Source organism: Lepidochelys kempii, chromosome 9 (assembly GCF_965140265.1).
Source record: "Lepidochelys kempii isolate rLepKem1 chromosome 9, rLepKem1.hap2, whole genome shotgun sequence".
Classification (NCBI taxonomy): Eukaryota; Metazoa; Chordata; order Testudines; family Cheloniidae; genus Lepidochelys; species Lepidochelys kempii.
Genome location: NC_133264.1, coordinates 18,193,399 through 18,304,041, shown reverse-complemented (window position 1 = coordinate 18,304,041; position 110,643 = coordinate 18,193,399). Strand labels below are relative to the sequence as shown.

The window sequence follows — 110,643 nt, the reverse complement described above, 5'->3', positions numbered from 1 at the left end:
ATGAGTTAACAGTGTGCCCTTGTTGCCACGAAGGCCAATGGCATTTTGAGATGTATAAGTAGGGGCATTGCCAGCAGATCGAGGGATGTGATCGTTCCCCTCAATTCGACATTGGTGAGGCCTCATCTGGAGTACTGTGTCCAGTTCTGGGCCCCACACTACAAGGAGGATGTGGAAAAATTGGAAAGAGTCCAGCGGAGGGCAACAAAAATGATTAGGGGACTGGAACACATGACTTACGAGGAGAGGCTGAGGGAACTGGGATTATTTAGTCTACAGAAGAGAAGAACGAGGGGGGATTTGATAGCTGCTTTCAACTACCTGAAAGGGGGTTCCAAAGAGGATGGCTCTAGACTGTTCTCAGTGATGTCAGATGAAGAACGAGGAGTAATGGTCTCAAGTTGCAGTGGGGGAGATTTAGGTTGGATAATAGGAAAAACTTTTTCACTAGGAGGGTGGTGAAGCACTGGAATGCATTACCTAGGGAGGTGGTAGAATCTCCTTCCTTAGAAGTTTTTAAGGTCAGGCTTGACAAAGCCCTGGCTGGGATGATTTAGTGGGGGATTGGTCCTGCTTTGAGCAGAGGGTTGGACTAGATGACCTCCTGAGGTCCCTTCCAACCCTGATATTCTATGATTCTATGAAACTCAAAATGGCACCAGACTCTGCCAGAACAGATGCAAAACCTGCAGACATGTCCACTGCTACGTGATCAGTTCCACCCCCCACAACACACCTTTCAAGATCCCCGAGTCCTACACATGCCTATCACAAGTGGTGTACGTCATCCAGTGCACTAAATGCCCCATTAACAACTATGCTGCTGAAACCTGACCACCACTATGCTCTCAAATGAACTCGCATAGAAAAATGATAAACAAAAATATGTCACACATGGGCAAACACTTTTCACAAAACTATCACTCCGTAGCTGACTTCTCAATCCTCATCCTCAAAGGAAACCTGCAAAACATCTTCAGAAGACAAGCCTGGGAGCTTAAATTCATAACTTTGCCAGATACTAAAAATTATGGTCTTTATAAAGACACTAGATTTATGACTTATTACAACAATCTGTACCCATTAACTCCTCATTTTTGTCATATGACTACAGGGTTGTTAACCTTAAAACACAAGTTAATTATTTATGCTAAACAATTTGTGCCACCTTGTATTCAGCTGACACAAAGTACTTTTCCCAGAAGTCTGTGTGGCTCAAAAACATGTCTCTTTCACCAACAGAAGGTGGCTCAATAAATATTACCTACCCACCTTGTCCCTTTAAAATTTGGTCATTTATATCCTTTTTCTAAGGCTTAGATTTGTGATCTGTTTCTGTCTAGCTGATTAAAAAAAAAAGTCAAAGGTTCATGAAGCTAAAATGGAAAGCAATGGCCTCATAAATCAAAGCCTTATTTTGACAGTGTTCCTATGTGGAACATACATGTGCGATCATCCCTGTAAAATGAAAAACGTAGACAATTTCTTCCAGATAATTAAATACAAAAGGAGTATTTCCCCCAGATATGTAGGAAAAGGGTTACCAGATTTGCCCGTTACTTTGGGGTATGCTCATTTATTAGGGTTACTCTTGGGGGAGGTGGTAGAGGGGGCTCTGTAATTCTATCCATGTGCTGCTTGTGTCACTTTTGTTCTCATACGGAGCTCTACTTTTCCCTGCTGCAAGTTCTCTCCCAATGGAGCTCTCCTGCAGGACCTAGGTTCCCCAGGGCTGGGTTCTTCCAGCCCCAGAATCAGACAAACACACACATTAACAGAGAGCCTCTGAGAGGACTGGATTAATCAGCACTCCCAAGCTAACCCCTTATACGTCCCTGGACTCAGCTGGCGGGTCGAGCAGCATTTCCAAGCCATCACCCTCACGTCCCAGGTTCAACACATCTCTATTCCTACTTTCATGTTACAATTGTTCTGGTCGTAACCCACTTGATGAGCAAACCTCACAGTACTTTTGGCCACTGCAGGGATCTTTAGTTTAGGTACGAGGAGTGTTTCTGCAGAGCAAACGAGAAAGCCAAAAAACCCATGGGGTGGAGGGAGAGGGGGTTTGGGAGGAGAGAGAAAAGCAAGCAACCAGCTTAACCATGAAAGTTATTCATTGCTAGGTAATTATCATAGAGCCAAACAAACAAAACAGTTATAAAACTAACTTAAATTTGATTATAAAAGTCAGGTTTAGAAAACTATAACTGATCACAGAAGTCAGGTCAGAAGGCTATACCTAGAGAAAGAGAGTGCTGGGTTCCCATCACTTTGTGAAGCTTGAATCGTTCGGGGGTCCCAGGTGGTGGTGGTAGCTGAGGGTTTGGAGTGCTGGCTAGACAATATGAACTGATCATTCTTGGCTATAAGTGGTGTTCCTTGGAGTGAGCACACAATGCAATTAGGGAGTTTCACTATTTTGGATAACAATAAAAAAAATTACTAGAATTGGTCTGATAACTACTGAGCGCGGTGTGTGCAGGTGTCGGTTCATTAACAACTGGAGCAGAGATCCCCCATCATGCAGTGCTTCCCTGCTTTTCTGATCCCAGAGTTCCATCAGGTTCTTGCCTTGGAATCTCTGTTCTCCATTCTGTATGCTAATGGAGATGCCTCCCCGTCCCATCTTCAATGCAAATGAGGCTAGGGGAGTTTCCTTAATCCTGTCATCCTTGTCCCAGGGGGTTTCAGTGCGTCTCCCACTGCGTTTTCATTGCTTTTTGTAAATCTTTCTTGTGATTGGTTTTGATTCAAGCAGAGGCCAGAGGGTGGTGGTGGAGGGAGAAGGTCTTCCGTGAGACAAACAGGCTCAGTACTGCGCCCTGGTTCCCCAAGAACACAGAACTGATAGGTAACAAAAGGTTTGAGAGAAAGATCACTGGAAAGCAGGATGCAATTGAATGCCAGTCAAGATAATCGAGAAGGAGGGTAGGGGAGAAAGAGAAAGGGATGGGTAAAACAGTCTTTTTCATATCCATAGAAAATGCTATTTATCTCATTCCAGGCAGACCCCCATATTCCATTGTTTTGGTAAATCAAAGTTTGGAGAGTTCATGCCTGCTGCTGTTACATCTCAGATGGAGGGTAAGCATCTCTGTTGAGCTTGACTACCACCACATTTACTCTCACTTTAAAATGAGTCGCTCACTTGTTTATAATGAACTTTGATTTAATATTCATTAAACTATCAGCTAAACATAAGTGAACTTCTACATTTTTACTTCATTCATATGCTAAGAAAAATATCAAAGCAAGTACCTTTCACAAGAAGTGGTGGTTCTTTGCCCTTTTACAATCCCAGATTTTCTAAATTTTGTTTAACATTGTTTACTGGACTGGTTTCCACATTTACTCTGTAATATCTTTGTTAAAACTCACATTCAGAGCGGATTGCTATAGGAAGACCTCTTCTGAAGTGCTTGAACTGCTATATTAGAAGACTGCAAAAAGTAAGCCTCTCAACAGTTACTCCAGGTTACTCTTATTTACATAGAAGCTGGGACAAGGAAGTTTTTATCAAATGTGAAGATGTACTTTACAATCCCAGTTCAAACATACAGGCTGATAACTCTGTTGTAACTGCGTAGCACATTTGGATAGGATGCAAAGGTACCTATAAAACCACTTATGATCCCCTGATCCTAAATTAGGTCTCTGCTAAAATAGCCCCCTCCAGAGCAAGTTAGAGCAACCCAATGGTTGCTCTAATGTAAGCTACCTGCACCAAATGCTGGATACTGCAGCTAGGGATCATGATGTGCAGGGGATGGTCTACTCATGCCTCTTTTCCACCAACAAAAAGTAATGAACCCAGAACCATCACACTGCCTTTTTGCCACATGAGTATCTACCTACCTTGACCCTCCCGCAGCCAGCAACCAGTTTTAAGGATGCTTTACATCAACATGGCAAAAACTAGACAACACAGGGAGGATCTAAGCCACTTGTTGAGCTTGAGATTTTTAGATAAATCTTTTTATGAAGATTGTTTTCATGTTTTGTACTGCGCCAAAGCTGTGAACTTTAAATCATCACCACGTTAGACTCAAGTGTATTGGAACATCTGAAAAATTCACCACAAAGCCTAACTGATGTAACATTTGGAACTTTCTGCCCAACACCCATTCTAGGGCTCCTGAATCTCTAGGTAAATCAGATACAGTGTGTCCCTCACCACCATTATAGACTTGCAGTTACTGAAAAATTGGCTGCCTGCAAGGTAGAAACAACTCTTGTCTTTCCTAAAACAGGATAGTTTTAAATACAGTAGTTCTTCATGGGAAAGGGTAAAAATAAAGCTAATTGTCATGTATAATGGATATACATTTCAGAATGTTATTTGCTGAACAAAGTCAGCTGTGTGTGTATATAGAGAGACATATAAAAAATAAAGTATTGTAATTCAGTGCTCAAACTTTAAATACTTAAGATAGTAATAAAGAAAATGAAGTGATATGGATTGGTGTTGTGCAAGCTTCCTTCCTGAACAAATATTAACAGCGTACCTAGACCTGTTGGCCAACAGCCTCAGCAATTACAAGATATATGTTAATTAGATGTCATAGTTAGGATATAAAGAAATGCTCACTAGGTTGCCTGTCACATATTTTAGCTTTATTTTAGATTTAAAACCAGATTTGACAAATTACCTGTGTACCTTGCCTTGCCTTTAATCTATCTTTATTTTTAAAAACAAAATGGCTACTTTGGGGTGCTTTGTTTTGTCTTTATGATTGAATAATAGACGTGTAGCTTAGTATCTTACTCAAAGTTTAACAGTTGGTCATACATTTCAAAAAAGTTTGTTCTCAGATTTAAATGGAAAACAGGAAAGCTCCCTTTTTTAATGTTGTGATTTAAAATGCCATTGACCTAAAACACCCACATAATTTTCTTTTACTTCTTACATCTAGTGTATATTCTTAAATTATAGGGAAACAGGTTACACATTTTCTGTTCACATACAAACAGACAAACTAACAGATGTAAACTATTTATTGAATATTTGCCACCAATATTGTTAAATACATAGTCTTGTAGTTTTTCGCTTTCAAGTTAAAACGTCAGAAATAGAACACCAAATATTTACAATTCTTATAAGGAATGTTACATAATGACACATTAAGGCGTAAATTCTTTTGGCTTATAATTCTGAAAAGAATGATAATAGCAAAGTGATGCAAAATCTTCATCGTGAGATTATGATTAAGCTACAATGTTTTACAAAAATATGGTGTAAGATGGCAATAATCCCATTCAAAATCCTGCATTAGGTCCCTTCAAGAGGGACTGATAATTTATACAGTCAAAACTTTAAAATTTACATATAAAGGTATCCTATCCACCATTGAAAAGTACAACTCTCAACATATACAGTTTTCAGGCCACAGTTTTGAAGGTTTGGAGTATCAAGTTGGTTTGATGAATTAGTCGGTTGGCACTTATGAACACATTTATTGCCCTGTTGTAAGAAAAGAAACATATTTCAACACTAAGAACGGTTTCAGACAAAGACTGCTTTAGAAATACTTTATGCAATAAATTTTAGTACCAAATCTGGACAACTACATGCATCCTGGCTCAGCAAAACATCACAGTGAAGCACATTCAGATGTTTTGCAGTATAGCAGCCTCCATTCAATTTACAGCTGATGACTAGATATCACAGTCTTGCATGCCTTACCCATGCAAAGAATACTAGCAACTGATGGTAGGATCTTCAGTATTTTTGGCTCCTGAAAATTTAGTTAAAAAACCCAAAGCTAGCTAGAGAAAAGTGGAAAGTGGGCATTAAAGGCCTTATTTTCAGAAGTGGTGAGCACTTACAAGTCCAGCTGAAGTTAACAGGAGTTGATGTTTGCCATTTTCTCCCTCATCCCCATATAACAGAGCAACTATACTGTGTTGCTTCAGCATTGTTTAGTCATCTTTAACTTAAAAAAGACCAAGAATGAGGTCAACACAGATGGGATTTTTCACCTCCCTAATCCATAATTGTCAGACTGCTGTCTTTTTGTTTGCATTATTGTTGCACTTTTTTCTCGTGCCTTTTAAAAAGTCTAGCTTCGGGCCATGGCCAGTTTTATGCAGGTTATATCACTTCTTGTATCCCAACATAGTCAGTAATTCAAGTCTCAGATGGGATCTCATGCAGTATTTTTCAGACTCTCCAAATCCTAGCACTGGCTCTTCCATGCTTTAAGATTATCAGATGAAAGGCACTACAGAAGTGTAAATTAATGTGTTTTTGTGTTTGGTCTGATAGCTTTTGTTAATCATCATTATTCCAGGTTTCTAGTTTCCCCTGCTAATTTTGCCTTCTATCACTTGTGTAAGCCTGTTACTTTCAAATATATTTTATCATGCATATTATGGCATATTCCTATACTAGAAGACCCTTTCAAAGTTGAATAAAATCTTATTTATAACTCCTGACTGGTGTCTGATTATTATAGGAAGCTTGCTATTTCTCCAGTTTGTTGGTGTTCTTTACATTCCTAGTACAGACTTAAGAACTGTACTACTCAGAACTACAGTTTTAACCCTGAAACTTCAAGGCCCTGCACTGCAGTCACCATCTTCAGGCTGGGGACAGGATTCCCGCACATTGTCAGTTAGCATCTGGTTCAAAGACAAAGATTCCCTGAAAACACAATGGAATACCAAGAATGATTCTCCCCTTCCTCCAAAGGTAGTTGAAACACCATACAGTTCACCTCAGATATAATCTTTCAGCTCTGGCAAAAAACATATTGTGGACTCTGCATGAATACTAAAGATTCCATTCACTTGCGTGAATGTGTGTAATGAAAGAAATATTGGCCAAGTACATCCCTATCTCTGTAAGATCTAACCAACAGTACAAATTTGCTGCTATGTCCTTGACCAAAATTTCTTCTCTTCTCCTATTCGTCTGCAGACTACATCTAACTGGTGCTTATATTATCTGAAAAGTACTTGGAGATATTGTGGTATGAAGGAAATTTTCTAAATGTAAACTATCAGGGTCCTGCATCCTCGTGGCAGTTCTACCATTGATTTCAAAGGGAGCAGGGGAGGTGATCACTGGTAGTTTGAGGACAATTTCCCTCATATAATGGTGCAATGTCTCAACAATGCTCTCAGCCTTTGTTGACTTTGACACAACAGAACGGAAAATGAAAGACCAGCAATACCAGTTGGCTGAAGATTCCGCCTGCCTCCAAGACATGTAATTGGACTATGAAATCAGATCTTCTTCATAACAGTAAGTGACAGTGAAATACCATGGCACAAGTGGATTCCAAAACACAAAAAGACATGAACCTTAATGAACTGCCTTTTTTTAAATAGATGAAAAATTAGAAGACACATAAAAAATGTAGACATCTATATTCAAACTGCCATTCACAAACCACTAGTTATAAACATTAAATATCTGTGCAGATTTTTAGTTGGCTTACCTTACTATTGTCCTGTTCTCATAGCTACATATACTATAGAAAGTGAATCACAATATTCAAAATTACACACCTGATTACTTTGTGTTGATTTTTAAGTATTCATGGGTTTATTCTCCCTTTACAGACACACGGAGAAATGAAGATAGACAAATGCCATGGCCATATGAGGCCAAGTAATTTACCACCACATAAAAGGGAAAACACACATTTGTTGTTGTGAAGCTGCATTCAAAAGCATACTTACTTTCCATCTTTAAAATAGGTTTTCAGAGTATCACTGAAACTTTTGGAGTATTTTACAAACTCTTTCTTTTGGTGCTCAAGTGCCTAAAAAATACAAATCCACAATTAAATAAAAAAATCTGATTCAATACCTTTACAGAACAACATACTTATAGTAACTCATCACTAACAAGCTACAAAGGACTAGGGGGCAAAACAAAAAAAAGAGTGAATTAAAGACATGCAGATCCAGGAATTCAAAAGATTTTGAAATTAAAAGGTAAGTAATAATGGAATTTCTAAGTTTCTTGTCAGACGTTTCCAGAAAATGAAACATTTATACTTTAATACAATATTTTTAAAATGATACAACACTGACACATCTATACATATTAAAAACCCATGCATACTGGAAGAAATAAATAGAAAAAAGTATATGGCCTTAGTGACAGATTTGAGTTGGTTATACTGCTCTCTCTTTTCTTTTCATTTACACTTCCTTCTGACTTGTCAATGACTAGCTAAATTCCACCACTCACCCTTACACTATAAGAACGAAAGATCTTTCATATTTATGTTTAGTACTGATAATACAATACTACATGCAAATCTTAATTCACGTACCCTCCGGTTCTGGTATTGATATTTCTTGAAGACATTATTTACTGTGTCAAGAAGTTCCTTTATTGCACTGGCAATGTCCCTATTTGATTTAAAAAAAGATAATTATAACATTTTAAATTAGCCTAATTTAATGCTGAATTTTAATCACTTTCAGGAAAAAAAATCATATTTGATACTTACTTCTAAAGAATTTTATAGAAATAATATAGATATGATGCAGGAAGACCAAATGCAAAGAACTAATCAGATTATATAGTACTTAAATCCAAATTAAGTTTAATGTGCTCCTTAGACTCTGAGAGCTAGCATCTGCCCAATAATATGGAAACCTATGTTAAACAATACTATATACTGTACTCACTTGTTTAACAGTAAGAACCAAACTGTGCCTTCAGTATGCACACACAGCTCCTAGCAACTTAAGGGGTAGTTGCAGGTGTGGATCTAATAGCAGAATTAGATCCTTAATGTCTGTTCCAAATATGAAAAAAAAATCATCCATTATGTGCCTTACATTTAGGGTACCAAGGGGCTCAAAACAGTTTGGGATTCCTTGTATCTTGCCCAATCACACCAAAAAAAATTAAACTGCCTGGCAGAAAATGTTCACATCCAGTCCCTTTGAAAGCAATTTGATGCCACTAACCCACACATAGGACTGATGTGTACAACAGTATCTAGTTTTGCAGGATTTAAAATCAATTTGAAACAAGACCAGCTAGCATCTCTCTTATTGTACTAAGAGTGGTCAGAAGAGAGTAGTTACTGTGTTGTGCCACTTTCTTTATATCAAAACTGTACAATAGTGTGCACAGTTTTATAAACACCATTATATAAAATGTCAAAAATTACACTCTATATGCAATTTTACTACTATCTTACCAAAATTAAAAATTGCATTTCAGGATGTTTATAATCCCATTTCCTAGTCACTGAGCAGAAAGCAGAGATCTAGGTACTCTTCTGATAAAGTGCTACAGGCTATTTCCTGCTTGAGAAATTGCTGACACTTTGTATCACTGTATCAGTCCAGAACAGTGAATCCAAAGTTCATTGAAAGTAGCCCAACTAATCAAGATTAAATTTTCGCATAGAAATGACATCTTTGTCTGACCCTTTTTGTTTCATGTTTAACATTAGCGGTTTTCAGTTATATAACTGTTCCCCTTAGCTTGTGAATTTCAAGCAAACCCGGTTTTCAGTTATATAACTGTTCCCCTTAGCTTGTGAATTTCAAGCAAACCCAAGCTTGCTGTATTATTGGGACATGAACATATCTTCCTTCACCCCACCCCCTTTTATAAAAAGCAAAGGCACTGCCTCAACCCTTCTATTGAAATGTCAAGCTCTAAAAGTGAAGACTGCCACACTGTAAGACAACGACTTGAGAAAAACAAATCAAACCCACATATGCAATGGAAATAGAAATCGAGAATGGTTAACCAATATAGTAAGCCAGTGCTGTTTATAAAGCCAGGAGTTTTCAGTCAGTACTGTACAAAAGGCCTTAAAAATAGCAGTACAAACATGGGCATGTATAAGCCAATCAGCATTAAGAAAATTTACCCCTTCATCCATCAGTATCCATTACATACACATATACTTTAGTAAGTTGTGTTGGTGGCAGGGAAGATCAACTCTTGACATTTAGATACAAAAGTACGTTTACCTGGATACAAGATATTATAACATGTATGGATAGCCGCAAAACCAATAAAATTGAGTTCTAAGATTTATACATTATGTATTACACAAACCCCTCTAAAATCTCTGTCAGTATTGCCCCATCTGTGCATTCAAAATCCCCATAAAAAAAACAAACAAAAGCAAGTAATCAAAATATAAAAAGTGTACAAATTAAATAGCATTATATCATCAAATTAGGCTAACCATGTAATTCTAGGCTTCAGAGTGGTAGTCGTGTTAGTTTGTATGAGCAAAAAGAACGCCTGTGGCACCTTAGAAACTAACAAATTTATTTGAGCATAAGCATGTAACTATAGATTCAACCATTTTCAAATAAGCTGCATCTTGTGCTAAGTTAACAACTGTTAGCACATATAGCATTATTATTAGTATTATTATATTTCATGGACATTAACAGTGTTACTACCGTGACATTGATTTGTTTTATGGTCTTAGGCAAGTCACTCATCGGTTGTGTGGATAAGTTAGTTAGTTTCATGCAATTATAAACTACCTACATAATCAATCCTGTCCTATATTTATTCATACTGTGATTTATATTTTATTACTATGACACACAGTCTCTATGTGTAAGTGAAATATTGTAAAGGTATTTATCACACATTACAACAAAACTACTTTTTAATATATAAGCAAGATTAGTTTCTATGATCATGAAAAGTCAAACTGCAACCAATGTCCTATTTAGCCCAAAACAAGTGCAGCACAAGCAAAAGTAGTACAAAACATCTTAATGCCCCTGTGCTTCTTCCACATGCTACACAAAGATGCAATGTACAGCATCTCTGAACATGCTGGTCCATTCCTCCAGAGGACCACAGTTCTGCCAAAAGCTCAAGGAGCACTGAAAGCACCACATTACATCACTAAAGCACATGTAGTAATATCTTAATATCCAAGTCAAGGCTTCCAGCTTGATCTGCAGATAAATACAGAATGCAGCACTTACTTGATTGTCTGAAGAAATCTCACTCGATCATTGATCTCATCGGGAATCTTACTGAGAATCTGTTTAAGTGCTCGTGCCTTTTCATTTAGGTCTTGGAATTCTGGCTCTGGCCTTTCAATCATATACTCTGATAGGCAAAACAAAATTACAAGAAAAGACTTACCCTCAAGTATATTTTTAGTGACACTGTGGATATTGCTATTCATAAAGTTCCATCAGTACTTCAAAGCAGTATTTTAAAAGAGGTACACAGATCAGCATTACGCATGTGCAATGGATTTCTATATCAATAGAAGCATAGTCTGTTGTAAATGCCTTTACTTGATTTTATCCACTCAATCCAAAAAACCCAGAACATTCATTATTTTAATGTAATTTATAAAAAACAAAATCCACAGAAGATCCACAGAATGGAATGATTGCATTGTGCTAATCCAATACAGTATGAAAGAAATTTACCAAATGGAGTGAAACCCTCTTACAGTGAATTCCTGGTTCTATCAGGGAAAACACACCACCATATTAGAAAGAACATTTTGCCTCCTAACTTGTGGAAAAGGCAGATTTAATGCTATAGTGAGTAAATAACATGCACTGTGTGTTCTAATAATTTATCATTTTCACTGCAAGGTTAATTATGCTTTTAGAATTACAGAGTATAATAAATATGTAAGTTAAATTACTATGCCCAATAAAATACCCATACCACCACAACTGCTCATTATAATATGGTTTTTCCTATATTGCAACGGGATTTGTAAAAAAAAAATGCTCACTATTATAGGGGATTCATTACAGCAAGAACAGGATTAACCTGTACTTCCAATGCTAAGATGAAACCTGTCCCGAAAAAGAAAACTGACAGATTTTCTATTCTAATTTTCAGATTTAATGTAACATTTTTCTCTGAAAGACAGCATAAAAAAGTAGGCTTACACCCATCAATATCAGAGAACATGGGTTTAAATGCAATTCCCACCTCCCATTCCCAGAGATAAATACCTTCTACGTCATCTGCAGCCATACGCAGAAGAGACTCCGTAAAATTCACTTCTACACTTTTTTTCTCCAAAATTTTCATAATGATGTCTTGTGTGAGACCTGGATTTTCTTTTTCAGCCTATATTATAAAGAATATTTTGATTAAGAAATATTTAGGACTTGAGTGACATTTTAAAGCATAAAGCTAAATTTCAATGGGACAACAGATTGTACATACAAGATCAAATTATTACGGACTAGAGAAGTTGAATAGGCTCATAACAGCAGACCACTTTGTAAAACATTTTTTCCACAATCGCATCAATGGGTCTTGAACTACTGAAGTGTTTTTGCATCAGGAATTTTCCCAATAAGTAATTTCACCCATTTCCATGAAAAGCATTTACGGGTATCTCACACTCTCCCTTTACCTGGTTTTACCCTCTGAATAAAAATTGAAAACATTAAAATTATATTGACATAGAAGGTGAGAAGACATTTTGTATATTTCTATTTAATTCCTCTCAACTGTATTTTTTTCAGGTTACACAGATATTGTGATTTTCAACTTGTCCTCATATCATAACTCTCACATATCACTAGTATTACTTTTTCATAGCTTTTCAAACGCTTCAGTGTTTCTTCTAATGGAGTGTCAGCAACAGAAGAGGACACTCTCTGCAGGTGTTACAACAGAACTGCATAATCCAATAACTGGCTTCATACATGGCTATTGCGCCTTCTTGTCTTAAAAATTATTTTCCACTACTCGTGTTTACTTTAGTCCCTACCACCTACTATTACAATACATTCCCTTTATAAAGAGATTTTGTTATTTAAACTCAATAATCCTTAAATGTAAATATTCATTTAATTGCACTAAACACAAAAACGTTATTACCCCTTGGGTCTAATAAAACATGTAGGAGGGTGAAATTTTGTAAGATTTATTTTGGATTTATATTTTTGTTTAACATGTTTTCAAAATCATTACCACATAATATTCAAACATCTTACAATAACACGATCCAAAGAAACAAAGTACACACAAAACTGAACCCCCTAAAAAGGTGAAACAAACAAAAATTAGAGATGTTTTTACACTGAACTGTTGTTGTAAGCATAAGATGTTAATTCTATATTTATCCATGTAATCAATAAAAGTTTTCTATATACTGTTAAATTATCAGTTTTATTTTGAACTCAGTTCTCTCACCAGCAGCCTCACCAGCAGCCTAGACATACTATTTTATTATACAAGTCAACTGTCATACATTTGGATTTAATTTTTCCATCATCTACCAATTTTTCCATCCACCTTCACTGATGACTTCTTCCTCTTAGTTTTTGAACTACATGGATAGTATATCTCTACTGTCTTATTTTATTCCAGTCAGGTCATGTTTTGAGTCTCACAACATGTTGCACTGTACTGCACTGACAGTCAGGAAAACTTCTGTGCCTGTCCAAAACTCCATTCCAGTATCAGAGTTCACAGCTTTGTACCCATATACCAGCTTGCATTTAATTAGAACTCAAGAAAGAATACCTGGAAAGCTTTTAGACGGGAACACGGGGGTGGGGAGGGGGGGATTATTTATCTGTAATTCTGTTTCTCTGAATCCATCATCTTGCAAGATTTTGGGTTGGTTTTTTTGTTTTGTTTTTTGGGGACCCTTGTGTGCAGTTGTAATCCTCAGGTTTGCTGGTGAGGAGATAGAGCACTTTGGTATTGAAGCTACCCTAGTAGATTTACAAGATGAAGCCAAGTCTGCATCAACATTGGCAGTGCTGGCATTGAATCTCAGTACTCAATAGGCTTGGCTGATGGGCTTTAGCTTTGAAGATTTTACTCTTCAAAGCATTCTGGACCAGCCTCAGTACTGGACTCACAACAGTCTCCCAGGGAATGCCTCAAAGAGAGCCTGAAGGTACTTCCCCCATTTCTTCAGTGTTTTATGTGACATCTACAGACATATGTGGCCCTCCTACTCATCAGGGTTGACCTAGAGGAAGTCAGAACAAAAACATGGTCACTAGCTTTTTGACATTGGTCCGTCATGCACTGACAAGGTTGGAACCCATGATCATCTTCCTTTCTCAGAGGCCTTACTTAAAATAAAGAAAAAAGAAGCACCATTATGCTGTGCCTCTAAGGGCATTGAGGAAAACACTGAACCAATATATACAGAAAAAGTGCTGAGACATGTATAGAACAAGGCATTGAGATGGAAGGTGTTGAGGTGCCTAACAAATCTGATGCCAGAGCATCTAGACTCAAGCGTGAATAGACAGAGAACAATGCTGACACTGGAGCATTGTACATTTAGTAGAGAACGCTGAAGTAGTGCTGAGGCTCTGACCAAAAGAAAAAAATGTATGTTAGAATGCCAAAAAAATGCCAGTGATGAAAAGACTTCAAAAATACAACCACCATCAGACCTGACTGAAAGTCAGGGTTACTGAAGGTGGAGAGCAAATAAAACATTGTTGGGATCCCATGAAAAGCTGGAAAAATGACCAGCTCGAGGCCAGTGTCCTGTAAGGAGCTCCTCCTCCAACCACGGTTAAGAAGAAACTGATTGGAACATTTGGAGGGCAGCTTTTATACTCCACAGAGTACCTCGCTCATGCTCTACCCTGCTACTGCTACCCACAGGATCAAAGAACTTTAAAAGCTAGTGAACTACCAGTCTCATATTAGAGAGCTAAGACTCTGAAGTGAAAATCCTTCATAGAATGGACTCTTTAGAGCATATAAATTAGATTTCTCAAGATAGTCGGTATATACAGAGACTTATCAAATGCTATTACTTCCACAGTATATCTTTGAAATTATTGCCAATGACAAGGGATGGCCAACAGCATTCTGTATAGCTGAGCACATTCTAAGCCCTGTATCAAGTGAAGTATTTCACTATTTAATTGTATTTTTTGAGGTAATACTTTCATGATATATTTGCTGCTAACAAGCAATAGCAATGGTATCGAAGCAATGTTCTGTGCCTCTAAGGCAAAGGCGGGCGAACTACGGCCCGTGGGACCCTCCTGCCCAACCCCAGAGCTCCTGGCCCAGGAGGCTAGCCCCCACCCCTGCAGCCTCAGTGTCCTGCACCGCCGGCGCAATGCTCTGGGCAGCCGGGTAGCACAGCTGCGGACCGACCTCCTCCCTTGCCCCAACCCTCTTCCCCAGCCATGATCCCCCTCCCACCCTCCAAACCTCTCATCCCCAGCCCCACTGCAGATCCCGTACCCCCAGCTGGAGCCTTCACCCCCCCCAAAAAACACTTCAACCCCCTCCCCCAGCCCAGAGCCCCCTTCCAAACTCAACCCCTCAGCCCCAGCCCAGAGCCCCCTCCCCCACACCTCCCAGTCCGGACCCTCTTCCCGCACATGAACCCCTCATTTCTGGCCCCATGCCCCCAGCCCAGAACCCGTACCCCCTCTCACACTCCAGTCCCCTGCCTCAGCCCCAAACCTCTCATCCCTGGCACACCCCAGAGCCCACACCTCCAGACGGAGCCCTCACACCCTCCCGCACCCCAACCCCCTTACCCCAGCCCTTAGCCCTCTCCAGCACCCTGAACTCCTAATTTCTGGCCCCACCCCAGAGCCTGCACTCCCAGTCGGAGCCCTCACTCCCAATTTTGTGAGCATTCATGGCCCACCATACAATTTCCATATCCAGATGTGGCCCTCAGGCCAAACAGTTTGCCCACCTCTGCCCTAGCAGGTTTCTAGGACTCTGGTCACAAGTGCTTGCTGACCCAAGTCAGACTGATTTGGGTGTGGGCAGAAGTGGGGCTTGAGTGAGAGCCCAGGCTTAGTGTGTAGTGCAGACATACCCTAAGAGGCACAGCACAGAATCTCACGCCTATTGCTGAAGAAATTTCAACATTGTTTTCCCATCTTAATTCCAGGCAAGATTTCATCTGTTTAATCTATAAAAGCAGTAAAATTAACTAGCCTAAAGCCAGTTTACCTCCTGCCATGGGGGTGGGGGGGAAGGGGGAGGAGGAAGAGAAGGAGGCTGGGGGCAGAAGAGAATCACATACACAGTAGAATGAAAACTCAAGAGGATCCTTGCAGAATTTCCACTGAAATGATTTACTGGAGATAAAGTTTGTCTGTCTTAAGCAATGAGCAGAGTGTTCAGAACCTACAATCCACCCATCTCCTACTGTACATTTAACGTGAAGTAGCAGTTGTCAGTAAGTCTATACGAATGATGATTTTTATAAGTATCCTCTACTAAGGTTTTTTTTAACTTCAAAGGTGCTTAATATCAGTACATTTAGCAATGACAAAATAACTCCATCTCCCCCATCAGTCCAGTACAGAATAGCACAAACTTTTAAAACCAATCATACAAGTTTGAGACAGACCAATCCATTAGTCTTTCCAAAGAAGTGGAAGCTGGGTACTCTCCTTGTAGACCATTTGATTCTTACCAAATATTGCTTCTAAAACAAGATGGCACAAAGGGAAAATAGAGCAATAAAGCTGAAAACACATTTTAAACTGTGCTTCAAACATTTATTTATAGCGTTTTTGAGTGAGAGACAACTTTTAATCTTTCTTTATTAGTTTCTCACCTTAATAAAAGCTGCTCTCAGGGTCTGAGCTGCAGATAGGTTTACTCGCTCTAGCTGCAATGAAAGTTTAGAACCATTAGTAACATGAAGTTCATCAAATCAGGAAAAGTCAGTAGTTACCTCTGAGCCTCTGTTTGGCCTTCTCTGTCATAATTGGGAAGGCCAGAACAAACAAGAAGCACGCAGTTGGTGGTCTCAGTTGTGGGACAGAGACTTGGAAATCCAACCACTAAGGGGGGAAGATTTTGTACACTGTTGTCCCAAAATAAGCTTTAAAAACTGTAATGCTCATGGATAAGGCAGGAGTGTTGATTCTCCACTATGTGGCTCCTGAAGTCAGAGAATTTGACCCAAAGACAGAAGGAGGTTGACCAAAACCCAGAGCCCCATGAACAAGTCTAAACTATTTCCAGTATTTGCAGGAAGAGACATGGTCCAGATTGGGGAAAAGATGTCACAACTTAGAATTAACATTAACTTTACAATATAGAAAGTTACATTTTAGATTAAAATTATGTTTTAAAATGTTTTAACTGGGCCTTTATAAAAATAAAATATTCACTTTGTATAAAGCAAGTTCCCTGCCAACCTCAAGGACATCACCTAAGCTGAATCTGGTCCATACTGGGAAGATAATGGGATACTTCATATCAGGAAAACTGGGTTGCATATTGTTATTTAACTAAAATTAAGTATTAGCACATATTGCTGTCTTAGGAACTTGCAGAGCGTAAAAATTCATTTTGAATTGTGAACAATTATCACAAAGGATTGACAAAATTCAGCATAGGCATGAAGACTACTAAGTGTATCATGCAGCAGCAGGAATATGCATAATACTTAATCTTCTAGGGTAAACTATGCCAAGGAAAATGTTAGTCCTTTTCATCTTATTCAAACTAGAACTTTCAGGGGCAGCAAAAAAGAACTAAGCTCAAATTACTCATGCCAGTAACAAGTTTTTTGTTATTTGCTTTTTCTAAGTTTCAATTTGTGCATGCGTGTTGTCTATATTTATTTCTACCAGTGTTAACATTCTCCTGGGATCATTATTCCCTCAACAAGATAAGCCTTACCATTAATTGAGACCATAGAGTCACAGGACCAATACATATGCTCACCAGTTTTACATTTTAGCCAGTTTAATTGTTGCAACATCATCTGCTTTCACAGATTTTGAGGCCAACAGGGAGCGTTATGATAATCTTATCTGACCTCCTACATAAGATAGGCCCAAAGAATTCACCCAATAGCTTCTGCATCACACTTGTATCTTCTGTTTGAGCTACAGCATACCTTAAAAAGATATCCAATTTTGATTTAAGACTTCAAGTGATGGAGAATCCATCGCATTCCCTAGGTAAATTGTTACAAAAAATTAATTAGCCTCGAAGTTAAAAATGTGCTTCTTATTTTTAGTTTGAATATATCTAGCTTCAGAGTCCAACCATTGGATCTCATCATGCCTGTTTCTATTAGTTTAAAGGGCTTCCTCTACTAATGGATCTCTTCTTCTGTAGGTATTTATAGACCTTGTTCATGTCACTTCATAACCTTGGATAAATTAAGAAGGCTGAACATATTAAGCCTCATTATAAGGCATGCTTTTGAGCTCTCAAATCTTCCTTGTAGCTTTCTTCTGAACCCTTCACAATTTTTCGACATCCTTTTTCAAGTGTGGACTCCAGAATTGGATACAGTATTCCAGCAAGTCACACTAATAGCATGTACAGAGGTTATATCACATCCCTATTTCTACTTGCTATGCCCCGCCTTAAGCCTTCAAGGATCACATTCATCCTCTTAGCTACAGTATCACACTGGGAACTCATTCAACTGTCGTCTACCATGACCACTAAGTTCTTTTCAGTGTGGCTACATTCCAGGATAGTCTCCCATCCTGTAAGACCTATGTTCCTAGATGTATGACCTTGCATTGGGATGTATTAAAACAAATGTTCAAATAGGCCCACCTTTCCAAGTGATCCAGGTCAGTCCATATAACTAATCTGTTTCTAACTCATTTATCATTCCAATTTTTGTGTCACCTGAAAATTTCACCAGTAATGATTTTATCTTTTCTTCTAGATCATTGATAAAGATACTAATTAGTAATAATTCAAAACAGACCACTGCAGGACTCCACTAGGAACACCATACCCCCGAGATGACAATTCCCCATGCAGTTACTTTTTGTGATCTAGCAGTTAACCAATTTTCAATCTATTGAATTTGGGCTCCACTAATTTTGAATGGTGCTTCTTTTTCTTAAGGGAAAAAAAAAAAACAGAATACCACATGGAACTAAGTCAAAGAAGGGAAAGTACATTATCAACCACATTTGTGATCACATCAATAAATACGAAGTTTATCCAACAAGACCTCTTTTCCATAAACCACGTGGATTAGCATTATTTATGCTACTACCCTTTATTTCTTTACTGATTGTCCCATATCAGCCTATGATTGTGCCTGGGATCAATGTCTTCCTAACTGGCCTTGTAACCCAGGGATGCCATTTAACCTTTTAAAATATCGTTATGACTTTAGGGAAGTTATAGAGAACTGGAATAAAGTTAATGATTCAAGATTCATTGAAAATCGACATTAATTATTCAAAGAGCTCTTTGGCCAATTCCTTTAGTACTCTTGAATGGAATTTTTCTGGTTCTACAGAAGTTAATGTTTTAACTTCAATAGTTGCTGTTTAATATCCTGCCTAGTTACTGATGGACTAGAAAGTATGTCCAACTGTGATAATTCAGCACTCATTTTACCACATTTCTGGATTAGCCCTGTATTCAGATTTAAACTTCCCACCTATACAACATTTGCAGATAACCTTTGCTGTCAATACAGTGATCTTAAGGCACGTCTTGAATATGAAACAATTGAAGTGACCCATGAATTACCTGCTGTTTCTATTCTGATCTTACAGGAAAGGATCTATTCATCAACCATTTTACACACAGAGTTTTAAAAATGTACGCTGATTAAAAGATCAGTGATGCACTACAGTGATCAGTAATGAAACTGATTACCACTATCTGTTTCAGGTTCCCACCACTTAAACACAGCAAAAAATGTAACTTTATAAACAGTAATCAGACCATTTAGGTGTTCAGCTTTGCTTCGAGTACCACAAAATGCATTAATTTCTAGCACCAGGAGATCATTTTCTTTTACTTTAAAATTATATTTTGCTGTTAAATCCCATCTTTACTCCCCCAGTCACAAACTGGAGCATTGAAATAATTTTCCCAATGGAACAGTATTCTCTAAAATAGGCCTTACTTTACAGAGACAGGCTGCATTCTACTCTTTTCTCACTTCTAAAATTGGAGGGGGAGGGGAGAAATCTATTGCTACTTTAAGTTTACGTTTTTTATACTTGCAGCCTGACATATCTCTCTCAAGGTCCTCCTTCTCTCTGCAAAACCAGAGTTAAGGAAAAGATCGGGGCAAAAAAGAAAAAACTGAAATTGTTGATTATGTTAAAGGTTGCTGATGGCTTTCAAGGATAAGGAGGATGAAGAAATACAAAAAAAGAACGTATGGTAGATGTTGGACTTGAGGGCTTGGTAGGACATCCTTGCATATCAAGGCGAATAGCATGTATTAATTAGTGTGCCACTTGCCTTTTGGTTTCAGGTACCTCCAAGTCAGAACAGAGTATTACACTATGAACAGGAGAAAACAGCTTACCTCATTAAAAACAGGATACATAACAGCATAGAGTGGCATGGAAACCATAGAAGTGGTCTCTGCTTCATTCTTCATCTCTTCCATTGTCATCCTCATTCAAAGATCCACTTCTCAGGAAAAATGCTATAAAAGCAAAGACTCCTCATTCACTGAAGTGTTTCTTCTTTTTCCTCGTCGTGCAAGAATACTTAAAGGACTTGAAAAATAAATTGCCCTGGGAGGGAGGAGAAAATACATATTATAAACACTGAACTACTGCCACAATTTTCAGATGAAACGTTCCTACAAAAGGTTTCAAGCAGCAGATGTAGTACCACATGATAATTAGAGAAAAACACATTACGTTCACAAGAAAAGAATCCCTCAGTGAATGGGATTTCTACTTAATGAAGTTCCAAAATTTTAAGTCACTGTAGCCCATGCAAGAATTTGTTTTGATAAGCAAGGCACTACTGGAAAGGCTACAGCTTTATCTCAAGTTGTCATACGCAACTTTTCTTGAAAGAAGTATGGAAAAGGAGAATGAATTGATTCTTTCCTTATAGGATTCAGGTTGGAAGCTCTCACCACCACTAGTGAGCAGAAACGTAAGATTTCTGAAGACAGTATAATTCACATATGTAAAATGCACACTTTTAAAGTGATATGTACTATAGACCTGAAATGGCAATATATATTTACAGATGCGCAATTACTATAAACAGAAATAAAAACATACAATCACATTTTAATCTATACACGCATGTATCTAGTTTCTTTTTCTTCAATATAATCCTAATAATCACTCATTACAAGATACAATCAATCATCACTGCACGCTTTTTTCCTGCTAGCTCAGTCCTCGATATCACATCTTGCCTTTAAACAAACAGAAATCTTATGTCTTGTTCCTACTCAGGGTGTGTCAGCAACTATGTTAGCTCAATGGAAAATAGTTGTTCCAGTAACTGAATCTGGTACTTAGAAGTTCTCCACCCTATCCAACCCATCTAACTTGAAGAGATCTGCATATGAGCACTGTATTGAAAGGGAAATACTCATACCTCTACATTATCTGGTTCATGAGAAACCCACATGACAGAGGTAAATACCCGTACCATATTATTCCAACTTGAGGATTTATCTGTGAAAGGGTGTTTTATTCAAACATCAAACCTGTAACAAATATTAAGGGATTTTTAAATATAGAATTTAATAAGGGACTTAATTGTCTTATTATAGGTCAACAGATCAGTCCATTTTTCTTACTCATCTGTCCCTTTGTCTTATGTTCTGGTTTCTATCAACCATGATAACCCCCATTTTAAAGTTAATTTGGGCTGCATGTTAACAGTTTTAGAATATGGTGTTGATATAACAAAGTTTTCGAAGCTGTATATATATATCTTAATATTCCAACGGGAAAGCTTAACAACAGAATGACAGTAAGAATCTCAAATGCTATTCATTACAGAATCGTTGCATACCTCCTTTATCACCTAACTTTGCATGCCTTACTTTTGTGTTATAAAATCTTGTTATGCAACATTTTATATTATTTTTAGGAGAGATATCATCTTAAAAGGTACTGAATCTCTTCTGTCAGCATAGCTGTCTCTACACCAGGGGTTTTGCCAATATAACTGTGTTGGCTAGGAGATGAGGGTTTTTTCACACCCCTGACCAACACAGCTGTGGGCAACAAAACTTTGTAGTGTAGAGGTGGCCTTAGTGACTGATCTGAGGGAAATGGCAAGCACAAGCTGGCAGTTGTACACTGCCTGAGACACAAGAAAGGTTGACAAGCAGTCTGCATTCAAACCAGCTCATCACTGGCTTTTTTGCATGTAGAATGCATGCTCAGGCTTAAGTATAGTCTGTGCCGTGTAGCCAATACATATAGAGTGTATGGGGTAAAGGAGGACCTCAGTTAAATCTAAAGAAAGGGACTCTCAACACATATGTAGAGGATGAACAGGATACATACAGTGCATTTTCCAGACGCTGAATGTGAAAACAGTACAAAGACTCCAGATGTCTGCCTCCTCCAAGGATTAAACCAGTGTGCATTCAAGCCTGTATTCCAGTCCCTCCACTGACTCAATCTGCTTCTGCTGCTAGTTCAAGGACTTGATTCTAACTTTTAAAGTTGTTAATGGAGCAGATCTCAGCTACAGTAGAGACTATCTCTGTGTTCATGAACAATCAAGACAGCTGCATTCCTCTGGTACAATGCAGATCACAAAGCACAGAATCAAGCAGGTGAACAGGAGATAAGGCACTCCCAGTTGAGGGGATTTAGCTGAGGAACAAACTTCCAGAGGATATTAGAAGCTTATTCAGTGACCATATTCAGGATATGCTGCAAGACTTTCTTGATAGAAGCTTTTCCACAATTACATTTAAACGAATAATCCCAGCCTCCCTAAAATAAAATAAAAACCTACCCCAAGTAGAGCTTCCTATTACCCAAACAGCCAAAGAATCTAAGAAGTCACTTAGGGACTACCTATGCCAATCTAAAAGGACAAGTATTTAGAATGGTAATGACAGCCAGTACAAAACCTAGGGTAGAGATATTCAAACTTCCTATTCTGGCGAAGATAATTAGAGAGCTAAGTGCACGCCTGGCACTGCAAAAACATAGGATATTGTCTCTGCTCCAAGGAGTTGAGCTTAAGTTGGCCCTCCAGCTCATAATATGGTGGTGGAGGAGGAAGTATATTGACTCAACTGTATACGAAAAATAAGATATAATGTTATCATCTATGGCCCATAGCAGGAAGGTGGGCTGAAGGAATGCTGTATCTCTGAACCAGTATGGTAGAGCAGCAGTTCTCAAACTGTGGGTCAAGACCCCAAAGTGGGTTTTAATGGGGTTGCCAGGGCTGGCTTAGACTTGCTGGGGCCCAGGGCCAAAGCCGAAGTGTGAGGGCTTCCGCCCTGGGCAGTGGGGCTGGGGTTATAGGCCCCCCTTTGACTTTGGCTCCCCCAACCAGGGACTTGGACACGCTCAGGCATTGATCCCGATAACAGAAATTACTACATGACCCCAGAAGTGGGTCATAGTGCAATGAAGTTTGAGAACCCCTGTGGTTGAGGATTCACAGGACAATGCATTTAGTATATGTGGTGGTAGTAGTGGTCTATGGCTCATAATAATGGAAATGAGGTAGGATGCGAAATCTCTGGCACACCTTGGGAACCCACTTCAGTTACAAGCACAGCTACCATGAGCTCATGGAAATTCTAGATTTCCAACAGAGTTCAGGTTCTTTTTTATTTGAATTTACAAAAAACTTAGAACATTGCCTCCATGGAGGACCTTACTATATAGTCTTATTATACATAAAAAGAAAAGGAATACTTGTGGCATCTTAGAGACTAACAAATTTATTTGAGAATAAGCTTTCGTGAGCTACAGCTCACTTATATAATGACAGGTTTCAGAGGAACAGCCGTGTTAGTCTGTATTCGCAAAAAGAAAAGGAGTACTTGTGGCACCTTAGAGACTAACCAATTTATTTGAGCATGAGCTTTCGTGAGCTACAGCTGATGAAGTGAGCTGTAGCTCACGAAAGCTCATGCTCAAATAAATTGGTTAGTCTCTAAGGTGCCACAAGTACTCCTTTTCTTTTCACTTATATAAGCACACAGACATCTATACAAACACACCTATTCTAATCCGTAGATGAATTTGCCAAAAATTAAACATACAGTCAAGTCAGAAGTAAAATCAGCAGGTTATCCTTACTCCAAAACCAGGAAAATAGCCTACTACTACAATAAAAACCAAATCCTAACAATACCATTGCAAAAAGCTGCCTTTATTGTGCTGCTCCCACCCCAAAATCCTGGATAATTAGAGAGGCATTACAGCATACCTTAAAGATTAACAAAATCAGGTTATTCAGACTGCAGGCCTAAAGGGAAGGGGGGAAAAAAGGCATGCTCCAATGCTGAGCCCCTCATAAAAAAATGTCTGCCCCAGCTCCCACTCCTTTATACAGGAGAGCTTCAATGCAAGCACTTTAAACCAACACCTTAACCTCCACCTGAAAACCAAGAATTCAGTGCATATCACGAAGCACTGATGTCATGTGTCCCATACAAGGTACACCACTTAAATTGCAGATTGCTGCATCCTGCCAGCTGACAGCGTACAGTGCATCTCTATAACCTTAAAGTGACAAAGGCATAGATTGCAGTAGCAATCCAAACAAAATGGTCCATCTCATAACTAAGCAAAAAAGGGGGGGAAATGTCTTCCTAGACACTGTTACCATCAACTCCAGTTTGCAAGATCTACAAACAGAATATACCAATCCTCAATAAGAGAGACATGATAATTTTTAATTGTCTTCTGGCTGCTTCCCTCAAATTACCAGCATTGCCTTTGTCTTACCCTGATTGAACTTCAGCAGCTTATTTCCATCCATGCTCCAAACATTAAGCTAAGCAGAGGAAGTTTCAAGCTGTATGTCATTAGCATACTAAAAACACCACATATCATACACCGCCTCAATAATCTTCCCAAGTGGGAAGATAGGTTAGAACCCTGTGGAATTCTACATGACAGCACCCTGGGGTATGGAAAAGCAGTTGCCTGACATCACTTTTTAGAAAAATGCAGAAAACATGAGGCTATATCCCATCAACTCCTCATGATCAACTACATCAAAAAGCAGCACGTATTTATCAGCATGCAGACAAATCTTCATCTATCACCAGCAAGAGATCTCCCAATACCACCAGTACAGTCTCAAGTCAAGATCATCTGAGGTATCTAGGTACTCAGAATGGTCTCCGCACAACCTTCCCTATAATATTTTCCAAAAACGGAAGATTAGACATCAGACAATAATTTAGCAGATTCCCAGTGTCAAGTGTTGGTTTCTTGAGCAGAGGCTGCATAACAATTTCCTCAGAGAAGCCACCATCCTACCCTGACTATGGGAAGCACTGCTAATCTGCAGCAAGTTCTTCCTCACTTTCTCTAGACAGAAAAAAGATAAGGGTTCAAAAAAGGCCAGGTTGAGGAACAATGAACCCTCAACAACCCTAGTTTCAGAGTAGCAGCCATGTTAGTCTGTATTCGCAAAAAGAAAAGGAGTTCTTATGGCACCTTAGAGACTAACAAATTGTAACCGGCCTAAACTCAATAGAAAAAAAATTAGCATTTGTCCTGACTAGATCCTATCCTGTATTCATGGAATCAGGCAGTTTGGCTCTTATCTATTTTTATCCGCAGAGTAATCAGAAACTTCCTAACAGGAAGGGCTTAATCCAGTCACCAAGTGAAGACAGGTGGCAATGTTTGCGACTTGATGAAAAATAGTAAAATGTGGTTTGTTTTAATCATGTTCCAACTTTATGAGTAACTTAACTATATTTGAGTTTCTAAATGATTAACCAAAATATAAACGACTATACTAAACAATTTTTGTTTATTTTAGGAAAAATTGTGACAAACCTGATGATCAGTTCACTTTTGAAGGATCTTTTCTTTTAAAGAATGAAAATTTAGTTTATGTAGAGCAAATATTGTTACATTTACCGGACCACTGATTTACATTATAAAAATGATGAGATCAATAAAAGTTAAACCACTGTAACTAAAACTTTGCTAGTCTAACTGGGCAAAAATAAAATAAAAAAGGAACATGCACTCATTTGTATAGATTCTGGTCTCCCCTGCCTCACACACCAAGCAGTTTCATTTATCAGGGTACTAAAAAAATGTTATCAGAAAGTGAAATAATACCCCATTAAATTTTCAAAATGGGCTTGCCCAAAAAACGTTCCAAAAATAAAGAGCCACCTAAGCAGAGGCTATACTTGAGAAACTGTATGGCAATAAGCTATTTCAAAAAAAGTTGTATGTGTATGGCAAAACCAACAAAAAAAAATAAATCAGGTATTTTATAACCTATAAATGTTATATTTATATAGAAAACATATAGACAATTATAATTATAATTGGTTTACTTGTGATAAAAATGCAAGTGCATATTGTAAATTAGGTACACTTCACTGTTGTGAATGTGGCTGAGTGCCACCATTTAAGAAGTTGTGCGAACAATTTACAAAAAAAAGAAAAGGAGTACTTGTGGCATCTTGGAGACCAACAAATTTATTAGAGCATAAGCTTTCATGAGCTACAGCTCAGAAGTGAGCTGTAGCTCATGAAAGCTTATGCTCTAATAAATTTGTTAGTCTCTATGGTGCCACAAGTACTCCTTTTCTTTTTACGGATACAGACTAACACGGCTGCTACTCTGGAAAAATTTACAGAAAACATGAAAGTCTACCAGTCAGCTTCATTAAAACTGTTTTGAATCTCATCAGTTTTGCAATTCACTCCCATCTCAACACATTATTTTGAAATAGTGAACTTCAATGTGAGATTAGCACCTCAGACAGTCAAAAGGCAGATAAACATATAGCCCATTTTTAATATCTCTCTACCTATCACTTACACAAGAAAGGCATCTTAAATTGGGCTCCAATTTTTGTACCTAGCCAAATTAAAATGATTACAAAACCTAAAAGAATTAGCAAAGATCACACCACCACCATTTAGTCAAGCAACAAATTATCGGCATGGATGCAATGCAACCACAGCAATGACCATGGTGAAGGTAACAGCATGCATCAGTTTCTTTATCAAGTTCTCTCCCCCTATGCAGTCTCAGGAATTTGAATATAAAGCTATTGTTCCTATCCCTGTGATTTAATCAGATGCTTCTAGAAATTAAAATGTAGCATATATTTTAGAAACCAGAATGTAAAACTAACCTCAATGATACCACAACCCACCAAGTAAATTGATATTGTGAGGCTGTGACAAGGTGGTTATCTTTTATTGAAAAGAAGAGGCCAGTGGCACCTTAAAGACTAACAAATTTATTTGGGCATAACCCACTTCTTCAGGTGCCATGCTTATGTCCAAATAAATTTGTTAGTCTTTAAGGTGCCACCGGACTCCTCATTGTTTTTGTGAATACAGACTAACACAGCTACTCCTCTGCTATCTTTTATTGGACCAACTTCGGCTGGTGAGAGAGACAAGTTTTTAACCTGCACACTGCTCTTCTTCACGTGAGCTTATTTCCTGGGATAGGGACGCAACAGAGCCTTGGCCCTGATCCCGTTAGGCTGGAGGAGGGAAGTCAATCAGCCTTGACAGTCAGATGTACTGTTTAAAGGGACAGCCAGGTTACAAACTATGTGTTTTAAATTTTCCTTAAGTTGCTCTTCAATTATTAAACTGGAAAAACACATCAGCTTTTACGCTGTTTACTTTTTGCATTTTATTCAACTTGAATAACAAATAGGTCCATTTCACTTTCTGTTTCTCATGCACACTACTGCAAAATTGGAGTTACAAAGACTAGCAAAGGGAAGTTATGAATGACTCCCATCATTCGAGTATGTAAATATTTTATAAAACCTACATTTGTAAATCAAACCAAAGCCCCTTCTTAAAATATTACATGCCAAGGACACACGAGATACACATCCAGGCCAAGATTTTCACAAGTGAGGGAGGGTGCCCAACCTGCCATTCAGAAACTAATAAATCCGAAAATCGGGCCCCCTTAAAGAGGACTCAAAATGTGGGGAGAGGGGAAAGAGCCACACAGAATCACTAACCCCTTGGCCTCCGGCACGCAGAGGACGGGCAGGGGTGAAGCCTTGCGACAGGGCCGAAGGGCAGCCCCTCCGGGCCCGGGTCTGGCTGCACACTTGGCCGCCGCCGGCTGACCCCCTCAGCCTGCTGCTGTTAGCCGGGGTGGGGAGATGCCCGCCCCCACCCCTGGGATCCCAGACCCCTTCCCCATCTTAGGGCATTACCAGCCCCTCCCTCACAGCGGCTCCCGAACTGCCGGGCCTCAAATACCGCCCCCGCCCCACCGGAGACCCACAGCTCCTCTGAGCGAGGCCCTCAGCCGGGGCCCGGATTCTCCAAAGCGTCCTACGCCCCTAACGCAGCGTAGCCGCGAGGGAATCACCAGGCCCTAGGAAAACACACTAGTGACCCTGCCCGGCCCGTGGGAGCCGAGCGCTTCCTCCTCACCCTCCGAAAAGGGGGCACACACAGCCCGGTACCTTACCTCCCCCACTCTCCTCGGGGACTTTAACGCTCTTGAGTGGGGTCCGCTGCCGCGCCGGAAGTGCCTGCCGAGAAGGAAGCGTCCCTCGCGGTTACCACACACCAGGCGTTGTCCGGAACCAGCCCGCAGCCGCATGGGCCCCTGGGACCTGTAGTGCCGTTCCAAACAACTACAACTCCCGCCAGGCAATGCGAGGGGGCGGAGCGGGAAGAGTTGGAGGAGGAGCGGGGGGAGAGCTAACCCAATCGGAGTGTCGGTCTGGAGGAAGGGGCGTGGCCCCGAGAGGGGCGGGGCAGGCGTGAGAGTATGCCGGCGTCGGCGGACGCCTCAGAAACGATTCCTGAGGCGGTCTCTGTGCTCGCGCCTGCTCCGGCCCCGGGAGTAGCCCCAGTCCAGCGGAGCTGCGGCGTCCGCATCGGCTGCAGGAGCGCTCCAAGGGAGGTAAGCGCACGCGGGTACCTCGCGGTGCGGGCAGCCTGGGTGCGTGGGGGGGGCTCCCCGCCCTAGGAAATCATTTGGTAGCTGCCCCCCGCCCTGTTTCATGCGTGGCAGAGGTTTGCATGTCAGTGGACTTGGCAGTCATTGTTTGGGATCCGTTCGAAAGTCTCCCTCTGACTGCTGCTGCACCTCTGTATATTGCAATGCGTGTGAGTCGTTTAAACCTAGCTCACTTCTCCGTTATTGAGAAACCTCCCTCAGTTTCGTGGAGCCCCAATCCCCGTGAAATAAATCCCTGAATCTGGGTACGGGTGTGACCTAGTGCAGTGGTATGCTTGTCCCCACCCCAGCCCACCCACTGCATTTTTTTAATCTTCTATTTTATTACAATGTTGTTTCTCTCCACGCCCCAGTGTTTGTTTGGACAGAGGCTATTTCCACATCCGTTACAGATTTGTAAATCTGAGTCCTGGCTTTGTTGTACTTGCCTCGCGACTCTGTCAATGACTCGCTGTAAACTGGGACCAACGTCTGGTGTTGATGCAATTCAAGGTGTGTTAGCTTTGCTGGAGAAAATAATACTGAGAACTCTGAAGATTTAAGAAGTTCTTAAAACTGAAAAATAATTCAAAAAAATTAATTACAAGTCTTTCAGTTTTAAGTTAATTCAGAATGAGTGTAGAAGTAGGGTATTTAAAACAGGTAGCTATTTGTGTGTGTATATGTATGTGTGTGTGTATATCTGCATGTGTATATATGTATCGGTGGGTGGGTGCATGTGTATATTATAACTCGTAAGTGTCCCCTATTTGGAGAAAAACTTTTTCAATTTGAACATATTTTAAAGTGCCTTTCTCTTTATAACATAAAATTTTTGCATTGTGTGGCTCACTAAACATGCAACACACCAAATTTGAAATCTCCCTCACTCAAAGTCTCACGCACATCTTGACACCTCAGTAAAATGAATAGCAATCTCTGGCAGTGTATATTTACCAGCCTTCTAATACAATAATTATCCCAAGGTTTAAAAAAATGCAAAAACTAAGTTTTATTTCTAACCCCTTTTATTATGAATAAAAATGAAGATACTATAATAATAAATAATGATGATGATTATGTAAAGCACTTTGAAATCTTTAAATGAACAGTTCTGTAAAGGTCAAAATAGTATCACTGTTTTAAGTCCTTGCATTTCCCTGTTTAAACAATGGTAACATATGTTAGTTGCTAAGAGCAACTGTTACAGAAAAGCTTTAGAACTTTAATTAGCATATGAAAAAAAGAAATGCGTTTTTAAAAATTTAAAAAAATCAGGTTTCTTAAATTTGTTAGCTCATGTAAAAAGAGGTTTTTTTTTAAGAATACTGTATAGTGTGATAAAGATGTAAACACTTCATATAACAGGAGATATGTAGGAAGAGTGCCAGCAACTGACTGAATAGGTAAATGACAGTTAAACCTGTCAACCATTGGTTATAACTTCTGGTAACAAAAAGGGACTGTCTGTGGAAAGCCATGCATACATTTGAGGCTCCTACCTTTGCAGTGTGGGAACAGAGATCTCAAATACTTGGGACAGCAACACACCATGAAACCATCCATCACCTGTTAGGTCCCGATAGCTTAATGCATAAAGAAAGCCAGAATACCCAAGATGACATCTGAATGTTATGCTTCATTTCAAAACAAACAAACAATATTCCCCTCATTCTACCCTGCTTTTTATTATTTTTAATCTATCTTTGTGCAATCCATCGAACACCAACTCATGCACATCCCTCTCTATTGGTGGGGTAGATCTAGAATTTGTGTAGTGTACAAAAAAATTAATATCATATTAATCATATGATTAATATCATATATATCATATCATATTAATATCTCTCTCATGAGCGCATGCACAAGGAAATTAAACTAAGTATGTTTTTAAATGAAGCTGTGTAGTAATGCACACTCTTTTTGTTATTCATAGAACAGAATATTCTGTTAAATATCTGGTTCTCTTCCCTCAAATTATTTAACCACAGAATTGACTTTCCAAAACAAGAGTCTATAGTCAGAGAGTAATACGTTTTCCATTCTCTTATCGCTTCCTGGTTTTTTCAAAACTGCTGTCTGTTTTGGTTTTGTGGAGCATGGGGGGGAGTTGGGAGCTTTTTGAAAAGCAACTATAGATGATTGCCTTGTTATAAAGCAAGTCCTATGATCTCTTTAGGCCTCTTTTATAATATAGGCCAGTGGTTCTCAAACTGTGGGTTGGGACCCCAAAGTGGGTCGTGACCCTGTTTTAATGGGGGCCAAAGCCAGAGAGCTTCAGCCCTGGGCAGCAGAGCTTAGGTTACAGCCCCTGCTGCCTAGAACAATGGGCCGAGCCTCCCCACCTGGGGTGGTGGGCTCAGGCGGGCTCAGTCTTTCATCCCCCCTCCTGGGGTTGTGTAGTACTTTCTGTTGTCAGAAAGGGGTCACAGTGCAATGAAGTTTGAGAACCCTGGTATAGGTCATAGATAGTCAGACATGTAACAGCACTAAGTGGTTTTGCCTAAGGCACAGCTATTTCCACTATTTCTTTCCAACATGGGCGGGGACGGGGGGGGGAGGAGTATAGATAAATGGTTGAACAAGCTACATTCAGATTGGCCTCAGGTGAGTGAGTGACAGCCATATGATTAAAGCCCTGCAAATCTGTGAATATCCGCTTTATCTCTGCGGAACATTTTTGCTGATTGTGCATGGATACAGATCCAAATTTTATATCAAGAGCCCCGCAAATCTGCAGCTATCAGTCAGCTTTACATCCATGGATTGCGAATCCTATGTGGATACAAATTTTGTATCCACGCAGGGTTCTACGTATGATTTCCCTCCCCCACTTCACCTTACTCCGTGGGGGGAAATATGGAGACAAAATATGGTGTCTTTACCTCACCTTGCCAATGTAGAAAATATTCCTACCAGTGACCTCTAAAGGATATTTTAGTCATGATAAAAAGTTTAAAAGCTCAGTAAACTGCAAATGAGAGTTCAGCAAGTATCATTAATGTTAAAACGGTAATTTTTTTACTCTTTTAATCTTAATTACATTAGCTAAAACGAAAATGATGTGAAGAAAATCAGGCTTACAAAACAATCTCAAGATGCAGTAAAAATATTGCTTTAAAAAAATCCTACCAAAAACATTTACATGAAGATTTGGGTAAAGTCACAAATCTCCATGTAAAATAAGGGTGGTGGTAGTGAGGGGATTACTTAAAAACTGATTCTCCTATCACTCTGAATTAAATCAGAAATATTTCCCTTGAAGTCAGTGGAGGTACACTGACAAAGGAGAGGAAAATAGAGTTATTCATAAAAAGAAAAGGAGTACTTGTGGCACCTTAGAGACTAACCAATTTATTTGAGCATAAGCTTTCGTGAGCTACAGCTCACTTCATCGGATGCATGTAGCTCACGAAAGCTTATGCTCAAATAAATTGGTTAGTCTCTAAGGTGCCACAAGTACTCCTTTTTTCTTTCTGTGAATACAGACTAACACGGCTGCTACTCTGAAACCTAGAGTTATTAATGTTGACAGTATCTTTTCTGGTTAATCTGGATATTTAAGGTTTAGATATTTAAGATCTGCCCTTTATCACAACTAAGTATATCAAGAGCACGGTCTTGGAATGTTTTATGTAACTGTGGGAGAAGGACAGGAAACCTCAATTTTTTTATATAAACTGTGGTTTAAGGGATATGGTATGTTTTGTATCCTACCTTGTACTTTTGAGCTTAATTCTAAACTGATGTTCATAACTGAGTCTTTGATCATCTAAGGAAATATCTTTGAGTGTGCATTATCAATTTAAAGAGAAGATAGATATCCAGGTTTTTTTAAATACATTTATGTAAACTATTATCAAGGATGAAATCAGATCAATTTCATATAGATTTTTAACTTGTATCAGTAAGGGAAAGGCTTGTTTGTGTAATTGTTGAGCGATAATGAAGGAGGGAATGTTTTCCTCTCCTGCGGGAACAGTGGTTAAAGCGGATGTTTCAGTCATAGAAATTTTGGCTAAATGTGTCGTGCATTCCCATTTATATACTTTTATGGGTATGCTAGTTCTGAATTATAATCTGGGGGTGTATTTCAAAATTCTTTGCAATTTTTGAGTGCCTCACACACAGGTAGGTAAGTATATATTATCTGCAGTACTACACAGGGCAGGTAAGTGACTTGTCTCGGGTGACACAGAAAATCTGGCAGAGGTAGGCCATCCATCCTTTATGTAAACCTTATCTCTTGAGGTTAAGCCTGTTTCATCCTGTGGTCCATTTTAATATATGAGAGTAAATCATTCACTTTTCATATATGGGAAATACCTGGTGATGCACAAGTGGTATATTTTCCAGCCCCATTTACTCACAGTAGATCCCATGTCCCTTCTTGGTCCAATGACTATAGTCAAAATACTACATAGTGAGAGTATTACTTTCATAGAGCAACCTCTTAGCTGCAGGAATTCTGACTTTGATGTCAGCTCTTGCATGAAAGTGGCTGTATAGCGCCTCCTTTGAAGTGTTGAGCCTCTTCACTTTCTGTTGGAGACCATCACTCTTCAGGGTTGGGCCGTCTTACTGCATATCTCAGGTACAACTAAACCTATGGCTACTCATTATAGCATTGTGCTAGTGATTTTGTTATTGAGAAGGCACTTATAGTAAGCCTTTATTTACAGGCCCTTAATAGCTCATTGAAAATTACCTAAATGTCTTGTGTTTATTTTTAGCCAAAGCTGAATTTTATTTTGGGGGCTGGAGCTTGCCAATATTCTATTTAGCTACTTCTGATTGATCCTGATGTGGAAACTGTTACCCTTAGCTTTTCAAACATTTTGTTCACACGTGAATAAATTGTCAAGTTAAAATTTCAAATTTGCTATGGAATTACTCCTCACCGTCAAAGAAATGTCTCTGGCATATTTGAAAAACTTGCTGTAGAAAAGAGCATTTGATAATCCATGTATTTCATAGGCGACATACTTTGTTCCATTAACTTTGTAACAGCACACTTATGGGTGAAATGCACTTTGTGCATGACCTTGTACAGTTTCTCCTCAAGGTGCAGAGCCCGTGCTTAAGAGCTTACCAAAAACAGATGTCTAAATATGGACTTAGAGCCTGACATTAGGCACCTGTTTTTTTAAAATCTTGCCTTAAATATTCACACACCTGTACTGGTATCTGGTACTTTGCATATCCAAATAAACTCAGCAGAACTTATACACTACGAATGATCATATTTTATATATGTGTAAATAATATATTTTTTGTTTGTGTATCTAGTTGCATATGTATATGCCTGTCATCAGCAGTGATCAGTGGTGACTCTTTAACTTTTCTTTATATGAAAAACGGAAAATGTAAAAAAAACTTTAATGAAACGTTGTTATATCTGAGAATTCTTGTATTACTTTACATCAGGGGCGGGCAAACTTGTTGGCCTGAGGGCCACATCGGATTTCCGAAATTGTACAGAGGGCCGGTTAGGGGAGGTTGAGCCTCCCCAAACAGCCTGGTGTGGCCTGGCCCGGCCCCCGTCCAACCCCCATCCCTGTTCCCTGACAGCACCCCCACACACACTCCCTGTCCCCTCACAGTCCCTAGAACGGCCCCCGACTGCCCCCTGCCAGCCCGTCCAACCCCCCCCCGTCTTGACTTCTCCCCCGACCGCTGCCCCCATTCAACCCCCCTGTTCCCTGCCCTCTGACCGCCCTGACCCCTATCCACATCACCACCCCCTGACCACCACTACAAACTCCCCTGTCCTCTGTCCAGCTGCACCTGCTCCCTGTCCCCTTACCGTGCTGCCTGGAGCACCGGTGGCTGGCGGCCCTACAGCTGCACCACCCAGAGCACCAGGATAAGCAGCCACGGCTCTGCAACCCCACTGCCCAGAGCATTGCGCTGGCGGCGAGGTGAGCTGATAGCCTCCTGGGCCAGGAGCTCAGGGGCTGGGCAGGAGGGTCCAGCGGGCCGTAGTTTGCCCACCTCTGCTTTACATGGTGAAAGCAATACTAAACAGCCACCTCTTTCCTGGAACACTGCACAGAGCCTCCTATGCACTGTATGAGCGAGGGGTCCTGTGGAAAAAGTAGTATATGACCATGTAGTTAAAGATTGTATCGTACTGCATGCGCTCAAGAGGACAGAATTAAGTATGGTAATATGGTCCCCTATGGTAAACTTAATTTTAGCACTTCCTAACTCTTGAGTGCTTGACTTGGCGACCTTAACACATTTCTTTCAACATAGCTTTTTGTTTGTTTAAGTAACTTCCTAGGTATTTAAAAAAACAAACAAAACAAATTTATGTTCAACTGTTGTTGCTTGGACTCCTATAGTAATGCCAGCAGTAAAAACTGCAAAGTTTTAGGCCCAGTGAAAAGGAAATGACACGTATGAAATGGCAGAGATAACAGAGCAAGTTGCATTAAGGAGTTTATTTAGCTCCTTCTATACTGTGTGTGTGCGCGCGTGCATGCATGCACATATGCACGTTACAGTTATCACAGACAAGGTGTGGAGACAGTTATGTAGATTTTTTGGGGATGGAGGTGTCCATAAAGAATCTCTCGAGCATTAACCATATACTGCAATGCAAGTGGGTTGAATTACAATACCTGTAGGAAATTTATGTTATGGTGTCTGACTCAGATAACGCTTTTTTGGGGGGTGGGGGCTGGGGGGAGGGAGAGATCATATCAGCTATAAATCCAGATAAGAAGACAGCCCATACAACTTGTCCTCCAATGATTTTATTCAGCGGTGCTCAAAACCGTAAAGCTACATTACATTGCTGTGCTTCAAAAGCAAAAGCGTCATTCTGCTTTTGGTGGATTGGAGTGAAAGTGTCTCTCTCACTCACTCACACACACACACTTATATTATACTCCACATCCTGTCACTCATTTCATCACAGACAAAATCAAAGTAGAGCCACTTGTGCCAAAAATTGTCTTGTCATTCAGTGCTGAACAATACCCAGTCATGGTACTTGACAGAGTGGCCATTCCTGTCATCACAGGGCTCTAAAATAGCTATATTCTCTGTTTTCAAACTGCTCTTGGAATGATTCTTCACTATCCGACTTATGCAAGTATGTATGATGACCACCTTTGTGAAGTAATTAAAATTTCAAGTGTCATGTCCTATGTCCATAGATATTTATTTCATAAATTTATATGAATAAATGAATATAGCTGCAAACTGAATTTAAGATTTCCATTTTGATGCTCTTGATCTGTATCGATCATTGCAAGATTGCAAAACGGTCAGACAGATTCTCTTTCAAAGAGCGGGGGGGAAATGTTAATGCATTAAATACAACATATATATTTTTTTTGTCAAAAGGTTACTGACCTACTATATTCCATTTTTAAGACAAATTCTCTCCAAAGGAATGGTATTCTATGTTGATTAGAATTCAAGCTTGAAGAAAGGTAAACAATATAGCCATATTTTAGTTTTTTATGCAAATACTAAAGTGCTAACTAAAATTAACTTGGGGAGAGAGAGAGAAATACAGGTCTGTTGTGGTGCTGTACTTCACACATGCAGTTGTTCATTTAAATGTAATAGTTATGCTTTCACTGAACAAGAGCCTAATAGTATAAAGTGCTAAGAATTCCCTGTGAGTTGCTGACATCTCTCAACTCTTCATGAACTTGATAAACACAAAGGGCACTCAGTTCCTTCCAGGAAGATCTTGGCACTTAACCAGACTGGACCGCAAATACTCACAATACAGTCCCGTATGTGAAGTAGGGTTCCTTAGATATAAAAGTGTGAATTCTCCCTCACTGGGTTTAATCTTGACAAGAATGCTTGAGAGGGACTTCAGTTTCCTTAACCCTTCCACATTATCCCCTTTCCTTCCATGGATTTAATCCATGTACACAACTTTTGTGTTGCCGTATTTGACAGGAAAACATTTAAACTCCCATTGACTTGCCATTAAATGGACTTAGAGTTGTTTTGCTTCAGCAACCTTGACAAAGGGGACTGAATTCATCATGGTGCATTGGCTTGTGCACCACCACTTCATAACAATTTAAGAGCAGCTATACTGGGACAGACCAAAGGTCCATCTAGCCCAGTATCCTGTCTTCCGACAGTGGCCAATACCAGGTGCCCCAGAGGGCATGAACAGAGCAGGTAATCATCAAGTGATCCTTCCCGGTTTCTGGCCAACAGAGGCTATGGACACCATCCCTGCTCATCCTGGTTAATAGCCATTGATGGACCTATCCTCCATGAACTTATCTAGTTCTTTTTTGAACCCTGTTACAGTCTTGGCCTTCACAACATCCTCCGGCAAAGAGTTCCACAGACTGACTCTGCGTTGTGTGAAGAAATACTTCCTTTTGTTTGTTTTACACCTGCTGCCTATTAACTTCATTTGGTGACCTCTAGTTCTTGTATTATGAGAAGGAGTAAATAACACTTCCTTATTTACTTTCTCCACACCAGGCATGATTTTATAGACCTCAATCATATTCCCCTTAGTTGTCTCTTTTCCAAGCTGAATAGTCCCAGTCTTATTAATCTCTCCTCATACGGAAGCCGTTCCATACCCCTAAACATATTTGTTGCCCTTTTCTGAACCTTTTCTAATTCCAATATATCTTTTTCTTTTTTCTGAGATGGGGCGACCACATCTGCACACAGTATTCAAGATGTGGGTGTACAATGGTATTTTCTGTCTTATTATCTATCCCTTTCTTAATTCTGTTCCCTTTTTTGACTGCCACTGCATATTGAATAGAAGTTTTCAGAGAACTATCCACAATGACTCCAAGATCTTTCTTGAGTGGTAACAGCTAATTTAGACCCCATCATTTTGTTGGATCATATTAAAGAAGTTCTGTATTAAAATCACAAATGAGTTTGATTCCCCAGAGTTTAAATTCCAGGGTATTACTAATTAAGAGGTCTCTTGGTTTTTGGTACTGTTTCTCTCCCTCTATGTGTGAAACTTGCAAGCTGCTAATTGTGTTAGTACATTCTAAGACAGAGTCTGTTCTCAAAGCAATTCACAGAGAGAGAGACTCAAAGCAATACTCTAACAACAGAAACAGCACCCAGAGACTCCCCACCCTTTTGTTGATTAACAATTGTGATTAAAATAGAGATAGAGGATGTATGTGGATGGATGCTTGGTGTGGATAATAACTGACTGATCAGGGAGGTGCCAGCCTAAGAATCCAGTGTCCATCGGCTGAAGAAGGCGTCAAGTGGAAATAACCAGAGGACCCCCCCCCCCCCCCGGAGGGCAGACTGGAATCCACCCAACAGCCTCAAGAATGGGAGAACCAAAGAACAAGATAACATCTTGGAGCCGTCAGGAATGTGCTATCTGCTGATTGATTCAGCAACAGCATGATGAAGCAATTCCCGTAGACTGGCATAGGAAGAAATTCCTATAAAAATGGACTCTAAAAAGTGAGAACTTTGGGGTCTGATTCTGCAAACCAACTTCCAGGAGCATCGGATGAGCATCTGACAAGGCCCTGCTCCCTCCTCATGTCCAGGCCACCTGGCCAGTGGCTTGGCATGAGCAACTCTAAGGCTGGTAACTATGATAACAACCTTGCAGAACCTGTGTGTGTGTGTTTGTATGAATGAATGTGTGAATAAATATGAGATTGAATGGAATGTTATAGCTATAACTAACGGCTTACTATGATTCTTTCCGTATTCACAGTAAATGTGGTATTTTGCCTTTTTCCCTTTAATAAGATCCTGCTGGTTTTTATTTTATTGGTACAACAATTTTATCTGTATAGTTGGGATTATGTTTTCCAATATGCATTACTTTTCATTTATCAAAATTGTATCTCCCTGTAGTTTATTTCCCTTTATTGTTCTGTATTCATCAATGCAAGATGACTTAAGCTGCCTTAGCAGTAATTAACTTGCTCCCCACGTTTGCCCAGGAGAGTCAAATCCTGGCACTTGTACTCATGTGGTGTAGAACCCAGTTCCATAAGTAAGTACCATTGGAAGCAAGGAGTGAGGTAATCTTTCATGTAAGAAAAGCAGAATTTGGCCCTTCATCTTTGCACCAGTTCTTTGTTTACTATTTCTTCACTGAACATGGCCGCCTTTAAGTCTAAGGGTGATTTAGATACATTTATCTGAAGATGCCCAGGATGAATTGCTTGCTGTCACACAGTTACCAAAGGCGTCTACACATCTGCCACATTTCTCAGCACAACAGCAAAAATTGCATCTTCCAACAACATCCGTTTCCATGTCTGAAGATTTTATGGTGATGCTTCCTACCCCAGTTTATCCAGTGAAGACTTTAGTTGTATTTTTATATATCTAACTACAACTTGTATATTTTTAACTGGCTTAATAGATCTATTCTTCTAGAGTGCTTTTCCCCCTCCGTCCACATTAAAGCAGTTATTGGAGCATTTAATTGTTGTGTACTTCACATAGCAATTTAAGATCACTGAAGCAGTTCATATTTTTTCTTTTCCGCAGACATATTCAGTCTTCCAGATAAAAGCACCCTCTCTTAGTCCTTCTACTATTTATAAATATTAATCAATCAAAACCCAAGGCAGGCTGATCAACTTACTATAATAGCAAATCTTCAACATGAGATCACTTTGTTCTAAATGAGATTCATAGTAGTCTACCAAAATGATCAGCTACATATAAAACCAAGATATTCTTTGCTATCCGCCTGAGAATTCCTGTGATAGATGATGTAGAAAAATCCCAGTTCACTTTACTGTACATGTAGTAGTTTATTGTCTGTCTTTCTGATTCATTCAAAAGGTAAGAGTGGGGAAAACATCAAAGTTTGCCAAGTGGACAAGGAGGAAAAAATCAATGGGAGTAAGAGGCTTCTAAGGAGATCTTACAAACAATAAATAGAAATACAGTGAAGGAAAATAAACTGCTGGGAGATACTCTTTAAAAGCAGATTGTAGCTAGAGCTGGATGAAATTTTGTGCACAAAACTTTCTCTTTTTGCCAAAAATAAAAGGAGATTTGGGTTGACCGAAATATTTTGCAAATTCATGTTGAACTCAACAAATTGTTGTGCTTTTTTTTAAAAGTCAAAACGTTTGTTTTTCAAAAAGTCAAAACAAACCACTTAACTATTGTGATTCAAAATGTCTGTTTCAAAATTTACTTAATTTTTATATAAACGTATAAAAATAAAAGGTTGTTTTAAAGCTCAGAACTAATCACTTCATTTTGGGTTGAATTAAATATTTTTGTTTGACCCAAAGTGATTTTTTTGTTTTTATTTGCTGGCCTTGGCTGCCTGCCCCCCACCCCCCCAAAAAAAACAAAAATACAAAACAATCAGTTGTTCACAGAGCTCTAATTGTGTAATTAGCTTATACGGGCTTTCAAAGCCCTGAATAGTGTAATAATCACTGACAGAAAACTTCATTAACGCAGTTAAGGTTGCCTGGTGGTGTCTTGTGCCCTTCCAGAAAGTGAGTTCAGTGAAACTCAAACTTCAGAAAACAAGGAAATTCAGAGTCAAAGGACATACTAATGCAACCTTAACTCTACCCTTCTGGAGCTGGCAATAACCAATGGTAATTATCTTCATGCACTTCAGCTATGTTAGGTGTAGCTGTACTGAATGGTGCAGAGATCAGTTGGGGCTACTTGGCAGAGTTGAGATTGTGATATCAGGTCTAGGGTCCTTGGAGAAGGAGGGTTTGAGCTCCATGGAGGTGTGAAATCAAAGGAAAGAAATGCATGTGTACCCTGAGGGATCCAGTATGCCTCCTCTCAGCGCTGAGTTCTGTAGGTTTTCAGTAATGGGACATGGGGGCAGCGGGGAAGTCATCTTGGTATGGGGATTGGAGGCTTGAGATGGGATATGAGAGTGGTCTTTGGCTTTAGTGATAGGTATGTGAAAGTCTAGTGTGTTAGATGGAATCCTGGGGCAAAGGGGCTGTGACCGGGGGTAAAGGAATTGTAAAACCTATCAGGTGTAGTATTCTTTTTTCCTGTGAAGTAGGCTGAGGTTTGAGTGTAGAACAGGTGCAGATAGCTTCTGTTCAGTACAGAACAGCTCACCTAAATACAAGTACTGCCTTAGCAAAGAGAAGGTGTTAGAACTTGTGCTGCTCTAGGGTTGCCAGGCATCCAGTCTTCGACCTGAACACCTGGTCAAAAAGGGCTTCTGGCAACTCCAGTCAGCACCAGCAGAGCACAGCTGACCGGACCATTAAAAGTCCAGCTGGCCCCAGCTGGTTCCTCGGCGCAAGGGTGGGCAGGAGGGCTCCGCATGTTGCCCCTGTTCGCAGCACAGGCACCACCCCAAGTGCCAACTCCACAGCTCCAGGCCAATGGGGTCTGCGGGAAGTGGCGCGGGCTGAGGGATGTGCTGGGCGCCAGGGGGCTTACCCTGGCGGGCCTCATGCCAAAGGTTGCTGATCCCTGATTTAGAATCTTGTAAAGTGTATGAGTAGTTTACATTTTTCCGTCCAGTGTTCAGAACTTTGCATTTAACGACATTGAACTTCATTTAGTACCATGCTGTCCATTCATCTAGCATGTTTAGGTGTTTCTGAAATTCCTTAGACTCCTTTGTGGTCCCAAATAACCTGTATAGCTTTGTGTCATCTGCTGATTTTGCTTCTTGTCTACTTACCTCCCCATTTTCCATCATTTAATAATTACATTTTATATATAGTATATATGTTTGTGTGTATAATACTGGACCAACTACAGAACCTTGAGGCACCCCACTTTTATCTTCTGCCATGATGAAAATTGACCATTTAATTCTGCTTTTAGTTGTTTTTCTCCTGACCTAGATGACACGAAGGGACTGTTTGCACATGTCGGGGCCGGGGATGGGGGGGATCATATTACATGGCAGACACTTTTCTCTTGATTGTAATGTTATCCACTGTTGATAGGCCCTGAAAGGATTAGTAGACCCTGGAGGATCTACTAGCAAAGTATTCTGCAGTAAATTAGGCCAGGTCTACACTATAAACGTACATCAATATAAGTGTGCCACTTAGGGTTGCCAAATAACCCCCGGTGTAGGCAGTGCTACATCAATGGGAGGCCTTCTCCTGTCGACATAGCTACTGCCTCTCATGGGGGTGGAATAACTGCGCTGCCAGTGGAAGCTCTCCCATCGTCATATTAGCATCTTCATTTTGCTACTGCAGCTTTTCAAGCGTAGATCTGCACTTTACAGAAAACTAGCCCATAGATTTACAGTGTTAGGAAACATATGGTGATGCATCTAGTGAAAGTTAATAAGAAAATAATTGAACTGTAGCTGGTATCTTATTCAAGAAAACAAAGGCAGCAGGAGACTTTAGGGTAGTTATGAGTATAATAACTTCAAAAGGGAATGAGGGCCCACAGAGTGGCCTCAGTGTTTGGTACCTATGTGTGGCAGGGGAAAAGCAAGCAAGCAAATAGGCATCTTGGTTTCAGGGATCATTTCAGGCTCCAGCATTGCCCACTAGTAGCACAAAGAAGAAAAATCTAGAGGCTAGAGCCCTGAACTGGGAACCAGAAGACTTGAGTTCAGTTCCTAGCTTAGCTATACACTTTCTTTGTGACCTTGGGAAAGTCATATAATCTACTCTATGCCTGAGTTTCCCCACCTACTTACTTACCTCATAAGGGTGTTGTGAGGATAAAACCATAATTTATTAGATGGCCATAATACTCATCAAATGCAGTGACTTTTTTTTCCCACTCCCCTCCCAGTGGTAATCTACTAGAAACACTATTCATATTAGGTTCTCTCATAAACTATAATAAACTAGTTTTTCTTACCACCAATTTTAAACAAATGTTTTGTAAAACGTTTAGGAACTTTGAGTGTAATGGCTTGAAATAACATTGTTGTACCCAAAATGAAGTGGCTATTACTGAACAACCTAGATTTGTGTCAGTACAAACAACGCTTTCCACAGTTCTGATCAAAATAATACAAAAAGTATCTTTTCGCACCTGTAAATGTAGCGGGAAATGGAGACACTATAGGAGAACGTCAGAACTCCAGAAGGAAATAAACTGTTCTTTTTATTTTTACTTGGAAAATAAGCACAAGAGACTGAAATGTTGGTTGGTTGTTTCGCTCATATAGAAATTCATGGTGTTGAGTGGAATTGAAAAGTCTAAGCAAATTAGCTTGATGTGCTCTGGAAGCAAGAAATTGTTCCATCATTTAAGTTTTTTGTGAAGTTATGGAAACAACATAAGACAGACATGCTCACATGGAATTTAAATCAATTTTCCATGCTTGAGTAGAGTAAGTGTGAAGTCAAGTCACCCAACCAAAATGTGTATTTCTAAAACAACAATTTAGGGTTGTTTTAGGGAGATCACTTGAGGCAATGTGCTCTTGTTGTAAGAGGCTGTTTCACCTATTTGGGATTATGGAGACCAATGAAGACTTTTTACTCTTAAATTGCTACTAATCCTATTTTTTTTTAAATTTGTCCAGGTTGAAACACTTTATCATCGAAGTTTGACTGACTGTCTCTCAGCTTGCACAAAGCATAATTAAGACCTGTTGCACTCCCCCCCCCCCCACCCGACCCCACCCCCGCTAGGGTCAAAGTATAATGTTCAGCTGGCTGGCATGCATGAATAATCCATCACTGTGAATCATTAACTTACAAGACCAGTTACAGTAATTGTGTCTTCTTGCAAGGTATGAAAATGTTCAGGGAAATAATTTATTTCTCTTGCTGGCGCATTTTATAATTCATTTATTTATTTTAGAATGCTTTATGCATTGGGTAGCATTGGGCTGTAAGCTGTGAACCAGATTTGCTTGAGGTTAAACAGCTGAAAGGGAGCAATTTTATTTAAGTAAACTTCTCCTAACTTTTTCTTTGAATAAAGGAAATAGGTGTTGGAGGGAATAAATGCATATCCTACTCTGAAACTGTGTATTTCAAGTTAATTTAACCTCTTCCTCCTTTGGTACATATAATGGATGATGATGCATGTTGCTTTGGTTAGAAATAAAATTAGAAATCATGAATAAGTTTATTAAAAGGCAAAAGTTAATTTGCATATGATAAATATTGTATTTGGAAAATGGATAGCATTAACATAGTACGGTAATAAGCAGTGATATGATCAGTCAGGTACAAAACACTAATACTCAATGTGTAAAAAATTAAACTCATACTGTATTTAGCCTTTTTATGTTTTTTGTTCTAATATAGTAAATGATTACTTAATGATATATATATGACAGTTATACTTTTCTGAAGGGCATAAACTGTGAGGCAGTATAGCTTACCACATAACATTTGAAAGGGCTTCATAAATCAGGTTATAATCTCCCTAGTAGTTATGGCTACCTCACCTGGCAGGAAAAATGACACTATGGGCAGGTCTTCACTACCCACCAGATCAGCAGGTAGTGATCGATCTATCGGGGTTCGATTTATTGTGTCTCGTCTAGATGCGATAAATCGATTCCCGACCGCACTCCCCATCAACTCCAGCTCGCGAGAGGCAGAAGTGGGGTCGACGGGGGAGCGGCAGCGGTTGTCTCGCTGCCGTCCTCACAGCCAGGTAAATCGACCTAGATACGCCAACTTCAGTTGAGGTCGACAACTCCCACTCCCCTCCGCTGTAGACCAGGGCTTAGTAACATTGGCCTCTTTGGATTTTCACTGTTGTCAATGGGGTTTAAACTACTAAGGTCTACTTAGTCTGCAGTCATTCCACCATAGGTTGTGACCTCCTCAGCTATCCTAAAATAAGCAAAGTGAAGCTGGGCTAGTATTTGGATGGGAACTCTCAACACAACCCTCAGGGAATGATGGTGGGAGTCTTGCCTTCAAATTGGTACTGAATCAATATCCCAGAATAAAGGCACAGTGCTTCTTTTGTGGTGTGGTGGCAAGTTCATTATTTTGGTTGAAATGTAACCAAGGACCTAACTGTTTTCATTAAAGATCCCATGGTACTCAAGTAGATGTGGGGTTATTTTAATCCCCATGTATTGGATGTTATGCTCTGTCAATATTTACTCCTATATCTAAATTTCCCCTGCATTTTTAACTGGAGAAGATATTCTTTGCTTATTCGTTTAAACAAAAAGACAAAAAAAAACCCCTCGTGTAGTGTGGTGGTGTTAAATAGTTTTATTTCTGTAGCAGGTGAGAGATTCTTGTGTATATATGGCAAAGTCTTAAAAAATGAGCATTCGCTTTTGCATGCCTGTTTATATGTGTGCTTGGGTAGCCAGTTCCAAAGCCAACTGAAGTCAGTAGGAGCCTTTTTATTGACTTTAATGGGCTGGTATGACGACCTACAGGAATAAGTTGTACTGCCATGTTATCTGCTCTAGAAGGGAGAAACATTAAAAATACATCCATTTATCCGTTGAGTGGCAAGGGAGGAAAGGGAGCGAAGTGGCTCATTGGAATGTCATAACTGACTTTCCACTTGAATTTCTGAAATATTGATTGTGCAAATGAGTACATGTGTTAACGCATGAATGTAACCAACACCCAAATTATACGGTGACAAGCACTTTTGAAGTAGTTATAGGTATCCAGATGTCTGAAAGCAGAAAAAGGTTAAATCTGAACATAATGGACTCCTCTGGACCAGCATAGAAAGTCTGGTGAAAATAAATCTCTATAGACTTTAGGGTTATGTGTATCAGGGTGTTTTTTATTTTTTGTTTATGATGTATTACTTGTTTTTGTTTTTAAAACAACACTACATACTAGTGGAATGATGGAAGCTCAGGAGTTTAGTAAAATGTCCATACTGTGGTAACTACCCCAACCAGATAAAACATGAAACGGTGAGTTCCTAAAATGACTGACAGAGAAGGGATCTACATTGTTGACAGGTTTCTCATCCATCATATTGCCCAATAAATAATTAATAGATTAGTATCTGGGTTTGACAAATTTGGCTCCTACTAATCTGAAGATTAAGCTCAGGGGTTAGGATGGAAAATCTCTGCATGGCCCCATGCAGGGGCATGAGTTTCTGATACTCGTATTGAATGCCTTAATCCATAGATGATCTTATTAACTTAAGTGGGACATCTTTCGACTTGGTATAAATAAAGTTATTGGTACCTGGCCCTAAAACAATAAAGCAGCTTTTTGTACTGAACTTGACTGGAAAGTAATTTACTATTAAGGCTGATCAAATAGCAGAAAAAAAATTGACTGTTTTATTTGACTTTATTTTTACCACTATATGACAACAAACATCCAACCAGCTAGAGACCTCGTCTATCATTGCATCCAGGGGCGGATTAGGATTTTGTGACGCCTCTGGACCAGAGCAAGTGGAAGCTCCCTGGCGCTCCTGCCAAGGAGTAGGGTTGGGATCCAGGGGCAAGCCCTCACTCCCCGAGCGGAGCGTGGGTGAGTGCAGCAGGGCAAGCTCCTGTGCCCCGATCCTGCTCCCTGGCAGGAATGCCGGGCAGAGCAGGTCAGGGTGTGGGGGCACCCATTTTTCCAGGGGCCCCCAGTTGGCCAGGGCACAGGGCATGGGCCCCATTGGCTAATCCGTCATTGACAAATATTATGATGCAGTCAAATTATCTGAAACATCTCTGTAAAAACTCATCAAATAAAATAGCTGACCAAACCTACTTGCCATAGGCTTAAATTCCACTTCCTGCCTCCCGTCTTTCCTACAGTAGGCTGATGCTGTATCTCATCTTAAGTCCTTTTTAGTGCCTAAATTCTCCCCCCTTCCCTCACTCGCTGCCAATATTACACTGTGTTCCCTTTCTCCTTCCCTATATTTTGTCTCCTTTCTACATACAGTGTCTTTCCTTAACTTATCCTTTTAAGGATGAGATTTTTCAGAAGCAGCTGAGTGATTTAGGATCCCAAGTCCCCTTAACTTTCATTTATCCTTAGGCACTGTTGAAAATCCTAGCCATAATCTTTCTCTATGCTCACACCCATCCCCCTCCACGCACCTTCATGTGGGGCTTCGAAATTCTTCCAGACACCTAACGGTTTAAATCTATTAGACACAAAGAAAGACGAAAGGAAGATGATCTAGTTTTTCAGCTGTAACCCCAATGTCAGAAACATTGTTGCTAATTCTCATGACTCCCACAAGTCTTGTGATATTTTGTATTTTTAAAGCCCCAGCTCCTGGAGTCAGGTGATTATATTAGAATCCTAGCTTTTATTTTTTAAAAGAAATTAGTTTCTAGCCCCCATGGTTGTAAAGAAAACTTGAAAATGCAAACCCTGAAGACTTAAAAATGAGACAGCAAAGAAAAAGAAGCACAGGTTTATTACTTTTAAAACTTAACAATTTTTAACCAAATTTCATGACTTTTGGGCACCTGACTCGTGAATTTGGTATATTTGAAGTTTGCAATATTGGAGAGGGCAATCCCTCTTCCACCCCAAACTGCTGGGAAAGAGATTCCTGCCATGATTATTTGCATATCAGCCTCTGGCTAATAGAGGTCAGGAAACTTGAACCTTTCCCAAAGTCTCTCTCGTCACTGGAAAGAAAAGGAGTGTGTGTGTTCGTTCGTTCGTGCTCGCTCTCTCTCTCATATCCACCCTGAAAATAATTTAATGTTAAAAACTTAATTCTTATATCTAGTGAAATCCTCTTTCAACATTTCCAGTTCGCTAAATATATTCCAGAATTTAACACTGCAAATACCAGAAGTCGCTGCGCAGTCCATATATGACTGATAGTTGTATCTGGATACATGGGTCGTATGTTAATGAATTGATATGCTGGATACCTTTTTATATGAAGAAAACGTATTACTGTTCCACCTGCATTGCCTGTTGGCTTGCCCAATTATCCCTTCAGGTTCAGTTAATCTCAATGGAACATTTTTGATTTTCAGTAGATTTTCTTCAACATAGTATACTGAATGGAGTCATGTTTATAGAACAATTAACTTGAACAAAAGAAAAGGGGTCAGGTCTTTATCTGGAGTAAATTGGCATTGCTCTCTTGGAATTCAGTGGTACTGTATCAGTGTACACCAGCTGAAGATCTGGCCCTGTGTAGTGACCATCCTCCAGGATAGGTTGTAGATCCTTTACGATGCACTGGAGTGGTTTTAGTTGGGGGATGTAGGTGATGGCTAGTGGCATTCTGTTACTTTCTTTTTTGGGGCCTGTCCTGTAGTATGTGACTTCTGTTTCTTCACTTCCCCAGGTGGGTATTGTAGTTTTAAGAATGCTTCATAGAGATCTTACAGATGTTTGTCTCTGTCTGAGGGATTGGAGCAAATGCAGTTGTATCTTAGGGCTTGGCTGTAGACAATGGATTGTGCGATGTGTCCTGGATGAAAGCCAGAGGCATGTAGGTAAGTATAGCTGTCAGTAGGTTTCTGATATATGGTGGTGGTTATGTGACCATCGCTTATTTGCACTGTACTGTCCAGAAAGTGGATCTCTTGTGTGGACTGCTCCAGGCTGAGGTTGATGGTGGGGTGGAAATTGTTGAAATCATGGTGGAATTCCTTAAGGGCCTCCTTCCTATGGGTCCAGATGGTGAAGATGCCATCAGTGTAGTGCAAGTAGAGTATGGGCGCTAGGGGACGAGAGCTGAGGAAGCGTTGTTCTAAATCTGGCATAAAAATGTTGGCATACTGTGGGGCCATGCGAGTACCCATAGCAGTGCCGCTGATCTGAAGGTATACATTGTCCCCAAATCTGGAATTGTTGTGGGTGAGGACAAAGTCACAAAGCTCAGCCACCAGATCTTCCGTGACATTATTGGGGATACTGTTCCTGATGGCTTGTAGTCCATCTTTATGTGGAATGTTTGTATGGAGAGCTTCTACATCCATAGTGGCTAGGACGGTGTTTTCTGGAAGATCACCAATGGATTGTAGTTTCCTCAGGAATTCAGTGGTGTCTCGAAGATAGCTGGGAGTGCTGGTAGCATAGGGCCTGAGGAGAGAGTCCACATAGCCAGACAATCCTGCTGTCAGGGTGCCAATGAGATTATGGGGTGTCCAGGATTCCCAGGTTTATGGATCTTCGGTAGCAGATAGAATACCCCTGGCCGGGGCTGTAGCGGCATATCTGTATAGATTTGTTCCTGTAATTCTTCATTGAGTTTCTTGAGCAGATGGTACAGTTTCTTTTGGTACACCTCAGTGAGATCAGAGGGTATTGGCCTGTAGAATGTGGTGTCTGAGAGTTGCCTAGCAGCCTCTCATTAATACTCCGACCTATTCATGATGACTACAACACCTCCTTTGTCAGCCTTTTTTATTATAATGTCAGAGTTGTTTCTGAGGCTGTGGATAGCGTGGTGTTCTGCACAGCTGAGGTTATGGGGCAAGTGATGTTGCTTTTCCACAATTTCAGCCCGTGCACGTTGGTAGAAGACCTCTATGTAGAAGTCCACTCTGTTATTTCAACCGTTAAGAGGAGTCCATGCAGAATCCTTCTTGTAACGTTGGTAGGAAGGTTTCTGTGGGTTAGTGCGCTGTTCAGTGGTGTGGACTGTCAGTCTAAAAGGGATAGCTAAAGTGGCCAAGCTTCAAATGACCTACTTTAATATAGGTAATATTCCTGTACTGTATTCTGAAAGGCATCATTTGGGGGCACAAATCTTACATTTAGTAGTGTCTAACTAGATCTCTCTTTTGGTCATACTTTTTCTCTCTTGACAATTTACCAATAAAATCTATTATTTGAAACCACTACAATTGGATATGGGATATTAAGTGGAGGGAATTGCTGATGAGCACCCCATAGGGAAACTGAGTTTAGAGATTAACAGAGGGAGGGAGTAACGAATGGTTTAAGCACCGAGTCATAGGCAAAGTGAGTTGCAATCCCCCTCCCCGTAGTGTTCAGTGAATGGCAATGATAAGGGACATTGTGGATACAGGGAGAGACAAATAACCCATGGTGCACAAGGTGTGGTTACATTGTAGCATTTGTAATGTCATGGGCTGATTCACTACAGAAGAAAGTCAGATTTTTAGTTTTTCAAATAGATACAAGGAAAACATCTGCTGCATAAGTGCAGAATAAAGATTTTTCTAACACCAACAAATTTACAAGACGTGTTTAGTATTAGAAGCATGTGAGTTTAGAGATCCGCTGTGACCTTTCATGCACATAATTGCAGCTGTGATAAGTGAGTTTTCAAGTCTCATTGTATTAGTAATTCCTCTTTCGTAGTTAAGTTTTTAAATCCTTTATCTATAGTCATTGCAGTGTCACTCCTGATACATAGAAATCAATCCTGAAATTCAGCTGATCATCAGAAAAAGACCACCTCAGGTTGCTGCAGCATAAGTTTAATCTTACCTAGTCTAGCAAAAGAATAAAATATAATAATGGTTGCTATAGCAGTAGTAGTATTTGTTTTTGTTAACTCCTGTAAGCATGTCTGGGGCCATGTAAACTAAACTACATCACTCTCACAAAGTACAACTGCATATGCTGTTAACCAAGCAGGGCCTGCATTTTTATCCCCATTACCTGTATGGGTATGTCCTTTCTAGGAAGCCCTCAATAACATATCCCGCTTGAGGCTTGGCTCTTGTACTTAATCAACTAATTTGTTACCATATTAAACAAAAATGGAAGTGAAACATCAAATGTTTGGTGGCATGTAATTGTGCACTTAAACGAGGCTGGACACTTGCAAGTCGGATCGGCCTCTAACCCTTTTCCTTAGGGCTACTGTAAGTTAAGTTGGCTCGTAATGGCCCTCTCTGGGTCCACTCTCTCCGAACGAGTCCTGTATGCTAGGGGCTGTGAGGATAGAGCTGGGAGAATAATGGAATTATTTGGTTTGAAGGGCTGAACTGAAAAAGCCAAAAAAAACCTGGTTCAATGAGAAGACATCTTTCTTTTCTGAAGTTTTCATCCAAACAACCTCCTTCCCCAAAAAAGTTCCGTTTTGAGAATTATTATTTTTCTTTAAACAATGCCACAATTATACAACTCCATGGATGTAAACTGGGTTCAATTTCTGTCAGTCAGGAAAGCTTGTCATCAAAATTGTAAAAATTATGCAGTGCACAGTATCTCTTTAATGATACGATTTGGTTATTTGCTATAAATTATTGTAACATTCAGATTTTAAATGAATCATACATGCCCTTTTTAACTAAATGTTTTAACTAATGTCTGCTTAAATAACAAACCTAGGACCAAAATCTACCCTCTGCTATATCCATCCAGTCACAAATGAGATTGCGGGGCAGTGAGGGTGCAAATTAGCTCATTGTGAAAACTATTCCAACAGTTACAAGTTGTCAGATCTGACCCTGTACAGACTTCTTTGTTTTAATTGTGCCAGTTGTCCCACATAAATAAAATGTGGTGGGCAATTTCACTTGGAGAATAGAGAGAACTCCTGGAACAGCAGCAATTGTGCTGAACCTTTTATCAGGAAGACTTGAATAGAGATGTATGTCAAAGCCAAGGCCACCCTCCCAATACACAGCCTGGGTACTGGACTGCTGACTCCACTGGGGAGCCAAGTGGGAGGAATCTGCTCCAGCAGCACTCCCAAGTCAAGAGAAACAAACCATTCAGAACAAAGACAGAATTGTTCCCATATTATGGGATTATAATTATTAAATTCTATGGAGTGTTTTATCCCTAAGGGCTTCAATGGAAACAGGATCAGGCCCCTCACAGCTATTTGGAGACCTGACTTAAGTCAGATGAGTAAGTCCACAGCCGGGAAGTACAAAAACAGAGGGAAAAATTAACTGAAAAATTTCAAACTTCAAGGGGGAAAAAAGTATTACTTTGGCTACTGGATGCAAATCTATGTCTGAAACAATTTCCCTATTCCTGTGAAGCCCTATTTGCATCAAGGACTTAGAACCAGATTCTGATTACATTTACACCAGTATAACTCCACTGAAGTCAATGGAGTTACTCTTGATTTAAGCTGGTGTAACTCAGACCATTAAATTCCACAAAAATAAAATAAGGAATCAGTGGATTCTATTTATTTAAGGATGGCATCAAAGAGAGCATTAGCATTAAAAGATGTCACACAATGTGTGAGGAATGCCAGTTTATTATTACAAAGTATTTGTTATAAAATAACTAGCAGACCTTGCTTCTCCAACGTTTTTCAGCTTTATAGGCAATTACTGTATACAAGATGAAAGACTGCAGCAGCCACAGCCATTGGTGAGCTCCCAGACTGCAATTATCCTTGGACGTGATTACATGAATCAACAAACTGTCAGGATAGCCACAATGCTGACAGCCAACCAACAGACATGTTTTAAAAATGGGACTACAAGGCACATCAATAGGCCAACAAAGCTTCCGAAGGGACCGAGCTAGTCCTGGCAGCTTCTGTACTGGCAGATGTTGTGAAGCCAGACAGCTATGAGACTTGTACTGGCAGAGTGCTGAATCTATCACCATCCGGTTAATAGAGCTGTACTGGCAGTGGTTCTGAACCTGGCCAAGAACTATAAATGATTGCGACCAAAGCCTGCTGAAAGAGCTGTTTTAGCAGGGATGCGAAGCCCAACCAGCAGAGCTGCAATGGCTGCAAGTTTGAAACAAGCCTGCCCATAAAACTGGACTTGTGCAAAAACTTCCAAAAACCACCTAAGGAAAAATGGAAGGAAAAAAGTAACTGGATAGATACTTATTTCTAAAAGGAGATCGCAGAAAAGGGAGGGAGTCATTCAGTCTACATAGGTGTATTCATTACAAATCTGAACTGTATGGAGATACAGGAACTATCATGAGCAATTAACCACATTCTTCAAGTATTTCTCTGTCTCTGATGGGATATCCCATTACAAGATCTGTTTGACATAAAATAAGTTAATGAAGCGTTCCTTCTTAGATCTGCTGAACAACAGACTGGATGTCCAACATGTAGTCAGGCTGAAGTGTTATATACTGTAACTTCATATAGTGAAAGAGACCTGTCATAAATATAAAGGGAATATAAAATCCCTCCTGGCCAGAAGAAAAACCCTTTCACCTGTAAAGGGTTAAGAAGCTAGGATAACCTCAGATTCTGTTTTGTTTAAATGCTGATAAAATAAGCTGTGCTGAATGGAATGTATATTCCTGGTTTTGTGTCTTTTTGTAACTTAAGGTTTTTACCTAGAGGGATTCTCTATGTTTTGAATCTGATTACCTGTAAGGTATTTACCATCCTGATTTTACAGAGGTGATTCTTTTACTTCAATTAAAATTCTTCTTTTAAGAACCGGATTGCTTTTTCATTGTTCTTAAGATCCAAGGGTTTGGGTCTGTGTTCACTGATGCAAATTGGTGAGGATTTTTATCAAGCCTTCCCCAGGAAAGGGGGTGTAGGGTTTGGGAGGATTTTTTTGGGGGGAAAGATGTTTCCAATCGGGCTCTTTCCCTGTTATATATTTGTTTAAATGCTTGGTGGTGGCAGAAATAAAGTCCAAGGGCAACAGGTAAAATAGTTTGTAGCTTGGGGAAGTTTTAACCTAAGCTGGTAAAAATAAGCTTAGGGGGTTTTTCATGCAGGTCCCCACATCTGTACCCTAGAGTTCAGAGTGGGGAAGGAACCTTGACAAGACCAAAGACAACAAAAAAATTTAAGACTTTGTACCATTTTTGATGCAGAGGATGTTGATTACTCAGCACTGACATAGTTGAAACTAAATAGTAAGAAATCCGAAAATATCATGTACAGAAGAAGGTCCTTTGTCCCCAGAGAGGTTTCATTTTAAATCAGCTCCACCTCAAACTTTACTTGGCATCGCATCCTTCCTGCCCTGTTAATAATATCAGCCTTCTTTATTTCCATCTGCTGCTTCCATCTCCAGGCATCATTTCCCTTGCTATTCCTGTTTGCCAAGCCACCACGATCTCCTCATTCAGATCCTTCCTGAGAAACACTTCTTCCTGGCTGGAGAGGCTCCCATGGCAGCAGAATTAATGCTGTTCTGAGCAAGGGGGCCAAAAGGCAGCACATATATCCTGCCTAGCGTACCACGCTGCCCCTTAGCATTCCAGTGTGCAATGGGGATGGGCAAAGAGGGAAATGATCCAGTGCTATGCAGCTCCTTTGCTCACAGTGGAGAACACGTGCAACAGCCGTGGGGAACTTCTTCAGTCACAGAGGAAGGTACAGGATCTCTGGCATGGTTTAAGGATATCATTCTCCATTATATTATACAAGGTTTTAGAATGATTCCAGTAGAACCCTATAGGACTTTTTTCCACATGGAAATCAATAGCACTCTTAACAGTGACTTCAGCGAGAGAAGGATCAGTCCCCAAGTAGTAACAACTTTAGGGTACTGTCAGCCTAGCGCACATTCACATGACCCATCTAGAGGTGAAGGGATCACTATTCTATTCCCAGTCTTCTTGAGCCTCCAATTCGTTGAGCTCTTTAGTCTTCCAATTCTTGATATTCAAAATCAGCTATCATCTCGTTTAACACATAATAGCTGATGTGTGCCCAGGAATTGCCCACTACGGTACTAGCATGTAGTTCATCACTGTGAAGCACTTTGGGACACTTTCAATATATGAGAGTATGCATGGAGTTTTAAGTCTCTGAGTTTGTGTATGTGCTTTGATCTTTGTTTTCAAAGTTTGGCAGCTGTAAATGCCTTCACAAAGTAAGAGAGACCAGGTGAATGAGGTAATGTCTCTTATTGGACCAGCTTCTGTTGTTGAGAGAGACAAGTTTTCACGCTTACACAGAGCTCTTCTTCAGGTCTTATTTGATAATTTTATTTTCTGCTGATACTGTAATATCAGAAGGCATTACAGCAATTTCTGTAGCATAAGTGACAGCTTTCATTACTTATAAAAGCATACTTCAGTACATGCGATAACATCGCCTTTAGACTTAAACTGAAGTGATGCCATCTGGCAGCTGCGTATGGTGAAACTTAGCTACTGCCCTTTTAATTAAATTATAGTTGGGAGTTAGCTTCTGGGATCACACTGATCTACCAAATTTCACAGTAGAATACAAAATATGTGACTCATTTAAATGATGGAATCTGTGATATGTCTGAGAGCAGAGGGGAAGATCTTCTTAACGTGTAGAGTTTCTTTAAAAATTGAGAACTCATTGCTGCCTCTGATGGAAAATTATTTGACCCAGTGTTGTTCAACCCCTCACATCTCCATGTCTCCTTTGAGGAGTCTTCCCCAGGTCAGCCCATTGTGGGGAGGGTACTGCACCCACCTACCCATAGAAAAAAGCAAGGGGTTGGCTCTTGCAGATCTGTCATATTTGTGGGTATCTCAGGGAGCCCACTGGGTCCCTCATCTCTGAGGTACAAAAAAGAACATCTGGGATGATCCTGAGCCATAAAACTAGACAGCTGGCAGTGTGTACTGAGCGCCTTTATAGATTTCCCAGGACAGCTACATCAAAGAAGGGACGGTCCTGGGAAAATCTGGACAGGTGGCAATCTTAGGACCCTCTGGAAACTAAGGCCCCACCTCCAGACTCTATGCAGCTTTCTCCTTCTCCAACTTAGCACAGTTGTAACAGAACCTCCTAGGGCTTCCCCTCCTTTAAGGATGCTCAGTACTAGAACAGGTCAGGAACCAGAATTTCCAGTCTGTGGGAAATCCAACATATCACTTTTTTTTTAGTGCCAAATTGAAACAAACAACACACTTCTGAAACTTCCCACAAAATGCAAATTGAATTTTTTAAATTAAGACAGTTAAAACATTCCATTTCAATAGCATTGATATACTTCATTTCATTTTGAATTTTATATAATTGAAATTGACACTGCACCCAAAATGTTTAGGTTTTTTTGACCCTCCTCTACTCAGTACTTCCTAAAAACTGGGTCCCTTGAAGGTGTTTCAAGTTGGGCACCCAAAATCACTAGTCGCTTCTGAAAGTCTTGGTAAATTTAGATCAACACTTTCAAACTTGGGCTCTGCTAACGTTCGGAACTCAAACAAAAGTAGTCTCATTGTGAGAGGTGCTGAGCACCAAGAGCATGTATTGAAGCCGACACACTTTGTGTGTCAGCCCTGCTGAAGCTCTCACTGTTGAACACCATCACTAGGCTTCTGGGTTTGGACCCACATGCTGGTCCAATGTGCTATAGAACTTTCCTTTGGTTTGGGTAGACCCAAAGCATGGACTCCTTTCCTCCAGGCTCACTCCATAGGCATAGATTCTGTCTGGTAGCCCTTCTTGGAGATATGGCTTCACAGTCCTGCTGCCTTTATTCCAGTGCTGAACACACTTTTCACGACCTCTGAAACAAGTTCCCCAGTAGCATAAGGATACCTTTTTTCCTAGAGCACCACCCTTATATTTACTCTGGTTTACCCTTTGGGGGACAAATGATAGTTGAAACAAGTAGATCTAGGCTTTGCAGAAGGATTTCTAAAATGATCACTCTTTCTTCAGGTGGAGGTAGGAGCTGAGTCTTTTAGGGAGTTCAGGACCTTGTCTCTCTTCTCTTCCTGCATATACCTGTCTTTTGCTTCTGGTCATTTTTCTAAAAATGGCCAGTGACAGAACCTACCTTCTAGAGACTTCCAGTACCCCATCAGGTGATCGCTATGGTTAGCCTCAAGCCCCATCTTGTGATCCAAGTCAGTTGTAGGTGATCTGTAGCTTGGGCACCATCGACCTGGAGTCTAAACTTGAAAAACTGGTTTACACTGGGCAGTAGCCACCTCTTTGTCCCGGGGGGGGGGGGGGGGGATCTTCATTTTAATGGACAATCATCAGGGTTTAACTGCCTCCATTGTTAGCTTTCTGTTAGGTACAGGAATTTCTCCTGACACCTTCTGTGCATTTCAGCTCAATAGGGAAGGTACAGAGCCCAGGTGAAGGATCTGTACAGTCTGATAATCAAAATGGTGTTTAGGAGGCTAAATGTAGGTTCTAGTTTGAAATAGGTACGGCATTCATAGGCTGAATATAAACAGGTTCCCTTAACCGACACAACCCACAGAAGTTGGTAGCTGTGAAAATGAGGCCACTTCTCTTTAAGTGCCTGAATATGAATGTAAGTGCCTACTGTAACCATAGGGTATCCAAGCTTGTGTCTTTTGGCCACAGCCTCACAACACTCTAGTGGAGAAGAGAGCATTATTGTTGGATTAATTGTTAAAATTGAGGGAATAAGAAGATTGAATAAGCTGTCTGATTTGCTTAGCTGCTTTTTGGGACCAAGTGCTAACTACCCTGCAGGATTGAGCCCCATTTTGGAAGATGATTTTAAAAAAAAAAAACTTTGCATTTTTGTTTGTTTGTTTGTTTTAAATGGCACTTTCCATTCATCCCTAGCAGATATATAGCTTAGGCAATCAGACATCTTGAAATAGCATGCTTGATACCAAAAAAATCCCAAACCTTGTGATATCTCTTTAAATGTTATCTTTAGGGGGACTCTCTTTGTTTGTTTTTTGTTTTTCTTTGATTTAGTTCCATGTACATTGGCTCTATTGGCTAATCTCCCATCGTCTTTGAAATAACTTTGCTGTCACTTTTTAAATACTTCTGTGAGGTGTACAGAACTGCAGACAAAATGAAATTGACTTCAGGGTTTCCTGCTTCAGAAGCCAATGACTGTGAATCAACAGCTGGTGTTAAAATGTCATAACTTTATTATTAATATTCATGGAGATTAAAATATAAATGTAATTGCACATTGCTAAGGCAAACATACTCAAACAAGTTTGATGCTTGACATCTGTCCATAGCAACTCTGTGACAAGATCATAAGCTCATATAACTATATTAAACTCTCCTGAATACTCAGTTCTTCCGATGCAGCAAGTCAAACAAATGTGCATATCATGAACCAGCTGACTCACCGGCTATGGGCAACCAGAGTATAACTAAAATGTATACTGATGAAACACAGTAATAATGCCTACATGGGTGAGCAATCTTGCAGGGTTGTCATGGTAAATTTTGGGAAAAGCCATGGTAACAATATCGCAAGTTATGGAAACCTCTGAGCAGGAGGGGGTTGGAATCACAGTGTTTATCATTTTTGTACCAACCAAGCTATCTTACAGACCTCTTAATACAACTCTTGCAGTATTCAGAATAGGGGTATCTGACCACTTTATTGACAACTGGTTACTGTTCCTCACCCTCAGACATCCTTCTCCTGGCTGCCCACACTCTAATTTTTGTTTAAAAATCTGGCCTTTAAACCAATGGCTCTCAACCTTTCCAGGCTACTGTACCCCTTTCAGGAGGTTCTGATTTGTCTTGTGTAGCCCCAAGTTTCACCTCCCATTTAAAATCTACTTGCTTACAAAATCAGATATAAAAATACAAAAGTGTCACAACACACTATTACTGAAAAAATGCTTACTTTCTCATTTTTACCATATAATTATAAAATAAATCAAATGGCATATAAATATACTTTTCTGTGTGTGTGTAATATATATAAGCCTAAAGACCAACTGAAATGAAGGCCCTATTGTTCTGTGTTTCTACAGCACCTGGTAGACAGTCCTTGCTCTGAACAGCTTACATCTGAGTAAACAGGATCGGCAAAGAGCAGGGGAAAAGGGGTATAACAGAGGGGTATAACAAAATGACAAGGGAAAATGTCATGTTAAATCCATGATACGTTGTTGGGTTTTGGGGGGGGGGGGGTGTGTGGAATTTAGTTGAGAGGTGATTACTTAAAGAAAAAAACAAGAGAAAGGGAAGAGGACACTGCAGGAAGGGAGGCTGGGGGCAGACAGGGCAGTGCAGGAACAGGGGAGGGTATGTTCAGGGTGCAGTATAGGAAAACTTGACTGTCCAGAGGACAAAGACAATTGGCCTGTGGGATACTTTTGGCAAACTACCAGGGCATGAGTCCAGTGGGGCTGCGTCTACACTGCAAAGCAAGAGGGCTTGAACCCTGGCTCCTGGCTTTAACCTGTCACCCCTCTGGGGTTCTGGGACACTGGATCTGAGCCGTAGGTTAGCATGATTTGTGTGTAGACAGAAGAGAAGTTAGGCTTGAGCGTGAGTTGGAACCCTGGATTTACTGCTCTACATAGCAAACAAAAAACCCCACCACCGCGAGCGCAGCTCCACCAGAATCCCCTCTAGCAATCTTTTTGTCAGTCTCCCTATGTTAGGGCAGCAAGTTAATTGAGAACATCTTGTAGCACAGAAGCAATTCTGTCAAACTTCTGCATCTATCCCTTATTTATTCCTCTCTGAACAAGTGAACACAGTCAGTTCTGTCACCTGCACCCAAACGCCTCCCCTAGCAGTTGCCTGAAGTTCTGTTCTTCAGATCAGAAATGAAAAGCTGCTGATGCTTCCTGCTCCCCACTCCCCAAGTGTTGTTTTGCTTGCAAGTAGCTAAGTGTGATCTATAAAATGACAATTCTTAGTCTAATCCCTGTGTGCCAGGGAGCTGAGGATAAGGATCATGAGTTTATTCTGGAAAGTTACTTTATTGAAAAGTCATAAGGATTATTTGTTTATAAAATTAATAAGTGCATTGAATGTGTGACCAGGCAAACAAAGGACTACACTTTTTTTTTAACCTGTCTGGGCATGCAGAAGACTAGAGTTTGACACTTTGGTTCTGCTCATTTAGAAACTCAGAAAAATCTTGGCTTGCAGGTGATGCTAGGCCACTTGAGTGTCTCTTTAACAGTGTGTACAATGAGCTGTGTAGTGTAGCCAAACAGTGTAGAGTAGGAGCTTTGATTCTGCCTCCTCTCAGGTCCTTTTGGGGTGGTTACTAGTGCCAGCCTGGTGTTCAGGGAGTGCAGTCCTCTGTCCCATCCCCTGACCCAGTCACCACTCTCTTACACCATTTAGACCAGAAGTTACCCCTCCTGTTGCCATACAGGAACAAAACTGAAACTGCTCCAGCCAAGGGGGAGGGTAAGTGAAAGCCACTCCTGAATACCCCCTACCCTGGTCGTCTTTGAGGGTTTGGGGGGATACAACAAGGCAGTTCAAGTTGAATTGTCTTGTTAGAACTGACCCCCCATTGGGTGAGGCAACTCCCATCTTTTCATGTACTGTTATATATATCTTCTTACTGTATTTTCTACTCCATGCATCTGATGAAGTGGGTTTTAGCCTATGAAACCTTATGCCCAAATAAATTTGTTAGTCTCTAAGGTGCCACAAGCAGGTTTAAAACAAATAAAAGGAAGTTCTTCACACAGCGCACAGTCAACCTGTGGAACTCCTTGCTTGAGGATGTCGTGAAGGCTAGGACTTTAAACAGGGTTTAAAAGAGAACTAGATAAATTCATGAAGGTTAAGTCATTAATGGCTATTAGCCAGGATGGTAAGAAATGTTGTCCCTAGCCTCTGTTTGTCAAACGGTGGAGATGGATGGCAGAAGAGAGATCACTTGATCATTACCTGTTAGGTTCACTCCCTCTGGGGCACCTGGCATTGTCCACTGTCGGCAGACAGGATACTGGGCTGAATGGACCTTTGATCTGACCCAGTATGGCCATTCTTATGTTCTTATGTTTGTTGTTTTTGCTACATGGCTACCTCTCTGAAACAGATGTCTAATGGAGTGGTCCCTTGGAAATAAAATACAATTAAAATTTTGTGGCTTACAGTTTGTGTTGCAAGTGAACCCTACGAAAGATATAGTCTTGTATTCTGTTCAGTTCTGGGTGCCACATTCAGGAAAGATGTGGATAAATTGGAGAAAATCCAGAGAAGAGCAACAAAAATTATAAAACTTTAGAAATCATGATCTATGAGGGAAGACTGAAAAATCTGGGTTTGTTTTCTGTAGAGAGGGAAGATTGAGGGGGGACATAACATACCTTTTTCAAGTATATAAAAGGTTGCTACAAGGAGGAGAATGAAAAATTGTTCTCATTAGCCTCTAAAGAAAGGCAAGGAGTAATGGGCTTAAGTTACACCAAGGGAGATTTAAGTTGAACATTAGGAAAAACTTTCTGTCAGTGTGGTTAAGCACTGGAACAAATTGCCTAGGGAGGTTGTGGAATCTCCATCAGTGGAGACTTTTTAAGAGCAGGTTAGACAAACACCTGTCAGGGATGGTCTAGTTATTGCTTAGTCCTGCTTTGACTAACATGCAGATGGCCTATTGGGGTCCCTTCCAGTTCTACACTTCTATGATTTGGTGTGTTTTGGGAAGGGATGGGGACCTCAATAAGCTGGTCTGTGTAGAGAGAATTTTGTGCTAGGATACAGATATGTTTCCCTCTAAGGAAGCCCCTTTGCTGTAACTAGGCAAGTAGTTACACTGGTACAGTATTTTGGGAACTAAGGATTTGATACTATATAGAACTCGTGATAGCCGCTGTCTTGTTTAACATACTAGGGATTTAACCTGGGACCTCTAAAAAGTGAGAGCTCTATAGTTTGAGTTATGGAGCCAAGCCTGTTTAGCTGAGGCTGTTGCAGACCCATATCCTCTAGATCAGAGGTGGGTAAACTACAGCCTGCAGGCCACATCCAGCCCATGGGACCGTCCTGTCTGGTCCTCGAGCTCCTGCCAGGAGGCTAGCCCCTGGCCCCTCCCTTGCTGCCCCCCAGCCCCCACAGCCATGCCGCTGTGCGGGCAGCACTCTGGGCGGTGGGGCTGTGCGCTCCTGCCGAGCAGAGCAGCAGCGTGTCTAGCTCCGGCCGGGCAGCACGGCTGCCAGAAATGCTGCTCTGAGCGGCATGGGAAGGGGGCCAGGACTGGGGTGTTGGATAAGGGGTGGGGGTTCCGGGGGGGGGGCAGGCAGGGGGCAGTTGGATGGGGCAGAGGTTCTGAGGGGTGGGGACGGTCGGGGACGGGGAACAGGGGGTGTTGGATAGGTGTGGGATCCGGGGGGGGCAGTTAGGGGCAGGGGGTCCCGGGAGGGGGCAGTTAGGGAACAAGAAGTAGGGGGGGTTGGATGGGTTGGATTCTGAGGGAGGCAGTCAGGGGGCAGGAAGTGGGAGGAGGCGGATAGGGGGTGGAGGCCAGGCTGTTTCGGGAGACACAGCCTTCTCTACCCGGTCCTCCATACATTTTTGCAACCCCAATATGGCTCTCGGGCCAAAAAGTTTGCCCACCTCTGCTCTAGATTCTGCACAGAGGGGTTCTGTAACACACACTCACCAGTGGGTTTCATTTGCATAGCATTTTTCATCTTCAGACAAACGCAAAGTGATAGTTATGGCTTACAACATCCTATTGAGGCATATAAGTACTTCATCGTTCCCATTTCACAGGTTTGGGGAGGGAGAGGAGGAAGACTTGGGACACAGGAATGTGAAGACCTCGAGATGAAAGGTTAAGTGCGTCATTCTTAGTACTGAATTGTCTAGTCTATTGAATCATCTTGTGCAATAGATCATGTCCATGCTGCCTAGCAGGGACAGCAGTGGGTACATTAGAGACACGTAATATAGATGGAAAAATGGTATTGTAGTGGCTTATAGAAAAAAAATATTAAATGAAACCCTGAACTGAAAGAGATGATATCAAAACTGTTTCATTGAATAACTTCTCTGCAAGTTTCACTCTTTTTAAAAACTTTTCTTTAAGACTTTTTTTTAAAATCCTTTTTGCCCAAGCCTCAAACCCTTCTATCTCCTCTACTGATGTGTTTTACTGAAATTCATGAAAACCAGGCCACCATAGATCATAGAATATCTGGGTTGGAAGGGACCTCAGGAGGTCATCTAGTCCAACCCCCTGCTCAAAGCAGGACCAATCCCCAATTTCTGCCCCAGATCCCTAAATGGCCCCCTCAAGGACTGAACTCACAACCCTGCATTTAGCAGGCCAATACTCAAACCATTGAGCTATCCCTCCCCCCTAGACAATTGGCATCAGGTTTGCCAAATAGACCTGGTACAATTGTTTGACAGTGGTAAAACTAGGACTTAATTTTTGTTGAGAGCTGGAAGTCCCCAGTGAAAGAGGGAAAGAAACGTATGGGTGGGGTTAAGAATAATTTACAGAAGGGGCTGAGTGTTTGTCATGTCCAGCGGCAGCATAGCCCTGTGGATAGGGCACTGGACAGGAACTCAGGAGACATGAGGTCTGTTCCCAGCTCTGCCACTGATCTGTTGTGAGACCTTGGGCAACTCACATCACCTTTCTGTACCCGTTTCCACTCCCATCCTTGTCTGTTTAGATTATAAGGTTTGTGGAGGAAGACTCTCTCAACATGTTAGTACAGTGCCTAACACAATGTGGTGCTGATGAAATACAAATAATCTGTTAATCCAAGTATATGCTAATATTTTTTGGTCACTGTGAATACTCAAAGTTGAGCTACCCTATGGTAATAAACAGAAAAATGTCACTAAAGCAGAATGTTGCCACACGTAATTGTTTCTTAATGTTAGGTAAATGTCAAGCTGTAGTCAAGTCATTTATCAAAAATAAATATGAAGGAGAAAGACATTTATTTTCACAGTAGGTGACATGCTGTGGTGATTTTTCTACTGTAGTGACTTAATTTCTGGTACATCAAGAGACACGAGGTTGCATCATCAGGTCTGATGTAACCTCTTTTGTGAGGAAGCTGAGAGTGGCCATTCCACCTGGCAACATCAGATTCTGAAATCCTTTTACTTCCAATAATTCAGAAGTCCTCTTTCCAACCTCAAGAAGAGGTCTATGACGCTCAGAAGTTTCTCCTTCGTCAGCAGAAGTTGATCCAATGAAAGATATTGCCTTACCTATTTTGTGTCTCTCATATCCTGGGCCCAAAAAGGCTACAAAATCATTGCAAACTTCATAGACCACATCACTTGGAACACTGAGGCCACCCCATGAGCTACCCACCTTCCTGGCTCATCTGGTAAAGAAGTCTCTCTGGCTTCTTCCACTGAAGGCAGGTTCCAGCTCCAACACTTTAGAAAAGTAGGTGACGGAGCCTGCTTTGAAACTGAAATAATAAAAGAAATGTGCTGGATTCTTGTGTGTTAACTGATTATTTTTTTCCCAAATAATTAGTTTTAAACACCTCTTTCTGTAATGTTCACAAGGATAGGAGACAGCAGTCTCAAATAACAGATTCATTATTATGGAAAAGACTTATATTTTTTAACAGTGATGAAGGCCACTAATGTTCTACAGAAACTACTCTGAGCCCTGGTCTACACTAAGACTTTAGGTCGAATTTAGCAGTGTTAAATCGATGTAAACCTGCACCCGTCCACACGATGAAGCCCTTTTTTTCCGACTTAAAGGGCTCTTAAAATAGATTTCCTTACTCCACCCCTGACAAGTGGATTAGCATTTAAATCTGCCTTGCTGGGTCGAATTTGGGATACTGTGGACACAATTCGACGGTATTGGCCTCCGGGAGCTATCCCAGAGTGCTCCATTGTGACCGCTCTGGACAGCACTCTCAACTCAGATGCACTGGCCAGGTAGACAGGAAAAGAACCGTGAACTTTTGAATCTCATTTCCTGTTTGGCGAGCGTGGCAAGCTGCAGGTGACCATGCAGAGCTCATCATCAGAGGTGACCATGATGGAGTCCCAGAATCACAAAAGAGTTCCAACATGGACTGAACGGGAGGTACGGGATCTGATCGCTGTATGGGGAGAGGAATCTGTGATATCAGAACTCCGTTCCAGTTTTCGAAATGCCAAAAACTTTGTCAAAATCTCCCAGGCCATGAAGGACAGAGGCCATGAGGGACAGAGGCCATAACAGGGACCCAAAGCAGTGCCACGTGAAACTTAAGGAGCTGAGGCAAGCCTACCAGAAAACGGGAGAGGCGAACGGCCTCTCCAGGTCACAGCCCCAAACATGCCGCTTCTATGATGAGCCGCATGCCATTTTAGGGGGTTCAGCCACCACTACCCCAGCCGTGTCATTTGACTCCTTCAAGGGAGATGGAGGCAACACGGAAGCAGGTTTTGGGGACGAAGAAGATAGCTCACAGCAAGCAAGCGGAGAAACCGGTTTTCCTGACAGCCAGGAACTGTTTCTCACCCTGGACCTGGAGCCAGTAGCCCCCGAACCCACCCAAGGCTGCCTCCGCGACCCGGCAGGCGGAGAAGGGACCTCCGGTGAGTGTACCTTTTAAAATACTATACGTGGTTTAAAAGCAAGCATGTGAAAGGATTAATTTGCCCTGGCATTTGCGGCTCTCCTGGATGTACTCCCAAAGCCTTTGCAAAAGGTTTCTGGGGAGGGCAGCCTTATTGCATCCTCCATGGTAAGACACTTTACCACTCCAGGCCAGTAACACGTACTCGGGAATCATTGTAGAACAAAGCATTGCAGTGTATGTTTGCTGGCGTTCAAACAACATCCGTTCTTTATCTCTCTGTGTTATCCTCAGGAGAGTGAGATATCATTCATGGTCGCCTGGTTGAAATAGGGTGCTTTTCTTCAGGGGACACTCAGAGGAGCCCGTTCTTGCTGGGCTGTTTGCCTGTGGCTGAACAGAAATGTTCCCCGCTGTTAGCCACAGGGAGGGGGAGGGTTGAGGGGGTAGCCACGTGGTAGGGGGAGGCAAAATGCGACCTTGTAACGAAAGCACACGTGCTATGTATGTAATGTTAACAGCAAGGTTTACCCTGAAAGAGCGTAGCTACTGTTTTTATAAAATGTGTCTTTTTAAATACCGCTGTCCCTTGTTTTTTCTCCACCAGCTGCATGTGTTTCAATGATCACAGGATCTTCTCCTTCCCAGAGGCTAGTGAAGATTAGAAAGAGAAAAAAAAATGCACTCGTGATGAAATGTTCTCTGAGCTCATGCTGTCCTCCCACACTGACAGAGCACAGACGAATGCGTGGAGGCAAATAATGTCAGAGGGCAGGAAAGCACAAAATGACTGGGAGGAGAGGTGGCGGGCTGAAGAGAGTAAGTGGCGGGCTGAAGAGAGGGCTGAAGCTCAAATGTGGCGGCAGTGTGATGAGAGGAGGCAGGATTCAATACTGAGGCTGCTGGAGGATCAAACCAGTATGCTCCAGTGTATGGTTTAGCTGCAGCAAAGGCAGCTGAAGCACAGACTGCCACTACTGCCCCTGTGTAACCAGCCGCCCTCCTCCCCAAGTTCCATAGCCTCCTCACCCAGACGCCCAAGGACACGGTGGGGGGGGCCTCCGGCCAACCAGCCACTCTACCACAGAGGATTGCCCAAAAAAGAGAAGGCTGGCATTCAATAAATTTTAAAGTTGTAAACTTCAGAAGTGCTGTCTGGCATTTTCCTTCCCTTCTCCACCACCTCTCCTGGGCTACCTTGGTAGTCATCCCCCTATTTGTGTGATGAATGAATAAAGAATGCATGAATGTGAAGCAACAATGACTTTATTGCCTCTGCAAGCGGTGATCGAAGGGAGGAGGGGAGGGTCGTTAGCTTACAGGGTAGTAGAGTGAACCAAGGGGCGGGGGGTTTCATCAAGGAGAAACAAACAGAACTTTCACACCGTAGCCTGTCCAGTCATGAAACTGGTTTTCAAAGCTTCTCTGATGCGTGCCGCGCCCTCCTGTGCTAACCGCCCTGGTGTCTGGCTGCACGTAACCAGCAGCCAGGCGATTTGCCTGAACCTCCCACCCCACCATAAACGTCTCCCCCTTACTCTCAGGTACTGTGGAGCACTCAGCAAGCAGTAATAACAGTGGGAATATTGGTTTTGCTGAGGTCTAACCGAGTCAGTAAACTGCGCCAGCGCGCCTTTAAACGTCCAAATGCACATTCTACCACCATTCTGCACTTGCTCAGCTTGTAGTTGAACAGCTCCTGACTACTGTCCAGGCTGCCTGTGTACGGCTTCATGAGCCATGGCATTAAGGGGTAGGCTGGGTCCCCAAGGATAACTATAGGCATTTCAACATCCCCAATGGTTATTTTCTGGTCTGGGAATATAGTCCCTTCCTGCAGCTTTTGAAACAGACCAGAGTTCCTGAAGATGTGAGCGTCATGTACCTTTCCCGGCCATCCCACGTTGATGTTGGTGAAACGTCCCTTGTGATCCACCAGAGCTTGCAGCACTATTGAAAAGTACCCCTTGCGGTTTATGTACTCGCTGGCTTGGTGCTCCGGTGCCAAGATAGGGATATGGGTTCCGTCTGTGGCCCCACCACAGTTAGGGAATCCCATTGCAGCAAAGCCATCCACTATGACCTGCACATTTCCCAGGGTCACTACCCTTGATATCAGCAGATCTTTGGTTGTGTGGGCTACTTGCATCACAGCAGCCCCCACAGTAGATTTGCCCACTCCAAATTGATTCCCAACTGACCGGTAGTTGTCTGGCGTTGCAAGCTTCCACAGGTCTATTGCCACTTGCTTCTCAACTGTGAGGGCTGCTCTAATCTTGGTATTCATGCGCTTCAGGGCAGGGGAAAGCAAGTCACAAAGTTCCCTGAAAGTGCCCTTACGCATGTGAAAGATTCGTGGCCACTGGGAATGATCCAAGACCCGCAACACTATGTGGTCCCACCAGTCTGTGCTTGTTTCCCGAGCCCAGAATTGGCGTTCCACAGCATGAACCTGCCCCATTAGCACCATGATACACGCATTGGCAGGGCCCATGCTTTCAGAGAAATCTGTGTCCATGTCCTGATCACTCACGTGACCGTGCTGACATCGCCTCCTCACCTGGTATCGCTCTGCCAGGTTCTGGTGCTGCATATACTGCTGGATAATGCGTGTGGTGTTTAATGTGCTCCTAATTGCCAAAGTGAGCTGAGCGGCCTCCATGCTTGCCTTGGTATGGCGTCCGCACAGAAAAAAGGCGCGGAACGATTGTCCGCCGTTGCTCTGACGGAGGGAGGGGCGACTGACGACATGGCTTACAGGGAATTAAAATCAACAAAGGGGGTGGCTTTACATCAATGAGTATTTCAGGCAGGACTTCACGGAGGGTTCCAATAAGAAATGGTGCACCTAAGTAATTGTTCTTATTGGAACAAGCCGGTTGGTCTGGCCTCTGATACATGGCTAGATTTACCTCGCTGCACCTTCTCTGAGAGTGACTGCAGTGTGACCTAGAGGAATGAGTCCCCTAGACGGGGGAGAGGGGGAAGCAAATGAGTACAAAACAAATCTGGTCTATTTCTTGTTTTGATCCACTCCATCTATCTTTTACATCTTTGGCTGGCAGCAGACGGTGCAGAAGGACTGCAAGCCATCCACATCTCATGGCTGCTCGGCAGAAGATGGTGCAGTAGGACTGCTAGCTATCCTCATCTCTTGCCTGCCTGGCAGAAGATGGTATAGTAGGACTGCTAGCAATCCGTATCACCTGCCTACTCACCATAAGATGGTTCAATAGGACTGACTGCAGGACTAAAGAGAATGACCTGGTCAAGTCACTTCTAATGTAGTCCCAGCGCCCATGACTGCCCAGGCGCTCCTGGCCGACGTGGCCAGGAGCACCGCGGACATGACGATGACGGCTACCAGTCCTACTGCACTGTCTGCTGCCACAAGGCAAGGGGTTGCTGCTGCTGTGTAGCAATACAGTACTGTGTCTGCCAGCACCCAGGAGATATATGGTGACGGTTACCTGAGCGGGCTCCATGCTTGCCGTGGTATGGCGTCTGCATGGGTAACTGAAGAAAAAAGGCGCGTAACGATTGTCTGCTGCTGCTTTCACGGAGGGAGGGAGGGAACGGGGGCCTGACGATATGTACCCAGAACCACCCGCAACAATGTTTTAGCTCCATCAGGCATTGGGATCTCAACCCAGAATTCCAGTGGGCAGCGGAGACTGCGGGAACTGTGGGATAGCTACCCACAGTGCAACACTCCGGAAGTCGACGCTTGACTCGGTACTGTGGCAGCACTCCGCCGAGTTAATGCACTTAGAGCATTTTCTGTGGGGACACACACACTTGAATATATAAAAACTATTTCTAAAAAAACAACTTCTATAAATTCAACCTAATTTCGTAGTGTAGACATACCCTTACATTCGGTAGGCTTTTAGAGTGATACACGTTCTAGAATCTTGAACCATCCTATATAATTCTATAGCAGGGATAAAATTCTGTTAAATTTAATTGGGTGGCCCAAAATACTTACAGAAAGGTGATAATTTTCTATTAAATACTATAAGTCTTTTGCAAAAACACTTTTTCCCCTTTTTAAAAGTTAATTTGGTCTTGATAAGAGCAAGATATTGTTTCCCTGGCTATAACACTAACTATATTAATAAACCAAGAAAATACTAGGGCTGGTTGAGCATGTTTAAAAAAATTGATTTGCAAATATACACCTGTATAAAAGGAGCAAGTTTGTTTCACCATGGTTCATGGGATCCTATTAATTTTTTGCATATTCATGTAACTGCTGGGTATTTGAGAATATTTGCTGCCCTCTAAATTTCACACATAATTATTCCTCCATAAATTCACTATTCTCCAGTGTGGATTACTGAAATATTTTTAGGAGGGAGATGAGAATTATGCTGTATGAATTAGGCATATACAATGAGTTACAAATGGGAAGTAGTGGATGCAAATAGATAACCAGAAAATCATAGTATAAAAACCATTGCCCCAAATATTTGGGGGTAGAAATGTATTAAAGAAAAGAACCACCTGGCAAAATAAATAATTTGCCAAGTTGCAAAGAGACTAAAGCCTAGTCTTGTACTGAGAAACTCTCAGACCCTTGTAACTGCCTGGTGCTCCATTGACCTTCCTGGTGGAGGGGTCTGGGCTTTGTTGTTACACTTATCTGTATTATCGTAGCACGTGGAAGCCCTAGACATGGACATGGGCCCCATTATGCTAGCATCTGTACAAACACAGTATAAAAAGACAGTTCCTGCCTCAGGGAGTTTACAGTCCAAGTATAAGATGAGACGGGCTGTCAATCAGTTAATGCATGCAATTCACACACAACAAATGAACTAGATTTAAAAAAGTAGCCACAATTGATCACAGTTTTAATCACACTGTTAATAGCAGAATATCAATTTAAATTTACTATAAATATTTGAATGTTCTTGTATGTTTTCAAATATATTGATTTCAAAGTGTACAGTGTTCGCTTTATATTTTTTATTACAAATATTTGCACTGTAAAAATGAGAAAATATTTTTCAATTAACCTCATAAGTACTGTCGTGCAATTTCTTTATTGTCAAAGTTCAACTTACAAATGTCGAATTTAATTATTTTTTTTACATAACTGCACTCAGAAACAAAACCGTGAAAAACTTGAGAGCCTACAAGTCGAAACATGAATGGACATACAAATGTTTAACATATCTGGCACATAAATATCTTGTAACACTGGTTACAACAGTGCCATTAAAACTCCTATTCTCACTTTCAGGTGACCTTGTAAAGAAGAAGCGGACAGCATTATCTCCTGTAAATGAAAATAAACTTGTTTCTCTTAGAGATTGGCTGAAAAAGAAGTAGGACTGAGTGAACTTGTATGAATGAGATGAATGAAAAAAATGAGGTGAATGGAAAAATACTGTTTCTTTTGTTTATCTTTTTTACAGTGCAAATATGTTAATCAAAAATAATATGAGCACAGTACACTTTGTATTCGGTGTTCGGTGTAATTGAAATCAATATATTTGAAAATGTGTAGAAAAACATCCACAAATATTTATAATTTAAATTGTATTGTTTAACAGTGCGATTTAAAACTGCAATTAATTGCAGCTTTTTTTAATCTCGCAATTAATTGCGACTTTCTTTTTAAATCGTTTGACCACCCAAGATGAACCACAACAGATGGATACAGACCAATGGGGGAGTACAAGGAAAAAATGAAACAATATTGGGCAATATGATAAGTTCACAGTATAAGACCGGGGCCTAAATCTGTAACCAAAAGATTCGCTAGTTCCAGAAAATACTGATTTATATTTTTTTTAAATGGATGGCAGTATTTTCCTTGGTAATGTGGGAGGACAACAGAAAAGTGAGAAGGAGAATGTTCAGAGCTGTCGTGTGTAAATTGCTTTGCCATGTTGGAGCCAAAAAACAATGGATGTTATTGTCTGACGGATCTTTTTGCTGTATAATTAGGAGAGGTTTTGCTTTAACAGTTAGTTCAACAGCACAAATTTCCGCATCACTATGTTTTGACAGTGAGCCTATGAGGCCTGATGTTGAAAGGACGGGATTATAAATATCCAGACTCTTCTGGGTTTTATTTCCAGCTCTTCCATGGGTTTGCTATCTCATTCTGTGTGTACCCATTATGTGTGTTTAGATTGGATGCTTATTTTTATTTTAAAATATTTGTTTAGAGCCATACATTTTAACATATCTTGCAAACCATAGATTAGATATGTCTCTTGTCCCAAAGGGTTTGGAATCCGTGCTTGATCGTAGTGGGAACTGAACAGCTGTTCAGAACTTTACAGGATCAGGCCCTAATTTAATTAGCACTTTTTCTGTACATCAGTTGCTTAGAAATGTGTGGGCTCATAAAACTAGAGTTGTAGTTTATGCTGAGAGTCACCTGATGACATTCTTAAACATAGTAAGCATAGCCAGAAGTGTTTCTATTTCATGAAAAAATTTGAGGTTTCAGAATTTTTCATTCCAGCATGGAACGAAAGCGAGGCCGTTCAATGTTCTTCATGTTAAAAACACAACAGACAAAGACATCTACCCCAAAACAGTCAATAGCCTCTTGGTTTAGACACTCACCAAGTATCTGGGAGATCCAGTTTCAAATCAGACACCTCACAGGTGAGTGCCCTAATCACTAGGCTATTGGCTTTTCTGGGGTAGGGGTCCTCTCCATTTTTGTTTGAAAGTTTTTAGCTCTGCAATCAACTTGGTGAAAAAGAACTTTAATTTCACATAAGTATACACAGTAACTTCAGAAACTAAATTATTCTTGGTTTTTAAACACACTTTATTCTATTTAACATTTTCTTTTCCTTTTAATCTTTTTTGCAGCTAATACAGTACCACTTAATTGGAGATTTGAGGCTTCTGCTAATGCAGAGACTGATAGGATCTAGTATCACCTAAATGCTGATGGCTCAAAGGAAAAGATGTATCTGAAAAGGCCAGTGATACTCATGAGAATTATCTAATTTTTCAGGCATAAATTAGAGCATTTTAAGTGAAGGAAATGAAGCTGAAATTATATTTGTGTATACAGTACAGTTAATTCTGGACTGCCTTGTAATTCAGTGTAAATCCAATACAGCAAGGTGCTGAGTGTCCTCCACTCCTGTTCAAATCAGTGAGTGTTGAGAATGTATTGCTCTGTGTAGAGGTACTCATCAGTTCAGTGGATTAGACCCTTTGCAAAAAAGCACTGGGATAGCCTAATACCAAAGAGCAGTATAGCCTGAAGCAAAGAATAAGAGAGCTGATGGTATAAGAGCAATCCCAGTTATGTGGTTGTAGTGATAAGTCAGATCCTCAGGTGGTGTGTAAGTCAATGTAATTATGCGGATTTACACTGCCTGATGTCGCCACCAATTTCAGGTTGAAGAGATAAGAGAACTTGAAAAATGGTAAATTTGTGTCACAGTGCCTGACAAGCGATGCCAGCAGAAATTTTCAGAGCCGTCTGGCTGGTTGTGCAAAGTTTTATCGACTGATCTGTGAAACATGAAATTAACAGTCGGTACTTTAGGCAGTGCTCTTGTTCACCATTGTTTTTAAAGGCACATCTGTGAGAAATATTACTTAGTGTTATAGTTCTGGCCTGCTAACATGTGAAACCCCAATTCAACAAAGCAGTTAAGCACATGGTTAATTTTAAACATTGATGTCAATGGGCCATACGCACAAGCTTCAAGTTAAGCATGTACGTAAGTGTTTTACCTGAATTGAAGTGCTTACCTGAACTGAGACCTGAATCAGTTTGCAATCTGTTATCTTTCTTCAGTTTTAAACTTCATTATTTCTCAAAATTTTGTGTGCCAGGATGTGGGTAAAAAAGCAAATCTCCATATCCAAATTGTGAAGGGGGAAAAAACTAACTATCCGTTAAAAGGTCTCTGACCACTAAAAGGAAAGGTAGCATTGAACAAGTATAAAACTAACTAGAACTAAATAAGTTCATGGAGGATAGGTCCATCAGTGGGCATTAGCCATATGCAAGGATGGTGTCCCTAGCCTCTGTTTGCCAGAATCTGGGAATGGGCGACAGGATGGATCCCTTGATGTTTATTTGTTCTGTTCATTTCCTCTGAAATATCTGCCATTAGCCACTGTTGGAAGACAGGATACTGGGTTAGATGGACCTTTGGTCTGATCCAGTATGGCTGTTCTTATGATAGCCTTTTCACTTATTAAATTAAATATAGTCATCCAGTTTTTGCTTTAATATATTGATACCGCTTGACTCTAAATATAAGTAAGGAAGCATTTTATCTACCAGAGAACTAAATGAAACTGCACTGTTTTCTTTTCAGGTAACTTAATGGCCATGAATCTGCTGTTCTTCATTTACAAAATAATAATAATTGTGCTCTGATTAGCAAAACAACTAAAATATATTTTAAAAGTTTAAGATCTGAGGTGTGTGTGATTTTTGTGCAACGAAAAGGGGTGGTGTTGGGCATGTGTGTGTTGCATAAACCTGATTAAAAATATTAGCATTTAAATGGTTCAAACTAGCTATTGAAGTTTTCTCTCTAGAAGATGTGTGCATCTCCCTTTCTGCTATTGTTATAGCCTATCTGGCTGTAGCACATACGGCAGACTGTTGATCAGAGTGCTGAATAGCTATCTTCACAACCAGAAGTAATTGGAAAGCTTTTTTGAAATGACAGAGAAGATGATGCAATGTGCATCAAACTAATTACCCCTTTCAGTTTTCAAAGCAAGCTGGCATGAGTTAAAACTACAGCCTTGATGTGGCAAAGCACTTAAATACATGCTTAAGTCCACCCCATTCAGCAGAGCATATGACGTTTTTATTTAAATCATTATATGCTCTTTCCCAAAATTTGGGGGCAAGCTCAGAAAAGCAGTGTGTTGCTTTGGAGAAGAACGATGGATGTCTGTTTTAAGGCTTTGGACTGGGATTCAGGAGATCCGGGTTAAATTCCTGGCTCTGCAGACTTCCTGTATGACTTTGGACAAGTCACTTAATCTCTCTGTGCATCAGTTCACCATCTGTAAATGGAAGATCATACTGCCTTCCTCCCATTCTTTGTCTCTCCTGGCTGTTTAGCTTATAAATTCTTCACGGTAGGAGAGTGTCTCTTACTAAATGTTTGTACGATGCCTTGCAAAATGGGGCACTGCTGTTTGGAGTTTCTTGTAATAATATAAAATAGCACACACACACAGGCACTCATTGAGAAGGAAGTCTTAAATGTCCCAACTAGCAAAGACAGTCGTGTTCACCCTATTATGATTTATATGTTAAGTATGAAAAAGATTAAATTCCTCAAATTGCTGGGTAGCGAGCGGGCAGGTAAGAAATCCTTAGCGTCATTAAGGAAGGTAAGTGGGAAGCTAGTGACAGATAAAGTTATTAGTTTGGACCAGAATGAATTCATTGCATCAATGTTCTTGAAAGAAATAGTGAAGGTCATGCCTCAAAGACTGGGAGACATTTTCCTAAGGGAGACAAAGAAATGTTAGATGGTCTTATGATTATGCTAAAGTAGGTAGTCAAGCCATAAGCAACAGTCAAAGCTGACAGGCCCAGATGATTTGTTTTACATAAAGCAAAAAGTAATGAAATAAAAATCTCCACTACAGGCTTTCTTGATGTCTTGCTAAGAAGTGGGAAGATAATTGATCTACAAGGAGGGATAAGAGACATACAGTTAAATTCCGTTTTGGGGGAATTTATTGAAAACTATGGGCTGGGACAAGGTCCATACAAATATGTAAGCAAAAAAGAATATGGATCCATAAAACAATGCCTGGCTAATATGCATGAACTCCTTTAGTGCATCAATAAGGCCATATTTTTGAGTGTTGTGTAGACCCCGCAACAGTTAACAAGTTAAAGTGTTTTGGTTACTCACTGAAAAAGCAAAGCAAAAAACCTTATCTGTGACATATGTGGCTAAGGGTGAGGGAGATCACTAAATAATGGCTACATCAGAGTTGTAGCCAAAACATACACACATCTGATTAATTCTTATGTTTCCTCATCTGTGAAAAGAGGGTGGTAATGCTTAATTGCTTACCACTCTGGGGTGTTGTGAGTTTTAATTGGATAACACTTGTTTAGTGCTTTGAAGATAAAATGCACTATATAAATATTAAGTAATATTATGTTAAGGTTACTGACTTCAGGGTCCCTAGTGTCCTGAAATAGTTAAGCAAACTACTAATCAGAGTTGCCAGGCCCCACAAGAATCATGAAATTTAACACCCCCACCCCCTCAAGTGTTTTTATTTGCCTTCTGGCTTTGGAGACTTTTTGAGTCATGTTTCCAAGCTTTTCTCTGCAATTATGAGGGTTAGAAAGTTAAACTTCGTCAGTTTTTATTTAAAAAATAAATTCTCACAACTCTAAGAGCTAAGGATTTAAGAAAAACATCATGAGACTCATGATAAAATTGTAAAAGCTGGCAGCACTGTTGTTTGCTGACTCATTTTCAGCCAGGCCTGCAGTGCATTGACAGAGAGAGCTGAGAACCAGAGCTTGTTCTATTGAGTTCTTCTTCCCTCCTTTTGTGACATTTTCCAGAAAGGATACTCCAGCCAAACACTGTATTAACTGACCCCACTACTAAAGTCCCCAGGTGGATGTTTACTCTGGCTGGAAAAACTAACCCCTTCTTAGCTGGTTTGCTACCAACAAGGATCTTATTTCACTCAGTTGATACCCTTTTTTCCCCCACCAACCTTTTAAATTACTTTCCTTTCAAAGTCTCACTCTAGGAACTTGGCACATGCTTTGTGACCAAGCAGCCTCCCTAGTATGTTTCCATTGATCTGGGTATCTGTGGGCTCACCCAAAGCAGTTTCAATAGGAAACGGCATATCTTCATCAGATTTGGACATTGATTTCAGTCTAACTGGAGGGCAAAGAGAGAGCTCAGCAATGCACATGGACGGTCTGCCTTTTTTTGATCTCCCAACTAAAGAGCAGTTTCAGAGTAACAGCCGTGTTAGTCTGTATTCGCAAAAAGAAAAGGAGTACTTGTGGCACCTTAGAGACTAACCAATTTATTTGAGCATGAGCTTTCGTGAGCTACAGCTCACTTCATCGGATGCATACCGTGGAAACTGCAGTCTGCAGTTTCCACGGTATGCATCCGATGAAGTGAGCTGTAGCTCACGAAAGCTCATGCTCAAATAAATTGGTTAGTCTCTAAGGTGCCACAAGTACTCCTTTTCTTTCAACTAAAGAGCAAGTTTCTTTGCAGAATTGCAGACACGCCTTAACACCACAGCCACTGCCTGACGTGCCACAATTTCAGCTAAATAAATAGGACCTTGACTCGGTGGACAAAGACAAAGCCCTGCATGTAACTTCATTTTTAATACACCTACTATTGGCAAAATCCATTTGGAAGGGAAATTGTTGCAGACTTCAAAAACTATTTTGATTGTCCATCTGTGTTCATTTTTTTTTTAAACTGCAGGTGACTTTTGAAAGTAAAAGGACACAATAGAATAGATAAATATTGTAATTATCTATCTTAATGATCTTCTACAGAAATCTCTTTGGAATGCACATGTACTAGCTTTACCCCTTTCCCAATAAATAAGTTGCATGTTTAAATTCTCTATATTTTTTCAACCATGGTACAAAACAATATAATTAGCTTTACTGTGGTGTGTCCTCGCTCCCTCCAACCTCTTCTTAAATACAATTTACTCATCCTCTCTAAAATTTTATCTTGCAGACCTGAAACTCACAAGACATGTACTTCCTTGGACTGTTGTTTTTGCTGGTTTTGCAAAGTAAGGCCTTCAGCACAAATTTTCCTGATGAAACTATTGCAGAGTTTTCAGTGAACATTTATAAACAGCTGCGGGCCACTGGGGAAGATGAGAACATTCTATTCTCTCCTCTGAGCATTGCAATTGCCCTGGGGATGGTGGAGCTTGGAGCTCATGGGTCCACTTTGAAAGAAATTCGACATTCCCTGGGATATGACAGCTTGAAAAAGGGTAAGGTCTTCTAATTGTGTTTCTCTATGTATTTTTGTTGTAAAGGAAGAGATGGAGCCTATTGAACAACCATGGAAATGTCAAGGGTTTGTTCATTGATTTGCTATTTAACCAGTAGGTTTAATGACATTCTGATTTATAATTTGAGCATGTTGAAGTATATTGTAGTGGACTCAGCATAGAACTGTAAACTCCTGGAATCTAATACCAGGCCTGACAGCGCTCAAGGTTCAGGAGTCAAGTCACTTGAACTCTTCACTTCAGTTTCCATCTGTAAAATAATGATGACATCCACCTAAAAAGCCTCCAAATATCTTTGGGAATGATCGTTTTGTTAATACCTGTAAAGCAACTTGAAACAAAAACAATAGAATTATAATATGGTATTCTTAAGGAGAAAGTCTGAAAACCTGTTCGTTGTTGCACTTGAAAAGTAGTAGAATTTCTTGAAGCTGTAATTTTATGTGATTTGTGTAACGTCTAAATTTGGTTCACAGGTAGTAGTGATGGTTGTTTGTAGTGAATCTGCTGGGCATTTCCACTTTACCGCATGTCTCTGAGTAAATGTAACTCACCCCATAACATGACTGTAGCTAGAGACCGTCACGTCAAAGGATCGTAATGGGAGGCACTGTACGTAGGTGTTTGCTTGAAAACCCGTGAGTGAAACTTCTGGCCTTTATTAAAATCCTCTGGACCTGGGGGCCTCTGAGAAGCAGCATTTTGAGGGCAGCCTAGAAAATAAGGTGGTGCTCTGGAGATATATGCATGTAATTCCCCTGGCCCTGCAATAGCCCTTTTGCATAGTCTCCTACACAGATGATGCCTGCAGATTATATTTGCTGTCTAGTTCTACAATTTTGCCTCTAAGGGATTAAAAAGCAGACAAGTACACTCTGATATTTGAAAGTGTAGTCCAGTTAATGTAAGCAAGGCCATGCTTGGATCTCAGACACCTACTTTGTATACACTGCTATCAACTCCAATTTCAGCTTCATGTAGAGTGCACTGCAATAGCTATCTACAAAGACCAACCAGAAGCTTCAGCTATTGTAGAAAGCAGCAGGTTGCTTGAATCTTTGTTCAGTACACATTAAACTCACTGCACTTGTTCTCCATATGCTTTATTGGCTTCTGTTTTGACTCCAGGAGCAATTCTGGTTGCTGGGATTTTTGATCTATGAAACCTGTTACTTTCAGAGTTCCTGGTTACCTAAGAGAGTGCTTTTCTCCTTTCCTGGGCAATGTCCTGACAACTGAAGTTAACTGAAGTAATTTTAAAGTCCTTAGACCGGAGTTCCACTGATGAGTTCTCAGTGGAGGGCTTTGGCATTGAAACTCATTCTTGCCCCCTGGGCCCAAAACTATTAACATTTAGGACACAGTACAAGACCCATTGAGCATTTGGGAGGGAAATATGTGCAAGAATTTTTTTTTCCTCAGGATAGATCAGAATGATTCATTATGATGTTGGGACAAATGAAAGCACTACAATTGTGGGGTTGAGGAAATGGTTCGCTAATGCTACTTATTGTGGATAGTAAAAACCCAAACTAGTCATTGCACAGTGGCCTTCACATCTTCAACGTGCACATTCAAGTCAGTGTAATGTAGTATAATATCTTAGTCACTGTGTGTGGTGGTTTTTTGTTTTTTTGTTTTTATTAACCTCTGATTTGTTTACATTTTCTATGTCTGAGTCTTAAAAAAAAAAAAAAAAAAAAAAGATAAACAACTCTAAAATGTTAATGGATGTTCTGTACTTGAGGCTAAGATACCATTATGAATTGGTAGTGCGGAGAATATGTAATATTTCTTTAGTATGTTTGCCTTCTTTAGTATGTTCACTAAGGAAAACAAACTACTTTTTAATGGGTTTTTTTATTTTATTTTCAGGTGAAGAATTGTCATTCTTGAAGGACCTTTCTGATATGGCAACTACTGAGGAAAGCCAGTATGTGATGACAATTGCCAACTCCCTCTATGTTCAGAATGGATTTCACATCAGTGACAAATTTTTGCAATTGCTGAAAAAATACTTTAAAGCTGAAGTAGAAAATGTAGACTTTAGTCAAAGTGCAGCTGTAGCTAACCACATCAATAAGTGGGTTGAGAATCATACAAATAGTAAGTCCCTGTGGTTCTCTTATTTCTCTCTTAATGTAAATGTTTGTGGTTGTATCGTGCTGAAGTAGGTCAGTACTGGTTGACCTTTGTCTTGTCTGTCATCTTCTCTCTCACTTAAGATTAAGAAATCTTCTCTCTCAGCGAGAATTCTAGCATAGGTTCTTAATACAATTATAATTTTTTTTCCTGTACTGTGATATTCCTTTCAAAAATCAGCTCTGAGCAACTGTCATTTCCTCTTCTACGTATAAGAAAATAACTGTAGTATCTATTGGTAAATAATGACACTTGACTAGCAACCACTCTGATTTGAGTCTCTGTTTTCTATTTAATATAAATGTATTTATTAATGAAAATTAATTTTTTTTCATGCTTTCTTTCTAAACTGTTGGTTACTACATAAAAAATGTGTAAAGGCGTTACTGGCCTGAGCTTAGTAATGACTTAAAATGAGAATTGTGGGTGCTCATTACCTCTCAGGATCAGGCCCAAATATATTAAGGAATATAAAGTCAGTTTTGGTAGACATGTGCAGATCCAATGACAAAGTCTTGACACATGCAGCCCCTGTTGACTTCAGTGGAAGCCATATCAGTGTAGCCAAAGACAGAATTTGACCATTGATAAGACTATCACTACTAAGGTGAACAGAGATCTCTAGTAGGATAAAACAGTAAAGGCAAAACTAAAAAAGTAAATGTATTTGCTCAGATCTGCTGTTGAATTCTGATCATTGCCTGTGTGGTGCTCCCATTGATTGGTTGGTTCCATACATACTCGGAAAGCAAATAGAAGCAGCGTGTGTCCCAATTTGTGGATCGGAGAATAATTTTGTTCTAATTCTTTTTCCACCATATGTCTCTTAAATTTAATTTGTGATGTTAATATTTTAACAATAGAGGCCAGATTCTGTCCTCAGTTGCAATACTGTAAGTCTAAAGACTCAGAATCTTTCTAGGAATTTCTGCCACATACACATCCTCATGATACCTGAGAATCTAGCTGTAGAGCTGTAATGGGAAGAAATGCTTTATTTAATACGTAAATTTGTGGCTCAAATGGGAAAAGTACTCAATGTTAAGGCTCTTGCTCTAGTTTGAATTCATCCTGTTTTGCCAGGGTATCAGGGAATGTGTCGCACTTTGGAGGTAAAATCCTGCCTTGCTGTTTGGAGACACAGAAATGGAGGAGACAAAGTAGCACCAGCAGACAATAGGTCACATCATGCTGGCGTAGGTGAATGTACAGTTGGGTGCACCTTTGTGTTTTTAGAAGGTGCAGTATAAGCACCTGTCTAATGCCTGCTGCACGAGCATGCTTTGTGCTAACCAAGCTGGCAGTCTGCAATCCACTGGGGCAATGATGCACTGACAGGCAGTAGGGGTCCCTCAGCTTAATATGTCGGTAGCACCAGAGCTCATTCTTGCCTGGCTGCTGTCAAGGGAGGAGATGACCCTCTTCCCTTGTTAGCACAACAGTGCCACAGAGGTGGTCAGGATTTCATCCATGGCTTGTTAAACACACTCCTCTCAAAGCTTTGAGGAATATGGGCTCAACGAGGTGCAAAATAAATGAGACATAACTGTCTTAGGTTTCTATATAGTGTGGAATATTCTTAATATACAATAACACGTGTTACCAAGAACTGTTTGGAAAATATCACTGAAAATGAAATTTCGAACAGAGGAAGGAAAGACTTCTGATTACTTCTCCTCCTCCTCCTCCTGTATTCAAACAAGCTTTCATGTTGGAACTGAGTGAGTGTGCTTGTGTGTTCTCTTAACTGTGGTAAACTTACTGCCTCAAGGGACATTGCCCTGAATAAACTGAAGTATAAACAAAAACAGTCACTCCCAAGACAGCATGAACCAGATTCTGCCCTCTGATGCACAAATGTGATACCAATTGGCTGCTCTGTGGAGCTCTGCAAATGCATCCAGAGGCAGAATTTGACTCTAAACACACTCGTGGCACAAATCAAATTGAGAAGTAATAAATAACAGATAGAGTGCTTTTATTTTTTTAACCCATTATATAGCATGTCGGTCACAAATGGGAGTAAGGAATCCATCTGGGATGATTTATTAAATGCAGTGACTAGATTTGTCATTATTCTTAGAGTTATAAAATCAAAATTATTTTACTGAAAACAAGCTGTATCCAATCAGGTAACAGACAATGCACTCTGATTGGAATAATTTATTTAGGAGTGTGAGCATAGCAGCTGCTATGCTCAGCTAACAAGCCTCTCATGACTACAGCAGATGTAAGATGTCTTTTCTCCTTTCCTTTCCATGAGCAAATGTCCATGAATCAAATGCTGAGGGCTTCGTCTCTTTAACAGTCCTCATCTTGGAGGCAGTGGGCCTTCGCCTGAGTGAAAACCTGAGTACCTGACCCACTCTCAGGGCCGTAACCAAGGCAGGGCAACTTCCCAGGGTGCAAAGCCACGGGGACAGAAAAATTACTGGGGGGGAGGATGAAACAGTAAGGGGTTCAAATATGCTTGCTCACTCCAGGCACTAAAATGCCTGGTGACGGCGCTGCCCACTCATTGCTATTAAAGGCCCCAATCAGTGGGACTCCTTATGTTCTTAAAGTTAAGCACATCTTTAGGGGCTTCTTCAGATTAGAGCCCAAGTCCATAAAAGTTGATCCCTAGGAGGAAAATAGTGAACTGTACTGTAACACCAGTAGAAACTTTCTTTATTTGACCTACATTTCCTCAAGGTTTCAGTGTGGGTTATATTTTAAAAGTGATGCTCAGAAACAAGTGACTGATAACCACTTGAAGGAAGGATTTACATACCGACACCATGATTTAGGTTTTGAAAATGCTGGAAATTTAATTTGGGATTTAATGTGAAAATCTGAATTGGAAATTATATGTTAGTGTTTTTTATTTTCTTTCTTTTTTGCGAGCTGGATGAGCTTTGATTGAATATTCAATTTTACGTGCAGTTTGAAGCACTCCTTCTTTTCCTGTCTCTCTGACAGACATGATCAAAGATTTTGCCTCATCAAGGGATTTCAGTGCTCTAACTCATTTGGCCCTCGTCAATGCAATCTACTTCAAGGGAAACTGGAAGTCGCAATTCAGACCTGAAAACACAAGGACTTTCTCTTTCACTAAAGATGATGAAAGTGAAGTGCAGATTCCAATGATGTACCAGCAGGGAGAATTTTATTATGGTAAGCTGGGACCTGGACAGCTGACTTAATTAGTGCAGATAACGCTAACTCATTGTAGCGATAATATGACACTATGTATTCAGCCATGCACAATTCTGCACTTGTATGTATATGATTGACAAACTATATGCAGTTACCTGATTGGCATTCCCTTGTTGGGTATTTCTTCACACACATGGTCAGTTACATGTTGCATTGACAGAATTAATTTTTTATTTTGTTTTTTAATTTCAACCGGTAATATTGAAGCTTATTTTTAAGCATTTTTTCTTTTTTATCAATTTAAATTTTCAGTTGCAGGAAATTACAATGGAGGTAAATAATTAATGATGGTAGACATTGAGTGTCAATAAGTTTAAGCTTTATAATTGTTAAAACAGAAATAGTTAACATCACATGTAAAATATACAAAGTAAAAAACCTTAAATCAAACTTTACTGAGTTCTCAAGCAGCAATTTTCTTTCTTCATCCTTAATTCTGTAAATTTCAGTTCTAGCCACTTTAAAATTATGAAATGTTTGATTTTGAAGTTTGATTTTTATCATGTTCTGATGAAAGGTGTCATCTCTTATCCTATTCAAAAGCAGTTGTGAAAGTTACTAGGGAAATTGAATTTTTTGTTCCACTTATTTACTGCTTCAGATTTCTAAAATATAATTGTACATGCATGTCTTGTGCTCTGGATACCTATTTAATAAATTATAATGAGTAAAGGATTGCTTATAAATATATCTACCTCACTGAAAAAAGGGGTGCCCAGAAGGATAACAAATCTGGGTTCTGCAGACCAAGCAGGGAGCAAGTTAAGGAAGTCATTTTTCTCCACATGAGGATGTAACTATACTTGGAGAGAGAAAATGCTAAACAAGTAAATGTGAGCAGTGTATAGCTGAATTGTTTTGATGATGACATTAAGGTAATAAGAGGAGGATTGGTCAAGTGATAAGTGGTATCGAAAGCTGAGATTTATGTTCAGTTTTACTGGCACGTTTTTTTTTTTTTCTGAATCGTTTTCTAACATAGTTGGGGAATCTCCTTTTTTAAATACTATGTATTGTCTTAGAAATACAAATACAATTACAAACTTTTTAATTGAACATCACAAGGAATCACGTATCAAGAAAGACTTAATTGAGACAAAGATTAAAATTTTCAAAAGCGCCTTTAAGTTACATCTACACTACAAATGTCTGCCAGCATAATTACGTACGTTAGTTATCTGACCCAGATAATTATGCCAGCACAAATCTGTAGTGTAGGCCTGGCTTAAGCCTCATTTTAAAATATAATTTAGGCATTTGGGAGCCTAAGTCTCATTGAGTCAGTGGGACTTAGGTTCCCAGTTTCCTTAGGTTCTTTGAAAAATGTTACCCAAGATGAGGTTAGTAATTTAAGGTGTGGTGTTTTGCCTTCTTCTGAATACAGTGTACATATTTGTTACGTTTAATTTACATCTGACAGATTACTAGTGTTGCATAGTGTTCGTTTTCCCCCAGTTTGTTTAGTAAAGACAAAGTTTAAAGGAAATGCTTATGGTGGAATTATATTCCTTTTTTGTAGGGGAGTTCAGCGATGGCTCCAATGAAGCAGGCGGTATCTATCAAGTTCTGGAAATACCATACGAAGGCGATGAGATAAGTATGATGATCGTTCTTTCCAGACAGGAAGTTCCACTAGTCACACTGGAGCCCTTGGTCAAAGCCCAGTTGATTGAGGAATGGGCTAACTCTGTGAAAAAACAAAAAGTGGAGGTATATCTACCAAGGTGAGGCTATATTTCCAAGTACGCATTTTTTAACGGGGTGCATTTATGTGCTTTGCCTGCTATGTCATTATATGACTGTACAGGGTAGCAGAGACATATTGGCGCAGCAGCAATTGCTTTTAATCATCACAACAGCGTTTTCTCTTTTCAGTACAGTTTGAGATTTGTCATGTGCTCTGCAGGGGGGTGGGGTTTAGAAAACAGATGTGAAATTTCTAGGCAGTGAGAGAACAGGGAGGGAATCCTTGGAGATTTCCCATTAAAATTACATCCAAGAGGCCATTTTATTTTGATATAAGATGATCCAAATTGAAATCTATCTTCTTGTCAGCGCTGATTTTAAGGTTAAAAGATTGATTTACACTGGTTACTTGGAGCAATGACAGATCCGTTCCATCGGATACAAACCTCTTGTCAGGCTTTTCTGTAGCCATCTGTTGCAGTAGTGACCCTTACAAACTTGCCAGTTACCTTTTGGATAAGGAAGTATTTGCAGTTATATAACCTTAGCGTTTGTAATATGCAAGGTTATTCTGTAATAAGCACAGGAACATAGAGGAATCCCTCCAGATTTGTTTTCCTTTTGGGCCTGATGCAAAGTCCACTGATGTGTATTGACTTGATATTATATCAAACCATTGCATCTATTTTCCTTAGGTGACAGTGGCAGCTTTTCAGTGTACAGCAAGAACTTCCCTCAGTGATGTATGCAGTTTTTGAAAAGATGCTCTTTAATCATCTTAATTTCTAAATTTAGACTAGCTGAAATTTCATTATATCTAAGAATATAACTGTGCTTCTCATTTATTGTTTTATGTAAGGCTTCTTTAGGCCACTCTACAAACTGAACAGCTGGTGGGGGAGTGGCAAAGGAATGGTTTGAAAACAGGGAACAGGTGGTGGCAGAGGACATCTGAAGTGCATTATGGTCCAGTGGTTTTAAGGAACTGTTAGCTTTGCCACCATTCTGTTGCTGCAGAGCAAAGACATAAAATGGTAGTTACTGCTCTTTATTTCAGTAATGTTTAATTGAAATCGTGTACGTATAACCCAAGGGCCTCTTTGTGCTAAGAAGGGATAATTTATAACTGTTTTCTTTTAAACGAATAAAACTCTTAAGCTAACCCTTGTACCCATGTGAAGGTCCTTTTCAAGAAGATACCTTGTAGCCATGGGTCCATGCTATGGATTGTAGAGCAAATCCAGAGTTATAGGGCTAGATGAAGGCAAGCCAGGGCCCTAGGCACATCATACCACCCCATTCTGGTCCTGTCTCAAGCCATGCCTCCTCCCCACCACCACCACTTGGAGTGGCAGAGACTGGGAAACACCTCCAAGAAAGGCAAAAGCATTAGTTTGGGGTCTCCATCTCCCCCAACTCCTGAGAGCAGCACAAGTAGCCACTTCTTCCACCACCACCCTTGCCCCCTGCACTCTGGAGAGGCACCAGGGGGGCTTGCACAACAGCCAGCATGTGTCTACTTGGGCTGGGCCCACTACACTGTTCTTCAGCTGGGGTGGTGTTGGCAGGACCCTCCAGAGCAATGCCCCCATTGAGATGCATGAGGCAGTTCACCCATCTCAGAACTACTGTTCCAGGTTGTCTGCAGACTCAGGCAGGTGTCATTGCATCTGTTACAGTCCTATCACATTTTTTTAAAGCTGCTCTTTGCAACCATAAGTGCTAGAAACTTTGATAGTCTCTGCTTTTTTTTTTATGTTCCCTCTAATTTTTCCATCCCTCTGCGGGATAAATTTTGTTATGCACACTGAGGTATGTGCGGATGTGCTCCACCAGTAGAAACAAACCTAGATATAGTTATATATTTTTAAAAAGTTAAATAGGGACAATTACTTCAGCCAGGACAGAGAATATATGTGCATTGCAGGAAGTACCAAGACATAACAACAATAATAATACAAGTATGTGTTGGGAGGTGAGTGTGACACAGAGATGGGGCGGGGGTGTGCGCGCGCGTATGTGCTGGCTGCTGAGAAAGTTTCTGAGACGCCCTGTGCTGTCTCTTTAAGGCACTCATTGAAAGCTCTCCTGCTCTGATCTGAGTCATGTTGTCTCCCCTCCCCCACTCTGCAGAGATGGGGTACATGAGCAGGGAGGGAGAGGGGGAGAGAAAGTGAGACTGTGTGTGCACGTCAGAGACACACAGACATACAGAGAGACTGTGACTCCGTAAGCTGGATGCTGGGAAAATCTCAGAAACAATGCACTGTCTCTTTAAGAAAGTCACTCACCATTCCCTGCAGCAGCTCCAAGTCTTGAGTCAGGCTGTGTCCCCTGCCTTTCCCCTGCTCTGCAGAGATGGAGTGCAGGGGGAGGGGGGACACTGACATCGGCACCCTCCTCTGCCCCTGCACAGCCAGCAGGAGAGTCCCAGAAGCAGCTACAGGACAGAGCAACGTTGCAGCCGGGGCACCTGAACACATGCACAGCACTTAAATCTCTCCTGCGCAGCCACTCAAGTGCGCAGCTTATAGGGAACACAGGACTCTCTAATGTCACGTGATTCCAGGAGTCAGAATCCTAGGCATGCGCCTATAGTGGGTAGGCTTTAATCCAGTCCTGCTGGGTTATGCATACTTCCCCACTCCTATTGTTCCTCTTCCTCAAACCAACAGCTCCTCTTCTGCTAGTCTTCATGCCCCGTCACGTGGAGGAGCCCATCCCAACCAGCTGGGAAACACAGATCTACTACTCCCAATGACAGGTTTCAGAGTAACAGCCGTGTTTTCGTGTCACGAAAGCTTATGCTCAAATAAATTGGTTAGTCTCTAAGGTGCCACAAGTACTTCTTTTCTTTTTACTACTCCCAATGTAACCTCAGTTTGCACCTTCCATCCAGCAATCTTTAAGCATTTTGTACACGTTAATGAATTTGGATAAAATTGGGTGCCATTAATCTCCCTCTGTATTTTCAGATTATTAAAAAAACTAGTGTGGGCTTGAAATTCAACATAGAGATACTGTAATTCCCTTATTAACTTGCAGAGATTAACTGTGCACTCCCAGCATGCTAGATTTCCATTAGGATTCAGAGGTGATCTGCAGAATTTTATCTGTGCACTAAATAAACACTTCATAAATATTTTATGCTCTCACTGAAAAGGCATGTTATGAAATGTGGCCTGCAGACTCTGTCCACTGAGAAATTGAAAGCAGCAGTGGAATAGAATTAAATTTTCATACCCCTGAAAGAAACTATCCAATTATAAAGTGAACATTTTTTAAACTTATACATTTGTAATCGGGCCTGAATGACTAGTCACAGCAGAGTTAATCACAACTTTTCCAATATCTGTCTGTGCTATCTGTGTGCAAATGAAACTCTGTATTACTTCTCTTAATAGCAAAGGGGACAATTATACTTTCTCATTTTTCATTTTCAAATCATTTTTTCCAGCTTAACCAGGGCTAAAGTGATCAACATTTTAATCCACTTCTGCATAGAAGTGAAACAGACCATGAAATTAATTTACAAAAACGTCTCCCAAACATAATTTATTTGAAGAGAACCAAAGGGAGAACTACTGGCTAATAACAGGAGTGCAGTCTGAGCAGTTCTTCAGAGTTTCACATGCCACAGTTTGCCTTAAAAAGGGGAGTGGGGAAGCTTTTCCTACCTGCTCATTCTTTCCTTGGCCCTTCTGCTGTTTCTGGTATTTGTCAGCTCTGGTTCTTCTTGTGACATGATCATAGAGATGTCCAGAACTCTGGGTATAGCAGCTCTGACTGCCGTGAGTGAGGACTGAGGTAGAGGATGCCTATGGCCTGGTCTTGATGGACAAAGATGGGGAGGGAGGAGGCTGTTTCAGTCATGTTCGCTCAGATGAGTTATCTTTGACACCATTGAAAAGCCCTGTTAAGATGCAGGCTGATATGTCTGAAGTCATGTTAACTGACCATATAGAAGCCTAGGCTCCCCACTAGACTAAAACACTGCTTCAGATGCTGAGGGCTTATACTGGCCACCTAGGCAGGTGTTAATTTTACCTGTGATCTGAACTAATGCACTTGTTCCTCTTTTTCATTTGCTCTGCTTTTTGCTCTGCATAAAAGTATGTGCTATGGATCAGTTTGAGAACCTAGATTTTCAACTTCCTGTCACAAACTAAGTAACTTTGAAATGATAACCTCTGGCTGAATTAAATTTTTGCTCCAACTCTTTTTGCTGTATGAGCAAAAAGTAGACCCAGTCCCCTTTGATTCTAAGTACTCTCAACTCCCATTTGGTTCAGTGGGAATTCAGCAGCTCACAGGAGGCACTCAGCATCTTGTGGGACTGGGCCATCTCTCCTTTCTCTTCTGTCCTTTCTGAACATGGAAGGTTTTGAATGAATCGTATTAATTAATTCTCTGCATAAATTCTAAACTAAGGACTCTGTTCTGCCAAGGAAATGAATACCTCCTCTAAATCTCACTGTTGTATAACTTTAATCCTTGACGCAGGGCTCATCTTCAATAACTCTGGTATTTATTGGAAAGCTGGATCATATCAGAGAAGTTTCGATACTGTGTTTTGCTATCCCTAGATGATATGGTGCCTGCCCTAAAGAGAAACGTGGTCATCTACTTTAGTGAGCTCTGGATCAGGCCCACAGTTCTAGGTAGGAAGTGAAGAGAGAGACCAGGTAAACCTAGTAAAAAATATGACTGCCACACTAATGCTTACCCCGACTCTTTCTCATACTTGTGCTGCTTCTTTGCCTCTTGCCAACATCTGCTCTCTTTATAAAAGTCTCCAAAGAGATATTAACATGTGAATACATACTTATCAAAGCTATTGTAATAGAGGAAATAATTCCCAAGTGTGTAGCAGATGTTAGACGTTCCCCTTTTTATGAATGTACTACAAATTCAGACCAGTCATCTCGCCTCTTAACCTATGGTGTTATGGCAATAAACATTATTGGGTTCTTTGAAAGTGGATCAGTTCACAAGTTAGTGCTCTCTCAGGGAACAGATAATTGACATTTTTCACTTTCATTGAAGCATGAGGTCATGTAACAGTTTTTCCAATGTATTCTATACAAACAAGCTTTCATTCAAGTCCAGCTAGTCCTGTCTTTCTCTTCTATCTCTTGTCTGGGTGTTTTTGTTTTTTGTTTTGTTTTGTTTGTTCAATGCAGAAGAGTCCAGTTTTTCACTTGTTTTTTGCATTACTCTCCCTATGGTGTCTCGGGGTTCATAGAATAGATTTAGGTTTAACATGTAGGTTTTCTTTTGGTCAGATTCCACTTGAGTTTCAAGTGCTGTCAAATAACTGCAGTTCTTCAGTGACTATGACTTCTGTCTGATGGGTATGGAAATTTGATTTGCCCTATTTGTAGCATTTGAAGCTCCAAAGTAAATCTCCTTTTCTCCAGTTGCCAGTATAAGACTGGAAGACAGATACTTTTAGCGCTCATGGGAATATGCAGTTCTTCTGCTCTGCATGATGCACCCACATACTTCCTGAACATTATGGAGGAAACTACTACTTTATGGTTGAATATTATGTAATGCAGTATTCCCAAAGTGTGGGGTGCCCCAAAGGACTAGCTTAGGGGCTGGGGCTGAACAGGCAGCTCAGTTGTTCTCTGGACTACCTGCTTTAATTATAATAATAATAATAATCATAGAATATCAGGGTTGGAAGGGACCTCAGGAGGTCATCTAGTCCAACCCCCTGCTCAAAGCAGGACCGATCCCCAATTAAATCATCCCAGCCAGGGCTTTGTCAAGCCTGACCTTAAAAACGTCTAAGGAAGGAGATTCTACCACCTCCCTAGTTAACGCATTCCAGTGTTTCACCACCCTCCTACTGAAAAAGTTTTTCCTAATATCCAACCTAAATCTCCCGCACTGCAACTTGAGACCATTACTCCTTGTTCTGTCATCTGCTACCACTGAGAACAGTCTAGAGCCATCCTCTTTGGAACCCCCTTTCAGGTAGTTGAAAGCAGCTATCAAATCCCCCCTCATTCTTCTCTTCCGCAGACTAAACATCCCCAGTTCCCTCAGCCTCTCCTCATAACTCATGTGTTCCAGTCCCCTAATCATTTTTGTTGCCCTCCGCTGGACTCTTTCTAATTTTTCCCACATCCTTCTTGTAGTGTAGGGCCCAAAACTGGACACAGTACTCCAGATGAGGCCTCACCAGTGTCAAATAGAGGGGAACGATCACGTCCCTCGATCTGCTGGCAATGCCTCTACTTATACATCCCAAAATGCCATTGGTCTTCTTGGCAACAAGGGCACACTGTTGACTCATATCCAGCTTCTCGTCCACTGTAACCCCTAGGTCCTTTTCTGCAGAACTGCTGCCGAGCCATTCAGTCCCTAGTCTGTAGCAGTGCATTGGATTCTTCCATCCTAAGTGTAGGACTCTGCACTTGTCCTTGTTGAACCTCATCAGATTTCTTTTGGCCCAATCCTCCAATTTGTCCAGGTCCCTCTGTATCCTATCCCTACCCTCCAGCATATCTACCTCTCCTCCCAGGTTAGTGTCCTCGGCAAACTTGCTGAGGGTGCAATCCACACCATCCTCCAGATCATTTATGAAGATATTGAACAAAACCGGCCCCAGGACCGACCCTTGGGGCACTCCACTTGATACCGGCTGCCAACTAGACATGGAGCCATTGATCACTACCTGTTAAGCCCGACAATCTAGCCAGCTTTCTATCCACCTTATAGTCCATTCATCCAGCCCATACTTCTTTAACTTGCTGGCAAGAATACTGTGGGAGACCATGTCAAAAGCTTTGCTAAAGTCAAGAAACAACACGTCCACTGCTTTCCCTTCATCCACAGAACCAGTTATCTTGTTATAGAAGGCAATTAGATTAGTCAGGCGTGACTTGCCCTTGGTGAATCCATGCTGACTGTTCCGGATCACTTTCCTCTCCTCTAAGTGCTTCAGAATTGATTCTTTGAGGACCTGCTCCATGATTTTTCCAGGGACTGAGGTGAGGCTGACTGGCCTGTAGTTCCCAGGATCCCCCTCCTTCCCTCTTTTAAAGATGGGCACTACATTAGCCTTTTTCCAGTTGTCCAGGACTTCCCCCGATCGCCATGAGTTTTCAAAGATAATGGCCAATGGCTCTGCAATCACAGCCGCCAACTCCTTTAGCAGTCTCAGATGCAACGCATCCAGCCCTATGGACTTGTGCACGTCCAGCTTTTCTAAATAATCCCGAACCACTTCTTTCTCCACAGAGGGCTGGTCACCTCCTCCCCATGCTGTGCTGCCCAGTGCAGTAGTCTAGGAGCTGACCTTGTTCGTGAAGACAGAGGCAAAAAAAGCATTGAGTACATTAGCTTTTTCCACATCCTCGGTCACTAGGTTGCCTCCCTCATTCAGTAAGGGGCCCACACTTTCCTTGACTTTCTTCTTGTTGCTAACATACCTGAAGAAACCCTTCTTGTTACTCTTAACATCTCTTGCTAGCTGCAACTCCAGGTGTGATTTGGCCCTCCTGATTTCACTCCTGCATGCCCGAGCAATATTTTTATACTCATCCCTGGTCATTTGTCCAATCTTCCACTTCTTGTAAGCTTCTTTTTTGTATTTAAGATCAGCAAGGATTTCACTGTTAAGCCAAGCTGGTCGCCTGCCATATTTTACTATTCTTTCTACACATCGGGATGCTTTGTCCCTGTAACCTCAATAAGGATTCTTTAAAATACAGCCAGCTCTCCTGGACTCCTTTCCCCCTCATGTTATTCTCCCAGGGGGTGGAGTCAAAGTCTGCTTTTTTGAAGTCCAGGGTCCGTATTCTGCTGCTTTCCTTTCCTCCTTGTGTCAGGATCCTGAACTTGACCATCTCATGGTCACTGCCTCCCAGGTTCCCATCCACTTTTGCTTCCCCTACTAATTCTTCCCGGTTTGTGAGCAGCAGGTCAAGAACAGCTCTGCCCCTAGTTGGTTCCTCCAGCACTTGCACCAGGAAATTGTCCCCTACATTTTCCAAAAACTTCCTGGATTGTCTGTGCACCACTGTATTGCACTCCCAGCAGATATTAGGGTGATTGAAGTCTCCCATGAAAAGCAGGGCGTGCAATCTAGTAACTTCTGCGAGTTGCTGGAAGAAAGCTTCGTCCACTTCATCCCCCTGGTCCAGTGGTCTATAGTAGACTCCCACCACGACATCACCCTTGTTGTTAATTAAAAATTAATTAATAAATAATAATGCAGTAATCATCATAATTGATTTAAATCTCTAGCTGTTACAGCTGCAAAGAAATCCTTGAAAATGTGAACTGAGTGTAACTGATACCGTGATAAGAAAAGGAGTACTTGTGGCACCTTAGAGACTAACCAATTTATTTGAGCATGAGCTTTCGTGATAAATTGGTTAGTCTCTAAGGTGCCACAAGTACTCCTTTTCTTTTTGCGAATACAGACTAACACGGCTGTTACTCTGATACCGTGATGTCTCCCTGAGTTTTCCAAGAGCCTGAAGCGTGAACAGACCCATTACTTTCAAAGGGAGTTCATTCATATGCCAGTTGTGATATTTTAATTGTAAATTCACCGTTTAACAGAGCATGTAAAAAAGGAAAGAAGGCATCCTATTAAAAAGATCTACAGAATCTAGACTGAGTCAGCTGAGTCAGGTTTTCAACAACACATGGCAAAGTGAATGGGGTGTGATTAGTGTCACTTTTCTTAAAGGGCCAACTTGCTTTTCAAAAGTTCAAGAAACACTTGTAATGTTTCTCAGTCCGTATCTAGGAGTGTACAATTTTCTGATGATCAAATCTGATCATCTGATGAGATCCCTTCGCAGGCCTTCTGGTGAACTTCACCCACCCAACATTTTGCCCTGTCAGAGGTCTGAATGAGAATAGGGCCTACATTATATATACTGTCAATACCATATTTTATATAGTTCTTTAGTAATATGATAGATAAACTTTTTGAATTTTTCCCCCTCCTTCCCATCCTCCCAGCCCCATCCCCCCTTCTGCAGCATATTCAGTTTTGATGTTTAGGGATTTTTCAAAAATAACTCCCAAATCTCTTCCGAGCTTAGTATGCAAAAGTATCTTTTCATGTATCTGTTTGTGTTCTCTTTTTTTTTTGTAGTTTATTATTTGTCATTTATCTGCTAAGCGTGTTATTTGCGGTCTAGTAGTCAAGAGACTTAAATCCACTTAAATCCCATTTATATCTCCTTGTAATCTTTCTGCAGTTGGAAGTTTCCATTTGCAGTAGTTGAGGTTTCTTTGCTTTTTTTTTTTTTTGGGGCGGGGGGCGGGGGTTGTGTGTTTTTTTTTGTTTTGCAACCTCTAGGTTGTTTTTCAAACCCATTACCCTCACTACCATTCTACCTCACTTTAATGATTCACCAACAGTACTGAGTTTCATCAGATGTGTATAGTTATGTTTATTCTCTGTCAGAGTCTATTGCTGGTGGGAGCCTATCTAGCTGATTTGACACTGGCAGTATGAGATATTAGTTGGCACCTTTATTGTAATGCTTACTCTTTTTTTAAAAAATAGCCAATTGCTTTACATAATGCATATATAACCAACTAACCTAATACCAAATAATGTCATCCCCTGTGCGGGTGGATTAGGGGGCATGCTTGGGCTCTTAATTTTGAAATTTATCTCAATTGTAACATGGCAATAAATATTCCTCGGAACGTTCACCTCTATATAAGGTGCCCATACAAGTCCATCTGCACCATTTAAACCCCAGTTAAACCCTGCATCGAGGGCCAAGCACTTTCAGCTCTTTCTAAGAGTTCGCACTGAAGTCAGTGGAGTAACTCTCTAGATTTACACTGGCATAATTGAGAGCGGAATCTGGCCCACCGTTTGAGAGCCTTGAAGTCGGGAGGGGCTTTGAATGAATAAAGACTTGAGGATTTGGCCCTTAATGCAGGGCTAAAGTTGTTCAAAGGGCCTTGCATTGGCTAATTGCATGGGGCTTTATTCCACTCTACGTGAACTCCCAGTTCATCGCTGTGGGCAAACTGAGTGCTGCATCCTTTCAAAGAACAGAGCTAGTTAAGGACACTTTCCCCTTCCTGAAATCATGTTGGCTGCCTTGGTTCATCTGTACACTATGCCTTTACATGTTGTTCATGAAGAGTGTGCAGTGCTCTGACAAAAGATGTCAAGCTGACAGCAGTGAAATTTGCTAGATCACCAGAGGGGACTTTCCCAACTAATGACATTGTATTAGTCACTTGCTGGTCCTCTGGTATCCTGCCAAAGCAATGAACTCTTACGGAAGACTGTGTCTCCTGTTTTCCTCCCAAGCACCATGATCCTCCTGTAGGTTGTTTGGGCCTGGTGCTTTAATTCTTTTGCTGTCACCAATAAGGTGTAGCTGCTCCTGTACTATCCCTCATAAATCATCTTTTCATTTAGACAAATTCTTCCTTAGTAAAGAACATTAACATCTGTTTAGCTGAATTTTTGTTGATTCTCTTTGGCTTGTTTTGTCACTTTTTACCTTTACATTTTTGTTGCATAAATATGAATCATGTTTTCCATTTTCTTCTTCTGTTAGATTTTTCTTGACAATGGGAAAATCCAGCTGACCTTTTTCATTTCATTCTTCATTATCTCTAGATTTTTTTATTTTGGGGGAGGAAGGGGGGCGTTAAGCTTCCAGTTTTTGCACATGCCCTGACATTCAGTGAGATCATCTCCACACTTCATCAACTGCTTTATGCTGGGTCAGGATTCTGTGCAGCACCTCTCATTTCTCACAATGATCACATCAATAGGATCATTGCTGCTGGATGGTTGACACATGTTGCATTATACGTGGTTTGTTAATATGAAATAAGACTGTTTAATTATTTTTATTACAAGAAATGGCACAGTGGTACAATAGTTTTTCTACTGGGTCAAGAGTATACGAGAGAGATTTTACTAAGAACTGCAGTCTGAATGCAAAATAGTCTCTAGCCATATGGCTTGCTGAAGAAATTGTGTAATGAAACCCTTCTATGCTCTGTGCTTTCTCTTTGTGACCCTATAGTTGATGGCCGCATAATTGAAATGCTTTATAATTAATGTTCTGGTCATTTTACAAAGAGCCTTTATTACACAAAAATTTCCTATTACGCCTTCTCATCTATCAATAGACCTCTGTGACATTTCTAATCTAGCTAAAGGTAGCCCTTTGTCATTATTACTTTGATAAACTCCTTTACTACAGGACTTCCTAGTCTAGGACCCAATGCTGCAACATTGAAACTAATGAGAGTTTTGCCATTGACTTCATTGGAAGCAGGACCAGAATGAATTACTGAAGTGAGCTGTAGCTCACGAAAGCTTATGCTCAAATAAATTGGTTAGTCTCTAAGGTGCCACAAGTACTCCTTTTCTTGTAGCCTTCTTGGTATTCTGTGTTTTTTATTTATTTTCTTAAAATAAAAGATGAGCATCTTTATTTTCCTAATCTTTCTTTTTGCTAACATCTACCTATAAAGTTTCTGCATTCTTTTTGTATCACTCATTGTTCCATTATCTAGATTAAACTTAATCACATTCAGTTTGATATTTGCTAGCTTTCTTTTTCTCCTATCTATTTAATCTAACTACATTACTAAGTTTTTATAGGCAGGGATTTTGTGTATGCCTCATGTATGTAATGTTAGCATATTTCAGGGGCTGGTGCAGTACAATAGTTATAGAATATTCTAGCCATGAATGTCCGTTATCAATAAATATATGTATTTATAATGTATTTATAAGCATTTCTATAGCATGCAGCACCATACTATCGTATCTGAGTACTAAATTTGCTTCTTTTTTATTTAACTTGATGTTTCAACCTCAATTAACTACAATTTACAAACATGCTAATAAAAATAAATACTACTCATACATCCTTGGATTTTGCAATTCTCTGTTATGCTCCCCAGGTTCACAGCAGAACAGGAAGTTGATCTGAAAGATGTTTTGAAGGGTCTTGGAATCACAGAAGTATTCAGCAGAAATGCTGATCTCACTGCAATGTCTGGTAAGACGCTCTTGTTTCCAGTCTTTCACAATAGAGCATAAAGTCTCGACGTTATTGAGAGAGAGAACAAAAAAGGATTGCGAAATTGGTTTTTGCCAATAATATAGTAGGTTTTTGTGACCCTGCAGCATTCTTTTAATATCTGACAGTGTGCATTTATCACTGGATTGTGAACTTTCCAAGAACAGTTTTGAGAGAGATTATTTTACAAGCTTTACCAATCTGTGGGTTTTACCTTTGCTTAAGAACCCTCTACTCCTGGTGTTATAAATGGCAATGCTTTTGTTGCATGAGTAAAGAGAAAAAGGAACATTATGCAAAAGGTGGATGCCACTGGCATGATGAACAATATTGAGGCCTCTTATACACATGGCCTTAGTGGTTCAGTGGATTTGTTTATCTCGTAGCCTGAATTCAAACAGCAAGTGACTTGTCATCTCTTACCCCAGGGGCCATCTGTCCACAGCATAAAGCTATCGTAAGGTTAATCATCTTCTGTGTAGAAGAAGCATTGGAAAGGAAAAGTTTTTAAGATTAAGGCACATGAGCACAAATAACTACATCCGCTGCATGTCTGTTCAAGCCAGTTGTCAGCATTTCACTTTCATACCTACCAAGATCCTTTAAATTTAAAAATTCATTTCAAATAGACTCAGCAAAAAGAGCTGGGTTGGTTTTTTTAAATGAATGTGAAGTCCAGGAAAGGTGTTGAGCAGACAACTGCAGGAAGTGACAGAGTGCCGTCCTTCTCTGAGGAAATTACTCCCTTACACACAACAGTAGCAGGCAGTTCTGTAGCACAAGCTCCCCCATACTCAGTCCTGACCTGACGGATGAGAGACTGATTCAATCTCCAGGCTTATTTGGTCCCTACTTTCTAGTTATCGGCTATTGCCAATTAGCTGACTATGATGGTTTAATGGAGTCTAAGGCCAGAAGGGACCATTATGATCATCTAGTCTGACCTCCTGTGTAACACAGGCCATAAAACTTCCCCAAAAATAACTTCTAGAGCATATCTCTTGGTACAATGTCCAATCTCTATTTAAAAATTGCATTGATGGAGAAACCATTGGAACAATTTACCAGTTACTCTCACCATTAAAAATTTATGCCTACTTTTCCAGTCTAAATTTGTCTAGCTTCAACTTCAGCCATTCGTTACTGTCATACCATTCTCTGCTAGATTGGAACACTCATTATTAAATATTTATTCCATGTAGGTGCTTAAAGACTAATCAAGTCACCCCTTCTCTTTGTTAAGCTTAATTGACTAAGGCCATAGCTGCAGGATGGGAGGGTGGGGGCTATATCCTGGGAACTCTGAAAAAGATTTGGGGATCAAGGTGAATAATCTGCTGAACATGAGCTCCCTGTGTGGTGCTCTGGCCAAAAGGGCTAATGCAATCCTTGGATGCATAATCAGGGGATTTCCGAGTAGGAGTACAGAGGTTATTGTACCTCTGTATTTAGCACTGTTAGGACTGCTGCTAGAATACTGTGTCCAATTCTGGTGCCCGCAATTCAAGAAGGATGTAGAAAAGTTGGAGAGGGTTCAGAGAAGAGCCCCGAGAATGAACAAAGGATTAGAAAACATGCCTTATAGTGAGACACTCAGGATATATGTTCTTTGTTCCTAGATGTATATACATTTATGTGTAGCCATATTAAAATGCATATTGTTCAATTGTGCCCAGTTTTATTAAGCAATCCAGATCTCTCCGAATCAGCAACTTTTCTTCTTTATTTACCATTCCCCCACTTTTTGTGCCATCTGCATACAAATCACTGAAACTTTGGTTTCTTCCAGGTCATTGATTTTAAAAAAAAAAAAAAAAAAAAGCATAGGGCCAAGAACCAACCCCTGTGGGACCTCACTGGAAATAGACCCTCTTGATGATGATTCTCCATTTACAGTTATATTTTGAAACCTATCATTTAGCCAGTTTTTAAACCATTTAATGTGTGCCATGTTAGTTTTATATCATTCTAGTTTTTAATCAAAATGTCATGCAGTACCAAATCAAACACCTTTCAGAAGTCTTAAGTATATTACATCAATGCTATTATCTTTATCAACCAAATTTGTAATCTCATCAGAAAAAGATATCAAGTTAGTTTGACAGAATTTGTTTTCCAGAAATCCATGTTGATTTGCACTAATTACATTACCTTCCTTTAGTTCCTTATTTAAGTCCTATAGCAGCTGCTCCATTATTTTCCCCAGGATCGATGTCAAGCTGACAGGCCTATAATTACCCAGGTCATCTCGTTTACCCTTTTAAAAAAATTGTCACAACATTAGCTTTCTTCCAGTTTTCTTGAACTTCCCCAGTGCTCCAAGACTTATTGAAAATCAACATTAATGATCCAGTGAGCTCCTTGTTGTAATTTACATTTATATAGCTTTGTCTCCCTTGTCCCAGAACACTTCACTAGTCTTAACAAACTGATACACAATCTATACCAAACTTCAGTGTGGTGTGGACATTAGGAATTGGACTGTGGCAAGAAAACAGCCATAATTACTTTGTCACCTCTATGCTGGGCTGGATTTGAGCTGTTTAGCCATATCCAGCACCCAAACTCCAGAGCCACCCAGTGCCCACAGAAGTACTGGTTGAATTGTTCCTGCTGTGGCCTTCTGCTTGCAATCCTTATTCTACATTAGCTCTGCAGTTGTGGGGAGGTTTTGTTTTTTATATACCTTGGTTATCCTCAGGGGATCCCACTGTCCTTCCACCCAGGAAGCTGTAGCCCAGGGGTTCTCAAACTGGGGGTTGCAAGATTATTACATGGGGGTTGCAAGCTGTCAGCCTCCACCCCAAAACCCCACTTCACCTCCAGCATTTACAATAGTGTTAAATATATATTTTAAAAAATTAATTTATAAAGGGGGTTGCACTCAGAGGCTTGCTGTGTGAAAGGGAGTCACCAATACAAAAGTTTGAGAACCACTTCTGCAGCCCTTCTGGGTTGCTGCTTAATCACCCAGATGGATACCTGAGTCATGGGAAGTCTCCTTTCTCTATCACCTACTACAGCGAATCAGAGCCAAGTGAAGGTTTTCAAACAACAACAGCAAAAAGTTTTAATCTGAAACTTTCACCAGAAATGTTAAGGTTTTGTTTTCCAAATGTTCCCTTTTTGCAAAGTTAGATATTTTTAAAAAAATAAATAAATAAAAATTGGTTCACTTTTCCTTCACCAGCTTTCTCTTTCTCTTCCTCCAGCCCTCTGGCCCACCCTGTCTGTCTGTCTGTCTCCATTACATAAAATGGAAAAGGGAGGGGGCAAGAAATATAAAAATGAATATACAAAAAATTATGCCTTTTTAAAAACCTGCGGAATGAATTTTCCACATTTTTCGTGAAGAATGTCTTCCATTGTTTTGACGACCTGTAGTGGAAATGCTGATCTCACAGTAATCTGTAGCTCTAACACAAGAAAAATCTTAAAATGAATGTATCAAAGATAATTTTGGAAGTTCACTTAAGGTGTTGGGTGGTGGTAGGACTGGCCCTCCCTCCCAGTCTGTCTATGATGTAGTATCCAATAGTGCAATGGAGCATGTCCCCTTATTTCACTCCATATACAACACAGAGGCATAAACATCAGTGAGCAGCTCTGCACACAGGAGTGCAACAGATGGATTGAATTTGTTTGTGTTTAATCCATGAGATTAGTTATTTGTTCAAAGATTTATATTTTGTACAATTGTCTTACAAAAGCAAGAAAGAGTTTAAGACCACACATATATCTTGCTTGGACAATTTAACTTTGCTATTTAAAGGCACAGAGGCACTATATTTATGGCCTATTACAACAATCTGTAACCCACAATAACCCCCCTTTTGTGTCCTGTGACTAGAGAAGTGTTAATGGGCAACTTCACCTTCACTGGTCTCTTAGCATATGTGTTAACTACTTATGATAAACAATCTATTCCACCGTGGATTTAATTCTGAGGCTCTGAGGGCTTGCCCATGCTTAAAATGCTATGTTTTAGACACTAGCTACAGCAAGGGGAGGGGCTCTCCTGGAGAGGCAATAGCTAGGTTGACAGAAGAATTCTTCCATCCACCTAGCACCAACAATGGGATGCAACACCACTTCTGAGGGTCCCTAGCCTCCGTTTGCCAAAAGCTGGGAATGGACAACTCACTTGATTGCCTGCTCTGTTCATTCCCTCTGAAGAACCTGGCATTGGCCACTGTCGGAAGACAGGATATTGGGCTAGATGGACTGTTGGCCTGACCCAGTATGGTCATTTTTATGTTCTTAGGACTGGTTGGCTTAACTATGCTGCTCATAGTGGGACTTTTCACAACCCTCACCAACGTAGTTAAAACAACCTAATTTTCTTGTGCACACCAGGTGTGAGACTCTTTCCCAGACCTTAAGAGCTCTGTGTAGCTCGAAAGCCAGAGTTGGTCTGCACTGGGAACTTATTTTGGCATAGCTACGTCTCGGGGTGTAAAAAATCAGCACCTCTGAGATGTAACTAAGCCGACCTAACTGCCTTAGTGTAGACAGTACTTGGTTGACCCAAGAATTCTTCCATTGGCCTAGCTATTGCCTCTCGGAGAGCTGGATCACCTATGCCGATGGGGAACCCCTCCTGTCAGCACAAGTGGTGTCTACACTGAAGCGCTACAGCAGCTAAGTTACAGTGATGCAACTCTGCCAGTGTAGCGTTTTAAGTGTAGACATAACCTTGTTTCTTTTATTACAGAAGTTGGTCCAATAAAAGATATTACCTCACCTATTTAAAGATTAAGTTGTTTATATTGTTATGTAAAGCATTAAGTACAGCAATGATTAACGTTGCTGCACTCTAATTTTTCCCACTGAATGTCCGAGGAGATGTCTAAGGACATTCATAGTTTGCCTATTTCTTAATTTAATAAAGTAATAGGGACAAACTTTTGAGAGAGCTTTTTGTAAGTTCAAAAGTTTGTCTCTCACCAACAGAAATTGGTCCAATAAATGGTAGTGCCTCACGCACCTTGTCTCTGTAATGTCCTGGGACCAACATAGCTACAACACTGCATACAGCCATCAAGCATAAGCATTCCTTAGGCATTTTTCTTACTCCAAAGGATTTCTTTTGGTAAATACATTGGTCAGCTCAAATATTTAATCAAATTGTGGAAAGATTCTCAACTAGAGTAACTGAAATTACACTAGATGGAATGGAAAATTACAGGCTAGGCCAGCCAATAGATAGAAGGGGGACTATAATAGGAGTGATATGTAAAAGAGAGACTTCTAACTATGTAGATTATTAGAAGTGTTCATCAGAATATTTCCATTATAATTGACTAACTGTTTTTGCATATAGCACTTACTGCTGAGAATTTACTTGTTCCACATGACAGAGTGGGTGTAGCCTAGAGCTGGCTCAGCACTCTGAACTTCCTAAGGGTCTCCCCATCTGCTGAATAGGGAGATAATTGATTAGTTCTGGATGATTAACCAGTCAATAATGTGATTCAGTTAGTCTGCTATGGACCATTAAATGGGCAACAGGAAAGTAAGGGGGAAAAGAGCTGGATGGAAAGGTTAAGAATCTGAGAGATGAGACTTTTCTCTCCCTGCCCCCCTCACACCGCCATCTAAGGGATATGCTCAAGCTTCGGAAAAGCCATATGGTGATAGGACATGAAACTGCATGATATGCTGTAAATAAAATGCAATGTAGTGAACTTTATGTAAGGGTGTGTGGAGACTGCTTGCAAAGAGAAATTCAGAGTGGGGGAGCACACCCCCTCCCCATGACATGCCAAAATGCTGCAGTTCATTCCTCAGAAAATTCATTTTAAGTCTGAATACTTTCCTATGAGTGGTCGCTTTACAGGAAGACTGCCTCTGGATTAGTGGTGCAAATAAACCATTTAGACAAACTTTTTGGTAAAGTGCAAAAAGTAATAATCACATGTGAACACTTCACATATTATATTTTTGAGATCTTTCTATTAATAGCTGTTATGTCAATACCTAAATGAGTGAGAGTTCTGCTTAATCCATAAGATAAACAGATGCTTTGTGACAGATGTGCTACAAATAATACAGTGGAGGCTCTTTCTCCCTGCTTTCAAGACAACAGCAGCATTTCTGACAGGTTTCAGAGTAACAGCTGTATTCACAAAAAGAAAAGGAGTACTTGTGGCACCTTAGAGACTAACCAATTTATTTGAGCATAAGCTTTCGTGAGCTACAGCTCACTTCATCGGATGCATACTGTGGAAAGTGTAGAAGATCTTTTTATATACACACAAAGCATGAAAAAATACCTCCTCCCACCCCACTCTCCTGCTGGTAATAGCTTATCTAAAGTGATCACTCTCCTTACAATGTGTATGATAATCAAGGTGGGCCATTTCCAGCACAAATCCAGGGTTTAACTCGAACGTCTTGCGGGGGGGGGGGGGGGTAGGAAAAAACAAGGGGAAATAGGTTACCTTGCATAATGACTTAGCCACTCCCAGTGTCTATTCAAGCCTAAGTTAATTGTATCCAATTTGCAAATGAATTCCAATTCAACAGTTTCTCGCTGGAGTCTGGATTTGATTAGCAGCATTTCTGAAAGCTTAGAACTGAAGCCTAAAGCTTGTACCGTTCTTAGCAGTCTCCTGTAGGTTTTACCACATATGATCCCATAGGAAATCAGTTGGGGATTTTGTTGAAGAGATGCTGAGCAGTTGAACTGTGAGATCTAGTTCAGTTCAGAGCCAACCTAGCTCATCTTGAGTTAATGAGACATATTGGAGTCATGTGATAGGCAGGGCTGTCTTTCCTCTCAGTTGTTTACATTAGCATTGGAACCATTATCTTTTGTTATGAGAGAGAGTTGACGTAAATGAAGATCAACTACGAGAATATTCTCACAGTCTTTTCTTATGGGTGGTGATTCAGTGTGTTCAGTTAATGACTTATTTGATTGATAGGTATTGGTGTTCTAAGGGTTACGTCATGGAAGGCTTCAGAAATAGAGAAGGTTTTTGAATCGATTGACTTCTTAGTTTAAATTTTGCACGTTGATTTATTTTCCTGTTATGAATATTCTATTAATTTCCCACCTCTCAATTTTTTTCTCTTGTGTCTATGTGGATATGAGATATTTCACCATGTTTATTCCCTCCCCCCTCCCCCCCCCCCCCGGTTCCTCAGACGTTCTTGTCAACTTCTGGAAATGGCCCACCTTGATTATCACTACAAAAGGTTTTTTTTCCCCTGTCCTCCTGCTGGTAATAGCTCACCTTAAGTGATCATTCTCATTACAGTGTGTATGGTAACACCCATGGTTTCATGTTCTCTATGTGTATAAATCTCCCCACTGTATTTTCCACTGAATGCATCCAATGAAGTGAGCTGTAGCTCACGAAAGCTTATGCTCAGATAAATTTGTTAGTCTCTAAGGTGCCACAAGTACTCCTTTTCTTTTTGTGAGAGTATATATACAGTGTAGATCTAATCCAGTGTGTATTTATTTTTTCTGTAATATATTGTGTTGCTGAGGTGGGGTGGAAAATAGTTAAAGATTGTACTAACTAGGAGTGTAAAGGCCTATTGCCAGGCCCTTCTATGGTCTGATCCTACTGCCATTGAAGTCAATAGCAATGACTTCAGTAGGAGCTGGGTCAGATTCATACTGAATTGCTGGGATGGGAGTGTGAGCACACAAGAGGGAGAAAGCAAAGGCTCAGTCCCTCTCTCAGTGAACTCAGAGTCAATTACATCATTTCCATTGGTCTCACTAGGTATGAAGATGAATCCTTGGTGATCACTGGTGGTGATTCTATTGCAATACCATCTGACATTTAATTTTTAAAGTCAGGATGGAAAGAAAATATGCATGAAAAATTTGGGCCTGATTATGCAAGCTCCTTCCCAGAAGTTATATAGCATCTTTCAGCATTGGTTCAAAATGGAGAAACAAATAACTACTCTCTGCTTGTAATGTTACATCCTTTCCTTTCCTCTCCAACTTTTGGTCTGCCTTGTCTATTTAGAGTTTAAGCTCTTCAGGGTATGGACTGTCTTTTATTCTGTGCTTATATGAAACCTAGCAATGAGGGCTCTGTCTCAGTTGGTGTTTCTAGGTGCTACTGTGATACAAATAATAGTTAAATAAAAATATAAACAAGGAAAAGGCTGTTTAAAACCAAGATGAGGGAGGAAGTCATTGCAGTTGAATTTGTTCTTTGCCTTCAGGTCTTGGAGGTGTTTTTAAAAAAAAGCTTTATTATTAAAAAAGCTTCACTTTTTACTAACCCACTTTAAAATGTCTCCTTTTTTTTTCTTCCCCTCCCCGCAGATAGCGAAGAGCTTTACCTTGCTAAAGCAATTCACAAGTCGTTTCTAGAAGTTAATGAGGAAGGTGCCGAAGCTGCTGCTGCCTCAGGTATCTGACTCTGAAAACAGGAACTCAATTATGGGTCTGGCTGTCCTATATTAATTAGTATTTTAAAAATGTCTTGGTGCGGAGCCGAAAAGCTGAGCGCAATACAGCATGAGGATGTAGTCTGGCAAGTGTCCCTCCTTCCCGGAGAGGATGCTGGAAATTGAAAATGCCAACATTTTCTTGATATGAGTGTGTCATAAAGTGTCTCAAGTGTTCAGTGGAAAATATTGCTCCTTTCTCCCATTTCCTTTCTAATGAGAGGTGGGAGGGTACGTGCTGCATTTTTGAAGATAGATTTTCTTTCTGAAACTTGAATCTTGGCAATTTGGAATGGTTGTGGTTATTTTATTTTCCCCATCTTGTGTGATTTGCTAATTGAGAAGGTCTGTGTGTTGTCTCCAAAATGGTTAGAAGTACCTCAGAGACATTGTTGTGTTTTAATAAGCACTTAAACAGGGGTGTGAGCTGGGATGCAATAGCTGGAAAAGGCTAGCTTGCCAGCAGTGATGCTTCAGGGGCCAGATGATGAAGGTGGTTGGTTGTCACAGGCAAATCTTGACTCTCCCTCTTGCAAATGAGTTACTTCATTTGCCAACTTGCTTGCATTATTATGTGATTTCTCTCCATAAGTACTTGTACTATTCTTCGAGCAAGAGAAAAGCAGCATCCTTTATAGTCAATCCCAGTGATTCTTTTGAGCTTGGCATTTCACATTCATGTGGGCAGAGATTATTGGCATGCATAGGTGTTTTTTTAACTGCCAATGCAGTCAAAGTGAAAAAGTTAATAAAACACTTGTAAATAATAAAGCCTTAGTGAAAACCTTAGAAGATTTCCAAATATAAGAAAATACCAAATGGCCAAAGTCTGCCAGTCTCCTCATCTATTTTGCCTTTAACTTTGTTGTTTACTCTATTTTAAAGAATAAAGAGCTAAATTAAAAATGGCAAGGTCAGCCCACACTCTTAACTCGTCTATTTAATAAGCAGTTAATGTGAGTACCAGGGTCAGGCTTAGAGCTCTGTCTAGCACAATAATGCATTTTCTACTGTAATGCATTTTCCTTTGAAAGGGAATGGCCTTCATTATCCAGAGGTTCTCCCTTTTTGTAAATTATAAGCTGTTTCATCATCACTGGAAATAAATTGTGCCATTGCCCATTGTTAATCCTTCTCCGAGCATACGAAGACATGTAATTACTTTGTAAGCCTGCTTCCTTTTAGATTAGAAGTGTCATGCTATTTGTTGGTGACAGTGCAGTCATGTAGGCTTTAATTCCTATTCAGGGGCTTTACAAATATCACGTGTGAAGAAGTTAACATGCTGTATAGAGGGAGAGTATGGGGAAGATAAAGCAATACCTGACATGCTGCTTGTGTGTGTTCTCTCCCCGTTAGGAATGATTGCCATTAGTCGAATGGCTGTGCTGTACCCCCAGGTTATAGTCGATCATCCATTTTTCTTTCTGGTCAGAAACAGGAGAACAGGTAAGTGTATGCAGTTTCCGAGCTGCTTTCTCATTGTTTACAGTGAATCCCCATCAGACCCATGCGGCAGAGGCGCTCTGTTTTGGATCAATAAACTGGTCTCAGAGAGTAATTTTTTCTTTACTTTCTGCTCTGCAATGCTTTGTGTTGAGGGATTTTAACTAATCTCTCATAACACACATTCCTTTAACACTCCTCCCAACCCCAACCTCACACAGGAATAGCCTGAAAAATATTATTGCCCTTTTTTGGTAAGGGATCGTTGGAAAAATTCACCAATAAACTTACTGAGGGCTGAGGCAAAATTGTCATTGTAATCCTAAACAATAGCTCTATGTTTGACTTCATCAGGGGACACAGTCCTGAATCCCCTTGTGCAGTCAGCATTCTTTGAACATACCCTCTGACTTCAGTAAGAGCTTCACTTTAGTAAGTCCAGCAGAATTTGCCCCAATACTAAGTGATTTCCAGAAAGGACAGATATTGCAGTTATGAATAATTCTCAGGTTCCATTGGTATATATTCTGTGGCAGGCAATGATGAGAACAGTACTTGCTGGCAATACAGCCTCTGATGAAGCAATGTTTTGGTTTGATATTTATAATTTATTCTTGGTAATGTTGTGGATGTGACTGGATAACAAACAGCATGTTACTATGTGGCCACACAGGAGCTGGAGCTGTCTGTTATGACATCTCGCCTAGTCTGGAGCAAAATTCAGTCGCTGCAGGTCACAAGGGTTTTCGTGCATTGGAGATCAGTCTGGCCCAGCATGTGCAAGATCTGCTTTCTTATTATTAAACATTCATATTGCAGTACTGCCTAGAGTTGGGGGCCCATTGTGCTAGGTGCTGTACAAACATTAAAAGCCTTTGTCTCAAACCTTGCATATGGTGAGCTAGGTGTGTCCAAGACGCCCTACCAATGTACTGTCCAAGCGGATTTAAGCTACAGTGAATTACAGTGAATCACATTACTTCTGAATGAGGGCATCCACACAGGGTTTAATACACGGTAACTTATGTCCATTTACTGAGTGTCCCCTTAGAGACCCTTCCAGAGAGATGGGGAAGGGGAATCTGATGGGCGTCACAGAAGGCTACAAAACCCTCAATCTGATAGTGTGTAGTGAGCAATTTATGCACTGTGCTATATGTGGGGACTGAATGACTGAGGACAGTAGTACTTGTATATACAACTTTTTGCCTCTTTGTATCCTTCAAATGAGAAACAAGTCCAGTAAAAGACCAAAGTTTCATTCTTTTTGGAGTCATTGGGAGCCTTGCCAGGGAATTCAATGGTAGCAGAAACATGAAATTATCATGAAAGTTGCCTGTGGGCAGGTGTCCACATTTCAGTTGATCCTTCTTGAGATCCTCCACCTAGAAGACAAGGACTGAATGGATGTGGACACTGAACTACCCATTGACATCAGTGATGGTCCCTCTAAAGCCGAATGAAGTCAATATGCATCTTTCTATTGATTTCAGGGGCTTTGGAGCAAGCCTCTGGAGTGTTGAGGTGCATTGTCAGGGCAGTGGAGAAGTTTTCACTGCTTCTGTCTGCGCTGTACCTGTTCTGAGTACAAACAGAGGAACTCATTCTCCAAGGCTATCAATCCATCACCTCTCATGGATACTAAACTCAGACGTGTGCGTGTGTACGTACGTACATGCATGTGCGCACACAATTTATAAACATTGTGCCCTATAAAATCTGTATCCTTATCAGATGATGAATAAATCACAAATAACTTCAAACAATGGAGAGTGGTTTAGAAGTGTATGTCCTTCTTTGTGGTTCTGATTTGTGTGTTCTCTCATTGGTTCAGGTACTATCTTGTTCATGGGAAGAGTCATGCACCCAGAAGCAATGAATACAAGTGGCCATGACTTTGAAGAACTTTAATAATGCCACACACTAAAAAGGAGGGAAATAAGCACACTGAGTTTATAATTGATATATTTAAGGTTTGCTGTGTTTTACAATGTACCTTAAGACACTGTTGAAATACTTCCATATTTAACGTGGTTTAAATTACAAGCCAAGTTTATGGAGGAAAGCTTTCAGTATTAAAATAATGGTTCTGTTGCTGTCATTGTGATTGCTGTGTCAGTCCTTAAAATAAAATTGTATACATGTCAACAGCTGTGTTTCTTATTTTAGTGAATTGTACTGCAAAAGTTTAATTCGTAAGTACTATATTTGTTACACCTCAAAGCTATCATGATCAGTAAGACTGGACTAGAATGTCTACAGTTTTTTAAATATTACCAGTGGCAAAACTTGATAAATTATTCATCTGGTTTTATTAATTATTTGAAAAATGTAGTCTCTCTTGAAATATTTGCAAGCAGATTGTAATGTCTTGTAATTCATTCATTATTTGAATGCTCTTATGCAAATCTTTTTAACTCTCTGGATTGATTGTGAACTGTTCTGAAAGTAAGTATTTAGTATTCACTGTGCTGGTTCGTTGTGATGGTTCAGATAAGACTTGTGGGGTGAAATCCTGCCCTCTTCGATGTCGGTGTAAAACACCCACTGACTTCAGTGGGGCTAGGAGTTCGTGCGTGGTGACATATAATCTGTTGGATAACTGTGGTAGCCCTTCTTCTGTTAAGACTCCCACATGTGAATCTAAAATGCTGTTTTTATGAATACTCCTGCATGTGACTTTAAAAATTCACTTTCCGTGAATGCTGATGCCAGTAAAACTCAAATTGCATGAATGTTTGTGAATAGTGAGCACAGAGCATTACTGAACTGAAATCATTTACATCGTCACATAAATATTTGTGGATATTTTCCCGCCTCGCTCCTCCCCCACCCCAATGTTTGCCTGGCTCTACTCACTAATTCTATCTCCACAGCTCTCTCACAGTAGTGAGCAACAAGAGCATGTCTACAAAAAAGGCTCTTTCAGATAATCCTAAAATTTGTGAAAATGATGTTCAGTTTGTGAAATAAATGACTAATGAAATCTAATCCTCTTTCTTCCTAAACTTCTTACTGAGAACAAAGTGCCAGATGGAACATAATGATACATGCCACACTCTAAATATGAGGTGGGATAATAAATGCCACACCCACTCACAGGAAGGAAGAGAAAGTACCCGCCAGTGCCAGACGCTGACATATAATTATCACTTCCCACATTTGTGTAAAATATAAAATGAACTGTAATTCCTAACAAAGGTGAAAAGGAAAAAGAAAGAAGGTGGTAGGGCTGGAATCAAGTCTATGGCAGAAAATAGAGTCTGCGGGTAAGAGGCAATGTGGTTCCTTCTTCCAGTCAATAGGAATTTTGCCTTTGAATTCCGTGGGAGCAAGCTGAGGCCTAATTTCTGAAAAAGGTATTGGCTGAGCTTTAGGTGGAATTATTCACATAATTTCCTGGTATGTTTTCAGTTTAAACCAAGCCCTCGCAGGCACTTCTTACATGCTGTACAAGGGAAAGAACGTCCAAAACTTGGTACTTCGTTGTTCGTGGGATACTCTCTCATGCTCCCAGGCTCAAAGCTTGAGCCTAGTGCTCAGGCCAAAGAGCTTGATGAGTGCTGGGAAGAAGCATTGAGAGGAACGAAAGGAAACTTAACTGAGCACGCACCTCCCAAGCCATACTGCAGGATGACGCTCTCCATGGAGGCTAGTTACAAATGCCTCATGGAAACTGGGCAGGAGGATCCACTGAGTGGCTGATACGCCCCCCCCACCCCACCCCCTCAGGCAGGCTGAGCCATTTGAGCAACTATCTAGCAGCACCTTCTGCCGTGGAACTACCCCAGTACTGCTACAAATTGGCCTCACAAAATTTCTTTATGTATTGTGTTCTGGACTCTGAGTAAGAATTTACAACCTCAATATCGCCTCCACAGAGAATCCTATTTCCTAATCAGCCCCCAAATTAACTCAGAAATTGGAATTTATATTTCGATAGAGTCCAAGGCCAGAAGAGACCATGGTGATCATTGAGTCTGACTTCCTGTATACTTTGTTTCCTTGGTCCTGCTTTAGCACAGGGGGCTGGACTTGTTGACTTCTCACGGTCCCCTCCACCTTATATTTCTGTGATTCTATGATAACACAGGCCATAGAACTTCATGCAATAGTTCGTAGAATTTTCCCTTTGGAAAAACATCCAAGCTTGATTTTAAAATTGCCAGTGATGGAGAATCCACCATAACTCTTGGTAAATTGTTCCAATGGTTCATTACCCTCACTGTTAAAAATGTGTGCCTTGTTTCCAACCTGACTTCTATACCTTGTATTGTGTTAAACCTTTCTTCGCTAGATTGAAGAGCCCATTGTCACATATGTTTCCCCATGTAGGTACTCGTAAACTGAGCTCAAGTCACCCCTTAGCCTTCTCTTTGTTAAGTTAAATAGATACTCAAGGAGCTCAATCAGTATAGGGCATGTTTTTCTAATCTTGTAATCATTCTTATGCCTGTTCTCTGAACTCTCCCATTATCAACATCCTTCTTGAACTGGGGACATCAGAACTGGACACACTGTTCCAGCAGTGATCACACCAGTGTCAAATACAGAGGTGAAAATGACCACCTACTCAGTATTCCCATTTATGCATCCAAGGATCGCATTAGCCCCTTTGGCCAGAGCATTGCATTGGAAAGTTATGTTCAGCTGATGATCCACCATAACCCCCCAATCCTTTTCAAAGTAACTGCTTCCCAGAATAGAGTCCACTTTCCTGTAAGCATGGCCTACTTTCTTTGTTCCTAACTGTATAAATTTTAAATTTAGCCATACTAAAATGTATATTGTTTGCTTGCACCTATCTTAACAAACGATCCAGAACCCTTTGTTTCCGAGACCTGTCCCACCTATTATTTACCACTCCCCCAATTCTTGTCATGGGCAAACTTTTATCAGTGATTTTATGTTTTCTTCCAAGTCATTGATAAAAATGTTAAATAAGATGGAGCCAAGAACTGGT

The 110,643-nt window shown here is 40.6% G+C and overlaps 2 protein-coding genes across 4 annotated transcripts; one reads left to right on the top strand and one right to left on the bottom strand.

The window, feature by feature from the left end:
• Positions 1-4,980: 4,980 nt before the first annotated feature.
• On the bottom strand, positions 4,981-28,463 carry PDCD10 (programmed cell death 10). 2 transcript variants are annotated; one of them, XM_073359468.1, is made up of 9 exons: positions 28,325-28,463; positions 20,229-20,442; positions 16,524-16,577; positions 11,950-12,067; positions 10,948-11,074; positions 8,292-8,370; positions 7,690-7,772; positions 7,446-7,478; positions 4,981-5,464 (listed from the first exon to the last, which is right to left on the bottom strand). In XM_073359468.1, exons 2-9 carry the CDS (start codon positions 20,322-20,324, stop codon positions 5,383-5,385), a joined length of 672 nt encoding a protein of 223 aa, XP_073215569.1. In that variant the 5' UTR covers positions 20,325-20,442; positions 28,325-28,463; the 3' UTR covers positions 4,981-5,382. The 2 variants fall into 2 exon arrangements, with proteins under 2 accessions (XP_073215569.1, XP_073215570.1); XM_073359469.1 differs by lacking the exon at positions 7,446-7,478 and having other exon boundaries at positions 28,325-28,460.
• Positions 28,464-28,608: 145 nt separating this feature from the next.
• On the top strand, positions 28,609-108,671 carry SERPINI1 (serpin family I member 1). Of its 2 annotated transcripts, XM_073359467.1 has the most exons (10): positions 28,609-28,765; positions 29,176-29,314; positions 76,446-76,713; positions 78,610-78,840; positions 81,838-82,032; positions 83,594-83,798; positions 95,692-95,789; positions 104,110-104,196; positions 105,594-105,683; positions 107,515-108,671. In XM_073359467.1, the coding sequence occupies exons 3-10, from the start codon at positions 76,464-76,466 to the stop codon at positions 107,589-107,591; spliced, it is 1,233 nt and encodes a 410-aa protein (XP_073215568.1). In that variant the 5' UTR covers positions 28,609-28,765; positions 29,176-29,314; positions 76,446-76,463; the 3' UTR covers positions 107,592-108,671. The 2 variants fall into 2 exon arrangements, with proteins under 2 accessions (XP_073215568.1, XP_073215567.1); XM_073359466.1 differs by lacking the exon at positions 29,176-29,314.
• Positions 108,672-110,643: the final 1,972 nt, after the last annotated feature.

Coding starts and splice junctions, on each gene's coding strand:
- PDCD10 (XM_073359468.1), bottom strand. CDS start 20,324: ATGAGGATGACAATGGAAGAGATGAAGAATGAAGCAGAGACCACTTCT. Junction 16,578..20,228: donor TGTATCCTGTTTTTAATGAG/GTAAGCTGTTTT, acceptor CTTTCATTGCAG/CTAGAGCGAGTAAACCTATC. Junction 11,075..11,949: donor GGCTGCAGATGACGTAGAAG/GTATTTATCTCT, acceptor TTTGCCTATCAG/AGTATATGATTGAAAGGCCA.
- SERPINI1 (XM_073359466.1), top strand. CDS start 76,464: ATGTACTTCCTTGGACTGTTGTTTTTGCTGGTTTTGCAAAGTAAGGCC. Junction 78,841..81,837: donor GGTTGAGAATCATACAAATA/GTAAGTCCCTGT, acceptor TCTCTCTGACAG/ACATGATCAAAGATTTTGCC. Junction 104,197..105,593: donor CGAAGCTGCTGCTGCCTCAG/GTATCTGACTCT, acceptor TCTCCCCGTTAG/GAATGATTGCCATTAGTCGA.